We start from the raw sequence: 144,179 nt of genomic DNA on the forward strand, positions 1-144,179 counted from the left end.
TAGAAGATTGAACAGATAATTGCACCTACACGACATTACGAGAAAACATGCCATGAAGATGGGACGACGGTATCCAAGGTCTACCGACGCGGCATGTTCAAGAAGTATTAATTGTGTATTTTAGTATTTTTGTTTTTTATTCATGCAAGTAGTACATATCCCTCCTCCGTTTAAAATCTTGATGATAAGATCATGGAAAAGACGGATTTATTTTTTGTCAATAAATAAATAAATATTCTCCTGTGGCCGTCTATCCCTTCCATATGTTCGTGTTTGGCGACGGAGACATAGTAGCAAAGCATTATAAAATGACCCCTGCGCACTTTGCCTGCGGGATCACCCATTAGAAATAAAAAAAATCCCATTCCGTCATACATTTTCAACATTCCTCACTGTTTTAAATCACTGCCCACTCGGAGACAGTGTCCTTTGTGTCTTAAATATCTTTTGTTACCAAGATCGCAGCACCAAAAAAGGATAAAAATTGAAAGTCATTATTAATCTATGAAAGAAACTGTTTAACATGTTTGAGTTATCGAATTCTGAGAGACTTTGACATCAGGTTTATTGCTGAGAGGCTGTCTCTGTAATTTGCTTCGTGCGTTACAACGTCAGGTTAAAGGAAGACATCTAAGCAATTCTAGGGCATGCTGCTAGATTATGCTCGTTGAGCACAAATGAGAACTGCTAATGTGAAGAAGACCTTTCCGCGAAGCACTAATGGGAAAAACTTTATAGAGATCCAACATTTGCGACATATTGCACAACAGTACTATTACATACGAGTATATCTTGCATAAGGATCGCGAAGACAAGACAAGAGTAAATAGGGCTTGTACAGAAGCATATTTTCCCTCGGTGTCATTGCAAGTAGTACAGGAAAAAGAATGACCATCATTGTTATTAGTGTACCCTCTACTATGTGCCTTATGGTGGCTTGCGAAGTATGTATGTAAATGTACATATAGGGCTCAACTTCTGAAAGTAGTGTGTCTGTCTGGAGTTTGATGTATAATTTGACTTCATCTGTAACTTTTAACAAACCGAATCTACTCGTAGACCACACTGATTCTTGGATAAGCCAGTAATGAATTAAAGCTATGTGTGGAAAAAATGGGTAGAGAATGGGTACAACAGCAAATATTACCACACCGTAACTGTCTTTCACGAGTTTTCGGCGCGATTGCAAGCTGATACCACACCTGTTATGTAGACAGGCGAGTACAACTTCTCTGTCAACAGGAAGTGATAAGATTATCTTTCGATAAGACAGGAAATACGATCACTATTCTTGACACCAATGTTCTGCCTTGCCCGCATCTCGTGGTCGTGTGGTAGCGTTCTCGCTTCTCACGCCCGGGTTCCCGGGTTCGATTCCCGGCGGGGTCAGGGATTTTCTCTGCCTCGTGATGGCTGGGTGTTGTGTGCTGTCCTTAGGTTAGTTAGGTTTAAGTAGTTCTAAGTTCTAGGGGACTGATGACCATAGATGTTAAGTCCCATAGTGCTCAGAGCCATTTGAACCATTTGTTCTGCCTTGCGTACGTCATATCCTTCGTTATTCCTATAATTAGCGAGATGTACGACAGATTCGCTACTTCAGTTCGTGCCATCCCGAAGGAAACATCTCCATAGAGGGTTAGACTCATAACGTAAGATTTATTCTTTGTTTATTCTAAGATGTAAACTACACGTAAAATGTTGAAGGTCACTCGATGATTATATGTTGTATTGTTCTAAAATTGTTTTGGATTGGTTTTATGAGAACAAAGATCCGACGTTATCCAAAATAGTTCCGTTTCTTTCTCAGAATCTCAGCTATTTTGTGCATATGCTAAGAGCAATTACGAACAAATAATGTTTATCAGTATACTGTTTTCATGATTGTTGTCAGTCCAAATGAGCTTCCATGGGGACAAGATCGGGGAAACAAGTGAAACAGCGTTGTTATCACGAACATACCTTGTACTTCGGATTGAGAATCTATAGACTATAATATGTAATCCTCCTTCTCCGAGAAAGTGTAGATATCACTGGTGAACCCCTCAGAATCGCTTAATCAGTCATTTAGAAACAGACAAAATACACACATCAAAAAAAGTTTTGCATCACCTCGCTTCCGAGAGTTCCGTAACTTGTACAGAAAATTGGAATAGAGATTAACATAAAAATCATTTCCTCCCTTTTTATTGCTCATGAAAACCACACATTGCATGTTGTACCACCATACAGCGAGGCCTTCAACGGTGGTGGTCCAGATTGCTGTTCTCACCGGTACTTCTAATACCCAGTAGCACGTCCTCTTGCAGTGATGCATGCCTGTATTCGTCGTGGCATACTATCCACAAGTTCATCAAGGCACTGTTGATCCAGATTGTCCCACTCCTCAACGGAGATTCGGTGTAGATACCTCAGAGCGGTTATGAATCACGTCGTCCATAAACAGCCCTCTTCAATCTATAGTGCTCATCTCTGGAGACCATGCTGGCCACTCTAGTCGAGTGAAGTCGTTATCCTGAAGAAAGTCATTCACAAGATGTGCACGATGGGGGCGCGAGTTGTCGTCAATGAAGAGGAATGCCTCGCCAATATGCTGCCAATATGGTTGTACTGTCGGTCTGAGGATGACATTCATGTATCGTACAGCCGTTACGGCGCCTTCCATGATCACCAGCGGCGAACGTAGTTCCTACATAATGCCACCCCAAAAAAGCGAGGAACCTCCACCCTGCTGCCCTTGCTGGGTACTGTGTGTAAGGCGCTCAGCCTGACTAGGTTGCCTCCAAACACATCTCTGATGATTCTCTGGTTGAAGGCATATTCGACACTCATCGGTGAAGAGAACGTGATGCCAATCCTGAGCGGTCCATTCGGCATGTTGTTGAGCCCAACTGTACCGCGATACATGGTGTCGTGCCAAGATGGACCTCTCCATGGGCGTTGGGAGTGAAGTCGCGCATCGTGCAGCCTATTGCCCACAGTTTGAGCCGTAACATGACGTCCTGTGGCTGCACGAAAAGCATTATTCAACATGGTGGCGTTGCTGTCAGTATTCCTCCGAGCCATAATCCATAGTTAGCGGCTATCCGCTGCAGTAGTAACCCTTGTGCGGCCTGAGCGAGGCATGTCATCGACAGTTCCTGTCTCTCTGTATCTCCTCCATGTCCGAACAACATCACTTTGGTTCACGACGCCAGGACACTTCCCATGTTGAGAGCCCTTCCTGGCACAAAGTAACAATGCCGACGCGATCGAGACCGTCTAGACATAGTTCAACTACAGACAACAAAATCCGTGTACCTCCTACATGGTGGAATGACTGGAACTGATCGGCTGTCGAACCCCCTCCGTATAATAGGCGCTGCTCATGCATGGTTGTCAGAGGGACTGTGTTGTGATACAATATCCACAGTCAACGTCTGTCTTCATGAGTTCTTGGAACCAGGGTGATGCAAAAGGTTTTTTGATGTGTGCAACACCTACCCGCGACACACGTAACGTGGAAGCTGCTACCAGTGCCATACACGGTATTGTTACTGTGACTCCTCAGTTTCTCCCATTGTTGACCAGGGTGATTATTTTTACAATGATTTGGATGGCAAAAGCCGGACACAGAACACTAGAAACCCGACATTATCCGACATCTACCGATCCAGGACAAGGAGCCCAGCGATAAAGAAAGTTCCGGGAAAGTACCACAGGCTACAATGACGTACTTACGTTGTTCTTAAGTAATTCGTGCAAATATGAATCATTCGGATTCCTGTGGGAAATCACATTTCATGATTTGCGACAGGAAAAGAAACTACCACTGAGTACTCGTAGTAGCGTCGACGAGATACAAGCTACGACGAACCGACTTCAAAGGGCTTATTTTTACAGTTTATTGTAATTTTTTAAATTTTTTTGTATTTTCCAAACATGTCACGAAAACATTATCAGATACAACTAAGGCATTTAAATTTTTGCTAAATGTCCCCGTGTGGGGGTCGTTACCATTTACTGAGGTAATTTAAAACGGACCTCCGCTGCTGGGGAATGTAAATGGTTTCATGTCTCCCAGAGAATCTGCATACATGGATCGTCAGCTTTGTGTTACCAGTGGAAATGAACTGCCATTTGTTCTGTTTCATATGCGACTTTTCTTAAAATTCACGAGACATTCTTACATATTCCTCGCAGCAGACTACATTCTCCAGTGTCAAAAATTTACGATAAATGATGAGGGAGAGACGTCATGTTCTCTGCATTCCAAGCACAGGCTAAATTGCAGTAGTTAACAAGAAAACACCTGTTTTGTATGCCGCACGGGAACTGTTATTTATACATCTAGGCGCTTTTCGTTAACAAGGCATCTTTATTTATTACAAAATGTTTACCTGTACGTGAACTGTTTTAAGGTTACCTGAATGTCATGGTCTGTATGTTTTACTTGTAATTTGAAAACTTTAATAGGTGTTGAAATGAAACTTTAACATAATTAGTAGATTGTGACCTCTTTGTGACAAAAATTTAAATGTTGTGAAGCTCATAATGGAGTGAAAATTGATTTTTATCTTACATACTAGATTATGTGTTATTTTTATTTTTCGAACATTCCGTTTGCACACTATTCAGAATAAAAGGCCAAAACAAACTTTATTCTTTTGACTCGTAAACAGAATAAAGTGGAAGTATTTACTAGTTCCTTGTTTTGCGTATTTTAGAAGTCTGTTTTTTCTCCTAATAATTTAAGAATATATGACATGCCCGAGCGTAAAATATTTAATACACTGCCGAATAATTTGATGTACTGTGTAGGTAAGCACTACATTATTATTTTTGCAAAATTTTGCTTTTTTTGGCTTTAATATTGGATGAGACAATGATACCTAAGTGTGCAAAAATGTTGGTTACCCGAAACTGAAAATAAAATTTTGCATGTCGTTTTCTGAAGGATGTTACACAAAAGAGTTGCTATGGAAATATCGGAGCCACAATTAAATAGTGAGACATGTCAAAATATTCCAGCTTCGTAATCATATTCAATCTGAGTGTCCTTTTCATCTTCTTCAGTTTTCTTTTTTTCTTTGTTTTTCTGGCTTCCTTTGTAATGATCTAGCAGATTTTCCAGCTTCAGCGACATGTTAGTATCTAATCGTAGAAAACTATTTCTCATGTTGTCCCCAGATTTGATGCCTAATCTGCTTATGGTTTTTAATCTGCTTGTCACTCCACCATTAAAACGTATCATGACATACATCAAACCATTCTGGAAATCTGTTATGCCAACAGAAACAGTAAACTGCAGTAAACTACTTGTATCGGCAGCATGATCGATTGCAATACACCCCTGCTCACAGTACTGCCGATATGTTCCTGAAGGATGTTACACAAAAGAGTTGCTATGGAAATATCGGAGCCACAATTAAATAGCGAGACATTATAGGCAAGGTATTACGTCCTGAGAGCTAAAACATCGAAATTTAATCTCTCATTTAATAAATATCTATGTGCATTCCAGATTATAAAAATATCTGCAAGTTCTGGTAACAAGTAATACTCAACCTTTGACAACCAGTTACGAATTGATCCCACTGATAAACTTAGACATGGACACACCACAGACGATTGTTTTTCCAGATGCCATCAACGTTGATTTTGGTTTCTACGAAACGTAAGCAATTTACACATACCTCACACGCGTTGATCATTCAGTACCTTGAACCAAATGATATATTCAGTGAAGACCATTAGTTCCTTAGCTCTCTTTAGGATTCCCTAATGTCTGTACTATTTTGTTGCAAACGTTTCAGGACACACTGTATATTAACTGTGTCGGCTGATTATTGTGATATAGTTGTTGCCTATCCCCCCATGTTATTAAATTTGTACATTTAACAAGTGATAAGGGAAACCAGAGAAAAATTTGGATAGGGATTTAAGTTTCAGGAAGAAGGAATAAAGGCCTGGCATTTTCCGAGGAAACTATAATCTGTGAGATGGCAAAGAGCATAAAAAATCAGTTCAACTGTAGATAGTATCTTGGAAATTGGGTAAGAGTAACATCAATAAAAGTAAATCAAGGGTAATGAAGTAGAATAAAATTAAATCAGGTGATGCTGAGGTAATTATAACAGGAAATGAGACACTTATCTCCATCACTCTCTGAGTGTGTCTCCTCATCGCTGGAGTGAAAGGATATTAGATAAACTAATTTAGATGTGCGTTCATTCATCATTGTCGTGGGAAAATTATTGTCCTTTCTCCTCAATGAAAATAAGAGTATATTACAGTAACCTAAGTTATTCAATCTGGAATCTCTGAAATTGATGCTTTTACGATTTTAGGATTGTAACGGCAAAATGAAGAGCAAACAAAAAGAACCAGAGTCATCTCAGAAAGCGGAACGTCGCGATAAGAATGGGAAAGGGACCGATCCGCTTGAACCGTAAGTACTGGGACTTTGTCTTGAAATACTGGTGTTGAATGGTTGTTTCTCCTTACACATAAAAATTTCACACTCTGAATCACAATATTAAATACAAATTCATCATTAGTATTGTATCTCACCCAGTCTGCATCCACTGTTTCAGAGAATTCACTGAACCGGACAAGAAAGAGAAACCGGAACCAGTGCCCAGTGTGTCATTTCTTCAACTGGTAGGTTGAAATGATAATGATATCTTAAAAATAATTTAGTTTTGAAACAGACACAGTCAAAACCTTCTGGTTTTTACCTCTCAAATAATTTTATTTTACCCCTTAGTCGGTAATTACCCCGAAGTTTGAAACCAGTGCTCTAGTACGATGGGAGTCATTCCCTGGTATCTTACCAGGTGTACTGGTATGAAATGAGCGTTTTTTTGTGAAAATGAAACACTAATTTTGAATTGAAAAGTAAAAACATTTTATTCAAAGTACTGACCATTGCTTTCTATACATTTTGACCACCTTTCTGGCAATTTGTAGACACCACGTCAATAGAAATCAGTCACCGAATTTTCGACTTCTTCGTAGGAATCGAAGTGTTCCTCAGCCAATGCGTGTCCCATTGATGAAAACAAACGGTAGTCGGAAGGGGCCAAGTCTGGTGAATACGGCGGGTGGGGTAGCAGCTCCCAGCCAAGTGTTTTGATTGTATCATGAACCAGTTTTGCTTTGTGTGCAGGTGCATTGTCGTGTAAAAAAATTACTTTGCCATGTCTTCTGGCCCATTCTGGTCTTTTTTTCGATCAATGCATAGTTCAAATTGATCATTTGTTGTCTGTAGCGATTAGTATTCACAGTTTCACCGGGTTTTAGAAGCTCATGATACACCACACCTCTCTGATCCCACCAAACACACAGCATTGTCTTCTTGCCGAATCGATCTGGTTTTGCAGTCGATGTTGGTGGTTGTCCCGGATTAACCCATGATTTTTCCCGTTTAGGATTCTTAAAATAAATCCATTTTTCATCACCACTAACAATTCGATGCAAAATTGATTTTATTTCATGTCTTTGAAGCAAAATTTTACAAATGGTTTTTCGGTTTTCCATCTGTCTTTCATTCAATTCATGTGGCACCCATTTTCCCACTTTTGGATCTTTCTCATAGCTTTCAAATGGTCAGAAATTGTTTGTTGTGCAACATTTAGCATTGCTGGCATTTGCTTCTGACTCAAAGTATCATCTTCATCCAATATTGCTTGCAATTCGGCGTCTTCGAACTTTTTTGGTGGTCTTCCATGTTCTTCATTTCTTACATCAAAATCATTATTTCTGAACCGATGAAATCATCTTTTGCATGTTGCTTCTGATAGAGCATGATCACCATATGCCTCAACAAGCATTCGATGCGACTCTGCAGCACTGTTTTTCAAGTGAAAACAAAAAAATAATGCTTTCCGCAAATCATCACTTTCTGGTACAAAATTCGACATTGTTAACACGATGAAAACATATGGTGTTGTTTGTTCCATGACTTGATGTATACTAAATATCTTTGACAGATGTCATACCAACCAAACAAAAAAAAATGAAGGCTCGTTCACAACAAATGCCCCCTATCGACACATTTGTATCTTAACGCTCATTTCAGGCCGGTACACCTGATAGTACAAGTCCTATAATCTTGTTGCTTCTTCTTGTCAGTGTTACCATAGGCTCCTTTTTTGCTGATTCTGCTGAGAACCTCCTCTTTCCTTACCTTATCAGTCCACCTGGTTTTCAAGGTTCTATTACAGCGCGGCATCTCAAATGCCTTGATTCTTTTCCATTCTCAAATACTTGATGAATGTAGTTCGAGTGTTTTCGTGTGGTGAGTTAGGCTGCCTCAAGGCATACATACAGTTTCCAGCTATGACACTCCTCTTATTGTGCTGAACCTTTCAAATAACGTATCTATTAATGAGCAGATTATGTCAGCATTTTAAATTTTTGAAATGCGGTCACTATTTATATGAAATACTAGATGTTCCTGGCCACATGTTGCTGTAGCTCAGTCTGGTTAAACGGAAACAAAGATACGTGAACGTACACGTTTCCAATACGCATGGGAATAGGACATACGTCCTAACCTTTTTGTCCCCCTGTCTCTGTCCATCTCCTACTCCATCTCTTTTTGTCCATCTCCTCCTCCTTCCCCTCTCTCTGTCCTTATGTTATATGTCCATCTTCTCCTCCCCTCTCTCTCCATCTGCTCCCTCTCACTGGTCCTGAGCCTTGTTTATTGTTACTGCATATTCAGAGGCTGCAGTAGTATTCTTATCATAGGCCGATAACCAATAAATACAACATTCTTTTTTTCTGACAACACATGCACACACACGCCCACGCACACACACACACATATAAGTTTAAAGTAAATCGGTCATGGTCTTTTTGAGATTTTTGGTACTAACGTTTCCCCTTTATATATTTATTTATATATTATGCATATTAAAAAAGCTATATAAAAACACGCACGTCTTTGAATGTAACGTTTGGTCATAATTTAGGAGCGATCAGTGAAGAATTTTCAGAGCATTAAATTTTCAACAAACGAACATATACATTTTTATATAGAGTTCACCAATGATTATTATGTATATGGTTATACATTATATATGGAGCTATAGTAAGAAGATAAAAAGATGCGCGTATTTGCGTGCAACGTTGTGTACATATTTCAAATCAATAGGTGAAGAAGTTTCGGACACTTAAGACTTTAAACACATGAACATTTATATTTACGTTATAACACAGACATAAAATGGTAAATCTCTGAAAGTTGTTCTCCGATTCCTGTGAAATTTTAACATGACGCTGCGTACGAATGTGCGCATTTTTTATATCTACTGGAGTGTCGTACATAGGCCTACATACCTTTTTATTATCACAACACCAAAAGGTAATTACAGTAGAATAATGAAAAATTCGGGAATATGTTTGTCTAGGTAACATATTTTTAAGGGTTTAACATTGAAAGAACACAGTTAAATGTAAGCACAAGATAAGCCAATGCAAATGTGAAATGCTCATACATTAATAACGGGTGCAACTGCAAGATTGATGAATGCAAGAATGTAGACAAGCATACATCGTGTTGTACAGGTGCTGGATGTCAGTTTGTGTGACGGAGTTGCATGTCTGTTGCACTTGGTCGACCAATACAGGGGCGGTTAATGCTGGTTGTGAATGATGCTTGAGTTGTTGTCCAACGATGCCCCATAAGTGCTCGACTGGAGACAGATCTGGTGGTCGAGCAGGACAAAACAACATGACGACATTCTGTAGAGCATGTTGGGTTACAACCTCGGTATGTGGACATGCGCTGGACTGTTGGACTACATCCCCTGGAATGCTGTTCATGAATGGCAGCAAAACATGTTGGAATCACTAGAGTGACATAGAAATCTGCAGTCAGGGTGAGTGGGATAACCACGAGAGTGCTCATACTGTCATACGAAATCGCACTCCACACCAAAACTCCAGGTGTGCGTCCAGTGTGTCTAGCACGCAGACAAGTTGGTTGCAGGTGCCGAAGCAGAACCAGCTTTCATCAGAAAACGCAACAGACCTCCACTCTGCCATCCAGTATGCTCTCGCTTGAATCCATTGAAGTCGGAAATGTTGGTGGTTTGGCATCAATAGAATGCACGCTACAGGGCGTCTGGATCGAAGCCGTCCTTGAAGTAACTGATTGGTAACAGTTCCTTGCGCCATTGTGGTGACAACTGCTGCTGCAGATGGAGTATGATGCAAGAGCCATAGTCCGGACATTTCCCTAATGGCCATCCAGAGCCTGGTCTTCTTGCGGCCGTACACCCTCGTGACCACAGCTGCCAGCAATCAAACACAGTGGCTACACTCCAGGCTAGTGTTTCTGCAGTATCGCAGAAGTAACATCCAGCTTCTTGTAGGCTTATTACGCGACTTCGTTCAAACTCAGTGAGGTGTTGACAACGGCGTCCGTGTCGCTTTAAAGGTATTCTTGACTAAAATCATTCACCACGTCTAGCGTGTATTTAAAGCAAATCTGATTTGCATCCTCATAGTGGCGCTACTAAAGCCACTCCTATGCGACTGACGTGAGATTTGGATAGACATCATCTGTCAGATCTAGAAACACGACTACCAACTTTTGTTTATTTCGCACAAGTCCTTCTTGGTGTTGTGATTTTTTGCAGTCAATCAGGGACCTCCAGTTGTTGTGGTCTTCAGTCCTGAGACTGGTTTGATGCAGCTCTCCATGCTACTCTATCCTGTGCAAGCTTCTTCATCTCCCAGTACCTACTGCAACCTACATCCTTCTGAATCTGCTTGGTGTATTCATCTCTTGGTCTCCCTCTACGATTTTTACCCTCCACGTTGCCCTCCAATAGTAAATTGGTGATCCCTTGATGCCTCAGAACATGTCCTACCAACCGATCCCTTCTTCTAGTCAAGTTGTGTCACAAGCTCCTTTTCTCCCCAATTCTATTCAACAACTCCTCATTAGTTATGTGATCTACCCATCTAATCTTCACCATTCTTCTGTAGCACCACATTTCGAAAGCTTCTATTCTCTTCTTGTCTAAACTATTTATCGTCCATGTTTCACTTCCATACATGGCTACACTCCATACAAATACTTTCAGAAACGACTTCCTGACACTTAAATCTATATTCGATGTTAACAAATTTATCTTCTTCAGAAACGCTTTGCTTGCCATTGCCAGTCTACATTTTATATCCTCTCTACTTCGACCATCATCAGTTATTTTGCTCCCCAAATAGCAAAACTCCTTTACTATTTTAAGTGTCTCATTTCCTAATCTAATACCCTCAACATCACCCGACTTAATTCGACTAAATTCCATTATCCTCGTTTTGCTTTTGTTGATGTTCATCTTATATCCTCCCTTCAAGACACTATCATTTCCGTTCAACTGCTCTTCCAAGTCCTTTGCTGTCTCTGACAGAATTACAATGTCATCAGCGAACCTCAAAGTTTTTATTTCTTCTCCATGGATTTTAATACCTACTCCGAACTTTTCTTTTGTTTCCTTTATTGCTTGCTCAATATACACATTGAATAGCATCGAGGATAGGCTACAACCCTGTCTCACTCCCTTCCCAACCACTGCTTTCCTTTCATACCCCTGAACTCTTATTACTGCCATCTGCTTTCTGTACAAATTGTAAATAGCCTTTCGCTCTCTGCATTTTACCCCTGCCACTTTCAGAATTTGAAAGAGAGTATTCCAGTCAACATTGTCAAAAGCTTTCTCCAAGTCTACAAATGCTAGAAACGTAGGTTTGCCTTTCCTTAATCTAACTTCTAAGATAAGCCGTAGGGTCAGTATTGCCTCACGTGTTCCAATATTTCTACGGAATCCAAGCTGATCTTCCCCAAGGTTGGCTTCTACTAGTTTTTCCATTGTCTGTAAAGAATTCGTGTTAGTATTTTGCAGCTGTGACTTATTAAACTGATAGTTCGGTAATTTTCACATCTGTCAACACCTACTTTCTTTGGGATTGGAATTATTATATTCTTCTTGAGTCTGAGGGTACTTCGCCTGTCTCATACATCTTGCTCACCAGATGGTAGAGTTTTGTCAGGACTGCCTCTCCCAAGGCCGTCAGTAGTTCTAATGGAATGTTGCCTATTCCCGGGGCCTAGTTTCGACTCAGGTCTTTCAGTGCTCTGTCAAACTCTTCACGCAGTATCATATCTCCCATTTCATCTTCATCTACATCCTCTTCCATTTCCATAATATTGTCCTCAAGTACATCGCCCTTGTATAGACCCTCTATATACTCCTTCCACCTTTCTGCTTTCCCTTCTTTGCTTAGGGTACTTCCAGAAGGTATATAAAATCACGCTCTTATTCGAATGAAACTTTGTGTCAGAACTTCAAAGGAATGGGAGAAGAACTTTCATACATTTACGATTTTGTACAAACGAACATTTACATTTTTATTTATACAGACACTGGAAATAAAATTTTTGTTTCCACTGGAAGTCGTTAGATAGGCAACCTGCATCTGCGTCGTTGCACTTTGCCCCGTGTAAATCGTTAGTAACTTTCACCGTCATGGTTAGACATGTGGTTATGTTGGCAGTACCGCTACACGACGGGCTGCGAGCGGCTGCTGCTGGCGGTGGGGCTGCTGATGTCGCTGTGCAGCGGCGTGACCGGCCCACTGAACGTGCTCTTCTTCGGCACGCTGATCGGCGTTATGGTGGACTATGGCACGCAGATGGGGGAAGCGATCTCAGCGGCGGCGGTGTCCTACATGTCGGGCTATCGACAACTGCCTAACGACACGCTCACAGACGCTGTGCTGCGCGTCATGTACTCCACGGAGCCCATCTCAGCTGCCGGAAACGTCACGGCCGCCGAAGCCACGGACACCTTTCTCCAAGGCATACAGACGTTCGCCATCCACAACTCCTTCATTGGCGTCCTCATGTTAGTCTCCAGCCACATCGCCATCGCCAGCTTCAACCACGTCGGTTTCACTCTGGTACTGTCACAATATAGCTTCTCTCTCTTTTTTTTCTCTGCTGTCTACCTATCTTTCCCAGTATTTTTTCTTCTTTTGTCTCCGTGTTTGCTTTTAATTTTCTTAAATTTGGAAACATTTTGTACTGGTGCTGCCCCACAGCTCGCAAAGGTTTGAAAAAATTCGTTCTTGAAAACGGCCAAGACTTGCTGAGGAATAATTATTTACACTGTTCAGTAACCTAATGTGACCACCTATCAAAAGCCTGAATAACTACCTTTTGCAGCGCGATACGTGCTAGAAGAGTCAATGTAGTTCTGGAAGGTACCGACAGGAATGTGGAGCCATGCCGACTCCATTGCCGTGGCCAGCTGCGTTAGTTTTCTCGGTTGAGGATCAGTGGTTCCAGCAGCTCGATCGAGGTGGCCCACAGATTCTCGTCTGGGTTTAATCGGGAGTGTTTGGTGGTCAGTGCAGTACAATAAACTCATTCTGGTGCTCTTTGACCCACGAACACACACTGCGAACTGCGTAACACGTTGCATTGTCCTCCTGGTAGATGTCACAGTGCCGAGGAAAAACGAACTGCATCTAGGGGTGGACATGGCCCCCAGGGATAGATGTATACTTGTGTTGATCTATTGTGCCTTCCAGAATGACGAGGTCGCAAAGGTTTGAATAAATTCGTTCTTGAAAACGGTCAAGACTTGCTGAGAAATAATTATTTACATTGTAGTGACAGACGTGAATCTGTTAGACACTACATAATGTTCTGAATGCTGTCACAGCCATTGTAAGAAAACCCCTGTCACGTTTGCTGCCAAAATGATGACCTAGATCCAGGAGTTGACCCCTGTAACTTCAAAAATGGTTCAAATGGCTCTGAGCACTATAGGACTTAACTTCTGAGGTCATCAGTCCCATAGAACTTAGAACTACTTAAACCTAGCTAACCTAAGGACATCACACACACCCATGCCCGAGGCAGGATTCGAACCTGCGACCGTAGCGGTCGCTCGGTTCCAGACTGTAGCGCCTAGAACCGCTCGGCCACCCGGCCGGCTCCTGTAACTTCGACTATCTTTTGCGCCATCGGATGCCACTTCCGGATATAAGTTCCTATTCTCAGTTTGTGTGCCTATCCAACATCAACAACACCGCGACGTGATCTGTAATGCGAAGGGGTGATGTAACTCTTTCTTCTGTTCCTTTCCCTGCCATCGCATTCCAATCGCTCATTGCCATTAGATCATCATCTCCGTTTATGTACTGAATTTTGCGTTCAGTACCCTGTTATCCTTTCTGTGCGTCTTCATCTTCTGCTTGCAGAGTCAGGATGTGTACTTCAACAGTTGTTAGCGTTAGTTTCCTGTCCATTCTGATGGGAACAACAGTATCCATGAACTGTTCAGTCTTTGTCCTAACTTCCTATTCATAACGATTCCTACTTCGTTGTACTCTTCGCTGTTGTTGTTATTACCCCATATTCATCTGACAGGAATTATCTTCTTTCCATTTCAGTTCAATGACCCACACTGCAACGTGACTGAGCCTTTGCTTGTCTCTTTTTAGATTTTCTAGATTACTTACCACGTCCAAACTTCTGAGATTTTACTCTCCTATTCGTAGAATGTTACTGGCCCAGGAATGACACGGAAACACTCCTCACACCACAGCACTCCCTCTTGGTTGCAGCGTGTTTGTTTTCAGACGTTTCACGTCGTACACGCCAACGGCCATCTGTCCGATGGAGCTCAAAACGTGATTCATCTGAAGAGACCATCTGTTGCCACTCAGTGGACGTCCAGTTGCGGCAATGGCGCGAAAATTCGAGCCGCCGTTGGCCATGAATGACATCCAACATGGTTGCCTGAACCAAGCGCCTACTGCGGAGGCTCATATGCAGCAAAGTTCGCTGAACGGTCGCTGAGGATGCACTGTCGATAGCCCTTGGTTCATCTGTGCCATGAGCTGCTCAACAGTTGCACGTCTATTCACTCGTGGAAATCTCTGCAGCCGTCATTCACGTCTGTCATCTACGGCTCGTGGTGCACCACAGTTGCCTTGGGGCGGATTTTGGACAGTGCCATTTTGCCATGGACGGTATACTTTAACCACGGTGGCAAAGGAACAGTTTATAAATGTAGCCGCTTCGGAAATGCTTTCATCCTTGTCCCGAAAGCCGATGATCATGCCCCTTTGAAAGCCAGATAAACTGTTCTGTTTCCGCATCGAGGCAGCGACTACACCGTTTCCCGCGTCCCCCGATACGCTTTATATATCCTGCTACCACATGCCACATGCCGTCTGTATTTATTTCAAATAGACGTCGAACATAGGCGGTGGTCACATTAATGTCATTGAACCGTGCATTTGACTCTAGAAGTCTGACGAGAAATTTCGGAATTGCGACTGAAAACGTCAACATCTGCCCTTCCGCCAGGATAGAGTCTGCAGAATACCACGTCAGTGTGGCAAAGCCTTCATTGGTTACACCGCACGCACAATTCATGGGAGAACTCAGCCACCTCTGAACCACGTATCTCCAAGAATTACTCTTGCAGGAAAATTTTGACAGCGCTAAACCTGTCTGGGGTTCATTTATTATGGAATTTGTGGGAATGCGCTCGGCAAAAGGTCTTATTAATCGTCTTGGTGCCTCCGGCTTTCAACTTAACGAAGTCGTGGTTCCAGTGATTTCCTAAATATTCCCGCAAAGAAAAAACTAATACCACGTCTGGAGAGAGTTAATTTTGTCGTCCTGCCCGCTATCTTTTAAGTCTGCGTGCCGGCATTTCCACGTACGTCGTGTATGCAATATTACTGGTACTCATGCGCTTGTGAACCTCAGAAGGAGCAACATTTCACAGAGAGCGCTGAACTCGATAGAGGGTGGTCATTTGTGGATGCTCCACCAAGCCAATTATTTCTTTAAACTTAGCGACACGCTTCGGATATTTCTTGATTGTCAGGCAAAATACTGTGGCAAGATGTCGACGTCATCCGGCTGCAATACCTAAATCTCATCAAATAATTCTGCATTTACCATCGTTTTCGATCTTCTGATGATCTTCAGGCATGAAGGCTGATGCCTGAACATGATCAGAAGCTCGAAGCCGGTAGTGAATGCAGGACAGTTCTTGGCGGTTTTGAATAAGACCTTTTTCAAATGGTTCAAATGGCTCTGAGCACTATGGGATTTAACAGCTGAGGTCATCAGTCCCCTAGAACTTAGAACTACTTAAACCTAACTAACCTAAGGACAGCACACACATCCATGCCCGAGGCAGGATTCGAACCTGCGACCGTAGCAGTCGCGCGGCTGCGGACTCCACGCCTAGAACCGCTCGGCCACCGCGGCCGGCAGACCTTTTTCAGAAACGTTTGTAGGACGTTCTTAGCTCGGTCGGCAGTTAGGACTTGCAGCCCGAAATGAAAGCTACTCTCACTATTGGTAGAATCATCCATTTCTCCTAGCATATACATGCTGAGGACCAAGGAAAGAAAAATAACTACATCATCTGATCAAAAGTATACGCACACGTGTTATTGGATATTAATACTGGGTATGTCACCTTCGCTTTGATCTCTGGTGGGACACTTTCAAATAGAAGTCTGAATGTCTGTCGAGAAATGGCAGCCTATTCTTCCTCACGAGCCGAAACCATAGAAGGTAGTAATTTTAATCGCTGGTCTTTGGGACGAAGTCGACGTTTTAACTAACCCCAAAGGTGTTTCATTGGATTCAGGTCGGGACTCAAGGCACGCTACTCCATTTCAGGAGTGACACTGGCCACAAATAATTATTGCTGCACATTTGCTGCTTTACAGGAGGTTCCATTGTCATATTGATACAATCATTGTCTCCAAACTGTTCCTCTACCATACAAGGTACACAGTGCTGTAAAATGTGTTTATATCATTTCACATTCAACGTTTTCTTAAGCGCTCTAAGGAGACAACACCCTGACAACAAAAACATCCCCATATCGTACCACCATCTTCTCTGTTCTTCACTGTTGTCACTACATATGATGGCAGGTAACGTTCGCCATGCTTTCGCTACACCCAGACGGTTCCATGGACATTCGTCACTCCAGATCATTCGTTTCCAATCACCCACTATCCAGTGCCGTCGCTCTTTACGCCTCCTCAAGCGTCACTTAACAATGGCTACAAAAATGTGTGTTTTATGAGGAGCTGCTCTACCATTGCAGCCCATTCTTTTCAAATCTCTAAGCACAGTCGTTAGGGTACCTCGACTGCTGGTAGCAGTTTGGATCTCACGAACGACCCCTTCTGCCTATTTTATGCAAGCTTTTACAACCACCCTCTGCAACGCTCGATGACCCTTCCCCGTCAGTACATGCCTGCCTGGTTTGGCTTGGCTGCGATTGTTCCTTCGCTTTCCTGCTTCTCAGTTACATCACTAACAGTCGGTTTGGGCCGCTTTAAGAGGGTTGGAATGTCTCTAACTGTGACATCCAGTGACTGGTCCACGTTGAAAGTCACTGAACTCTCCTGACCGAGCCATTTTGCTGTTACTGCTTCTCCACTTACTGCTTGCTTTTATACAGGCGGGTTCACCTCTCTTGCTATCTACTGATCAGTTTCGCATTTCATAGCGGTGTTCGGTTACTTTTGACCAGATAGCGTAGGTAATAGTTATGATGTACGGTATTATGACTGTCTCGAGACAGTCTCGATTAACATACCTCTTATCAAATTGCTTGTTCACCAACACAGCTAAATTTATGCTCTTAAATGACTGGCTGTCATCTACAAACTGATTTGCAGGGTTGTAGTGTAGGCTCATGCGGGATCAATTAATTTTCACTGAGCGCGTCGAATGACAGTGCGTGGAGAAAAACCATTAATACCTGTTACTCGGGAATATCAAGCCAAATGCTCTAATAATTTTCAGCTAATAAATAATACAGCAGAAACAAGGTCAGTGGAAGATTGCACCAACTGAAATGAGAAAATAACAATTCTGCTTATGATAGATGCACTGTGAATGGTATGTACTGAACTAAATGGAGTAATAATATGGTTTAGGTGATTACTGTACGAGGTGATCCAAAAGTTACGTCCCACAAAGCAAAGTCTGCACAGGTGATTCAATAACCTTGGCTCATAGGACGAAGTCGTATACAAGCATATGACAAGAACGATCATCGAAGCAAGAAAGTCAAGTAAACATGGTCTCTAAACCTCAAACCTATGAGCACTTATTTAACTTCGATACTGAGAAACGAATCTCTTCTACTGCATGCTCTTTGCTACTCGGAAGGAAGTAGTATGGACCAAAACAAGAAACAATCATGTGTTATTATTTGTTTCAGAGACTAGACTCATTTTTGCTTCGAATGATCTTTCCTCTCATATATCTGAATACGACTTTGTCATATGGGCTTTTGAATCACCCTGTATATCACGTACTTCTAGAGATTACTGCATGTTGCAGTTCCTGGAAGCACCGCTTACCGTTCAACCGGGTGTTTTTTTCGAGACGCCTGATGACTAGATCGCTGACACTGTAATCCTCTTACTACTGTCAACAGATCCACCGCATCCGAGGGCGCTTCATGGAGTCCGCACTGCGACAGGACATCAGTTGGTACGATGTCCACCAGTCCGGAGAGTTTGCCAGTCGCCTGTCAGAGTGAGTATCACAGTCACACGTGATTTTTAATGTCCACAGTTCCCCACGTGACATAGTTAGATCACCCGGTGCAGAAACACGTGTACACGACTTCCAACTTCTAATGCCACCAGCACGGACAGCAGTTATCTTTCAATAGCGAACGTAGACCGAGACATTATTTGCAACTGATTATTTAAATGTTGAATTAGTACATTCCTCATTATCATATACAGCAAACTTAGCCCATAAAATTTGAGAGGGACCAACTTCGCCGGGCCCTAGACGGTCTCCTGAGGAATAACCTTGTGGGGCGGCGAATAAGTTGTAAAAATAATTGTTTGCTGTATAAATGCTTGCATGTTGAATCAGTTTCTGGCTTTTAGAATGTTGTTAATGCTGTCTTTCGCCGTTCTCAACACTGGCTCTCTATTTACTTTTTAGCACCCAGAAAGTGATTTAACAAAACGTGAAGCCTGTAATTAGAGTTCCTAGTGCCCACTTCATAGCTGCAGCTTATAGCTCTCAGGAATTAGGAGATTGTCTGGGATTTCTAATCAAAAACGATTTTCCAAAATAGTTGAGTATATTCTGAAGTTCACTGATAAAAAACAAAAGTATCCTTTCAACCTAACTAACAGAGCAGTTCAGAGTCTAATGCGCTGATGCAACTATAAATGTCCGAATTAAATGTTGAAATGAATGCTCGCCATAATTTGATGAGAGTATTTCATCAAACGCCACGCTAAATAATTGGTAGAATGTCTGTCCCGCGACGGCACGTGAAAATACGACAATACGCAAACAGAAACTAGATAATGAAAATCATCCCAGAATTAACCCTTCACTTGAAATGATTTCATGGTTCCACGTATCTCTAGTAACGTAATACGGCACCCGAGGCTGTTTGTAGCAGTGATACCGATGCGACGCGACTCCCTACACAGATGGCGTGTTATTCAGTGTCTGGAGAGAAATGGGGCCTTCCTTCCTCGCGCAGCGTTCTTATATATAAAGCCGCGGTGCGGACGGCTAAGGGAACGCCTGATCAAATCGGTTCTCCCGACTAGCCGCTGGGCTAGTAACGCACCACTTCAAGTTACATAATAATTTATAGCTTCTTTTGCTGATGGCCGATGAAGCTCTTAATTTAAACGTCCATTCAGCACGCAGGTAAGTATTGATAATAAAATTTTGACGTGGCTAAGTTAAATATTTTGGGCGAGAGAATTAATTAAATTACACTGCACGCAGTAGATGAGCTCTGAACTGGCCCTTTTGAGATCCGCTATCGCTATAATTTTATAGGTATTCAAAAGAAACTTTTCACATCTTCATAGTCATAGCGGACCTCCAACCTATTTAAATCTAAACATCCTAGCCTTATTTATTAGCCTACTTAATCTATCTTGCTTCCTTCAGTTTTGAGACGAAAACCAGAAAATCATGAATTTCCACTAAAGTCTTAATTTGTGAAATCCAAAGTACTGTTTTTATTAAATCATTATGAAAGATGAATCTAAATATAAATTTTGAAGTCTCTAGCTCTTTTCTGTTGCGCCAATGATTTTTTTAGAAAAACGTCCAAATTTCGAAAATGGCTGAAGTTATCGAACTGATATTTAACACAATTTAATTTAGTATTATTCTTGACATGCTAGAAAAGTTTTAGGTAATTTGCTTGATTTTTAAGGTATTGCGCAACATTTATGATGTCAGAGCTAGTTACAGCAGACTGGCTGGCACACAATGGAAACTGATGTGAATTTACTACAGCGTGAGTGGGCTGCTTCCCTACAACCTGAGAATAGGAAGCCATATTCGGAAACGTCATCCAGAGACGATACAGAGCGTCCTACCTGTAGGGTTCAACGGTTGGCTCTGTGTCACCTCCTCAAGGGAAAACATACCACTATAGGTTGACGCCAGTGCGTGAGCTGTCTCAAGAGTGTTGTTGTCACAGACGTGAATCTGTTCGACACTCATAATGTTCTGAATGCTGTTACAGCCATTGTAAGAAAACCCCTGTCACGTTTGCCGCCAAAATGATGACCTAGACCCAGAAGTTGACCCTGTAACTTCGACTATCTTTTGCGTCATCGGATGCCATTTCCGGATATAAGTTCCTATTCTCAGTTTGTGTGCCTATTCAACATCAACACCGCGAAGTGATCTGTAATGCGAAGGGGTGACGTAACTCTTTCTTCTGTTCCTTTCCCTGCCACCACATTGCAATCGCTCATTACTATTACATAATCATCTCCCTTTATGCACCGAATTTTGCGTTCAGTACCCTGTTATCCTTTCTGTGCGTTTTCATCTTCTGCTCGCAGAGTCGGCATGTGTACTTCAACAGTTGTTAGCGTTAGTTTCCTGTCCATTCTGAAGGGAACAACAGTATCTCAGAACTGTTCAATTTTGTCCTAACTTCGTTGTACTCTTCGCTGTTGTTGTTATTACCCGATATTCGTCTGACAGGAATGATCTTTTTTCCATTTCAGTTCAATGACCCACACTGTATCATGTCTGAGCCTTTGCATGTCTCTTTTTAGATTTTCTAGATTATTTACCATGTCCAAACTTCTGACATTTTACTCTCCTGTTCGTAGAATGTTACTCTTTCGTTGTTTATTCAATTGTTTTCTCATTGTTACCACCCCCTTACCAAGTCTCTCCCATAGATCCGAATGGGGGTTAATCTGGAATCATTTGCCAACAGGGAGATAATCATTAAATTCTTATTTTTCAACAACAGAGCACATATCCTGTGGATGCACTTCGTATATCTTTAATTCGGCTGCTCGCATTGTCATTTGCATCATGCTGTTGAACATTGCTGAATGTTCCTGAATGGCCGCTGCAAAAGTGCTCTTTGACAAGGCCGTTAGCAGAACGAAGGAGACATACGGGAGTCTTCGGCCGCTATTGCTGATGATTTTTCATTCAAATTTTAAGCAGTAACTGGGTTAGAACCCGGAACCCAAGACGTTTTGGGTTATTAATCAAAATCGCTGCACAAAGACCACAGCTGCATATATGTCAGATATTAGTCGATACTACAGTGGAGATGTATCTTTCGCTTTGCAGCGGAGTGTGGGCTGTTTAGAAACTTACTGACAGATTTAATAAATGCCGCACCTTAACACGAACCCAGAACCTTGGCTTTCATGGGCATTGTTCTTATCGACTAAGACCCAATCACGACTCACGATCCAACCTCACGGTTTACATCCGCCAGTACCTCATCTCCTACCTTCCAAACGTCACAGCTCCCCTGCATATCCTTAGAAGACAGAATATTACGTAGAAACGGCTTAGCTGCAGCCTAGGGTATGGTTTCTAGAATGATAATTTAGTCTATAGAGGAATGTGCGATATTTTCAAACTTGCTGGCGGAGTGTTAAACCCGGAACTTTGTCTTCCGCGAGCAATGCTCTTCCCAACTAAGCTATCCAAACATGACTCACAGGGTACTCCGCACTTAATTACGCGAGAATTGCGACAGGAAGATGGATATTTGCTGATGAAGGTACAGTGTAATATAAACAAGTTGCAGTCTTTTGAGGAATGAACCTAAGCTAATGCAGAAAGTGTGCAAGCATTGTTATCCGTGTGTCAGGGATATGCAGAAGATGGAGGACGGCGTGGGGGAGAAGGTGCCGATGTTCGTGCAGATGGTGGTGTCCTTCCTGGGGAACGTGGGGCTGGCGCTGTTCCGCGGCTGGGAGCTGGCGCTCATCTGCCTCATCTCGCTGCCCGCCGGCACCATCGCCATCGGCGTCGTCGCCTTCATCTCGGCGCGCATCGCCAGGAAGGAGATGCAGGAGTACGGCAAGGCGGGCGCCATTGCCGAAGAAGTCCTCGGCTCCATCAGGACTGTCATCGCCTTCGGAGGTCGTGACAAGGAGGTAGAAAGGTAAGCTTTAAGCCGTTCTTGCACGGCACGTGAAACCGGAAGTGGACGTGAGGTAGGTCGAGTTTTGTAACGTCACGACGTGGAATTTCACGTTGCGCCGCTCTGCTCAGGGTGAACTCCAGAATAAGACAAGTCAGATTTTTGTTTTGTACAGAGTAAAGTGGCCATTGAGATGTGGATTCGATTGCTACGTCACAAGCAGATTTAGGAGACACCATGTTTGATAGTGTCATTTGTAAATCAAGTCCGTATTTGGTGGTGTTATAACTTACCGGTGTTATAACTTAAGTGGTATGGATGCATGCTGTTTAAACCACTGATACGTTGAACACCTCTCAAGAAGGCGTAATTTTTGGTACGATTTGCTATAGTAACATGACATTAAACGCTTTTCGCATTTCGTGGGTTTCGTATTATAACTTGCCTCCCATGGAAGTATGCCGTTTGAAGGCTAGATTTAACAAGAACGCGTCGTTTTCTTTTTCTTTTTTTTTAAGACACTGGCATATTGTATATTTAACAAGAACGCATCGTTTTTGTTATTATTAAATGTCAGTTGATGACGTACTGATGGTTAAAGCGTTGAGGACTGTGTAAGGTCAAAGACATAGACTCATACTGACGTCTGATGACTATAGAGTAGCGTGTAAAGGCATCTTTTGTCAGAAAAGTCGCTGGTTGGTGACATGGTTATTGCAGAAATTTTAATATTGGCCTAGATGATTGTGGGACTTCCTTATTAAGTTACGTACATGTAAGAAAGCCCTCCATTAAGGTGTGAATTTGTCCGATTTTCTCAATGTGTCATGCAACATGGAGCAATGAATTAAATGATTTCTATACATTCCGCTGCCTGATTTATCTCGCAGTTCAGTAATTATTTGTTTATTCATCCAAAAATCTGTCGAGATTATGGAATACATCTGTCATTTATGCGAGTAAATATTGGATATGGACGTGTACACTTACTAACTCTGTCTGCCTATATTTTTCACACACACACACAAACACAAATACTTTTTTACTCTTGCAAGACGTACAGAACATTTAACAGCGATAGTGCAGTAAGTGAATTTTTTTTGTTTCGTTTTTACTTTATCTGTGAGATAACTTGCACTAGTAGCAGAAACAGATTTTACACTTTCTTGTTTCAAGTCTCTTCAATTTTAATAGGTTCTAAAAATTCTGCTACTAAATAGATGCTATGCTCTAACAAGACTGCTCTTAGGATTGTGCTAAAAGTAAGAATGACGAACTGTTTTTTTAAATCTTTTGTAGAAGACTACTGTCACTTTGTATCGCAATGTTAGTAATGGAAGTTTTAAAAGCTTTACCGATTGGATGTGGAACTTATGTTTTTTCGTCGTACCTAGTTCGTGTAAATTGATGTTTCTTATGCCTACTGCAGATAAAACAAAATGGCTAGCACATTGACAAAGGAGGAAGTGTGGGTTTTGATAGAGCTAACGTAGCAGTTTTACGCATGCACAGTTTCGTAAACATACAGTGGGATTTGAGCGCGAGATAAGGCAGATAAGTGCCGGTGACAGCGCTGCTGCCCCGAATTACTGTGAGTAGCACGGTCCATTTGACGTACTAGCTCTTTTATGACAAGGGAAACTCCCGATCGCAACCCCTTCAGATTTAGTGGTAAGTTGGCCCAGTAGATAGCCCCTCAAAAACCGAACACAGGTCAAACACGGAAATAGGAAAAAGGTGTGCTGAACCGTGAAACGAAGCAAAACAGACACAATGAACGGTTCAAGTTCAAGATGTACAACATCGAGCGACATGCAACAGCACTGACGTCATGGTTGAGTGGTTGCCGGCCCGGTAGCTCAGCGTGTTCGGTCAGAGGGTTTAGCTACCCTCTGAACTGGTGTCATCGGACGTCCCGCACGAACAAATTCAACGAACAGTATAGAACAAAACGAGATTTTAAAAAAAAAATTGTTCACGGTGTTGGACCACAATGCGGGAGATCCATGTTCAACCCTGCTTTATGCACCTTTTTTTTCACGAAATCAACTGTCTGTCCGATCATTAACGTGTTTGTTCTCTTTCTGTAGTCTTGGAAATTGTCATACTACACATTGATTGCAGAATATGAGTCGTTACCGTCGCAAGTAAATGTGATGAATTGTTAGAGCAGTCGAGATGTCGCATAGACCTCTCACAGAAATGAAAAAAAAATAAATGAATGTGAACTATGTTACAACAAAGAAATTTGAGAATCAAAACTTCAAAAACATTGAAAGCATATGTTTTGACAGAGCACAAGGAAAACTGTGTGATTGTCAACGCGTTCATTTGTTACAGCTGATCGTGACAAACTATTACACTTTCTTCATTTATTTGAGAGTTATCACTTTCACGTTCATAGGAATACCTAAATCGGGCAAGCAGGCATATCTCACTCATTCACCAGCCGCACAAGGTAGTTGCGTCGATAAGAGATTCCTATCATACGACACACATACTGTCACGATGACGTGTTTTTCGGTGGAGGATTCGGCTGACTTGTTGCCTTGTCATCAAAAGTTTGCGGTTCCCATTGGAGAGCCATTTCCTTTCGGCTGCTAATAGGGTGGTTGCGCGAAATCAACTTTCATTATAGGTTCCTTCCCCACATCTCGCTGGTGCAAAGAGATATTACACCATGCCGCAGACACAAATTGAATACTGGGAACAGACACGTCAATGGTGGGACTGACAGTTCGTAATTTTGCGGAGAAAAAAAAAGTGGCACGAGGAAGACTTGAACACGAATCGTCTGCTTGGCAGTCCAAGACAATCAACACACAGTAACGATGCAGGGGCTCTTCTAATTCTCTCGATGTGATACATGTTGAGCTTTGACCGTTTATTTTCTATTTTGCTTCTTTTTTCACAGTGCAGTATACTTTTTTCCTGTTTTCATGCATGATCTGCGTTCAGTTTTTGATGGGCTATCCACTGTGTCATCTTACCACTAAATCTGAAGTGGTTGCGATCGGGAGTTTCCAATGGGAGCATGTTCCAACTATGATGGAAACTTGGCGTGCTTCGCGATGAGAAACACGTCCATTGTGAGGAAAACTTTACCGTCTGTTCCAAAGGTTCGTAAAATCTATTTGGCGAGGAATATTAGTAGTATCTATACTTGCAGAATATCCATGCACTGTGCGCTCAAGCGCGCTTGCTCTATGTTATTCCACTGCTGAATATGCATGTTCGGTATGGTACAAGTCCAGTCATGCCAGGAACGTAGATGTGGCTCTAAATGAGTCTTGCCGGATTATTTAAGTGTTACAGGGTTTAGGTTAGCATCTCACTTTTGTAGATCAGAAATGGAGAAAGGAGGAGTTGCCACATTCATCAGGAACTGTCATAAATTTAAGAACATAGACATTCATAAATTTTGCCTAGAACAGCATATGGAAGCATGTGCAACAGAATTAGATTTTCACAAAAAATCTTTCATAATATTAAGTGTATATCGAGCACCTGCAGGTAACTTTAATCTGTTTGTAAACCACCTTGAAGCTGTACTGGCCCATTTAATAACCAAAAACAAAGAAATAGTGGTTGCTGGTGATTTCAATGTAGATTTCCTTAAAGACTCTCCGAATAAGAACTTATTTGAGTTAGTAACACTATCATTCAACTTAATTCCCACAGTAAAGTTCCCCACTAGGATAGCCACTTGCTCACAAACAGCCATTGATAATATCTTTATAGAAAAGTCCAATGAACAAAATTATATTACAAAACCAATAGCCAATGGCCTCTCAGACCATGACATGCAGTTCCTTCTGTTAAATGTTAATACTGAACAGGATATAAAATCTGTTAAATCTGAGCTCAAGAGGGTAATCAGTAAGCCAAAAATTGATTATTTTAGGACACTCCTCAGAGACATTCACTGGACTGATGTTTACAGTGCTCATGGCATGAATGAAAAATATAACATTTTTGCTAATAAAGTGCTTACCTTATTTGAACACTGCTTTCCCCCAAAACTTACCAAGGTTAGAGGAAAATCTACAAAGAAGCCATGGATTACTCGAGGAATAAGGGTATCTTGTAAAACAAAAAGAAAACTGTATCTGTCAATCCGAAACATTTCCAATGTTGATGCTATAGCACATTGTAAGAAATACTGCAAAATATTAAAGACTGTAATATGGATGTCAAAGCAAATATATTACAAGGAAAAGATAGTCATATCAGATAACAAAATAAAGACAATATGGGATATAGTGAAGGAGGAGACCGGTAGGACCAGACATGAAGAGGAACAAATAGCATTAAGAGTAAATGATACATTGGTGACAGATGTGTATAGTGTTGCAGAACTTTTTAACAAACATTTTATAACTGTTACTGAAAAGATGGGGTTGTCAGGTTCGGTAGATGCTGCTATGGATTACCTTAGACCAGACATTTCAAGTAATTTCCATAATATGAATTTGACCCTCACTACCCCAACAGAAATAATGTCCATCATAAAATCTTTAAAATCAAAAACATCTAGTGGGTATGATGAAATATCAACAAAGTTAATTAAAGAATGTGATTCTGAGCTAAGTAACATATTAAGCTATCTGTGTAACCAGTCGTTTATCAGTGGAATATTTCCTGAATGGCTGAAATATGCTGAAGTTAAGCCACTGTTTAAGAAGGGAGATAAAGAAATAGCATCAAATTTCCGTCCAATTTCACTGTTACCAGCATTCTCAAAAATTTTCGAAAAAGTAATGTACCGTCGTCTTTATAACCATCTTATCTCAAATAACATACTGTCAAAGTCACAGTTTGGATTTCTAAAAGGTTCTGATATTGAGAAGGCTATCTTCACTTACAGTGAAAATGTGCTTAATTCATTAGACAAAAAATTGCAGGCAACTGGTATATTTTGTGATCTATCAAAGGCATTTGACTGTGTAAATCACAATATCCTTTTAAGTAAACTAGAATATTATAGTGTAACAGGAAATGCTGCAAAATGGTTCAAATCTTATATCTCTGGCAGGAAACAAAGGGTGTTATTAGGAAAGAGCTTGATACATGTCTATCAGGCATCATCCAACTGGGAACTAATTACATGTGGGGTCCCACAAGGTTCCATTTTGGGGCCCTTACTTTTTCTTGTGTATATCAATGACCTTTCATCAGTAACATTACCAGATGCCAAGTTTGTTTTGTTTGCTGATGATACAAACATTGCAATAAATAGCAAATCAAGTGTAGTCTTAGAAAGATCAGCCAATAAAATATTTGTGGACATTAATCACTGGTTCCTAGCCAATTCTTTGTCACTAAACTTTGAAAAAACACACTACATGCAGTTCAGAACTTGTAAGGGGTGTCCCAAGAGTATATGTCTAACATATGATGACAAGAAGATAGAAGAAGTGGACAGTGTTAAATTCTTGGGATTACAGCTTGATAATAAATTCAATTGGGAGGAGCACACCACAGAACTGCTGAAGCGTCTTAACAAATCTCTGTTTGCAATGCGAATTTTGTCAGACGTAGGGGATATAAAAATGAAAAAGCTGGCATACTATGCTTACTTTCATTCCATAATGTCATATGGGATTATTTTTTGGGGTAATTCATCAAGCCAAGCTAAAGTTTTCCGGGCACAAAAACGTGCAGTAAGAATTATATGTGGTGTGAACTCAAGAACATCCTGCAGAAGCCTGTTTAGGGAACTAGGGATACTAACTACAGCTTCCCAGTATATTTATTCCTTAATGAAATTTGTCATTAAAAATATATCACTTTTTCAAACCAACAGCTCAATTCATGGAATCAATACTAGAAATAAGAATAATCTTCACAAGAATTTAAAATCACTTAGTCTTGTACAAAAAGGTGTGCATTATTCAGGAACACACATTTTCAATAACTTGCCAGCAGCCATAAAAAGCTTAACAACCAATGAAATTCAGTTTAAGAGAAGCCTAAAGGATTTATTGGTGGCCAACTCCTTCTACTCCATTGATGAATTTCTTAGTAAAACCAACTGATTTGTATATAAGTACAACATAACTTCTGCACAATTTCAGTGCAGTAATGTGTTAACTGAAAATTTGTGTGTGTGTGTGTGTGTGTGTGTGTGTGTGTGTAAGTATAATCTAACTTCTGCACCATTTCAGTGCAGTAATGTGTTCATTGTAAATAAGTATTACAGTAGTTGTATTACATGTTTATTACCTTATAAATAAATAAAAAAGTTTTTTATTTTAAATTCAGTGCATTAGTATTTGTAAAATGACTCTTAGTGTTCATTAAAAATGACGATCATTCCACTTGGGACCTGTGAAATGGTACATTAGCTTATTTGTTTTAGTTGTAAATATTTGTCATGTATTGTTGTTTTTCTGACATGTTCCACATCCAGGAGGACCTCCTCACTACGGATCAATTGGAATGAAAGTAAATCTAATCTAATCTAATCTATCACGGGTTTGCTTAAGACCTACTCCTGTGGACAAACTCCATTGCCTCGCTGGCACAGCTCCTCGTGAAATCAGACGTGAGGTAGCTGCGAGATATGAGGAAAGTAAGGCCACAACGAAGGAAGCCCGTCCACTATATGGTCGTCAGCCCGCACATACTAGGCTGAAATCAAGAAAAAGCTTCTTGACAACTACCGAGGCTCTCATCGAGAATCCACATACAGCAAGGATCTCTTGATGGCGGGAGAAATGTCGGTATTTGGGAGAATGGATGGCACCAAAGGAAGAACTTCCCCCTGGACATTCGCAGAAGTGGTCAATATGGAGGTCTCTCAATAGGTTACGATCAAACACAACGAGGTGCAAGACCAATCTGCGGACTTGGGGTTTCTCTGTGGACTCAGTTCTTTGCCAGTGTGGCGTTGAGCAGACTAACAGCCATTTCCTTCAGTATTTCGCATTACCAGCCACCTTCACCATGCAAGACCTTATGAGAGCTAAACCTAATGCACTTAAAGTGTCCAATTTTTGGTCTTCTTTTGTGTAAAATTATGTCAACACACACACACACACACACACACACACACACACACACACACTTGACACGATAAATAAATAAATTTGCAATATCCTCTTATCATGGTTATTTCAAAAATAACAAAGTGCTCTGTAATGTTGCTTCCGTTGTTATTGTTGCGAAATCGCAAGAACATCTTCTGCCATCATTAGCGTAGTCAGTGAACCGGAAGGAAGCCGTGTAATCAGAAGCGGGGAAGAAGGAATGAAGACGAGAGTTTGAAGTTCCATCGACACAGATCAATTCCTAAATTTCTCAACTAACTTTCGGAGAATAAGGCGCTTCGAAAATGGCAAAGAGTTCTAGAAATTAAAAGCTGTGTTTAGAATACTTTTCAGTTACTGGCGTGAATGTTATCACACTTGTATGGGCTTGTGGCCTGACCGCATGCAGTAAACATTGCAGCCAGGAAAAAACAGACTGACCGTACCTTCTCCCAACAAAAATTAGACGCGGTTCGTGAGTCCGTAGGCGGAGGCGGTATCCGCACGACATTGAGTAATGCAGGATAGACAGAGAGGGACTAAGGGAAAAAAAGAACAGGTTGTGAATGTGGGTGGAAACGACTGAAGGAAACATCGAGTCCTGCTCTTACAGGTTCCTGTAACCACGATCCGCAAACCTGTGTTCATAAGGGCAGTACTAATTGAAATACTGGTAATATGACTGCACACTTGGTGTAAATTATGAAATCGTCAGACTGGGAGGCGGATGGGGGTGGGGGCGTTACTGCTGCTATAAATATTAAATCAACTGCATAGCACTTGTATTTCTCAAATTTTCGGACAAATATCTCTGAAATGCGGTATTCTGAATTTCAGCCTCTTGGAAATTATGCTGACGCTATGTTCTAAGCCCGACTATAAGGAAATTATTAATATCATATTAAATATTTCATAGTAATCGAACAGTTTATGACTATTATCTTAAAATATTTTGTTGTTATTATTAAAACCCTAGGCATGTGTGGCACATTAAAAGCATTGGGCTGGGGGGGAGGGGAGACAGAGGCAGAAAAAAATGGTGTACCACCAGCCGAAACAGAACCTTGCATCGATGACGAGTTATAGCCAGAAAACAAGCTCAGAGTGGGCAAGGATTGGGAGGAAACCGATATTTAAAAAAACTACCCTAGCTTTCTGTATGAGACACACTTTTTTTACCACCACAGGCTGCAGTTGAATATAATCCTCCTCATGCGAGTAGTTTTGACATAGCGTCATCATCTGGCAGACTCTACAACTCATTTCTGGTTGTGTGCTGGATGATGTCGTGCCGTACACCAGCATCACTTACTTCCACAGAGTAACATGTATTTGAAGTACATTAGTATATCGGACACGTTGTTTTTACCACTCTGAGTTTTAAAGCCTGACATGTGATGACGCTATGTCGAATCTAGTGGCTGGCTCTGAGCACTATGGGACTTAACTTCTGAGGTCATCAGTCCCCTAGAGCTTAGAACTACTTAAACCTAACTAACCTAAGGACATCACACACATCCATGCCCGAGGCAGGATTCGAACCTGCGACTGGAGCGGTCGCGCAGTTCCAGACTGTAGCGCCTAGAACCGCTCGGCCACTCGAATCTAGTCGCAACAGAATAAAGTATTTGGTCTTTTGTGCAACATATCGAGGTTGAGTAGAACAATTGAAAGATTTACACACACTTGCGTACGACTTAATTGGTCTAGAGAAATGGCGTAAAACTTAAATTGGACTTCAGACGAGGATTTGAACCTCACTCCTCCCGAATGAGAATTTAGTGTGCAAACCAGTGCGCCGCTTCGCATGATGAAATCGTTGGCAGAGAAGGCGAGAGGAACACTTCGATTTATATCGAAGATGCTGGACAAGTGCCGTGCAGCTTGCTAAGGAGACCACATGCCATTCACTAGTGACACCTGTTCTGTGATTGCCACACCCTTAGTGGTTCTTCACAGTCAGGCAAGCCTGTGACGCCAGATGAGCTCGGAGGTATGTTGTTACGTTGTAGGTAATACGGAAATATAGTGCTTGCGCAAAATAACTTGGTCGCGATCAAAAACGCATTCTCGCACTCAGTGCTGGGTGAGCCCACATGTCTGTTCCGAAGGGGCTGCTGCCTCAGTTTGCTATCGCCTGTTGAGCTGTGAGCTTTATCGGTTATGAATAAAACATTCTCTGCCTATTTTGGTGTGGATGGATGTACACATTGGCTGCTCCGTAATCTTTCTCAAACGATTTTAAACAAACTATTCGGCAAAAAATTAGATACACGCACAACTCTTATCCTGCTTCGTCAGCTTCTCGATGAACGGTCTACCACCTCGTTAATGCACACAGTTATTGTGATATTTCAACATTAAATAAGCTGGGCACAAAATTCGAATACTTTGCAATGAAAATAGAGCTTCCTAAGACACTGTGACAGTGCATTTAATGCATGCTAGGTGGTAGACATCTGTGTATGACAGGTACCTATGATACTGAATTTTTATTTAAACATGAGATGAGATCTATATCACCAGTCTCGAAAAAATGGATTGTATGTAGTGCGCTCACTGTCACTTGTGCATGAAAATGATATAGTGAAAGTAAGATATTTATAGCATCCCTCACGTCTTCTAACTGGTCCGAGGTTTTGAAACGAGTTTTTGGGAAATTATGGGGAGTATTTTGCTATATAGTTAACATGCAAAACTTGCATCTCTACTGCGCTACTTACTTCCACAGAGTAACATGTATTTGAGGTACATTAAACGAAACATTTTTCAACGAAAAATACGTAATAATTTGTCTGATACTTGATGTCTCTCACGAGTAAGTTTGTCCGAATTTGTGAAGTTCTGTAACCTGATTTTCTTACTGACTGGACGTGCGACTTTTCTTTTTGTCTTACAACATGTTCGGGGATATTGAAGTTCTTATTTAGGTAAACAACAGACAGAAGAAAGTGAACAGCATGTGGACAAGGGAGGAAGTGTGAGTTTCAGTAAAGCTAATGTAGGGATTTAACGCGCGTCTATTTTCGTAAAAAAAACCTGTGTGGTTTGCGAGCCAAATAAAGCCGACAACTGCTGCTGGAGATCGCTGAGAGATCTAATCACGTTAACCATCTCGTCCTGTGTGCCAATGGCGTTGTTTTGTGTGGATGGATGTCGCGTCCACGTCAACGTTGGCCCTCGTCCCGTGTGAGGACGCTTTAGCGATCTTGAGAATAACTTAAGAGAGAGATTAAGCTGTCTGCAGAGTTGTAGAGATGACCATTTCCCACACCTCCACAATTTCCACACTGACTTAGACAAATGAAATAAAAGGGGCCCATGATGCCATCGACCACCGTGTCATCCTCATCAACATAGTGTTATTCGGATACGTTAAGGAGAGGCAGACGTTCGGCACACCGATCTCCCGGCCGTTTTCGGTTTTCCAATACTTGGAGCCGCTACTTTTTATTCGAGTGATTCCTCAAGTGGCCTCACGAAGCTGACTGGAATTTCACCCGTGGCCTCTGCATTGCAGCCAGACGCGTTGACTACTCAGCTACTGAGGCAGAGTGCGCAGTTGCTTCGACTGATATTTTGAAACTGTAGAAACACGTACAATTAAATCAACATTTAACCGAATAGATATTTGGAGTGCTGCCTTTGATCAGACGGAACAAATGTTTGCCACCCAAGTCATATGCAAGAAATCATGCAGCTAACGATAACCCACTTGATTCGTTAGGTTGTTATATACAGGGAGGTCCATTGATAGTGACCGGGCCAAATATCTCACGAAATAAGCATCAAACGAAAAAACTACAAAGAACGAAACTCGTCTAGCTTGAACGAGGAAACCAGATGGCGCTATGGTTGGCCCGCTAGATGGCGCTGCCATAGGTCAAACGGATATCAACTGCGGTTTTTAAAATAGGAACCTCTTTTTTTTTACATATTCGTGTAGTACGTAAAGAAATATGAATGTTTTAGTTGGACAACTTTTTTCGCTTTGTGATGGATGGCGCTGTAATAGTCACAAACGTATAAGTACGTGGTATTACGTAACATTCCGCCAGTGCGGACGGTATTTGCTTCGTGATACATTACCCGTGTTAAAATGGACCGTATACCAATTGCGGAAAAGGTCGATATCGTGTTGATGTATGACTATTGTGATCAAAATGCCCAAGGGGAGTGTGCTACGTATGCTTCTCGCTATTCTGGACGACATCATCCAAGTGTCCGGACCGTTCGCCGAATAGTTACGTTATTTAAGGAAACAGGAAGTGTTGAGTCACACGTGAAACGTCAACCACGACCTGCAACAAATGATGATGCCCAGGCAGGTGTTTTAGCTGCTGTCGCGGCTAATCCGCACATCAGCAGCAGACAAACTGCGCGAGAATCGGGAATCTCAAAAACGTCGTGTTGAGAATGCTATATCAACATCGATTGCACCCGTACCATATTTCTATGCACCAGGAGTTGCATGGCGACGACTTTGAATGTCGTGTACAGTTCTGCCACTGGGCACAAGAGAAATTACGGGACGATGACAGATTTTTTGCACGCGTTCTATTTAGCGACGAAGCGTCATTCACCAACAGCGGTAACGTAAACCGGCATAATATGCACTATTGGGCAACGCAAAATCCACGATGGCTGCGACAAGTGGAACATCAGCGACCTTGGCGGGTTAATGTATGGTACGGCAGTATGGGAGGAAGGATAATTGACCCCCATTTTATCGATGGCAGTCTAAATGATGCAATATATGCTAATTTCCTACGTAATGTTCTACCGATGTTACTACAAGATGTTTCACTGCATGACAGAATTGTGATGTACTTCCAACATGATGGATGTCCGGCACATAGCTCGCGTGCGGTAGAAGCGGTATTGAATAGCATATTTCATGACAGGTGGATAGGACGTCGAAGCCGCAAGTTCACCGGATCTGACGTCCCCGGATTTCTTTCTGTGGGGAAAGTTGAAGGATATTTGCTATCGTGATCCACCGACAACGCCTGACAACCTTCGTCATTGCATTGTCAATGCATGTGCGAACATTACGGCAGGCGAACTACTCGCTGTTGAGAGGAATGTCGTTACACGTTTCGCCAAATGCATTGAGGTTGACGGACATCATTTTGAGCATTTATTGCATTAATGTGGTATTTACAGGTAATCACGCTGTAACAGCATGCGTTCTCAGAAATGATAAGTTCACAAAAGGTACATGTATCACATCAGAACAACCGAAATAAAATGTTCAAACGTATCTACGTTCTGTATTTTAATTTAAAAAACCTACCTATTACCAACGGTTCGTCTAAAATTGTGAGCCATGTGTTTGCGACTATTACAGCGCCATCTATCACAAAGCGAAAAAAGTGGTCCAACTAAAACATTCATATTTTTTTACGTACTACACGAATATGTAATAAAAATGGGGTTTCCTATTTTAAAAAAACCGCAGTTGATATCCGTTTGACCTGGCAGCGCTATCTAGCAGGCCAACCATAGCGCCATCTGGTTTCCCCCTTCAGGCTAGACAAGTTTCGTTCTTTGTAGTTTTTTCGTTTGACACTTATTTCGTGAGATATTTGGCCCGGTCACGATCAATGTACCACTCTGTATATATGGCACCCGTCGATATTCTGTGTCCAGCTAGTAAAGTACATTTTACTTAAATCATCAGGATACCTCGACTTTTCATGTACAAAACTTACCAGCTTTGAAACTGTTGAAAAAATGACGTCAAATAAGAGCTTTTTAAATTCTTACAACAGGTACAAGAAGAACTTGGGTACTGCGAAAGACCTCAACGTCAAGCGAAGCTTCTTCAGTTCCATGATCTTCGCCTTCCTGTGGCTGTTTATATACTCCGGTTACGCCCTCGCTTTCTATTACGGTGTGGGTCTCATCATCAGAGACATGGATAAGGTGGACAAAGTGTACGACGCTTCGACTATGGTCACTGTGAGTATCCAGTTCTGCGTAGACATATAATACTCAGTCGAGTCTCCATCTAACAAAATGAAATTATTCAACTGTGACAATGCTGTATAAATACGAGTGAGAGCTAAAAAGTTTTTATGTGAAAACTCTTACGAGCTTTTAAAATAAAATGAACGTCATTGATATTCTACATCTTTATTCACTATGTATACATATTTATTTCTCAACGTAGTCTCCCTGGCGACGAACGCTTGACCTGTTGGATTGTACCATCACTGTAGAATGTCTGACTTTTTCGACGGAGCCATCTCGCCTCTGCTTGCACCGCTTCCTCACTATCGAAGTGAAGTTATCCTAGGCGTTCTTTAACTTTTGGAAACATATGTAAATTGGATGGGGCCAAGCTGGGACTGACTGTATGGGGAAAGACCGATGACAGTGAACCCAACGCGTCGGATAGTTGCAGAGGTCGTGATACGGTGCCCTATGTGTGGACGAACTCTAAGAATTCGAAACTCAATTACAATATACTACTTCTCACGCACCGACATAGCTATTTTACGCATCGCCGTGTTACACGCTACAATTCGGAGCCCCCTAGCGGCAGAGGGCTGCAAATATGTACACGTGAAGAACGAAGACGTAGAATGTTAATGCGTTTGTTTTATTTGAAAAGCCCTCGTGTTACTCAGATATGACGAAGACCCTAATGTTAGACGATAAGATGATGCGTAAAATACAATCTTACTTTAAAACGTGCTCACGCTGTTAAATGCTAACACAACTGTTACCATTTAGTAACTTCTTGGAAGACATACTCGTATTCTTAATAAGCGATAGACATAGTTACGAATACGTATACAACCGGGAATGCTCCTAAAGAAAAAGGTGGACTAAATCTCTCAAGACGTTACGAGAAATATCAGAGATATAGCGTCGGAGACATAAGAGAGCGTTCAGAGAAATCTCAGTTAGTTTGCGAAACTTACATAAAATAATTTCTTTTTGCATGATTCAAACCGATAAATCTGACTGAACAGCATGGTCCTCTGGTAGGAATTTGCGATGAATATGTTTCTTTTTATGAATGGTGATATTACTTTTCGTACAAGCATTTCGTTTGTATACTTTATAAGGCCTTCTTGAATCATCATTCCTGGACAGTCAATGAAAACAATGATTAAATTTGCGATCCATACTATTCAGAACTCGGCACAGGCAGAGTTGGGCCGATCCTAAATTGAATGACGTGTGAAGATAGGCTCCTCTGTCCGTTTCTCTTTCTTCTTTTTCTTTTCTTTTTTTTTGTCGAAAATGTAAGTATAATTTTCATTTGTCTAGATCGTAAGTTTATAAATTATTACCGGTTTCGAATGTGCTAGCATTCATCTGCTGATTATAAAATGTCATTACAGAATGTAACACGTCACATATTGTACTTTCAACCACTGAGTCGTTAGTCATAAATATAATTTTTCACTGTGACACCATCGCATATTCTTCTACATTAAAGTACTGAGTCATAAATCATGACTTTTATGACTCAGTACTAACCTGTCATGAAACAGTGTCTGTGAGAAAATGGTTTTTGGGCAATAACGTACTTGAAACGGACTGGCCTGCGCAGAGTCCCGACCTCAAACCTTTGGGATAAGTTAGAACATCGTCTTTTCTCCAGACCTTGGCGTTCAACAACACCACCTTGTCTGGTTTCTGCTCGAAAATGAATCGGCTGCCATTCCTCTAAAGACATTCGGCTACCTCATTAAAAGTCTTCCAGCAGAGTTAAAGCCGACATAAAAGCGAAAGGCGGACGCACCTCACGTTAACGTTCGCTAATAGGAGTCCGGATACTTTTGATCAGATACTGTATAAGTAAGAAAAGTCTGCTAAATGCCAAAGTCATTACCTGTTCTTTTGCCTCCTGCTGCAGGTTTTCATGGGTATCATGTCAGCGTCCATGATGTTCGGACTGGCGTCGCCGTATATCGAAGTGTTCTCGATATCCAGAGGAGCCGCAGCCAAGGTGTACGCTGTCATCAGCCGCGAATCTCAGATCGACAGCATGTCCGAGGAAGGCGACCGGATGGACCAGGTGGTTGGCTCCATCACCTTCAAGGACGTGAAGTTCGAGTATCCTAGCCGCAAAGGAGTAAAGGTCAGTCTAGCAACAATTATCAACTGGTTCAGCTCTGTGGCTTTTATCGTTACAAACCGTATTCTTTTGTGACATGAGTGGAATCAGAATGACTGATAATTACTATCTGCCAACTTCGAACTCTACCTGTCCGCTTTCGTTCGTGGTTTACAGCATTTAGTTCCAGCATCATAAATAGAATCCTAGGTGCAACGTTTCTGAACTCCTCCTGTAGGATGACTTTCAGTTTATTCTAGATGCAACGGCGTCCACAGAGGAGATAGATTTTTTTGAAGGACAATGATCTGTCACAGTGACTGTCGTAACTGACATTTAAGGTCATTATTGCCTGAAATATGTACCAGATGTAACATAGTTAAGACGCAAATATAAAACAACCGTTTGTTGTTTTTGTCGACAGTATAAAGGATAAAATAAAACAAAACAAAACAAAAGAGAACTTACTTGGTATGACCCATCAAATGGGCATATTTGAGTTACCGTCAAAACTTATTTTGGTCATACATCATACACTGTTAAAATGCAGTTGGGTGGGCTGTTGTGCATTAAAATAAAAGCAGAATTAAAAACGTTCTATATATAGTACGGGACAAAATCACGTAATGAAATATTTTACTGCTATGAGGGGGATACAAAATAAACAACATGCACCAAGCGTTTCATGGAAAGCTGTGACATAAGGTATCACTTGGAAATACTGGACATTTACAACGACACCTCCAGGGCAGCTGAGCAGAGATAAAGCTGAGCGACCAAATATGTTGTATGTACCATACAAACTTAAGTAATCATCGTTCATCTATGAAAGTAGCATAGTGCATGAATAGGTGGCACGGGGGGAAAGGATTCCTGTTTCATATTTTTGTTCTAACAGTGCTGTATCTGGTATGTTTGGTTGAGAAAGGAGGGGGTTGAGAAGGGAGATAGACAGGGCTGTAGCCTTTCCCCAGTGTTATTAAATCTCTAGAGTGAACAAGCAGCAAAAGAAGTCAAACAAAAATTTGAAGCAGGAATTTAAGTTCACAGAGAAGAAATAAAAGAGGTTTGCCGATGATATAATTCTGAGAGAGGTAACAACTGAGCTTGGAAATGCTGAGGAACACAATGGATAGTGTTTTGAAAGAAGGCTATAAGATAATCATTAACAAAAGCGAAACAATAGTAATGGAATGTTATCGAATTAAATCAGGCGAGGCTGAGGGAGTGTAATTTAGGAAATGAGACACTACAAGTAATAGATGAGTTCTGCAATTTCGGGAATTAAAACGAGCAATGGTAATAAAAGCGTTTCTGAAGAAGAGAAATTTATTGATATGGAATATAAATTAAGTGTATCTGGAATGTAGTCTTGTACGGAAGTGTAATGGGAACGATAAGCAGTTCAGAAAACAAGAATAGAAACTTTGGAAATGTGGCGCTACAAAGAAGCTGAAGATTAGGTGAGTAAATCGCATAACTAATTAGGTACTGCACGGAATTGCAGAGAGAAGAAATAACTTGACTCAAAATAGGGATCGGTTGAAAGGGTGTGTGTGTTGGAGGGGGGGGGGGGGGAGGGGTAAAAACAACAGAGGGGGATCAAGAGACGGGTAGAACTAGCAGGTTCAGATACATAAGGGTTGCAGTAGTCATTCGGAGATGAGGAGGCTTGCACAAGATAGAGTAGCATGGAGAGCTGCGACCAAAGCAATCTTCCGACTGAAGACCACAACAACAATAGATATCATGTATGGATCTCAGACACTTGTAAACAGTTACACAGCTGAAAGTGTGCAAAATTGAAAAAGTCAAAACGCTGTTCTAATCTAGTTTACAACAGGCATTGCAGCAGAGTACTGTCATTCTGTTTAATTTTCAACGATGAGTCTAACCTATAATTCTTCCTCTCTCTCAGGTATTTTACACACATGAGTGGACGTAGTACCAAAGCATGCGCGAAAAACACACATGTCTGAATAAATTACAAGCGTAGACTCAGAAAAAGTTTTTGACAGTATTAACTAGAAGACCGTCTGAATGTAGCAAACATAATATACAGACAGCAAGAAGTTATCTACAAATCGTGCTTATACAAAAAGCAGGCTGCATTTGTAACAGTTGAAAGACATGTTGCGGAGACAGTAATTAAGGAGTGAGTGAGCTAAGATTATAGCCTATATTCAAGTTGTACATTCAGCAGTCAGTAAAGATAATTGAGGAAGTATTTGATAAGGAAATTGTAGTTCAGGAAGAAGAATTGACATTCTAATGCTGTTGGAAACGACAAAATTGGGTTTGAGATAAGAAAGCGACAGAAGAGATTTGCTATTTGAGATGCATAATAACTTACGACAGCGGAACTAAAAAAGGTACAAATGGGGACTGTCAATGGCAAGAAAATGTTTTAAGAAAAAAATTAATATCAAATTTAAAAAAAAATTAAAGCAATCTTGTCTTTTCTGAAAATAATTGTTCGGAGTGTAGTTTTATGTAGAAGTGAAACATAAACGATAAACAATACCAGCAAGAAAAGAATAGAAACTTTTGAAGAGTGGTGCTATAGAAAACTGTTGAAGGTTAGATAGATAGATCGAAGATGTACTTCAACGAATTGGAGAGAAAAGAGCTTTATGGCACAATTTGAGGAAAAGTACGGGTAAGTTTATAGGACACATCCAGAGGCATCAACGAATAGTTGATATGGTAATAGAGTGAAGTGTGGGGTAAAAGCGTTGAGGTGTACCAAGACTTGAAAATGGTAAGCAGGTTAAAATAAATTAAGGCTGCAATAGCTGTACACAGATTAAGAGAGTCACAAAATAGATCAGCGTGGAGAGCTGCATCCAACCAGACTGCTGATCGGTAACACCAACACCACCACCACCAACAACAACAACAACAGTAACGGCAAGTTCACACTGCATGTGATGTGTCTGTTTACGCTCCAATATTATTTCCTTGTTTATTCCAATATGACACGTATCATCATGCGTACACGTACACTCGAAAGTATACATCCTAATAGGTCAGTCTGTATATGCTCTTTTTCCTAAGCTTCAGCACCTGAGTAAAGGACCACTATTTTTTTTTAAACTTCATCGCTACGTAAAATAGTCTGTATTTGTTCTACTGCTGCTTGATACTGACATCATGTTTAACAATGTTTCAGGTGTTGAAAGGTCTGAATTTATCGATCAAAGGTGGTGAAACTGTAGCCATAGTGGGAAGTTCCGGCTGTGGAAAATCGACATGTATCCAACTCATACAAAGATTTTACGACCCTTTGGAGGGCGAGGTGAGTTACACGTCTCATGCTTGAAGCCATCTACACTGAGTGCTAGAAATGTTAGAAAGTTTCTGATTGGATATTTTCATAGCAAGCGCGGGAGTATGTGATCCATGTTTAATTATTTTGTGCAAGGTAACGTAAACAGATATCCTACCATAATCGATAGCATTTAATTTATCAGATGTCGAATATTACAGTTCTGGTCATTCTGTGGGGCAGAAACCACAATGTACCTTATATCAGCAGTAGTTGTATTTTGGACACTATATTGCTTTGTGACGGTTATTCTTAAGAAAACTTACGAATGCGCAAGCAATCCGGAGAGATTGTGTATTGTAGCGGTGTTACAGCGAGGAACTAGATTGTCTCACGTAGTTTATCACATCTGATGCAAGCCAGGTATAGAGCTTAGACTGGTGGATGTGTAACTACATAGTCAGTCCATAAAATTCCAGGACTGGTCTTATTCTTGGCGTATAAGCGACATCAGTCCGTTATCTATGGTGGCGGCTTGAACTAACAGCTGTGAGAAAGATGTGCATTCGACTCGTCTGTTGTGAGCAACAGGTGTTACGTAGCGGACGTGTGACTGTAGTATCAATGTTATTGTGTCACAAATCGCATTGGAACAACATCTCCAAATCAAGTGCCGGCCGGAGTGGCCGAGCGGTTAAAGGCGCTACAGTCTGGAACCGCACGACCGCTACGGTCGCAGGTTCGAATCCTGCCTCGGGCATGGATGTGTGTGATGTCCTTAGGTTAGTTAGGTTTAAGTAGTTCTAAGTTCTAGGGGACTTATGACCCATAGTGCTCAGAGCCGTTTGAACCATTTTCCAAATCAAGTGTTCATGACATTCTGCAGAATATGCCGAAGAAGTGAAGAGTGTGTGTAATGTTTGCTTTGCACACCTTAACTCCCCAATAAATACAACGATGCGCTGACGTCTGCCGAGACTTAATTGAAAAAATCGGCGTCGGTAACGAGGCTTGCTGTAATTAATACAAACCTAACACAAAACGACAATGTGCAGAAATTGACAGGGGAGATCACTACTTCTACGACAATGCCGATATTCAAGCCAATACGACGCGAAGTTGCAAAACATCCCAAAAAAGGATTTCTCTGACACTTTCACGTCGATATACGAACTTTCTGTGCGTTGTACTGAAGTGGGTACAGAGTACCTGAAGTATTAAAGCCACCATCTCAACTTTTCTCTATTTTATTCTAATACAGTCTCCAAATTTTTTGGACTGGCAGTTATGTTGTCGATTAGAATATTGCTCCCTTATCTTATGTGGACGTACACAGGAATTTGGTCTCCTGTATAAGGTTGGTAGCAGACTAATTGAAGACGATTATTATGCCTATGGGAACTTTGCTGCTTCATCATAACAAGTGTTACCCACAGAATTCTGAAAATAGTCGAAGTCCTCACATGGAAGTTACTGCATCAAAAACCGAAAAAAGTACGACTCCTTTCCCTCTATGAATTCGCTGTTCTTGCTTACAAGTTGCACACATATCGTCAAAGACTGACCCTGTTAGTTTTATGTCACATACGGAAATGCCCCTTGTAATATAAAATCCTCTGAACTGTCGGTATGAGTCCTTCTTCAAATATCGAAAGCTGGAAATATATACTGCTCTCAAAAACTTGAGGATGAGATATATAAACATAACATGTTAACAACTCGGTGGAAATGAATGAAAGTGCGGGAACATGTTGCCAGAGGTCTCCCAGTTTGGCACACAAAGCTAGCCGCCACAACGCATGAGATCAGCGTTACTATAGTGCCAAATAGAGATGGAAACACTACACGAGGCAGCTGAAGGAACGGAAAACTGCACTGTGCCGAACAGCGAGCATTTACGGTGCACGCTCCCCGAAGGAGACGTGATGGTCGACCATGCTCAACTATAGCAGCAACGTTTTGCAATAGGCGTGAACGGACCTACGTCAAACAGCGGATGCTATTGCAGTTAGACTTGACAAGACTGCAAGGCACTCAGTCTGATGTTCCACAGTGTCACAGCGACTGCGCGGGGTGGTCTTTCTTCCCGACACTCGCTCATTTGCGACGCCGTTTGCGATGGTGCTAAGAGCATCGTGACTGGACCAACGAGAAGTGCGATCATGTGCTCTTCTCGGATGAGAACCGGTTCATTCTGAGTAGTGATTCTGGACGAGAGGCGGGAACACGTAATGTATCCAGAAACGTTGTCGCACGTGCTCTTTCTGATGGTCCAGGCGTCATGATGCAGAAGCGCATAATGTTGCATGGGCCCACAGTCCTCAAAACCTTTGATCATGATTTACTTTCAGGTCAACGTCACTGTGACACTGTACCCTGCCCTACGAGCGTCTTTTCAAGGGTGCATTCTGGACTGAGTTATTTGTTATGGATGACAATGCGCAATCGCATCGAACAGCACAGATGGAGGAGCTCCTCGAACGAGAGGGTCTTCGGCCAGTGAACTAGCCTGTCCATTCCGCCGACTTAAAACCCATAAAGCATGTTTGGGATGCGTTGGGGACGTATTAGAGCACGTCAGTTTTTATACCGGGTGATCAAAAAGTCAGTATAAATTTGAAAACTTAATAAACCACGGAATAATGTAGATAGAGAAGAAATGGAGGCTGTAGCGGGTTCGTCTATGCACGGGGAAGTCAGCGCTCGTGCAGTCGCACCGGCATTCCATACACTACTGTTTGCTTGGCACTTAGGCGTACCCTCCGATGCTATCCGTACAAAATCCATTGGCATCATGAACTGTTACCTGGCGATTTAGTGAAGCGGAGGGCATTTGCGGTGTGGGCGTTTCAAAAGATGGTGGAAGATGACGATTGGTTGAGTAACGTGTTGTGGGCCGACAAAGCTCATTTCACGCCCACAACTGCAGAATTTGGGCTACCAACAATCCTAGAACTGTCGTTGAAACTCCATTGTATAACGAGGAAGTCACGGTATGGGTTGGATTTACCACATCTACCGTTATCGGGCCTTTTTTTCTTCGAGGGAATGTGTGATTCTGGTTTTGTAACTGCCACCGTGACGGGTGAGAGGTACGCCGATATGTTACAGAACCGCATCATCCCCAGCCTGGCTGATAAACACCTGCTGGAATGTGCGATGCTTATGCAGGATGGCGCTACACCCCATATTGCTAGACGCGTGAAAGATCTCTTGCGCGCGTCGTTTGGTGATGATCGTGTACTCAGCCGCCACTTTCGTCATGCTTGGCCTCCCAGGTCCCCAGACCTCAGTCCGTGCGATTATCGGCTTTGGGGTTACCTGAAGTCGCAAGTGTATCGTGATCGACCGACATCTCTAGGGATGCTGAAAGACAACATCCGACGCCATTGCCTCACCATAACCCCGGATATGCATTACAGAGCTGTTCACAACATTATTCCTCGACTACAGCTATTGTTGAGGAATGATGGTGGACATATTGAGCATTTCCTGTAAAGAACATCATCTTTGCTTTGTCTAACTTTGTTATGCTAATTATTGCTATTCTGATCAGATGAAGCGCCATCTGTCGGACATTTTTTGAACTTTTGTATTTTTTTGGTTCTAATAAAACCCCATGTCATTCCAAGCATGTGATTTATTCAGTTTTCAAATTTATACTGACTTTTTTATCACCCGATATTTTACCTCCAGTGACACTAAACACTGCAGACGCAGGTGATTTTACTCAGCTTCTAGTAAGTTTTACTTAACAAATAAGAGACACATTTCAGCGGTTTGCCTTCCAGGTGCAACTTGATGGCCACGACATAAGGAATCTGAACGTGGGCTGGCTGCGCTCGCAGATCGGCGTGGTCGGGCAGGAGCCGGTGCTCTTCCAGACCACCATAGCGGAGAACATCCGCTACGGACGGGACGGCTGTTCCATGGAAGACATCGAGGAGGCCGCTAAGATGGCCAACGCACACGGCTTTATCTCCAAGCTACCACTGGTATGGACCGCTACATCTTCATAGGGGTGAAGAATTTAGGCTTAAGCAATGGTGTTGTGTGAGTAATTGTATAGGGTGTCCAGCGAAGGAGTCCCTGGTCTCAAAAATCAAATATAACTAAGATCGATAGAAATGTGCAACAAACGGTATGTTTATTGTGAAAACAGAAAGAATTTTATGTAGAAGTTAAAAAATAGTTTCTAAATAGTTCAAAAAGCTGCTAACAGATAGCGCTCTAATGGCAGTATGTTGTGCCTTTAAATAGTGCGCCGCAGCTTGGAGCAATCAGTTCCACTGTTAACACGTGGAAGGATGTTAGGATGTTAGCTTTCCAAAGGAAGACGTTAAAATTAGGTATATCATCGAACAAAGCTTTTTTTTCCGGTACTGGAATACCAGAGGTTAGAACACAGTACTACGGTAATAAGGCGCAGTTTTCTAACACGATTTAATGTTCCAAAAAGATCAGATGCACAAACTATTCGCAAGCTCTTCGCCAAATTCCAACGGGGAATGTTGGCCCCAGGGAAACTGTAGTTACCCCTAAAAATGTCGGCACGGCTTCTGGAATTATTCAGCAAGAAGAAATGCAGCTGAAACAAGTTTGAAGCGTTCCAGCACACAGAAAAGACCGGAACACACCCTACACATGTTTCCTTTAAAAATCTAAAGACACCAGGTCATACCTGTACTAGCTGTGCGACTGAGTTCTGACTTTGCGAACCAGATTCTCACAACAGTTGATAATGAAGGATTTGGTGATGGTTGCATCTGGTGCACGTATGAAGCACACTTCCACATGAATGAAGTCGTGAATAAACAAAACTGGCGATTTTGGGGTTCCGAAAACACCCTGTGAAGCGAAACCATGTATTCTCCCAAAGTTGCTGTTTGGGCTGCGGCGTGCAGGAGAGGCATTATTGGACACTTTTTCATGCGAGAAACGATCACTGGTGAACGTTACGTTACAGTTTTGGAACAATTTGTCACCATATAGCTAGTGTTGGAGGATCGACCAGGCACCGAGAGGTTCATGCAAGATGGGGCCAGACCAAATCTCACCGAATAGGTGTTTCGCTTTCTTGATGAATCCTTCGGGAATAGATTCACTGCGTTGCATTTACTGGAGATTACAAGGAGATTTTGGCCTCCATCTTCGCCCGATCTGACTCCTTTTGACTGTTTCTTGCGGAGCACATAAAAAGACACTCTCTATCGGGACCACCCACCTGAATCAATTTGCGTTGAAACACTACAAGATGTGATGACAAGTTTCGTAGTTCGTTTGCGCCACTTCTGTTCTCCGAGTAATGGACATTCTAAACAGATAGTGATGTGATGCACTCTGGTACGTTAAAAAGTTGCATAGCTTGCAGCATCATCTATTTCGAAACTTCTGTGTATCACAATAAACATATCATTTTTTGCAGTCGTCTATCGATCTTAGTTTTAGAGATATTTAATTTTGAAATTAGGGACTCTTTAGCTAGACATCCTGTAAGTGTCTTGACAAGCGTGTAACTCGCTTTTAAATCTCTCTACACTCTTACACTTCTGGTTATCCTGTGTGTGTGTGTGGGGGGGGGGGGGGGGGGAGTTGGTATTGTAGTTCACATGTGAAATAATTGTCTTTAGGATGCTGTATTGCTGTATGTCGGTCATTCTTAAGAAAACTGACGAATACAGAAGCAGTCGGAAGATGTTATGCGTCGTATGGATGTTAACGAAGGACTTGTTCCACTTAATTTATCGTAACTGAAGCAAACCGTGTAACTTTGCACATTGCAGTATAGTAATTTAATTATGATTTATTTGCTTTTTAACCCATTTACCTTTTTTTCTGTGAAAATGATTTTACAGCAGTACTACAAGCAGTCACCAAAACGTACGTTGTAAGACACAGAGCAACGAACAAATGTAAAAATACTGTGATGTGGCTGCCATAGCTCGGAGAACAGCTCAGTATAGAGTCGTTGTGCCAATGTGCCATTACACTGAGTGGAAGGATACATGAGGTGCACACAGCTAACTCTTCACCAGTAAACATATATGCATTTCTGTGTAACGCTGTTAATGTACAACTAGCGCTGCCAGAAGAAGAAAGCTGAGACAGATGCAGCAAGTTCCTGAAAACAAAGTTGAGGGCCAGGAGTAAAGTGGGCCGTACTATTGTCAACAGCAAGTAGCTTGAGTGAATGGAACAAGTTTGCTTGCAAACAAGACACACAGTACATTGTGACAACATTTGCACTATTGTTTGGGACAAGACAGATACAGAGATAAACGGATGTAAGAAATCAACCAAACTGTAGTTCCTCTGTAATTAGCTGGCGGAGACCAGGCTTATGTCAAAATATTCAGCAAATATCTCCGAACAACCTACGAAATTTTGTTGGAATTTGATTTAGGGTCTAAATTAATGTGAGCACTTCATAACGACGATCTCATCAACTCCCACTCTTCTCTTCTTTATTCGCATACGGAGCGCTAGAAGAGAGACTATCAGTGGGACACTATGTAATCCCGAAGGGTACCTGCTGTCTCAAATATCAGCCAGTCTTGTGTGGTAACTACGAGTAAATACCATGCCTACTACTACTACACACACACACACACACACACACACACACACACACACACACACACGAAGGTGTGCTGCTGCTTCATGATAAGTGCTGCTGCTTCATGATAAGCACGTGTCCTCATCGCAAATGTACCGTAGAAGTTACGACAACGCGAGTGGGATATACTGGAGCCCCCGCCCCATAGTCCTGATGTCTCCCATGCGATTATCACGTTTTCGTTACCTTGAACACGGGCTTGAAGGATCGACGATTCCTGTTGGACCAGGATGTGCAGCAGGCAGTTACAGACTTGCTCACGAAGCAGGACACAGTGTTACACCAAACGGGTATCTTCCACCTGGTGCGTCGGTGGGATGATTGCCTCAGTGCTCACGGCGGGTTTGCTTGACTGGTATACCGATTCTGGACCGTAACGCCATCGAACGGAAACTTTTTCATCACCCCTACCACGACTAGTGACTACGAAAAATTAGCCTGCTTGGGGGGACAATACTAAGAGTGATGCCTTTACTCATGAGCCAGCACCAATGAAATAACTGACGGGTGTCGATGGGGAAACACATGGAGGCCGTGCCCTAAAGTTCCAGACTTCCACAGGTGCGCATACCATGCGGAGATGAACACTGGAAACGTGTTAGTGTCTGACTATGGAACAAATGTATTTGCAGGGCTACGACACAATGGTAGGAGAGCGCGGGGCCCAGCTGTCGGGCGGCCAGAAGCAGCGCATCGCCATCGCCAGGGCGCTGGTGCGCCGCCCCAAGATCCTGCTGCTGGACGAGGCCACCTCTGCTCTGGACACCGGCAGCGAGGCCAAGGTGCAGGCCGCGCTGGACAGGGTGAGTGGCGTCCACTTCTTGCTCAAAACTCAATCCACAAAACCAGTGTCCCAGTAATGCTCTGAATCCTACTTGTCGGTGTGAGCTGCAGTGTGTAGAGGACTTAACAAGGACAGTGTCCGTGTTTGATGATTTTCTGTGTATGTGTCTAAAACTTCATTCATGGCCAAAAGTGGAGAAACGGGGTTCTAAACGAAATGACAAATTTCAGGGACACAGATTTCATCACCAATTTCAATTCAGTACAGGTACAATATAAAATACAGTACGCTGGCGTGAAAAGTAAGGACGACAGTAACTTCAGTATAATGTTTCTGTTGTGGTTGGCAGGAGAGCCATCACCGGGTTACTAGAGGAAGCCGAAAGGCACGCGTTTTAGCTCACGCAGGCTGGCGTGAGGCGTGGAACAGGACAAGGAAATTAGAATTTAGAAAAAACGGACGTAGCTGGTGGAATACTTAACTTTAATCCATTAATGGTGAACGTCGCTCTTGACGGTACATGATTCACAGTATCAGTACTAACTGGTAATGGCGCCTTGCTAGGTCGTAGCAAATGACGTAGCTGGAGGCTATGCTAACTATCGTCTCGGCAAATGAGAGCGTATTTTGTCAGTGAACCATCGCTAACAAAGTCGGTTGTACAACTGGGGCGAGTGCTAGGAAGTCTCTCTAGACCTGCCGTGTGGCGGCGCTCGGTCTACAATCACTGATAGTGGCGACACGCGAGTCCGACGTATACTAACGGACCGCGGCCGATTTAAAGGCTACCACCTAGCAAGTGTGGTGTCTGGCGGTGACACCACAGTTTCACCGACATGTAACACAGCTCGATGAAACTGGGGCCATACGTAGCAAAAACTGCTACATTATTGCTCAGGAGGTAAAAGAAAGAAATACGCAATGAGGCGAACAGAAATAAAATTTTTATTCATAGACAATTGTTACACTTAAGTCGCTCCGATTCATGATGGTTTTCTGAACATTACGAAGGATGGCACATGGTGTGATCACCATAGACGGCCTGCATGCTCTGCAGCGTCGTCCCATGCTGGCCACAAGCTTGGTAAGGAGTTTTCGTGGTATGGTGTTCCTTTCCTCCATCAGCGCGGGTGACAACTGTTGGATAGTCATTGGTGCATGTGGACATACTGAAGTGTGCCTCCGCAATGCATCCAACACATGCTCGATGGGATTTAAGGCGGGAGAACCATCAGACCATTTGCCGAATATCCCTCTCGTTCCAGAAGCTCCTCCAGCTGCCCTTTTGGATGCGGCTGCAAATTTTCATTCATAAAATAAAGTCAGGGTCGAATACACCCCTACTACAGTGTCGCAATAGCGTTGACAGTTGACTGTGTCGTGTTCGATGGTCTGGAGTTCAGTTCTTGGGGCTTCATACGTTCCCACAAATCGGTATACGAGGGTACGTCTAGCACTGTCGAACATGATCGTTTTGGTGGTGTAGCTGTTATGGTGTAGGGAGGCATATAGATCGCATGCGCGTGCAGACCTCCACACTCTTGAAGATGTTGTACTCGTAAGTCAAAATTATTGACACTGTACTCCTTCCTCATGCGCTTCTCCTCAGGGATGCACTCTGCCATGACTTCATTTTTATGGATGACAGTGAGCGACCGCAGGATATTTGGCGAATGGGCTGCCCTCCCCGTTCTCTGGACTTCAGTCTCATCGAACTCATGTGGGATGTGTTGGGGAAAAGTACTGCATCACGTCGACATGCCAGCAGTTGTCAACCGTTCTTGTGGAGGAACGGAGCGCCTATCACAAGAACTTACCAACGTTTTGGCCAGCACGGGAGCACTTTGCACAGTATGCACTGCCGTTCGTGGTGATCGCGCGTCATGTTAAGAACCATGTCCTGCATTTTTTAATGGCCGGGGACCAACACAAATAGGCGTGCCTTCACTGTGACAATTTTCTTTGAATACTTACAAGGGAACCTCCCCATCGCACCCCCCTCAGATTTAGTTATAAGTTCGCACAGTGGATAGGCCTTGAAAAACTGAACACAGATCAATTGAGAAAACAGGAAGAAGTTGTGTGGAACTATGAAAAACATTAGAAAATATACAAACTGAGTAGTCCATGCGAAGATAGGCAACAACGTCTGCGGAAACAGAGGTCCTAGGTTCAAGTCTTCCCTCGAGTGGAAATTTTAATTTTTTATTTTCAGTTTATGTGACAAACTCTTACGTTATCATCACTTTTTTGGGAGTGATTATCACATCCACAAGAAAACCTAAATCGGGCAAGGTGGAAGAATCTTTTTACCCATTCGCTAAGTGTACAAGTTAGGTGGGTCGACAACATATTCCTGTCATGTGACGCACATGCCGTCACCAGTGTCGTATAGAATATATCAGATGTGTTTTCCTGTGGAGGAATCGGTTGATCTATGACCTTGCGATCAAATGTTTTCGGTTCCCATTGGAGAGGCACGTCCTTTCGTCTACTAACCGCACGGTTTTGCGGTGCGGTCGCAAAACACAGACACTAAACTTATTACAGTGAACAGAGACGTCAATGAACGAACGGACAGATCATAACTTTGCGAAAATAAAGAAAGTAAAATTTTCAGTCGAGGGAAAATTTGAACCAAGTACCTCTCGTTCCGCAGCCACTCACGCTAACCACAGGACCACGGCGCTCCTGAGGCCAGAGTTTCCTTGATGTTGCCTATATTGCTTATGGACTACTGAGTTCGTATATTTTGCTTATTTCGTAGTTCCACACAACTTCTTCCTGTTTTCTCGATTGATCTGTGTTCAGTTTTTCAAGGCCTATCTACTGTGCCAACTTATAACTAAATCTGAGAGGGGTGCGATGGGAAGGCTCCCTTGTTAGTCATTTCTGTTCATCTCATTGACTACCTCTCTCAGTTACCTTCTGTACTGTCCGCCCCTGGTAGCTGAGTGGTCAGCGCGACAGAATGTCAATCCTAAGGGCCCGGATTCGATTCCCGGCTAGGTCGGAGATATTCTCTGCTCAGGGACTGGGTGTTGCGTTGTTCTAATCATCATCGCCGAAGTGGCGTCAAATTGAAAGACTTGCACCCGGCGAACGGTCTACCCGACGGGAGGCCCTAGTCACACGACATTTACATTTACCTTCTGTACGACACTGTAGTAGTTTTTTCTATATATGGTCCAAATTCTACCAAGCTATGTTGACGCACCATCCAAAAGATACTTTCATCCAAAAGTTTTGCAGAGCATTGTACTCGAATGTGGATTCCAGTAGTAATATCTTTTCCAGTTCTTTAAAATAGTTTTTCCACTGTCATTTTTAAAGTCGTATTGTCACAGTCCCTCCTATTGTAATATATTTCATCAACTAATGTCATAGATGCGATAGCAAGATGCGCAGAAGACAATGCAAGTGACTGATCGGCACATCGTCAGTTAAATCGAAGCAAGCGTTGTTTTGACTGCCGTCTTGTCTCTGCTACACAATGGATTTGACTGTGATGTGCACCAAGTGTCCACTGCACGTTTATGGACAGTGACCAACAAGATCCATGAAGCTGTGGCATTCAAGGCAACTGAACACACGACAAGAAGACAGCAGTTCAGTTATTAATTAATGTTATTTATGTGTACACCTGACTATCGAACGAAGTGAATATTGCCTCATTAGGTTTTCCTTTTTTCTCTGCAGAATGGTCACATCATATGGTAAGACTGTACAGAACAATTTTAATATCTATTTGTATTTTTGTAAAATGTTTTTGTGTTGCCATTGTAACCAGAAGGTGAGGTTTGTACCTCAAAACATGCAGCTTCATTAAATAATAGAACAAATTTCCTCACTGGTAGCCGTCTTTAAAAAGCTCATCATATTTTTGAAACAGTCATGGTCGACTAACAGTCAACACAGATTTAAATATGTGTAACATCTCATCATATGATAAGGCAACTCTCAAGATATGTGTTTCGGATGGCGTCAATAAGTCACAATAGGCCAATACTGAACAAGTTATCCATCTCGAGACCGCGGTACCGATGTCGATTTAAAACTAGCCTTGCCTCATTTTTAGGGTTCATACCTCACTCGATAAAAACAGAACCCTTGTAGGATCACTGTCCGGCCATCTCTTAAGATGCCTTTTTCTCAGGAACGGGTAAACATATCAAGTTGAAATTTATCATACCGGTACATACTAAGGTCTGTGGTGCCTTGTCCGTCTAACAAATTTAATCTTCTAAGTCAATGCAATCAAAGGAAACAGCGATTTATGTCAAATATTTTGTTATTCGCAAACTCACTCATCAAGACCGATATGGTTACTTTCCGTTGATCTAGAATCGTAAAATTTGGCAACAAGCAAGTTTTCGGAATAGAAGTAAAGATAAAAATTCGAAAATTGTTGAACTGTAATTATATCACATAAAAATATATTTTTGATATAGAACTTATTCGTCATCCATCATAAGCATGACAGAAAAATTTTACTGCATGCAAACATACACTGAAGCGCCAAAGAAATTTGGGTAGGCATGCGTATTCAAGTACAGATATATGGAAACAGGCAGAATACAGCACGGCGGTCGGGAACGCCTATTAAGACAAAAACTGTCTGGTGCAGTTGCTAGATCGGTTACTGATGCTGCAATGGCAGGTTATCAAGATTTAAGTGAATTTGAACGTGGTGTTATAGTCGGCGCACGAGCGATGGGACACAGAATCTCCGCGGTACCGATGATTTTCCCGTACGACCATTTCGAGAGTGTACCTTGAATATCAGGAATCCGGTAAAACATAGAATTTTCAACATCGCTGAGGCCGGAAAAAGATCTTGCAGGAACGGGACCAACGACGACTGAAGAGAATCGTTCAACGTGACAGAAGTGCAACCCGTCCACAAATTGCTGCAGATTTCAATGCTGGGCCATCAAGAAATATCAGAGTGGGAGCCATTGAACGGAACATCATCGATATGGGCTTTCGGAGCCGAAGGCCCAGTCGTGAACCCTTGATGACTGCACGACACAAGATTTTACGCCTCGCCTGGGCCCGTCGACACCGACACTACACTGTTGATGACTGGAAACATTTTGCCTGGTCGGACGAGTTTCCGAGCAGATGGATGTGTACGGGTATGGAACAACATCATGAATCCATGGAGCCTGCATGTCAGCAAGAGACTGTTCAAAATGGTGGAGACACTGTAATGATGTAGGGCGTGTGCAGTTGTAGTCAAATGGGACCTCTTATACGTCTAGATACGACTCTGACAGGTGGCACGTACGTAAGCATCCTGTCTGATCACCTGCATCTATTCATGTCCATTGTGCATTCAGACGGACATGGGAAATTTCACCAGGACCATGCGACACCTCACACGTCCGGAATTGCTACAGAATGGTTCTAGAAATACCCTTCTGAGTTTAAACACTTCGGCTGACCACCAAACTCCCCAGACATGAACATTATTGAGCATATCTGGGATGCCTTGCAACGTGCTGTTCAGAAGAGATCTCCACCCCCTCGGACTGTTACGGATTTATGGACAGCCCAGGATTTATAGTGTCCATTACTATAGAACTACTTCAGACATTAATAGAATCCATGCCACGTCGTGTTACGGCACTTCAGCGTGCTCGCGGGGGCACTACACGGTGATAGGCAGGTGTACCAGTTTCTTTGGCTCTTCGGTGTAAAAAGTTGTACCCACGTTTCAGAATATAAATAAAAACGGTTTATTAAATCTCCTCCCTCTGCATATAACAAGTTTAATCCCTGATCGTTTCGTTTTGAATGTTTAGGCTAGTCTCAGATTCCCTGGATGGATGAACATAATGAATTTTGTTTCTGAAGTCTCAGAGCGCTCAGTCCTACTCCCACTTGGCCAGTTTCCTTTGTCACCTGAAACAGCTCTTGTGTCGCTGGCAGGCCAGTGTTGGTCAGACGACGGTTATCGTGGCGCACCGGCTATCGACCATCCGCAACGCGGACAAGATCGTGGTGATTCACGAGGGCCGCGTCGTGGAAGAAGGTCCGCACGACCAGCTGATGCAGCGGCGCGGCCACTACTTTGACCTGGTCACCAGGCAGACGAGAGAGGCCGCCATAGAGGCAGCACCCCACGCCGAGGACAAAGGTGGGTGCCTCTCACGCGTCCTCAAACAGCATATGAGGACAAGTCAATATATAAAGGCAGTTTTTTTCTACTCCAGAGATTGGTATTGCTTTTACATTTTTTTGGTACCGCTATGTTTGGCCCCCTTCCCTGTTCCATTCGCGAAGGGCGCGTGGTAACAACGATTGGCGGTTAGCTTCAGTAGGGCTCCAGTTTATCTGAATTCTTCGTCGTGGTCATGCAGCGAGACGTATATGACAAGACGTACATTGTTACCTGCCTCTTCTCGGAGAATACGGCTTTGAAATTTTAACAAAAGACCTCTCCGCTATCCACTACGCCTCTGGTGCAGCGTTTGGCTGTGTAATTTGCCGGTCATCTTGATAAAGCTCTCGTGCCGTTACGATCCCGTGACGAAACTCGTCACTCTTCGTTGGATCTTATCTCCTCCATTAACCCAACCTGGTGAGGGATCCAAGAATTTTGAGCAGTACTCAACAATTGGTCGAGCAAGTGTTTTGAAAATCACGTATTTCGTGAATGCGCAACTTCCTTTAACGTTTTAATAATGACTCTCAGATTAGCTTATGCTTTACCTATAATTTTCTTTATATACTCATTCCACATTATGTCGTCCAGGATGTTTAATCCTAGGCAATAACGGTAAATTATGTACCGTTTCCAACGCTTAGTCATCTATTTATGCGTGATATGCTACATTTATTTCCGTTCAGGGTCAACTGCCAGTCTGTGCACTAGTTACAGACCCTCTCCAGGTCTTACTGCAATTCACTAGTCTCCCGGTGCTGTTACCTTCTAATGGTCAAATGCGTCATCCGCGAAAAACTCATGGACTTTCCGAAGTTGTCCATTAGATGATTTATATATATCGCAAACAATAGCACCATCATCACATTTCCTTGGAGATCTCTTAACATTACCTCCTTTAAGGGGACCCAAAGAGCTGTGTGTTTTCCTTGCTAAAACTACAAGTTTTAGGTAAATGTTTCTTGGAAACCGTTTAAGATAGTATGATGAAATTTTTGCAGATTGTTAAACAACCTTTATTCAGTATTACAATTTTTTTTGGGACCAATGGACTGTAATATGAAAAATTAATATTTTTTTATCTGAATACTAATATTTTAACAAAAAATATAACATAGAATATCTCATAAAAATTTTTCTGTAACATGAAATTCAGGAGAAAAATTTTAGGGTAGTAAACTTACATAGTACAACAGCATGTGAAACGAGCCCTGTATGTATTATGGTTTTAAAGAAAATGGTACTTATAAAATAAAAAAATGTAAATTTGAGAAACGAAGCTTTAAAATATGTTACCTGTTTAGAACATCCCAGCTGCATAGGATGGATTGTCAGGGTCATCAATCCTACTTAACAGTTTTTATGTTTTTTTCTGTCGAAGTTTGCTCCCATAAGCAAATTGTACCCTTTAAGCATTTCTTATTCTTTCAGAGTGTATCGCAGCCATGAATTGAATTGTAAAGCATCCTGGTTTTAGTCCTAGTCTCTTCAGAACTTCACTCTTAATCACATTTCCTTTACTTTAAGCAGCTACTGCATCATAGACTCCAAAATGTAGAGTACTAATTTCAACAAAAACTCCAGATTACATTATACACATTCTCATTGCAATTTTGTGTTTTTCCAGGTAGACATTTCTCCAATAATGTTCCATTTGACGTTTCTCTAAATGTTGGCTTAATTTCTTCCATAATGGGTGCAGGTAAATTTTGTTTGTGGTTGTAGATGTCTCCTGCATTTTTCACGCCATGACAATGGACCAGATGGACATTGCAGATGCCCTGATAGAATTAAAAATAAACATTCTGGAAGCTATCAAGCTAATTATAATGGAAGCAGAGGTGGTATAGAAGTTAAAGGGGTAAAGAAAATTTTTGAAAGGTCTATCTCATGGTACAACGCTAGATATGTCAATTTGCTAGGTGATATTAACTGCAGAAGTTTCAAAACAACTGAAGAATTGAAACACTATGGTAATGATATTCAAGTAAAAAAGCTGGACTGTATTGGCCACATTCAGAAGAGACTGGGGTCAAGACTGAAGTAGCCCAGAGCAAAATTAGGAAGAAAGCAACTTACTGATGGAAAGCCTATTGGAGGTAGGAAAAGGTTGACAGATGATGTCATAGGCATATTGCAGAGATATTATTAGCTTTGTATAAGGCAAACTACTAAATGTATAAGTGATATTAGAAAGGCAATTTGGGCATTATTTTTTCATACTATGTCGACAGACGGAAAACCTGTTCACAATGTCCAGAACATTACACAACATTCGATAGTCTACTGTAATGTTCCACAATGATCTAGGATGTACTGGGATGTTCCCGAACATTCTGGAATCTTCCCGAATGTTACAGACTATTCCCGAACATTCCAAAACATCCCGGAACATTGTGGAGCATTCCGGAACGTGGTAGAATGTTGTGGAATGCTTTCGTATACTCTCGAATGTTCTGAAATGTTCTCGAATGCTCTCGAATGTTCTAGAAATTTCTAGAGGGCGAACCTTCCCAGCCCTTATATCTTCAAAGGCACGCCTTCCAGTTTAAAACGGGAACCATCTTCACAGATGGGGGATAGGCGGCTACTACACCATATAACTCCATTGATCGTACAGTGACTTGGTTCAGAGTATTAGGGTAACGCACATTGAACACTTGCTCTTATAATATATATTGATTAAGTAGCTTATCGTAATATTGGCTACTGCGAAAAATATTCCAATACAACCTTAGGAAAAAATTATAATTTCGATAAACCTTACGCGCCTGGTACTACCCTGTCTCACCTTACTTGGTTCAGAGTATAAGGGTAACGCACATTGAACACTTGCTCTTATAATATATATTGATTAAGTAGCTTATCGTAATATTGGCTACTGCGAAAAATATTCCAATACAACCTTAGGAAAAAATTATAATTTCGATAAAACTTACGCGCCTGGTACTACCCTGTCTCACCTTACTTCTTATAACACGCTTCTGCAGTCCATTAACACTGCCAGTAAGTTGGGCATTACGAAAAAAGTATTATGTAGCCCATTAATACATGGATATATGAAAAATGAATTAGCTTCTTCCTTTGAATAAAATCGGTTTGGGTATTAAGCCAAGTCATTATAAAACACTACAGCGGTGCACTTCAGAGGTGACTAACAGCTGCATTCTGGTGATGATCTTCCGTTACAGACAACCTGTTTCTGTTGCTCGCTTACCTTAAGTGATAGGCGTTAGCAATCGAGAAGGCAAGCTGCTGCGCCGCGCGCGGTTAATATAATATACCAGAGCGGCCACAAGATACGGCATCTGTTGAGATCCTCGAAGGACTCCGCAGATGCGCTCCACGCTGCAGGCATGTACGAACTTTGACGTGGATGCGGCGAAGCCTACGTTGGTGAAACCGGTAGACCGATTAGCACTCGCTTGTCGGAGCATGAACGCGCGAAAGAGGCGACACAATAAACCAGCTATAGCTGAAGGCCACCAGGTCTGTGACCGATGTATATTAATTTTCAAGAATCTCACGTGCATGCTAATTAGCCAAGGATTCGGCATTGGGATGTTGAAGAAGCTATCGAAATAACTGAACGCACTAACTGCATAAACAGGATCGATGGATGTATGGATTTTAAATTGTTGGGTGCTTAACAGTGTAGCCATCAGCGCCCTTTCTCAAGACTTTGGGACTGATGTATGAGTAGCTACTCTGATTAAAATCAAAAGCAAAGGCCATGTAAGTGCAGCCACAGTCATAAAAACGTTCACGTACCATCTCCAGTAGGCCTATATCTATTCATACTTTTGTTACACGTAAATAGTATTAATAAAAGAGTGGGCTAATCGACTGCATTAAGATGGTTGCTCGACTACGGAACTAATAGGATGAGACAACTACCCAAAACCCATTAACACCTTCGTCCCATTAAACTGGGCAGTAGTCTTCATGCCAAAGAAAACGTTAGCAATGAACAGGGAGGATGACAGCAAACTACCGACAGCCTAGCTGCTAGCCTGTGTTCGCGAGCCAGTAGCTCCACATGACCCAAGTTCAACAATATGAACAAGCTGCCACCTGAGAATTGCTGTGCGGCATTGTTGGCGGGAAAACACTACCCTTGCGTTCAAGTCGCCGATTCGCTGTTACTTACCAATCAGCGGCCAGAGCAGCACAGGCTGCTGTACGGCGACTCTTCCATAGCATTCCTAACTTCGAATTGGCGAATGACATCCCAAAGTGTGATGTCGATAGCCAACCGAGAACCAACAGACGATAGTATTTAGGGGAAGATCTCTACATCTACATCTACATTTACATCCATACTCCGCAAGCCACCTGACGGTGTGTGGCGGAGGGTACCTTGAGTACCTCTATCGGTTCTCCTTCTATTCCAGTCTCGTATCGTTCGTGGAAAGAAGGATTGTCGGTATGCCTCTGTATGGGATCTAATCTCTCTGATTTTATCCTCAAGGCCTCTTCGCGAGATATACGTAGAAGGGAGCAATATACTGCTTGACTCCTCGGTGAAGGTATGTTCTCGAAACTTCAACAAAAGCCCGTACCGAGCTACTGAACGTCTCTCCTGCAGAGTCCTTCACTGGAGTTTATCTGTCATCTGCGTAACGCTTTCGCGATTACTAAATGATCCTGTAACGAATCGCGGCGCCCTCCGTTGGATCCTCTCTATCTCTTCTATCAACCCTATCTGGTACGGATCCCACACTGCTGAGCAGTATTCAAGCAGTGGACGAACAAGCGTACTGTAACCTACTTTCTTTGTTTTCGGATTGCGTTTCCTTAGGATTCTTCCAATGAATCTCAGTCTGGCATCCGCTTTACCGACGATCAACTTTATATGATCATTCCATTTTAAATCACTCCTAATGCGTACTCCCAGATAATTTATGGAATTAACTGCTTCCAGTTTCTGACCCGCTATATTGTAGCTAAATGATAAGGGATCTTTCTTTCTACTTTACATTAAACTTGTCTACATTGAGATTCAATTGCCATACCCTGCACCATGCGTCAATTCGCTGCTGATCCTCCTGCATTTCAGTACAATTTTCCATTGTTACAACCTCTCGATATACCACAGCATCATCCGCAAAAAGCCTCAGTGAACTTCCGATGTCATCCACAAGGTCATTTATGTATATTGTGAATAGCAACGGTCTTACGACACTCCCCTGCGGCACACCTGAAATCACTCTTACTTCGGAAGACTTCTCTGCATTGAGAATGACATGCTGCGTTCTGTTATCTAGGAACTCTTCAATCCAATCACACAATTGGTCTGATAGTCCATATGCTCTTACTTTGTTCATTAAACGACTGTGGGGAACTGTGTCAAACACCTTGCGGAAGTCAAGGAACACGGCATCTACCGGGGTACCCGTGTGTAAGGCCCACTGAGTCTCGTGGACGAATAGCGCGAGCTCGGTTTCACACGATCATCTTTTTCGAAACCCATGCTGATTCCTACAGAGTAGATTTCTAGTCTCCAGAAAAGTCATTCTACCCACCGTTATCCAGCTGTTAACTCACTCTGAGGAGGACCACTGTAAGAACGGTCGAAACTTCGATGTTTTGCTTTAGTGTTTCAAATAGCCAAAGTGTTTTATTCAAATTGCAAAAATTTGGAAATTTGCGGTAGGGTCTTATGGGACCAAACTCCTAAGGTCATCGGTCCCTAAGCTTACACACTACTTAATCTAACTTAAACTAACTTACGGTAAGGACAACACACACACCCATGCCCGAGGGAGGACTCGAACCTCCGACGGTAGCGAACCGCGACAAGACGCCATAGACCGCGCGGCTACCCCGCGCGGCTATTCAAATTGACACTTTGGCTTTTTTTTCTTCCTAAGTGTACATATTGTCGTCTGAGGTAAGTTTCTGCTACGTTGCCGTTGCTTTCAGGCGCGGGACTGCAGAAGCTGGATAGGCTGGTGAGCGTGCGCAGTGACCACTCGGCTGTAGAAGAGGAGGAGGAGCTGACGGAGGGCCAGCGGCGCCTGGCGGAGCGCTACGAGGAGCCGGCCGTGCAGACGGCGACGATGCTGCAGATCCTGCGCGTCAACAGGCCGGAGTGGCCGCTGCTGGCCGGGGCGACGCTGGCCGCCGTCCTCAACGGCTGCGCCATGCCCGTCTACTCCGTGCTCTTCGGCAGCGTGCTCGGGGTGAGTGCACAGCAGAGCTAGAGTCTTAACAAAACCTTCGCCACGCTCCCGTCTCGTTTCTGCCCCCCCCCCCCCCCCCCGGCGATAGTAGCGCCCCAAGCGGCCAGCTAGCAACACTTCTAAATACGATACCGGATAAGCGAAAATACTTACGTTTATACGGATTTGGAACAGTTTTCACAATACGGAATGTACCTAGTGCCATAAACGTCGACGATGACTAAACAATGAAACCAAATTTGTCATTCCATAGTTTCCTAAAAACCCTGAGAGGTTCGCAACATATCTTACAGAACAACTCCAACGTGCAGATATTTATATGCACGTCAACAAAGTGGAGTTTTCTTCGCTACACTTTCAGCCAAATCAGTGAATGTTGAAAGTATGAAACCTGAAAGTATGAAACCAATATGCAATACAGGGTGAGTCACTTAACATTACCACTGGAAACACCCCCCAAACTGCAACAAACACTGATAACCAATTCCACAGACCGAAAGTGAGGAGAGGGGCTGGTGGAATTGGTTATTACAAACCACGGAGAAATCCACGGAAGTATGATTTTCAACACATATTCATGTTTCTTTAAAATGGAAACCTGTCATTATTTTTAGCACAACTGAAAATAGAAACAAATACTTAATCAAAGCCGTTTGTTACATTGTAAAATGTTAATTACATCTGGAGTAATTTGTAACGTAAAGTTAACGCTTGAAACATCAGACGTTCAGTGGCATGTTGTAACAAATAATATCTGTAGGGGTTTGTTTACGAAGACTACGATGTTTACAAGATTGGCTGTCTCAGTTTCTGCATGTAGCGCTTTCTGAATTAGTCCTTGTACTCAGAATAACTGTAGAACATTGTTTTACCGTAGTTCTTTGTAGTTTTTTCGTTTGACGCTTATTTCGTGAGATATTTGGCCCGGTCACGATCAATGGACCACTCTGTATATATAAGGTGGTGATCTCTTCAGTATGGATGCGCACCGGACACAAACTCTTATCGGCGAAATGCCGCAAGTAATGAGGAAAATGGGCAAGGGGCACTACATCAGTAGTATGTGGATAAGTTGAGAATCTGGGTCTGACGGGAGGTGTGCTAGGGTAGTCCATGCAGTTGCAATGACCGCCGTGTCTGGACGCTTATTTGTCAGAGCATCTGCCAAGAGAACAGGAGACCCGAATTCGAATCCCGGTCAGGCACAAAAATTTCGACTTTTCTCATTGATTTCAATCAATGCCCACTCGGAGCCAGTGTCTGTAATTTCTTTGTGCCCTGAAGGCATTACTTTCAGGAAAAACCACATATGTTGAAGAGAGCTTGCTTTATCCATGCACACTATTTTTCAGGCAGTAGATGCTGGTATATGGGTAGATTCAGTCTTCAACATTTTCAAAAGACGTTAGACGCTGCACCACATCATCGCCTTCTACACCAGAGACGATCACACGGAACATTACGTTATATTGGACGACGAATAATCTACAGGTGCGAAAGTAACATTGGATAAACCCCAAGGCAGCGTGAGAAGACCTCTAATGTTCTCATTGTTAATGCACACAAAGAGTTAACTAGCGCTTCACCAGCGACTGGGCAGCGCAGCTGCATGGCGGCCTGCAGTCAGCAGGGAACAGCGCGTTGCTGTCGCGGCTGGAGTCCTAGGTTACTTTTTATGCTTTACTGTCTCTTTTAATACATACCGATAAAACGAACGTCGCAGTAGACTAAATTGTGCCGCTGTACTGAATGTGCATTAAAAATTCGCTTTGAAATCCATTTTGTTTGTAGCGGGAAATAAACCGACACCTTCCGTCAAGAACGGTCGTCACTTGAAAGACGTGATGAGCAGTATTTCTTTGGGATGGCTGCAGCTATTCGCTGCAAAAACGAAGTTGCAAATAACTACCGAAACACCAGAGAAAACGAGGCTGGAGACTCTTTGGAGGGACACCCTGTATTTATAACATACTATCATGAGCTGAAAGACCGATCATTATTTGATTACTGTCATTTTTCAGTTTTAAACATGGCTGTTTCTCACCTAACATAGGAATTACACAGCCAACCGGTTGCAAATAACTGTTTGGTACATTGACCTAGCTTTTGACACCTCTTAGGATATGTACATAGGAATGAAATTTTTAGAAACCCTATAAAATAATAAACAAAAAATTAAGTATGACGGAGAATATACCAAGATGACAATTATCATAACGTACAAAGGTTACTTGCGTACAATTACATTGTGAGAAAGCAATGGTCAGAATTAAGAGCGCATATGCTCAAGTTAAAATATAAAAAGGAACACGTTCCAGCGTCTGGCACGTGTGCCTAGTTAGGAACAACATCAGACTGGCAGGCCCACTGGCTTACACTGCTGCCACGAAAACAATACAAGTTGCGCCGCCTGTCGGGCGCGGACAGTGAAATGTGCCCATTTGAAACATTATAACAAAAATAATTGAAAAAAAAGACAGTTAATTTTTAAAAAAATACAAAGGAAAAGAGCTTAATGTATTTTTGAAAATACGCTAGATTCAAGAAGATTAATTATAACTAAGAGCCATCTATTATGCTTTACTGAACTTACTATTACGTAAGGAACAGAATAATATAGAAAAATTATACAATCAGCTGTAAAATGCAGAAAATATTTGCATGAAGGTAACTTTAGTAGCACACATCAATGAGATTCGAAAAAAATGATGTTTCGGAATCAGAAGCAGGAAACTATAGAAAAAAGAATAGAGGAATCAAAGTTCCGCGAGCAGTGTATTAAAACCATCGAAAAAATTTTTGTTACGTAGTTGTAATTGTTCATTTTCTGCGATGTTCTGCTTCAGTTTTAGGTTTTTACACTAAACAGTATTATTCAGCTTTTTTAACGCTGTCTACTTTTATTTCTTCTTGTTCTTTGAAGCATTTGTGACATATTTCTTTCCATACAACCGTATAATACCCTCTAGCATAAAAAGTGTTACGAAATGTGTTTGATGAGTATTTAGAAAAAAGCTGTTTCCAGTGACTTGAGTAATAAGAGATTTTTCCCCTTTACCTGTCTCTACTGTATTTCAACTTCGATAGCACTTATTTCCTGCAGTTTTGTATCAGTTATTTCGATCACACTCATTAATACTTTACAGTCTGCACTAAAGTGTGAGGTCATAACCTTTTTGTTTGCCAGGCCCTCGGGACTACCGATCCTGTGGAAATCCGTAACAATACCAACATATACTGTCTAATGTTTGTCATCCTCGGAGTCGTCGCTGGGCTGTCCTCTTTTATACAGGTTGGTATTCATGCTTTTAACAGAAGTAATCATAGTAAAATAAAAACTCTAATTATACAGATTCTGGAGGTTTATGATGCTTCTCTCGGTAGAAGATCCTACTACACCTTGGAAACAATCTGAATTTTACGAACACACTAAGAACTGCTGTAAGCGTTTCTATACTGTATCAGATTCCGTTCTTAGGGCACAATTTCCATTTGGTATCTTTTAAAAACGAACGAATGCTTGGATTGATAGTTTCTGTGAAGTAACAACGTTAACTGAAGATACAAATTTTCAGTATTCTGGAATTACGAATCAGAAATATACTTCAGATTTGTTTCTTTTGTGTAACCCTCTGGAATAATTAGATTGTTGCTGATGACACCTGCCCTGGTACTGTGCAATGTAACAAATAGCAGTTAAGGTGAAGAACGACGTTCTGGTAGTAACAGCTAAAGTGTGTGCCTGGTTTTTAGATCACGTTAAAACTAATATTGTTCAAATTCTGAGATGTCACTCTTGTATGGATAACGTTATACAGAGGAATTTTATTTTTAAATTGAGGCTGACACAGTACCTTCATCACTTTTACAAAGGAGGTCACTACAGGGAAGCAAAAACCAGAGTATCACATTGGAGTGTGTATCTTCTCACGCGTTTTCCACTATGTGCCAAAAAATGTAACTCATTCGTTCTCAGAAGGCCTTAGTATCAGCCCACTAGAGATAGCTTTTCATGAGTAGATGAGACTTATAGCAAATGGGCTGCACATAACGTAGGAGAGTACTTCTTGCCGTATAAATTACTCTTAGCGAGTCATTTTTACTTCTGTGGTGGGAATAGATAGAAAGTAAATGATATACCAAGTAGGCTACTATGTAGTACACCATAAGGCAAACACCGTATGTTTCGAACTTCAGAGCTACCTGTACGGCATCGCTGGCGAGAAACTGACGTTGCGCTTTCGAGAATTGATGTTTGATGCGATGCTGCGCCAGGAGGTGGCGTGGTTCGACGACAAGAACAACAGCACTGGGGCGCTGTGCGCCAGGCTGTCCGGAGATGCAGCAAAGATACAGGGGGTAAGTACGTAGGTGTTGCTGAAATACGTGCTATTATTATAAATTAACGATGAGACGTAACGTCCCATCATCAATCTTGAATATAATTTTCCTTAGTAGTAGTGCTCGACAACAAGCTAATCTGTTGCATCATAATGGAAGAAAACTGCTGACTCTTTCTTTACGCTGTACCGGGTGGGCAAAAGTTCGGCCGACTACTGATTTCCATCCGGCCCACGGGAGAAATACGTGCGAGAGAGAGCAAGGCCCATACATTACAGTATATTCCGCACGGGACGCATTTTCAGATATTTCCGCCGACGCTTGACTCATCTCGGGTTTGCGGCTCATGTCGCACACCAGTTTTGCGTACTCCACGCATGCGCAACCGAGTCTGAGTGTGAAGTGAGGAGCGTGGAGGAAACAGCTTGCTCTGTACAAGGGTGCGGGTAGAAGTATTTTCACTTCTGGATCAGTGCTGACAACACACACACACGTCAATTACTGTATGTTGCCTGTCTCTGTGCTACACAATGATAGATCGCAAAAGTTGGTAGCAGGCGAGAATGGCACGAAAATTACCGACTACTAGCGAAATATGCCGATTTGAACAACGACAACGAGGGCTATTAGTTGGTGAACGATTCTAGTTATCCATTGTCGATTCACGCGTAAAGTTCTGTTCTAGTTGTTTCTTAATTTCGTGCAAGTGTTTCCTATTCTCGTTACTCAGTTTATTCCCAAAATATCTGGCATTAAGAAGAGAAACGCAGATGCTGAATGTCGCCAACTCCAGGACGAATGCAGAACACTGCTACTGTTGAAACTGGAGGTAATTTATAATGAGTTAGCTGCTACCAGTTACCTTTATAGGCGTTTAATTTTCCATGCTCACATTTCAGGATGCCTGTCACCCCATCTTCATATGTTTACATTTATGAATCAGTCGTGAATATCGTTTTTCTTTCCTGACAGTGTTGCAGAATTTTACAACGGAAATTTTTTAAGACAGCCATTGTGAAACGCCGTGAGTAAGAAAACAACGTTCACTATGCGTAAATAAATGTAAACATATGTAGGTGGGTTGAACGTAAAGTGAATGGTATTTCAAAAACGCGTGTCTTGAGGCTTAATTTGTTTTCGTGGCGTGTCGAGAAACAGGTGCCATTGATATCTGTGCGCTACCCCATAAATATTGTCACGAACGCTTTAGTTTTCACTTTATGCGCCAAGACCACTGCTGTCGCGTCACGTGACGACGCAGTCCACGATCTTAATTAGGTATGTGAATCAGGCCCGCGGGTCACCAAAGGTTGCTCAAGCCTGGTATACACCGTTACAAAATAAATAAGTTCTTACAACAATGGGTAAATTCGTATACAAGCGCTAGTCATAAAGTTTTAATCATCACCTCGAAATCATCAGGCTACTGCTATGAAATGTGATGGTGTTCATTTTCTCTACAAACTGCCTGTTCAATGCGACAAATTTTTCTGCAGCAATGGATGACTGAGACTCCGGCTGTCGAAACCTGCATTTTGGCTCTTCAGGAAAGTACAGCCTCCAAAATCAATTAGTCGTCATTATGGAGAGGCCTGTCACGTAACGATTTCTTCGTCTGTGGAAACAAGAAGTCTGTGACTGCCATGCCAGGAGAATACGTGGGAGCGAGACAAAATTTTGTAGCACGGAGAAGGAGCACGTGTTGCTGTCGGGTGTAGCAGGGGTGATGCGTTGTCTTGGCGCATAAGGGTCGCTTCGAAAGCGTGCTTTATAGGCTTCAGTAATCTTTTTCCGGAGATTCTGGTAGCATGCTCCTCTGACGGTTGGTTCCTTACGAGCACAATCTACCAGCACTACACCTTCGCAATCCACCTTTTGCATGGTGATGGTTGGGTCTTGTTCGTTGGTGGTGGAGTCACGTGTTTCGACTGCTTAGACTTTTGTTAACTTCAAAATGTCGTGCAAGACGTTGAAAACTGATCCAAGACCGATTTTCACCTTTTCCGCTATCGCCTCGATTGAGACAAGAGGTTCTTCGGGCGCCAGGACCTCCGCTTCCCTTGCTATTCCCTATTCTTCACTTCATTCTCCGTCATTCGGGTTTGTTGGAACACAATGGAAGTACCTGCAGCACCTAGAAACTGTCATACAACGGAGCATTGTTATTGTATATTTCCATCAACTTGGCGTAGGTTGTTGGAGCGTTGTTCCCGTTTAAAATCAGAAAACGAACTACCGTGCCATATTCCACTCTATGAATAGGCTGCGCCATTTTTTTGTCTCCCCTAGTGGCGTGCTACGGTACTGTGATGCGGTGATATGACTGTGAACCAGGACTGTAACTTCAAACAAACTAATAGTGAACTATGTAACTTTATTTTTTCCACGTAATAACTAAAACTTTACCCCTTATAAAATGGTTTTGGCAATTCGTAGAGAAATTACAAAATTAATGATTTGGCGAAACAGTATTCGATATCTGAGGTACAGATGCCGAGCGCAGGTTTACGATCGAATTTGAGGTGAGCTGGCCCAATGTTCAAAAGGGAATGCAGGGAACTGTTACACTGCATGGCAAAAAGTCAGGGATATGGTTGTCGCATTTGAAAACGTGTTGTGTATCACGTCTGAATGTTGCAGTTACTGTAGAGGCGGCGTGCGGTAGACATGGTATCTGAGTAGCCTGCTACAGAGATATTTGTCGTGATCACAGCAGCACGTCACGAGTTAAACGACAGCGCTGATGACCTCGACGTTGAGCGCCCATAAGCCCCAACACACACACACGAGTTAAACGACTTTGAACCCGTGGTGACAATCGGAGTAGGACCTATAGGTCATGGCATATAGTAGATTACATAAGAGTTAAGATTTCCGAGGTACACTGTGTCTAGAGTGGATTTTCAGTTTCACGGATACCCTGTTTCGACACGCGTATACCGCTGCCCAGGCTGGCCGCTGTTGTTACACGAACGGACGTGACGTGGTCCCTGTAGTGCGGTATGTGGCGAATGAGGGTCTGTTGTGATGCAGATGGTCGCAGTGTTCAATTTGGGGCGTCTGGAACCAAGACTGTATGGTGCCAAAAGCACCGCATAGGCCCCAGCAACCGATGATCGACATCACATCCGGCTCCTCCCCATGGCTTATGGCCGCTCCATTTCTATCTGCTAGAACACGCAGACATGACGTCACTGCGAGAGTCGTCGTGAGAGTATGTGAGGAATGTGTACCTGTAATTTGGAGGCATTGCTGGTATATGTGTGAAGGATTGTGGAAGGTGGAGAGAAACGATGGAATTACCCACAAAGAGCTTATGGGGCATGCAGGACAGTGGGTTATAACACTACTGTCCGCTACTGCTATACTATAACCTCAAAGCTGGAGGCAGTTTGTATAATGAAATTATTTTTATTCAAGCAGTTATAGTATAAAGAAGCAGAGCAGTGTTACCCTCTGAGAGGAATTTTGTTATGCTGACCGTGTTGCACCTAACGGAGGTGGCTTATCGGAAGTGAAAGTCAAAATTACGTAAATATTTAAACAGTAAGAAACAACGTTTTACCTATCTACACTGTTCAAAGAATAAAGAAAACGGTCGCCAGTCTTATTAGGCAAGAGAATGAGTAACATTCTTGTTCCTGAAAACGAAAATAAGTAACTTCAATGGGCAAACACAGCCTATACTTTTGTCACTCGAGAGTGCAATGAACTCTGACACCTGCATATGTTCACGGTAAGGTTAGATCTGACAGAGCAGAACAAACTATTTGCATAAATATATCAGATAACCATGCACACTATTACTTTCAGGGCTTATTCAAACTGAGTAGTCGTTATAACATTACTATTAATATTCACTGTAGAATCATAAATTGGACATAGATTCAGTATTACTTTTCAAACATTTTCCTATCTGACAAAAAATTGTAAATGTAGTTCACCGCAAAATTGTGAACTGGTCATAGGTTAGGTCTCTCTCAGCTAAATACTTTTCTATATAGAACGAAAGTTACATGTATTTCACTAACAAACAATTTCTCACTGAATTTTGAATAAAAAAAGTTACTGTTTTCATAGATAGTAGTCTTTCTATTAATTGTTATTTATCATGAGCATAAAGGATAAACTGTGGATCCTATTACACTATTAATATGCATTTTCAATACACAAGAGGAAACCAATATTGTACAGAATTTGGCTTGAATAGCAAGAGCAATTAAAACTTTATGTAATTAAGTAACTTTGTGCATTTGAACCACTTTCAATGGAGGGGGACCCTTAATATTGACCACTGTAGCAGAGCAAACTAAACACACTTCCAGTACACTAGAGAAACAAGTGCTTATCAAGCATGAACATATAACTCTCAACAGTTGCAGTTCTGAACTTTTACTGCAGTGAAACACAAATTTGAGATATTTGTAAGATCCTTTCAACAAACAATATTAATTTTAGCACACTCTAATACCATATTAATTTTAATATGCCTTCAATGAAGGACACTCGGTAAACACTTTAGCGTGGGAGGGACCCTAAGTGGATATGTGATTGAGGATAAATCACGGTAGGTATAAAATTTCAGTCAAATTTTACCATATATTTGGGTACACTATAACATTCTATGAGCTGACCCTTCACTGTACATTACTATGGTGTTCCATTACAGTGATTGCGCAAATGTGGTGGCGATTGCATGTTGGTTGGTGGTTTTGCAGGTAGAGTTGCTGGACTCCGTCATTTCTTGGTGGCGATGATAGATACCAATTCCAGAATAGTTCCAGCTCTTTATCCATCCATCCGAGGCATTGGAAAGCGTCAGGAATAGCCTCTCCCGGAACCAACACAATACACAACTTTTACATGAGCAGCTGATAGTTTGGTAGCTCGTCCCCGACTGACTCTTTGTTCCACCTTTTCTACCTAGGCCAACCACAATTTGCGAGCGCTACACAGTTCCGTTCCTGAGGGGAACCACAACACCTTTTACATACAAAATAACTAAGAACCCTAAGTGAAGGTCAGCAGTTTACATAACAGCAACCAAACATATTAAATAAAACAGAACAGTTGCACATATTGGTAGTTCTACACAAAATTATTTAAATAAAATTATTTAATTTTAAAGATAACCAAAGAGATTATATGACAAAGACAAAACATATAAATTGCTCATATTGTACATAGTACAGAGATTACTCTTCCTTTACTCTAAAAGACATCAAAGATTTTACAAAGAAAGGAGTATACAATTTTGTGTTATCGATTCAGTCAAACACATTTACAGAAGCTCAACGATGTAACATTAAATAAAACAAAAGGCAAAATACCGGGTGATCAAAAATTCAGTATAAATTTGAAAACTGAATAAATCACCGAATAACGTAGATAGAGAGGTACAAATTGACACACATGCTTGAAATGACATGGGGTTTTATTAGAACCAAAAAAATACAAAAGTTCAAAAAATGTCCGACAGATGGCGCTTCATCTGATGACAATAGCAATAATTAGCATAACAAAGTTAGACAAAGCAAAGATGATGTTCTTTACAGGAAATGCTCAATATGTCCACCATCATTCCTCAACAATAGCTGTAGTCGAGGAATAATGTTGTGAACAGCACTGTAATGCATGTCCGGGGTTATGGTGAGGCAATGGCGTCGGATGTTGTCTTTCAGCATCCCTAGAGATGTCGGTCGATCACGATACACTTGCGACTTCAGGTAACCCCAAAGCCGATAATCGCACGGACTGAGGTCTGGGGACCTGGGAGGCCAAGCATGACGAAAGTGGCGGCTGAGCACAGGATCATCACCAAACGACGCGCGCAAGAGATCTTTCACGCGTCTAGCAATACTTTGCTGTTTTTTTTTTTTTTTTTCTAATAAAACCCCATGTCGTTCCAAGCATCTGTGTCAATTTTTACCTCTCTATCTACATTATTCCGTGGTTTATTAAGTTTTCAAAATTATACTGACTTTTTGATCACCCGGTAAATCAGTAGAGCATTAGAGCTATGGTGTTACAGGGTGAGTAGCGAGGATACTTTGGTGAGGTGGTAAACGACTCGTGCTTCACAGGTTAGCAGATATTGAATGGATGGTGGAGCTCATTACTTGCAGGAGGAATTTGTAGAATTTTGATGTTACAGAAGTTCAGGGGATGTTAGGTACTGCAATTAGGGATACGTTTAGGATTCCACAGCTACGGATGGCGATGGAGGGATGCATTTCATTATTACCGGTTATGTGTGTGATACGTGGAGGCCGACACTAGAGCCGCAATGCCTTGATCCGCAGGCGACGGGCCAGCGCATCGGCACGGTGACGCAGTCGCTGGGCACGCTGGTGCTGGCGCTGGTGTTCGCCATGTACTACGAGTGGCGCGTCGGCCTGCTCGTGCTGGCCTTCGTGCCGCCGCTGTTCGCCGCGTTCTACGTGCAGGGCCTGCTGGTGCGCGGCGAGATCCTGAGCACGTCCAGCTCTCTGGAGAAGGCCACCAAGGTAAGGAACAGGAGCTGAAACATAAGTACGAGATGCGGTTAGCACACTGGTCTCGCATTTGGGAGGACGATCGTCGGCCATCCCTCTCGGCCATCAAGATTTATGTTTCGCGTGATTTCTATACATCGCTTCAGGAAAATGTCGGAATGGTTTCCCATTTTTCCCTACCCCAGCATCGTGCTCCATCTCTAAAAGTTCTCGTTATCGATGGAACGTTAAATTACACTACTGGCCATTAAAATTGATACACCAAGAAGAAATGCAGATGATAAACGGGTATTCATTGGACAAATATATTATACTATAACTGACATGTGATTACATTTTCACGCAATTTGGGTGCATAGATCCTACGAAATCAGTACCCAGAACAACCACCTTGATACGCCTGGGCAATCAGTCAAACAGAGCTTGGATTGCGTGTAGAGGTGCAGCTGCCCATGCAGCCTGAACACGATACCACACTTCATCAACAGTAGTGACGCGTATTGTGACGAGCTAGTTGCTCGGCCAGCATCGACCAGACGTTTTCAATTGGTGAAAGATGTGTGGAGAATGTGCTGGTCACGGCAGCAGTCGAACATTTTCTGTATCCAGAACGGCCCGTACAGGACCTGCAACATGCCATCATCTAGGGTTTCGCAGGAATCGAATGAATGGTAGAGTCATGGGTCGCAACACATCTGAAATGTAACGTCCACTGTTCAAAGTGCCGTCAATGCGAACAAGTGGTGACCGAGACGTGTAACCAATGGCACCCCATACCATCACGCCGGGTGATACGCCAGTATGGCGATGACGAATACACGCTTCCAATGTGCGTTCACCGCGATGTCCCCAAACACGGATGCGACCATCATGATGCTGTAAACAGAACCTGGATTCATCCGAAAAGATGACGTTTTGCCATTCGTGCACCCAGGTTCGTCGTTGAGTACACCATCGCAGGCACTCCTGTCTGCGATGCAGCGTGAAGGGTAACCGTAGCCACGTCTCCGAGCTGACAGTCCATGCTGCTGCAAACCTCGCCGAACTGTTCGTGCAGATGGTTGTTGTCTTGCAAACGTCCCCATCTCTTGACTTAGGGATCGAGACGTAGCTGCAGGATCCGTTACAGTCATGCGGATAAGATGCCCGTCATCTCGACTGCTAGTGATACGAGGCCGTTGGGATCCAGCACGGCTTTCCGTATTACCCTCCTGAACCCACCGATTCCATATTCTGCTAACAGTCATTGGATCTCGACCAACATGAGCAGCAATGTCGCGATAATATAAACCGCAATCGCGATAGGCTACAATCCGACCTTTATCAAAGTCGGAAACGTGATAGTACTAATTTCTTCTCCTTACACGAGGCATCACAACAACGTTTCACCAGGCAACGCCAGTCATCTGCTGTTTGTGTACGAGAAATCGGTTGGAAATTTTCCTCATGTCAGCACGTTGTAGGTGTCGCCACCGGTGCCAACCTTGTGTGAATGCTCTGAGAAGCCAATCATTTGCATATCACAGCATCTTCTTCCTGTCGGTTAAATGTCGCGTCTGTAACACGTCATCTTCGTGGTGTAGCAATTTTATTGACCAGTACTGTATAAATCTTTCTTCCTTCCCCTGCTGCAGAGCTAAAATAGACCAGAATCAGATTTTTCTGTGGACCTATACAAAGTACATTAAGACTTAACGTACGAAAAGAAACATTTCTTTCACTTAACAAAGTAAGCTGAGGCGACTGAAGTCATGGGATGCCTCCTAATATCGTGTCGGACTCCCTTTTGCCCAGTGTAGTGCAACAACTGGACGTGGAATGGACCCAACAAGCACTGTAAGTCTCCTGCAGAAATACTGAGCCATGTTGCCTCTACAGCTACCAATAACTGGGAAAGTGTTGCCTATGCAAGCTTTTGTGCACGAACTGACTTCTCGATTATGCCCCATAAATGTTCTATAGGGTTCATGTTGGGCAATCTGGGTGGCCAGATGATTTGCTCGAATGGTCCAGAATGCTCTTCTAACCAATCACTAACAACTCTGGCCCGGTGACATGATGCATTATTGCCCGTAAAAATTCCATTATTGCTTGGGAACATGAATGGTTGCAAATGGTCTCCAAGTAGGCGAACATAGCCATTTCAAGTAAATGATAGCTTTGGTTGGACCAGGGGACCCAGTCTATTTCTTGTAAACACACCCCGCACCATTACGGAGCCACCACCAGCTTCCACATTGCCTTGTTGATAACGTTGGGCCGGCCGGTGCGACCGAGCGGTTCTAGGCGCTACAGTCTGGAACCGCGCGACCGCTACGGTCGCAGGTTCGAATCCTGCCTCGAGCATGGATGTGTGTGATGTCCTTAGGTTAGTTAGGTTTAAGTAGTTCTAAGTTCTAGGGGACTGATGAACCACAGATGTTAAGTCCCATAGCGCTCAGAGCCATTTTTGATAACGTGGGTCAATGGCTTCGTGGGTCTGCACCACACTCGAACCTTGCCATCAGTTATTTCCAACTGAAATCGGGACTCATCTACCCACGCCGCGGTTTTCCAGTAGTCTAGGGCCCAACCGATATCGTCACAAGAGGGACTGCAGGCGATGTCGTGCTATTACCAATGGCACTCGCGTCGGCCGTCTACTGCCATAATCCACTAATGCCGAATTTCAACACGCTGTACAAACGGATACGTTCATCGTACGTCCAACATTAATTTCTGTTGTTATTTCACTCAGTGTAGCTTGTCTGTTAGCACTGACAACTCTACGCAAACCCCGCTGCCCTCGTTTGTTAAGTGAAGGTCGTCAGCCACTACTTTGTCCTTGGCCTGAAATCTGTTAATCTCGGCACACTCTGGACACTGCGGATCTCGGGATATTGAATTCTCTAACGATTTTAGAAACAGAATGTTCAATTCGTCTAGCCCCAACTATCAATCCGTGTAAAAATTTTCGTTTGCGACCATAATCGCGTCGGAATGCTTTTCGCATTAGTCACCTGAGTACAAGTGACACCTCCGCCAATGCAGTGCCCTTTTATACCTTGTGTACGCGATACCAACGCCATCTGTTTATGTGCGTATCGATAACCCATTATTTTTGTCACCTCAGTGTTATAGCCTTCCTTTTTTGATGTATAATTGTGAAGATCAGGCACTACAAATCGAATCACCAGAGCTGAAGATCTTCTTCTTTGAAGTGGGATATTAATTACTGGATCGTAAACGAAAACCGATGTAAGACAAGAACTAAATGTAGATCTCATTACAACTATGCTTGAAAAATACAGTCGTTAGTGGGCATGTCATAGCCAACATTTTCTAATAATAGGATAACTAAAGCTGCAATACTGTATAATCAAACGGGAATCAGAAACGTTGGACGCCCCTTAAGCAGTAGACGTGAACCGACCAAAAGACCTAATCCTTCAAGACGATGGTGATGACGCTATGAAAGATAAACAGTGTTGTCACTTTTTTAGGACTGGACAAATTTTCTACCAAGTTCACTCAGTTCTCAGATGGACGTCCTATTACCTGAGAAGAAATTGCAAAAGCCAAGGTTCGTTCATCAATCCTCTGCTGTTACCTCCCCATTCGTAAGTGCCACGATTTACACAGACCATGCATACTGCCTTACGGAAATTCAGTGGCCGTATTGCAAATTCTTTACTGTATATATTAGCCTCTTGCCCACAAAAGTGGCAACATTAACTTTTTCGACATGTTACTAAGTCATCATTAGATGACCTGAATAAGTACATAGTAATTCGTCAACCTAAAGAGTTTCACAGAGGTGCTCACCATTCAGTTTGAATCAAGATCCAGAGTGAAACTTTGTTGCAATTTAAAACTGCCTACCGGACCGGGACTCGAACCTGGGGCTTTCGCTTTCCGTGGGCGATTGCCTACCGGCGGAGCTACCGAAGCACGAATCAGGCTCCGCCCTCACAGCTTTATTTCCACCAGTACCCATTCTTCTATTCTCCAGAAGTTCTCTTGCGTACTTTGAGGATCAGTCACTCCTGGAAGAGAGGATGCCATAGCCTAGGACATTGTTTCCAGTGAGTAGAGAACTTGACCACTAAAGCCACAAAGGACCCAGGTTCGAGTACCGGTCCTGCACATAGTTTTACTCTGTCAGCAAGTTTTTCTCTCGCCACAGAGTGAAAACTCATTATGGAACAGCCAGAATAATACAAATATTTGAATAAAATCATGGTGTGTGTAAGGCCGCGTCTTCAGAAAGTACTAATGTTATATAACCGACATTTCGACCATCTGTACAACTGTGCTCTTCGGTCGTGCGGACCAGGATCACTGCAAATGCGGTCGAAACGTCGGCTGTATAGTTGTTTAGTGGTTCATAATGATGCATCCCAACACAAAAAAGGAATTTACTGAAACTGACAGTGGCAATCGAACTGATAACAGTACTATTGTTAAGCTTGTCGAGGAGATCCCCCTCTGTCGGCCATGGTGGCTGAGCGGTTCTAGGCGCTTCAGTGCAGAACCGCGAGACTGCTACGGTCGCAGGTTCGAGTCCTGCCTCGGGCATGGATGTGTGTGATGTCCTTAGGTTAGTTAGGTTTAAGTAGTTCTAAGTTCAAGGGGAATGATGACTTCAGATGTTAAGTCCCATAGTGCTCTGAGCCATTTGAACCAATTTAGATCCCCCTCTGTCTCCTGTCGCCACCGTCCCTCCGGAGATTGATAGTGACCTCTAGAGCACTTGTTAATACGGTAGTCCTTTGTCCTAGAGAGCACGGTGTCATCCACTCAGGTTTAGGTCTGGGACCGAGCCTACCATTTTGATATATTGCATCGTATTGTTACAAATCTCACTATAATATTATGTTTTTACTTTTTAATTTTACTCCTTTTCATATTAATTATCCTCCCCTCCTCCGCCCCCTCCCCAGGCTTCCCCCTCCCAGTAGATGCTGGCAGATGCACAGCTGTAACATGATAATATGAGAACATCATAATCGGTGCACACTTATATTTTCCATGTGCATAGGAGAGGACAAGGATACGTAATTACAAAAAATCCAGGCTCTTCTTATCAGGTGCAGCGGTGTAACTAGGGCAACTGGTGTCCAAGGCAAACTTCCGACTTCGCGAAATCATATACCGAACAGACCAGTACCGGCGATAACATAATCTAGCTCCTGCAAGGAGACATTATGCTTGTCGTCCCTGCGATTGTATGCCGCTTTCTTCCCTAAACAACAGCACATAATTCCTACACTATAGGCGTCATTGCATTAAATAGACATATACGTGCTATCTGATCGAGAGTATTCGCTCTCCTATTACTGGACATTAACAAGGGGTGTTCCGGCCGGAGTAGCCGAGCGGTTCTAGGCGCTACAGTCTGGAACCGCGCGATCGCTACGGTCGCAGGTTCGAATCCTGCCTCGGGCATGGATGTGTGTGATGTCCTTAGGTTAGTTAGGTTTAAGTAGTTCTAAGTTCTTGGGGACTGATGATCTCAGAAGTTAAGTCCCATAGTGCTCAGAGCCATTTGAACCATTTGAACAAGGGGTGTGTCGACCCTTCGCATTTATCAAGCTTGAGCTCTGTCTGTTGGAGACACTTTCATTTAAGTGTCTGAATGTCTGTGCGGCAATGGCGACCCATTCTTCCTTAAGAGCCGGAGCCAGTGAAGGTAGTGATGATGGACGCTAGGGTGTGGAGCGAAGTCCATGTTTTAGCTCATATCAAAATTGTTGCACAGATTTTAGATCGAAAGTCTGGGCGGGCCACTGGATTCCAGGAGTGTTATTGTCCACAAACCATTGCCTCACAGATACCGCTTTATGACAGGGTGCATTCTTGAGCTGACAATAACCATCGTCCTCTGAACTTCACCGTTGGCACTACAAACTGGTGGCATATAACGTTTTCCAAATATTCGCCAAGCCCAGTCTCTTCCGTCGGATTGACTTCAAATAAGTTGCCTCCAATCACCCACTGTCCAGTGACATCGCTGTTTACACCACCTGAAGCGTCGCTTAGCGTCGACTACAGAAAATTGTGGTTTATGAGAAGCCGCTCGACCATAGTTCCCCATTATTTTTAACTCCCTGGACACAATCATTGTGCTATCAGGACTGCTAGTAGCACGAGCGATTCCCTCCGTTGATTTCATGCAATTCTTACTACCACCCTCCAGAATCATCGATGACCTTGTCCGTCGTAAACCTTCGCGTTCCTCTTCACGATCACGTCTCCAACAGTCGACCTGACCAGACTTAGAAGGGCTGATGGATTTGTTACTCAGGTTGTATCCAATGACTAGGCCATGTTCGAATTCACTCAGCTCTCCTGACTGACACATTCTGCTATTACTGCTTGTCTGCTGGCAACACAATTCTCGCCGCCTCTAGTTGCATATGAAGGTCAATATCGCATTATATGGGGGTGTGAAGGAGAGGAGAAAAGGAAAAATAGTATGTGAATGTGGACTGAGAGAAGGGAATGAAAGAGGAAGCAGCCTAGTAGAACTCTGCACAGAGCTCAATTTAATCGTCGCTAACACTTGGTTTAAGAGTCATCAAGAAATGTTGTATACGTGGAAGAGACGTAGAAACAGTGGAAGGTTTCAGATTTATTGTATAATGGTAAGACAAAGATTTCGAAACCAGATTTTAAATTGTAAGACATTTCCAGGGACAGGTGTGGACTCTGACCACAATTGGTTATGAACTGTAGATTAAAATATAAGAAATTGTAAAAATGTGGGAAATTAAAGAGATGAAAGAAAGTAACTTTAAGAAATGAAATAGTGAAAGAAGCAAATAGATAAAAAATGCAAGGTCTAATAGAAATCCTTGGATAACAAAGGATATATTAAATTTAAGTGATGAGAGGAGAAAATGTAAAAATGCTTCAAATGACGCCGGCGAGAGGAAATGCAAACGTCTAAGAAAATCAGAATGACAGGAAGCACAAAATGGCTGAGCAGGAACGGCTGGAAGACAGATGAAGACCGTGGAAGTAGACGACACCCCGTTAGAATTACTAATAGCCCTGGGAGAGCTAGCCATGACAGAACTCTTCCATCTGATGTGCAAGGTGTGTGAGACAGGCGTAATGCCCTCATACTTCAAGCAGAATGTAAAAATACCAATTCCGAAGAAAGAGTTGCTTAAAGGTCTGAAAATTACCAAATTATCTGTTTAATAAGTCATGGCCGCAAAATATTAACACGAGCTCGTCGCAGAAGAGTTGAAAAACTGGTAAAAGACGACCTCGGGAAAGATCAGTTTGCATTACGGAGAAACGTAGGAACACGGGAAGCGATATTGACCCTACGACTTATTTTAGAGGGTAGATTAAGGAAAGGTAAACCGTGCTTTTGTAGAATTTGTAGCCTTAGAGGAAGCTTTTGACAATGTTGACCAGAATTTTCTCTTTGAAATTCTGAATTTAGCGGGCGTAAAATACAGGGAGAGAAAGGCTATTTACAACTTGTACAGAAAGCTGACGACAGTTATAAGAGTCGAGGGTCATGAATGGGAAGAAATTGTTGAAAAGGGAGTGAGACGCGATTGAAGCTTACGCTGTTATTTAGTTTGTACATTGAGCAAGCGGTGAAGGAAAGCAAAGAAAAATTTTGAGAAATTAAAGTTCTGAGAGAAGAAATAAAAAACCTTGAGATTTACCGACGACTTTGTAATCCTGTCAGAGACAGCAAAGGACTTGGAAGAGTAGTTGAACGGAATGGAAAGTGTCTTGAAAGATGAATATAAGAGGAACATCAATAAAAGCAAGCCGGCCGGAGTGGCCGAGCGGTTCTAGGCGCTTCAGTCTGGAACTGCGCGACTGCTACGGCCGCAAGTTCGAATCCTGTTTCGGGCATATCAGCAAGTCACTGCAGCAGAACGCAGCAGCTCGTGACCGCCAGAATACACGGATGTAGATGGTTCGCTTCATTCCACTGTATAAGTGAATATTTTGTTATTTTGCAAGATAATTATTTATTACTATTTATTACAATAGAGAATATTTCGTAATTAATTATTTTATTCCATGAAATGAATCCAAGTGTGTAAAGCATGTTGCGAAATATGGTATATATTTTTTTATAAACCTTGCACCTAAAGTCATTAAAAAATCATTGGCATTGGCACATAAATTAAAATTTGCCTTTCTCCAGAAATATTTCAAGTCCGAAAGGATTAAAGTAGTAGACGGGTTTTGCTATTTGGATAGCAAAATAATTACTGATGGCCGAAATGGATAGGATATAAAATGTGGATTGGCAATCACAAGAAAAGCGTTTGTGAGGAACAGAAATTTGTCAACATCGAATATAAAGTGTTAGAAAGCCCTTTCTGAAGGTATCTGTCTGGACTGTAGCCATGTATGGAAGTGAAACATAGACGCTAAACCGATTAGACAATAATAATAAAAGTTTTTGACATGTGATGTTACATAAAAATGATGAAGATTAGGTAGGTATATCACGTACCTAATGAGGAGATATTGAATGGAATCTGGGAAAAAGGAAATTAGTGGAGCCAGGCAGAGTGGCCGAGCGGTTTAAGTTCTAGGAGAGTGATGACCTCAGCCCATAGTGCTCAGAGCCATTTGGAAATTAGTGGCACAACTTGACTAAGAAGGGGTCGCTTGATAAGACATATTCTGAGACATCAAAGGATCGCGGTTTAAGTACTGGAGGAAAGTGTGGGGGATAAAAATTGTAGAGAGAGACCAAGAGATGAATACAGTAAGCAGATTAAGAAGGATGTAGTTGCAACAGTTATTCGGTGCTGAAGATGCTTGCATAGGATAGAGTAGTTTGGGCAACTGCGTCAAACCAGTCTTCGGCCTCGAGGCCACAACAACAACATGGAGGTGTCCAGGTGCTTCTGATCACATAATGTACTGAGTGTTGAAAACTTACAGGTCGTGTTGGAAAGTAGCCATATTCGCACGAGGGGATCTGGCACCCCTCAGGGACTCGACCCATCAGTGCCACACGGATACTTTCCTGTGTACTGTGCACTGTGTAGGCAGAGGCATGATGACGCTTGTGGCAGGTGGCGGTGGAGTCGGTGGGCAACATCCGCACGGTGCTCGGTCTGGGCCGCGAGCGGCAGTTCCTCGCGCAGTACATGGCGGAGCTGCAGCCGGCGCTCGACGTGTCCAAGCGCCGCGTCCACGTGCGCGCCCTGACGTACGCGCTGTCGCGGAGCGTCGGCTTCTTCGCGTACGCCGCGGCCATGAGGCTCGGCGGATCGCTCATCGCGTCGGAAGGCCTGCCCTACGAGAACGTTTACAAGTGAGTACCACCCTGCGAAACTGAGACTGCTAGGGACTGTAAATGCCTTGTCGTTAATCACTGTGCAGGTCCTGTACAGGAAGCAGACTGTTTCTACACTGATATTGCGCTTCCTACGCGAAACGTATGTGGATCTATGTTCACTATAGCTCAGACAACTATCAACAGAGAAAATAGTAAATGGAGTTTGCGTGATAGCTACTTAAGAGATTTACATACTTTGTAGGGTGTAGTTGACAGACTCTTACACATGCGAGTGTAGCCGAGTCGGCTCAGTGCTTCCCCCACTACTGTGGAGATTGCGTGAAAGTTACTTAAAAGTCTTACATACTTCGTAAGGTGTAGTCGACAGACTCTTACTCAGGCGAGCGTAGCCGAGTCTGCTCAGTGCTCCGGCTTACCCCACTACTACTCTATTCCGAGCAGATGTATGAGTGAGACAGCGCTATACTGAATACTTCACACATGGGAAACTTAGGAAGACGTGTTTGCAACTCAGTACGATTATTTCTAGAAGCGAAAATTGCATCATTCTTTTATAAGCAGAGTTGTATCGGGTATGTTTATATTCAGCTTTTTTATTTTTCTGGCAAAGGAATACCTTTTATCACTCGATTAAAGAAGCACGCAGAAGTGCCGCAACACAAAGTGGCATGGACTCGACTAATGTCTGAGATGGTGCTGGATGGAACTGACACCATGAATCCTACAGAGCTGTCCATAAATCGGTAACCGTACGAGGTGGTAGAGATCTATTCTGAACAGCACGCTGCAAGGCATCCCAGATATGCTCAATAATGTTCATTTCTGGGGAGTTTGGTGGCCAACGGAAGTGTTTAAACTCAGAAGTCAGAAGAGTGTTCCTGGAGCCACTCTGTAGCCATTCTGGACGTCTAGGGTATCATATTATCCTGCTGGAATTGCCCAAGTCCAACGGAATGCACAATGGACATGAATGGATGCAGTTGATCAGACAGGGTACTTACGTACGTGTCACTTGTCAGAGTCGTATCTAGACATATCAGGAGTCCCATATCACTCCAGCTGCACACAACCTACATAATTAAGAGCCTCCACCAGCTGTAACATTACCCTGTTGACATGCAGCCTCCATGGATTCATGAGGTTGTCTCCATACGCGTACACGTTCATCCGCTCGATACAATTTGAAACGATACTCATCCGACCAGACATCATGTTTCCAGTCATCAACAGCCGTCCATTGTCGCCAGGCGAGGTGTAAAGCTTTTTGTAGTGCAGTCATCAAGGGTACACGAGTGAGCCTTCGGCTACGAAAGCCCATACTGATGATGTTTCGTTGAATGGTTCGGACGCTGACACTTGTTGATGGCCCAGCATTGAAATATGCGGCAATTTGCGGAAGGGTTGCACTTCTGTCACGTTGAAAGATTCTCTTCAGTCGTCGTTCATCCCGTTCTTTCAAGATCTTTTTCTGGCCTCAGCGATGTCGGAGATTTGATGTTTTACCGGATTCCTGATAGTCACGGTACACTCGTGAAATGGTCGTACCGGAAAATCCCCACTTCATCGCTACCTCTGAGATCCTCTGTCCCACCACTTGTGCACCGACTATAACACCATGTTCAAACTCACTTAAACCTTTATAACTTGCCATTGTAGCAGCACTAACCGATCTAGACCTGCGCCAGACACTTGTTGTCTTATATAGGTGTTGCCGACAGCAGCGCCGTATTTTGCCTGTTTTTGCATGTCTATATTTGAATATGAATGCCTATACCACTTTCTTTGGCGCTTCAGTGTATAAACACTTAGAGTATCATGCTGTTTGTCTGTTTAATTGTCTATTCCAAGTATCGCAAGCATTGACTTGAATTACACTCGTTTTCAATCAAAATAATGTTTGAGACCTCATATTTTGGAGAAGGTAGTGATGTTATAATCTTTTGGAATATGTATTCGCCACGCGGGATTAGCCGAGCGGTCTAAGGTGCTGCAGTCATGGACTGTGCGACTGATCCCGGCGGAGGTTCGAATCCTCCCTCGGGCATGGGTGTATGTGTTTGTCCTTAGGATAATTTAGGTTAAGCAGTGTGTAAGCTTAGGGACTGATGACCTTAGCAGTTAAGTCCCATAAGATTCCACACACATTTTTTGAATATGTATTCGCGAATTTTTGGAATCCAATCGCAATCTACTTGCCTTGGTGAAAAGGTACAACGTCGGTCTAATGTTGATTACTACTTACGCACTTGTTATCTACATGTATTTTATCTCTCAGCTGACCCGCTGATATGGTAATCTGTAGTTCAGTCGTGAAGATAAGACACATGTTGCTACTGAGCAAAATGAAACTATTGCTTGCGAAATCTCGGTTGTCAGTTAGCTTGACGTTTGATAAAGAAGGCTACGGCCATGTTTGATATGATGTGTGCAAAACTGCAATTATTTCAGTTCTTAGGTATTGAAAAATTCGTCAGATGTGTGCACGTTAACTGTTTAAATCTAGGGAGCCCCTCTGATCTGTGACCTGATTCGATTTTTATTTCCACAGAGTGTCAAACGCTCTCATCATGGGTACAAACATTGTATCGAACATCCTTTCCTTCGCGCCTAACTTCCAGAAGGGCATAGACGCCGCTTCTAACGCATTCCACCTCTTCAAGAGACAGCCTAGAGTTCTCGATGCCCCTGACGCTCTGGAAGACAAGTGGGTGAGTATGGGAAACACCTGCAGTTGGCGTTCCGCCCACTCCTCACCAGTAAATTTGTTCTAAGGCAACCATAAAATAATTTGTTACTGCTGAACGTTGATTAGCTATGAAATTATTAATGGAATTTTTTTAAAATTATTGAATTGGGTTGTGTGTGTGTGTGTGAGAGAGAGAGAGTGTAATTCACGTCGATAATAGATATATTAAATAAATACAACTAGTCCCTCACTCATTTGTAAGCTCTCTAGTTTCCTGTCATTCTCTCCCATAACCTCTCATATAGTTCCACGAGGCTGACTGGACACCGTGTTAGACCTTCTCTGGCCATAAAAATTAGGGATGAACACCACGAATCGATCATAGGACTTCTACGTCAATAGAAAGCGAAAATAACAACTAAGTACAATGGCGGTTAACTCACATATGTACTGAGTTTTTAATATTGCGCTTCTCTTATAGTGACCCTCATCTGACTGATACACGAACGAAACTATGGAAAATCTTTTAGCTGTCGTGTTTTAATCGGAATTTGCTTCAAGGTTATGACAAATTTCCGAATGCAGGTCCGATATTGCCTTAAATACACTGTCTAAAAAAAATGAAGCATCCAGAAGGGGAGTGTGAAACGAAATATATCTTCATGGCCTGAGAGGGTATATCTGTTATTGCACTGATTACAAAATCCAGTCAAATTTGCAAAGAACTTGGCAGTATGAGCCGACTTATCAATAGGACAGCGCACGCCCTATGGCCTAAACGCATAGACTCATTCGTTTAGGAAGTGTGTCAAAGAACCGTTGTATCCTCGCTTGAGGCAAGATGGAACTTTATTGTTTTAACTGATCCTTGATATCTTGGCACTGGGACGGAGTTGATCTTCGAGCTGGTCCCACCCATGTTCCATCGAGAACAGATATGGGGATCTTGCTGGCCACGAGAATACCTCAAAATACGCAGGTCATAGAGACACATGCCATTTGTGGACGAGAATTGTCCTGTTGGAAAGTGATCCACCGGTACTGTCACTTGAGAGGGAATACACGAGGACGCAGAATGTCCGTGACGCACCGTTGTGTCGTCAGAGACCTTTCAGTCACTACTAGCCGTAATCTGAAGTCATACCCGATGACTTCCCACACTATGACGCCACGAGTAGCACCTCTGTGCCTCTCCAAAACACTGGAAGAATGGAACCTCTACCAGGGCGCCACCATACTCCATGACGATGGTCATCCGGGGTTGGACAGAACCGTGATTGATTGTTGAACCCAATGTAACGCGATTAATCAGCAGTCCGTGCTTCCCGGTAACCGTACCACTGCAAAGGCAACCGTTTGGGTTGTGGTGTCAACAACAGCCTAATCATGGGACAGTAGTTCCCTAGTCCGGTTGCTGCTCGTCTCTGACCAATAGTGGAGGAGGACACAGAATATTGCAGGAAGTCCACTGCTCGTTCTATGGTGGCAGGCGCAGATGTAAAGGGTTACGATGTGCCTGGTGTACGATACGGCAGATCCACCATCTTTATGAGTACATGTGGTTGACTGTAAAGTTGACGACAAGCATCCCTGCTCTCACGTTCCTGTGCAGTTCAACACTGAGTCACTGTCGAATGCTGTACAAATCTAGATCTTGTACATTTGACAGCTGGCCAAATGGAGATCCACAATGAAACCCCTTTCTAACTGTCACGTGCTAATATCGGTCTCACACAAGTACGCGGCATCTCAGTGTTCTTCACAGTGATGACACAAGTCCGAGTAACACCACTAAACACAAGCAACACTGATGAATTCTGGTAACGGTACTAGTTCTCTGTGAGCGTGTGTGTGTGTTGTTCGTAGCCTAAGTTAGTGTAAGTAGTGTGTACGTCTAGGGACCGATGACCTCAACAGTTTGGTCCCTTAGGAATTCACACACATTGGAACATTTTTTGCAACTACAATCATTTACGTATCCACTGGTGTGTATACATACGAAATCGCATGGCAAGCGAGCATATCTTCTAACGCTTCACTTTTTCCGTAAACAGTGCATTCTACTTAGAAGGCATGTGAGGCTGTACGAGTACGAATCTCATGGTTGAGATATCGTAAAGTTCTTGATCTTTACAATCACACTCCCGGACTGGATATAGGGGCTACATATTATTATTGATGCCTGCCGAACTACTGAACAGTATGTGTGTTTATACAGTATATGGGGACATTCCAATGAAAACGAGACAGATGGAAAAACATAAGTAAACTGCCTATTGTTTCAGAAGTAATCGCCATAATTGTTTAATACATTTATGCTACCGTGAGACGAGGCGGTCAAAGCATTTATGGAAAAATGTTTGCGGTTGACTATGGAACCATGATTGCATCCATGTGTGTCCCTCTTTTCCCGAAGCAAATGAACGGCTATGAATGTCTTTCTTTGGGGCTCCACAGATATGGAATCCACATCGTTAGACTGCAGAACTGTATGGAAGCTTTGTTCAGTACTGTATGGAAGCTGTGTTAGCAGCAAAACTTCTACAGCGTAGTCGAAACAACCTACCAACAGAATGCCCGACCACATGTTTCCAAGGCTGGTTCCCCTATGCTTGGGACTCCTTATACACCATCCACACAGTCCCGATCTCTCGCCATGCGATTTCCGCATTTTTGGAGCCCTGAAGAAAGACATTCTTTGCTGTAGATTTGCTTCGGACGAGGGAGTGCCTGCCTGGAGGCAATGAATTAGGATTCAGCCTTGTACGTACAGTTCGTAGCTGGCCAAGCATGCCACAGTACTCTCTCTCTCTCTCTCTCTCTCTCTCTCTCTCTCTCTCCCTCCCTTTCTATCACCGCCCTGACTCACGCTGGCTGCTAATGCCATGCAGCAGTGTTGCTCAGTCGCTGCTGGAGTACTGATTACAGTTCCTGTTCAACTGTCCTTGTTAAGTAGTATCGCACTAGAATAATATTTTGGACCGCTCTATTAGATGGGGACGTAAAATTACGCTTTAAAAATCCTTCTTCCGTAGACAACAGCAAACATTTTTGCATGTAGGTGTTAACCGTCTTGTCTCACAATGGATTAAATATATTAACAGTTATGGCGATAACTTTTGAAATAATGAATAGTTTACTTATCTTTCGTCCGTCCGTCTCGTTTTCATTTGACTGCCACTTATACATACCGGGTGTCCGTACTAAGAGTCACCAGGTGCATTTTCCCTGGTATTTCGGTAGATATTTGCAATTCTGTTTTTGCAATGTGTCACTGGAGTCGTCACAAGAAAATACTGCTCATCACGTCTTACATGCGACGACCAGCATTGACGGAAAGCATAGGTTTGTTTCCCATTATAAACAAAATGATTTTTAAAGTGGGATTTTACGTCCCCATCAGACAGAGCTGTCAAAAATATTTTTCTAGTGCGATACTTGTTAACAGGAACAGTAAAACAGTAAATATTATAACCAGCACTCCGGCAGCGACTGAGCTGCACTGCTGCATGGCATTAGCAGTCGGCGTGAGTCAGGGCGTGGTAGAGAGAGAGAGAGAGAGAGAGAGAGAGAGAGAGAGAGAGATAGGGGCAAGGGGCGTCAAAGAGAGTACCTTGGTTTGCTTGGCCAGCTACGAGTTGTATCTGCAAGGCTGAATTTCAGTTCACTCGCTTAGCACGCTGAGGCTATGAGTTTCACTGCTACATCAGCGACTTTACTGTCTCCACAGAAGAGCCACGGCGATGTGCGCTACTCTGGCGTCGAGTTCGCGTACCCCACGCGAGTTGCCAGCCTGGTGCTCAAGGGCCTAGACTTGGAGGTGCAGCCAGGCCAGACAGTGGCACTGGTGGGGCCCTCTGGTTGCGGCAAGTCCACCTGCATACAGCTGCTCGAGAGGTTCTACGACCCTATATCTGGCATTGTGGTGAGTATTCTGTCATCTGACACCTCAGTTAGGAAACTGAGAAATTTTGTTTGTCTTAGGAGCATTTTATTAAACATATACCAAATGAGACTTTTCCAGTCTTTCTTGTTCATTCCATATTCTTACAACGTTCTTCGATCTTTCACTAACATTCCAGCCACTTCCCTCTTTTAACGGACCCTTATGTTTTATGTTTCTCAATACCTCTGGAGTTATCTAATATAAGCTGCTACTTATGTTTTCTTACAAAGATATCTAAATACACTCCTGGAAATGGAAAAAAGAACACATTGACACCGGTGTTGTCAGACCCACCATACTTGCTCCGGACACTGCGAGAGGGCTGTACAAGCAATGATCACACGCACGGCACAGCGGACACACCAGGAACCGCGGTGTTGGCCGTCGAATGGCGCTAGCTGCGCAGCATTTGTGCACCGCCGCCGTCAGTGTCAGCCAGTTTGCCGTGGCATACGGAGCTCCATCGCAGTCTTTAACACTGGTAGCATGCCGCGACAGCGTGGACGTGAACCGTATGTGCAGTTGACGGACTTTGAGCGAGGGCGTATAGTGGGCATGCGGGAGGCCGGGTGGACGTACCGCCGAATTGCTCAACACGTGGGGCGTGAGGTCTCCACAGTACATCGATGTTGTCGCCAGTGGTCGGCGGAAGGTGCACGTGCCCGTCGACCTGAGACCGGACCGCAGCGACGCACGGATGCACGCCAAGACCGTAGGATCCTACGCAGTGCCGTAGGGGACCGCACCGCCACTTCCCAGCAAATTAGGGACACTGTTGCTCCTGGGTTATCGGCGAGGACCATTCGCAACCGTCTCCATGAAGCTGGGCTACGGTCCCGCACACCGTTAGGCCGTCTTCCGCTCACGCCCCAACATCGTGCAGCCCGCCTCCAGTGGTGTCGCGACAGGCGTGAATGGAGGGACGACGTGTCGTCTTCAGCGATGAGAGTCGCTTCTGCCTTGGTGCCAATGATGGTCGTATGCGTGTTTGGCGCCGTGCAGGTGAGCGCCACAATCAGGACTGCATACGACCGAGGCACACAGGGCCAACACCCGGCATCATGGTGTGGGGAGCGATCTCCTACACTGGCCGTCCACCACTGGTGATCGTCGAGGGGACACTGAATAGTGCACGGTACATCCAAACCGTCATCGAACCCATCGTTCTACCATTCCTAGACCGGCAAGGGAACTTGCTGTTCCAACAGGACAATGCACGTCCGCATGTATCCCGTGCCACTCAACGTGCTCTAGAAGATGTAAGTCAACTACCCTGGCCAGCAAGATCTCCGGATCTGTCCCCCATTGAGCATGTTTGGGACTGGATGAAGCGTCGTCTCACGCGGTCTGCACGTCCAGCACGAACGCTGGTCCAACTGAGGCGCCAGGTGGAAATGGCATGGCAAGCCGTTCCACAGGACTACATCCAGCATCTCTACGATCGTCTCCATGGGAGAATAGCAGCCTGCATTGCTGCGAAAGGTGGATATACACTGTACTAGTGCCGACATTGTGCATGCTCTGTTGCCTGTGTCTATGTGCCTGTGGTTCTGTCAGTGCGATCATGTGATGTATCTGACCCCAGGAATGTGTCAATAAAGTTTCCCCTTCCTGGGACAATGAATTCACGGTGTTCTTATTTCAATTTCCAGGAGTGTATGTCTTTATTTAACATCGTGTGTCATTCCCGGTAAGTCTCCTGAGAGAATGGGTTGCGTCATGCGTATTTTCTTTTTTTCTCGCTTGTAATCTTCCATTTCAACTTTCTAACGTCCTGAAGCATGTAAAGATGCGATATTTGTGGGGGTTATTTCATAAATACTGTACAGGGCAGGATGGTGTAACATGAAAAAATTTACGTAAGTTGCAGATCACTGCTCGAAGAAGAAGCGAGTGATTTATTTTATCCATAGTGTCCTCTGTTCTAGGCGCTTCAGTCTGGAACCTTGCGACCGCTACGGTCGCAGGTTCGAATCGTGCCTCGGGCATGGATGTGTGTGATGTCCTTAGGTTAGTTAGGTTCAAGTAGTTCTAAGTTCTAGGGGACTGATGACCTCAGATGTTGAGTCCCATAGTGCTCAGAGCCATTTGAACCATTTTGCCCTCTGTTTTACGTAACGCGAAATAAAAAATGAGCTTGCCCAAGGTCTCTATTATTGGGACAATTGGAGAACAATACTCGCACGTTAAAATTGAACCCATATTGTGTCAAAAGCCCAACGAAAGTCGAAAGTGCTTTAAATCAAGTTTGGGGCGAGTTGACGACCTCTCTCGCAAAGTGTCGACTATTCCAGTGGGGAGGAGAAACAAAGTATTTTACTGTCAGGTATCAAGATCTGTAAATGGAAATTGTCAGTAAAATAAAGCATTGTTAACTGACCATCATATGCCGTTCCAGTTCCATGATAGTCTCCAATAGGTGTATCTCGGAAACTAACGAGCAGAGAACACACTTCGTATAATGTCTTTTCTTTTTCAGAATGGTCCGATACAAACCGCTACATCCTTTTTTTATTGTCTCGCTATTATCATTGGATGTTTTAGATTTCAATATAAATGCTGCAAAAGTAAAGTTCTTCTCTAAATAGAATGAACTTTTTCAATAGTCACTGGACGGCCGAGACGTGTCAAAGGTCAAGATGGCGAACTTGCGGGAGCAAATGGGTCTTGTGTCCCAAGAACCAGTGCTGTTCGACAGGACCATTGCAGAGAACATCGCATATGGCGACAACTCCAGGGAGGTGACCATGGTCGAAATCATTGAAGCTGCCAAAAAATCCAACATCCACAACTTCATCGCTTCTCTGCCCCAGGTATGTAACACGGGCTGCCATGATAATATTTATTCCTGACCAGTGTAATGCTATCATGTCTTGGGTGTGGTTTATAGTCTTTACATTGCAGGCGATTTTGCGTTTAGTGGCTTCACATTTGCTCGTCTGTTCTCATTGTTTAATGTTGATAATTAGGAGCCTCAAAAGTTACATAGACCTGTGTAGGAGAAGTCGCAGTGTTTTCTAAGCCCAATCGATTTCGGAATTGAGTTTCTGTTGTACGAAAACGATGTCATTTGATCATATAGTATAAAATGAAGAAGTCGTAGCGCTGAGTGAGAGTTAGTACTGAGGTCAGTAAATTAAAAATGTCGTCTGAGAATAATGGTGAGCAAGGTGCGTAGTGAACACATGCAACTCATGATATTAGTCAGAGAGTTCAGGTTAACCGGAATAATGAACTTAAGTAACTCAAGAACAGTGCTAACGTCAACACTGACTTACTTAATGTACTGACTGATCCAGTAAGCATACTTAGAATCTGAAATTGAGTGAATGAGTTCAACAATATGGAAACTGTTGTGTGACCTGCGGACTAAAATAAAGGGTTAAAAGACAGAATTAAGTTTCTTTTCAGAATTTCTAGATCATGACAACGGGAGAATAATGATGCAGGTGGAAAATTCTGTTATAAGATGTGGTGCAATTGCACACTCAGGTGTTACAATAACCTAAATTTTTGCTAGAATAACCGTTTCAGTCAATTTGTATAACATGCTTGAAATGCTCGGTCGGTACTTGGAAGAGTATCCACAAGGTAAAAATTGATACCCACAGTGTTAATGTTTCATAATAATGCGTAACGTTAAAACTATGTGTTTCATTCGTATGCTGATGCCTGGGAGGCGACGGGAATGGGTACGCAGGGAAGGGGAGGGAATGAAGGGAAATGTTATTAATTAGCGCCAGATTTTGATACGTCTTGAGCCAGACGTAATAATGATGCAGGAATCATGCATATCGAGATTTATCCAGTTACTTTTGATTGTGGAGTACGTATGAACCGCAGTCCACATGACTGTATCTCCTGTATTTTCTAGTACACATTCACTCATGGAAACGAGTTGAACGTCTCCACAAATGAATTTACCGTCCATTAAATGTTGTTTATGAGCACGATGTTACCGAATATTCCATCAACTAGCAGTATTCTCTTCGGTAAAAACTTAGCAGAGATACAATTTCGATATTGTGAAACCGAAGATACAAGTGGAGTGTTAGAGTTTTCTTTGATTTTTTAGTGTTTGCTTTGTAATTGGAATACGTTAACGACTTGAATAAAAGCCATTTAGAGATTTAGGCCGCCGAAACAAAACGACTATAAATCCGACGTTTCGAACGTCTTCGTAGTCTTCGTCCTCAGAGAAACTCTAAAAACGACTGCTGACTATATTTTTTTGTTTAAAAATGACGCGGCATAATGTCTAAAAGTATTTTATTCGAACGGGCACTGGCCGTGCAAACCTTATTTCTGCACTGACAGACCTTACGTGTTTACCGGTTGTTGTGGCATCTGCGACATGCTTTCTACGCACTCATCATTCTTTTTACTGCTCTAACAAGCTGCCAGTTGTTTGTCCTACTCCTAACACTTTATCTTCTTATACAAGCCAGACTCTATGTCATCAGTAATCCGTACTACATACTCCACTTTTCATCATACTCTGTATATTTTTCTTGTGTAGCATTCTGAGTTTTCGTAAATTTGACAAGTTTGGTTGTCTCACTCAACGTTTCAATTGTCCACGGACGTTAATTTTTGTCCTTCTATTACCAAAAAAAAAAAAAGGATTGAATCTTGTAGTATTTCTGTAGCGAATTTTTTGAATGGGAGCTCGGTGCCTCAACTGATTTACTCGAATTGATATTTCATAAGAACTACCGATAAATTTTCTTTATGAGTGGCAATAGGTAGCAGTCACTACGGCGTAATGTTTCGCTGTTCACATCTGAACAAAAACACTTTGCCGACTGTTACTAGAAATGGCATGCTTTAAAAAATAAATCCTTAAATAGGCTACTAAAGAAATATTTACTTTTCCGTAAACACAAACTCTTTAACTGCCAAGACAGTCAAGCCTTAAGCTCCGAAAATGCACTTCAGCCGATACAGATAACGTGTGATGTGTACAGTTTAATCAAAGAACGGCTTTGCTTTTGAAACAAATATGGCAGTTTATTCCAACAACTGGATGGTAGCTATACGGATTATGTCAAAATGATAATGGAAACTTGGATATATATATAAGAATGTCATCGCAAGAAACTTTGCTCTCACATTAAAGACGTGCATGCAAGAAACCTCATCGAAAATATGGAGCCCAAACTCTACCGCCACATCTGTTGTCTGAGCTAAACTAGATCGACTTAAAACCTTGGGAACTATGAAACGAGTTTTGGCAGCAAACACACAGCATGAGAAGAGGTTTGGACTATGCCAGAAATCTTCGACAAGTGCTTAGCTGTTACGGGTTCTGCGTCATTGGAAGCAGGTCTTTTGGAAAAATTCCTGCAATTCTGTTGTTTCTTGTTAATAAGATACTGCAGTAGTGCCTTATGCTTGTGTCTGTGTTCCCCTTACGTTACATTAAAAGTTGTTAAATTTTCGACTCTCCACTGTTATGGAATCCTACAGCTTTCACTGCGTGATGAAGATGGTAATCAAATGTCCTTCGGACAATGCATACTACATGTATGAAGGACATTGCATAGTACACCGTAAAACACAGACACTGCAAAATAGTATACATACCTAGACAGGCAGCTGCAATAATAAAGAAGTCTTTCACTCTGCGAGACTCAGAGTTGGGGTTGTTTTGGGGGAAGAGACCAAACTGCGAGGTCATCGGTCTCATCGGGTTAGGGAAGGACGGGGAAGGAAGTCGGCCGTGCCCTTTCAAAGTAACCATCCCGGAATTTGCCTGGAGCGATTTAGGGAAATCACGGAAAACCTAAATCAGGATGGCCGGACGCGGGATTGAACCGTCGTCCTCCCGAATGCGAGTCCAGTTTGATAACCACTGCGCCACCCCGCTCGGTGCGAGACTCAGAGCAACTGTGCAACAGTAGGACGTGGACACACGGTGACATATGGGGGGCATACTCGGATAGCCGAAGTGGTTACGGAGATCGATCGCGTAAAGCAGGAAATCCGGATTCGAGTCTGGGTCCGGCACAAATTTTCATACGTCATGTATTCACAATTGGAAATTTTGTTCTTCTGTCTCTAAGGAACATTGGTGTAGTTTTGGAACATCAGGTTTGATGCCATGTTATTGCATAACAATTTCATGAACAATTGTTTAAATTTCCGCTTGCAGGGCTACGACACACGTATGGGAGAGAAGGGCATGCAGCTTTCTGGAGGGCAGAAGCAGCGCGTGGCCATTGCGAGGGCGCTCGTCCGGGACCCTAAGATACTGCTGCTCGACGAGGCTACATCTGCACTCGATGCCGAGAGTGAGAAGGTAAACTAATCTTATTAGAATTATTGTGTAGTGTTTATTGCAGTCACTGTGGGAACGACGTACAGTCAGAATGCTCCTCTATTAATGATACAAATTTCTACGCATTTCTCGTTACTCTTTCGCACTTACTTGCTCCATTACGAAATTGGGAAATCAGTGGCTTCGTTTCTTTAAGTCCTCAATGTGCCTTATCTCTAGTAAACTCAACATATTCAATATTTGTTTTACATACTGTTACCTGTAATATTTTAATGCCCATTCAAGTCGTGCTTTCTGTTGGTACTTCCAGTACCCAATTAAATATTCTCCATAGCTTACCAAACATACTTTGCCTATTTTTTTCTAGCATCCTTTCATTTCGTCTTTTGTCTGACAACGTTATTTGCAACCCCTGCATCACCACATTTCAAATTCTACTTAGTTTATTCCTCTTCACTTTACATTCTGTTCCTGATGAACCGTTTCTTCACTGGTGTTAGCCTCCTTCCCATCGTTTAGGCCATGTAAAGTAGTAATGCTCTTACATTGTAAAACTCTTGTACTTCCTCTGTCAGTTCTTATACCACTATTATGTTTTGCGCTAGCATTCATAAAATTCATTTTTACCACGATAGTTCATGACAATACGGGCGCTTCGACTAGTCAAAAACCAGAGATATTTTGATAGGTAAAACTCTGCATTTCGTGGCATTTAAATAATATAATAATATAATATTAATAAGATCAATGTTTTATTATGTGATTCAACGTATCGCAAAATCGATAAGGATCCCACGAGCCGAGTAGTGCGAAAAACAGCAGAACTTTTATCAAATAGTTCTCTACCGAAGGAGGTCATCAAGAGACTGAAACCAAACAGTTCAGTTCCACCTAGGCTATATGGACTGCCTAAGATCCACAAGGAAAATGTGCCATTACGTCCAATTGTGAGTAACATTGGAGCAGCCACGTACGACCTAGCAAAATTCTTGGTATCTTCGCTCAAACCAATGATAGGCAAGTGTGCACATCACATAAAGAATTCTGGTGATTTTATCAGTCGACTTCAGTCACTACAACTGCAAAGTAGTGATTTATTGGTCAGTTTTGATGTGGTTTCGCTGTTCACAAAGGTGCCTCTGGTGGACTCACTACACCTCATTGGCAATATGTTTGGTGCAGACATTACAGCGTTGTTTGAGCACACTCTCTCCTCTACATATTTTATATTTAACAACGAATTTTACGAACAATCTGATGGTGTCGCCATGGGGAGTCCTTTGTCTCCCCTGGTGGCCAATCTTTTTATGGAAGATTTTGAGGAGAGAGCACTCGACTCTGCCACTTTTAAACCGACAGTATTTTGGCGGTACGTTGACGACACTTTTATAGTGTGGCCTCATGGTCTGGACCGTCTCCAAGAATTTTTACGTCACATGAACTCCATACATGAAAACATAAAGTTTACCATGGAGATAGAGAGAGATGGTTGTCTGCCATTTTTAGACGTCTTGGTGCGACGGAAGAGTGACGGCACACTTGGTCACTCGGTGTACAGAAAGCCCACTCATACAGACCTGTATCTACAAGCTACTAGTTGCCACCATCCGGCACAAACAATGGGCGTTCTCAAAACCTTGGTCCACCGTGCCCATACTATCTCTGACGCCGACAGTCTTCAAGCGGAACTAGAACACCTGCAAAAAGTATTTTTGAAGAATGGCTTTTCACCTAGGCAAGTGAACAGAGTGATGAAGACCTACAAACGACGGAACAAGGAAGAGGAAGAGGCCTTCAGGTCGACTGCTTATCTACCATTTATTGGGAATATTTCTTCACAGATAGGCAGAATATTGAGAAAGTATCAAGTAAGAGTCATCTTTCGCCCTCCTACCAAAATTTAATCACTGGTGGGATCCGTTAAAGACGACCTGGGCCTACGTAAACCAGGTGTTTACAAAATTCCGTGTGAATGCGGCAGATCATATATAGGGCAAACAACACGAACTGTGCAGGAACGCATTGTGGAACACCAACGGCATACTCACCTTCTCCAACCCACCAAGTCCGCAATCGCCGAACATTGTATTTCCACAGACCATTCCATGAATTACAAAGACACAAAAATTTTGGCCCATACATCAAACTTCTGGAGCTCGATGATCAATGAATCTGTGGAAATAAGATTGTCTGACAACGAGACTCTCATCAATCGAGATAGCGGTTATCAGATGAACTCTGCTTGGAATCCTGTTATAGAGAAACTTCGTAGTCGACGAAGTTATCTGCATAAAGATGGAAATCGACCTGACACCGATACGCCAGGCTTTCGTAGTGGAGGGCGCGAGGCGCAGCGCACGGAGCCGTTATGAAGGCGCACGCTGAGCAGCGCATGCGCAATGTCACCTCAGAAGGCTTTAAATAGCGGAGCTCAGCGCGTACTCGCCAGTACTACTACAGTGGCATTCACCTGAAGATGGCCAGAAGACTCTGCGCTGAAATATCGTGGCAGGAAGTTACTGATACCCGGCAGTTCTCCCGTGTTTTTATGGAACCTGCATTTCGTCCTATGAAAATGAAAGGGGGGTGGAGATTGTAGTGGTTGGAGGAAGGGGAGTTGCCTATAGAAATAGCGTTGGTTTTGGTGAGTTTTTGAATTATTCAAACGTTGCACATGCCCACAAAAGTTCCCATTGTCTTTGTGTAATTATCTCCAACCAAATGAAGTTCTTAATAAGTAGTCCATTCGGTACCTTCCTCACTTCCAGTTTCGTGCTTCACTGACACAGTGGAGCTACATATCAACTGGTCTTCCAGTGCAACATAATTGGACTTGGCTGGTGTAACTGATAGCTATAATGTAAATTACTTTCACTTAAAGGAACCGAGCTACCTGGTTCCAGGAATGGGACAACTAGGAAACCATCACTCGTAATTGTAGCTTTAAATCTGAAAGAATACTACGTGCTCTTGACCTACATGTTGCAAACAAGGAACCCGGTAGAAGTGAAAAAAAAGAAATGGATGCATTGGAGCACTGCAGGATTTAAGCCCCCACTGCTTAGAGGAGCTGGCGATGGTTATGCATCGGAACCTCTAAACCTTCGTCTGACAGACAAGTTAATCAGAAATCAAAAGGAGCTTAATAACAACCACCAATAGATGCTCTATGTCTTCGACAGATAAGGAGATGGAACTGGTCACTCACTCCATGTGGGGAGCTGGATAACATTAACGCATGTCGACACTGAAGATCTGAACAGTCACTCTTCCGTGTTGCGCATCAGTTCTAAGCTGAGGAAGCGAGAAATACATGTTTGTTGACAGTTTACGTGCTCTGGTATGCATCGATAGAGGATTCGAACTGTTCTCAGGAACGAGTCGAAATTCATTTAAAAAGTAAAAGTAATATTGCAACGTACGAATGGCATATGATATACACACATGAGTGTTAGGTCTTCAAGGGCCAATAAAAGGAAAAAAACAAAGGCATTCTTGGCTCCTTCAATTTATACATTACCTTATCAAAAGTATCTGGACAGTTATTAGTTGACATAGGGTGTACCCTTGACTCGCCTTTTTGACTGCTTCAACTTTGTATGGACACTTTCACTGAGGTTCCTATATGAAAAATCCTGGCAGATTAAAACTGTGTGCTTTACTTCCGCCGGGACTTCATCTTCAACCTTCCAAACTTTTCATAATTCTCCTGTGAAACCTGCAGGACTAGCACTCCTGGAAGAAAGGATATTGCAGAAAGATGGCTTAGCCACACCTTGGGCGAATGAAATTTTCGTTCTGCAGCGGCGTGTGCGTTTATCTACCAGGAAGTTTCATATCAGCACACACTCCACAGTAGAGCAAAATTTCCTCAAGAGCCGAAATGAGAGACGATAGTGATGCTGAACACTGATGTCTGATGCCAAGTCATCGCACCATCTCATCCTACTGTTTTCCATTCCAGGATTGCTATTGTCCACAAGCCAAGGCCTCTTAGATGCTTATTTATGATAGGACACATTGTAGTGCTGATACAGTCACCGAGTGTGAACAGTTCTTCTGCTGTATCCAGTATATAATGCTGTTAAATGTGTTGGGAATCCTTTCACATTTAGCGTTTTTGTAGTCTCAAAAATGACTCTGAGCACTATGGGATTTAACATCTGAGGTCATCAGTCCCCTAGAACTTAGAACTACTTAAACCTAACTAACCTAAGGACATCACACACATCCATGCCCAAGGCAGGATTAGAACCTGCGAGCGTAGCAGTCGCGCGGTTCCGGACTGAAGCGCCTAGAACCGCTCGGTCACCGATGCCGGCTGTGGTCTCAAGAAGGCGACCACACCATCACCTCTAAAACTCCTACACAACGTGACATCATCTCCTCTGTATTTCTGTTGGCCCTACACATAATGGCAGGTAAAGTTCTCCAGGCATCTGCGACACCCAAACCCTTCCACAGGATTGCCACAGGGTAAGGCGTGATTCATCACGGCAAATCACTCCTTTCCAGTCATCCGCTGTCCAGTGCTTTCGCTCTTTACAACACCTCAAGCTTCACTTAGCACTGACTACGGAAATGTGTGGCTTTTGAGGAGCTGCAGCATTGTGTCCCGTTCTTTTTAATTCCCTACACATACTCATTGTGCTAGCTGGACTATTGATAGCACTTAGGAATGCATGAGTTATTCCTTCCACTAATTCCATTGACTGCATTGGCCACAGTCAGTGCCTGTCAGTACATGGGGTCTGGCTAGACTTGGTTTAGCTGTTGTTAGTTAGTTATATGTTCCATAGTACATCTGAACGATTCTTTTATCGACATGACGTGGAATGAGTAAGTTTACAGGATATGTATACATGATTAGTGTCAACATTATTGAACTCATTATTATTTGAGTCCTACTCATGCAGCTACACTTAAAAACTCATTTTTCTGCTGGCTATCAGGTCTTAAGTACAAATTTGTCAATGGAACACAAGGAGTCGTTCAGGAGGAATGATTTTAATTTAGACTTAAAACTTGCATCGCTTGATGTCAGGTGTCCTATATTATTGGGCAAAAGATAAAAAGCTGTATATTGAATTTCTCTCTCAGCCACTGTCAGCTTTAATAACAGGTAACAATGGTCATTCTTCTCTCTAGTGTTATAGGTATGGATATCATTGTTCTTCTCAAATCATCATTGTTCGTCTCAAATTGTGATAGACTATTCATGACGAATTTCATTAGTGAATATACATATTGTGACCGTGTAGTTAAAATGCCTAGCTTCTTGAAGAGTTGCCTACATGATGTCTGTGGGTGAACACCATACATTATTCTCACTGTTCACTTTTGTGTCATCAGTACTCTCCTTCTAAGTGATGAGGTACCCCAGAAAATTTTTCCATAAGATATTATTTTCTGAGAATATGCAAAATATGTAAAGATGTTGGTCTGTTTGTTAGCAATATTTGCAATTGTATGAAGATTAAAAGTAGCTGGACCTAACTGTTTGAGAAACTCAGTAATATGCTTTTTCCAGTTAAAGTTTTCATCAATATGTACACCCAGAAATTTGGAACATGTATCATCCTTACTGACTCCTAGTCATGTACTACATCAATTGCAGTTTCGACTCAGTTTGTTACACAGAACTGAATATTATGTGTTTCTTCAAAATTTAGGGAGAGACAATTTTCTGAAAACTACTTCATAATTCGTTGTAAAATATCATTAACCATCTCTTCTGTCACTTTGTGTCTAATGATATTTATTATAACACTAGTTCTGTCTGCAAAAAAGTACCAATTCTACTTATTTAATATTAAGTGGAAGGTCATTCACATATATAAGGAATAGAAGTGGGCCCAAAATTAAACACTGTGGGACTCCCTTCGCGAACTGTCACCAGTTCCTATAATTTTCTATGCTTCATACATTGCTTGAATTATTCAGCACCCACTTTTGCAATCTGTTTGCTAAGTATGATACAAACAATCTCTACAAAAAACCATCCTGCCAGTGAAACTAAATTTCTTCTAGAGTGTGACATAATCTGTGCAATCAAATGTCGTAGAAAGATTACAAAAATACCAACTGGTGATATATTATTATTTAAGGTTTGTACTATTTAATAAGTGAATGTATAAGCAGCATTCTCTGTCGAGCAACGTTTCTGGAATGCAAACTGTGATATGCTAAGTAAATTGCTTCGTGATAAAAACAATGGCTGTCTTTCTTTTAACTTTTCTGGCATCCTCCGTCGAACCCATCTGATGCTCATCCCACACTGCAGAAAACGACATACAAGCGTATAGTACACCTGTTGTGTTTTCTCAGTGTTCTATCAACAAATCTAGTCTTTGGTTTCTTTTACCCACAAAATTACCTATGTGGTCGTTACAACTTAAGTTATTCGTAACTGTAATCCCTAAGTATTTAGTTAAATATGAAGTCTTTAGATTTGTGTGATTTGTCGAGCAATCGAAATTTAGCGGATATCTTTTGGTATTTTTGTGGAGGTCTCCACACTTTTCATTATCTAGAGTCAATTGTCACGTAGCGCACCGTACAGATATCTTGTCTAAATCGTTTTGTAATTTGTTTCGATCATCTGATGACTTTATAATACGGTAAATGACTGCATAATCTACAAAAAACGTAAGATTGTCTCCTAAATTGTTTATGAAGATCAGGAACAGCAGAGGGCCTATAACACAATCGTGAGGAACGCCACATGTTACTTCTGTTTTACTTGATGACGTCTCGTCAATTACTAGTGCAAGTTCGATGTCACTGAGCTCTCTGACCAACCAATATTGCTGTTATTGCTTCTCTACTTACAATATCAACACTCACCGACTCATTTTATTCTGGAGAGTCCGTCTATCATGACAACTTGTGATCAACTCTGCATTACATAAGGATGTCCAGATACTTTCGCACAGATAGTGTATGTAACATTTTAGAGGAGCGACAGTGTACAAAGTTCACGTCACTTGTGTTACACCTTCCACAGCTATTTTTGTTTCTGTGTATGTGACTGACATATGGCGATGACCTTTTGGGACAGGTAGTTCAGGAGGCGCTGGACAAGGCGAAGGAGGGGCGCACGTGCATCACGATCGCCCACCGGCTGACGACCATCCAGGACGCAGACGTCATCTGCGTCATCAACGACGGCCGCGTCGCAGAGCGAGGCCGACACGCTGAGCTGCTGGAGCGACGCGGCCTCTACTACAAGCTGCAAAGCCTGCAGGCGGGACACCGGTAGTCGTCCAGGAGAGCGCTGGCCTCAGAGTTGTCCCCGATACTGGAGGCTGACTCGGTCGGTGGGTGCGAGGAGACCACCTCTGCAAACGCCGCGAGCTGGAGAACACAGACTTTTACTCAGCATTTCAGCAGATGCAGATACTCGATGCAGACACACTTCTCGATGTACCTGATTTAGTCGTAGTGCCCTCGTGTCGTTGTCTCAATTCTATAGGTCAGACCGTATTTACATCTGTTACACTCCTGTGGGACAATGGTTGGTCTACAGGAGACTATACTGACTCAGTGATAAATACTTTATCTTCGATCATTATTTCGTATTGCGCATTCTTCCATTATAATTTCTCCCTCCATTTGTAGTTGTTCTCAAGTATCTCGAAAATGATAACAGTTTTGATTCGTCAGACATAAATACAGTCTACGCTAGGCGCAAAGTAGAGTAACTTGACGGAAAAATAATTTTTTTGTAAGAATAACATTGTTAGTAGACTCATTCGTCACACTGATTTTTTAAGAATTATTTTTATGTGCTTTTCGTTTCTCTGCAGTTATTGTCTAATATTTATTTATTTAAAAATATTTATCTATTTATTTGTAAAAAAATAAGAAAGTTATATCAAGTTTTATAATAACGTTTTTCGTTACTATTTTATATCCTTCAATGTCCTTTTTATTCGTCATTACACTTTCAGTCAATACAAATTATAAGAATGGACTTACGTATGTGTGTATATGTGTGTGATGTATATTCCCCATCTCCTAAGTCGCTGGACCGATTTCAACAAAACTTGGTGTACATATACCTTAATGTCAGTCAACAGTCTCTTGGAGGGGGGAGGGGAGGTAAGAACCACCTACTTATCAAAGTGGTGGGGATGGGAGTAAAAAACAAGCGTGAATTCCCAGACTTCATTCACCCAGTAGTTCAGAATTAGACGCTTAGACACTTGCAACAGACTTTACACATAATTTCAAACCTTCAAGAAATTTTTTCTCCCTGGCAACCGCTACAAGATGATAAAATAAAAAAAAATTATTGCTCAGTAATCTTCCGCTGTTCGAGTAATCAAAATACCTCAAGGAGGTAAGCACAAACAGAATGTAAGTGCAAAATTATGTCACTGTTCGACACATATATCAGGAGATATGACGTCATAAACGATTGGCTGCGTGAAAACCAGTCACATCATGCATGACGTCTAAGTTTATTACTTTTTTGCTACTAATTCTGTTTGCAATAAATATATCAGACAATATTCACATATGCCGCTGAATGTACATATAACATTATATTACCGTACGATATATACGTCAGTAGATATGACGTCATAAACATAGAGATACGTAGACATCTGCCACATTGTGCATGATGTTTAAATTTATTATTTCCTTGCGTCTTCTTCTATTCGCAAAATATTTCTCTGACTGTTTCACATATGCCACTGAATGTACTTGGAAAATAATACTAATGTACGACATACAATACAGGAGACATGAAGTCATAAACACTAAGCACAAGGACAGAAGCTGCGTGGTACAGGCGTAGACGAACAGTTATTAATAAATACTAGGGCAATGACGGGTCTCTCCGCGAGTATCACGTCATTATTTAGTGGTAACTAAACACAAAAGTACTTTAGGACTTGCTGCTTTTTAGACCGCAGTATACAAGTCTTCATAAAACAGGAATCTCAGTAGATAGAGCTTAGTAGATCCTTTTAGGAGACAATTAAGATATTCAGATAACAACAAAATGTATTTAAAGACTGAAATGTCCCCTTAGAAAAATCATACATGACTGTGCTTAAACTGACACACAATATTTTTACCGCAACGCAATCTGACTTTCAATAATCTCTACAAAAACAATGGCCCTGACTAACAATAACCTATACCTTTCATGAATCACTTACCTCACAAAAATCTTCGTTACTCAAACTACTGCAACACAGCGAGCGCCAATACTGCCAACTAAATAAAAGATTCTAACTACTAAAGGCGCTAACTACTGATAGACATAGTTAGCAAATGAAAGATTTTGATAGAGAACAAACAATGTATTTACCTTAAGAGTGTTCAAAAGTCATAATATATATATCAGTTCATGACATCAAGTCTTACAAATTTACTGTCTCTGATGGATACACGTCCAGATCATCCGCTCTCAAAATTCTGCCAATTCTCTCCCCACCACCACTGCTGGTGGCTCACCTCCAACTGCGCAACGCTACGCGCTGTTAACAGCCAACTGCCCAACACTACAATAGCAAATTCCAACAATGCAAACCAGCCACAGACTGCATACAGCACAGTCAGTGATTTTCATATAGAGCGCTACATGGCGTTACCAACATAAAAACCTAAACGGCCTACTTACAAGACACATTATGGTTTTCTGAAACTGATAATTGATGTGAAATGCCCAAGAAATATAAAGAAAATTTCTATATTCTTATAGGTGTATTTTATAGTTGGTGATAATAACTGATCTTGTAATTCAGCACCTATGTCTCAGTGTCCATGTGGAATAATGTCATTTTTGTATTAAATACAGGTGTAGCAATGAAAAAGTCAGGAAATTCTTCAGTAACGTAAAGAGGTGACTGCATGAGAAGCACAGTACAAACCGTAAATAAGGCATGCCAACTTCGAACGCTTTATCTGAGACGTTAGAAAATTCCATAGTATCTACCATTCTCTGAGTTTTATCGTTGCTGAAACCTGTATACATTCATCACTGTTTACTACCTTTCTTACCTGCTTTTTGCGCGCCAGATATATGTTATCCATGTTTATTCTACTATCTACATGGAAAATATTTGAGCCGTTACTTAAATGGGGCTGCCGATTAAACAATGTATATTATTCAATCCGTTTTGAAAATCTACTTTGATGCTTTTCTGAATGCTGTTTCTATTTTGATATGCAGCCAGTCGTCATTTTATAAAGGTATCGTCTATGTAGAGTATCCTCGCAACATAAATGTCAGCCGGACGGAGTGGCCGAGCGGTTCTAGGCGTTACAGTCTGGAACCGCGCGACCGATACGGTCGCAAGTTCGAATCCTGCCTCGGGCATGGATGTGTGTGATGTCCTTAGGTTAGTTAGGTTTAAGTAGTTCTAAGTTCTAGGGGACTGATGACCTCAGAAGTTAAGTCCCATAGTGCTCAGAGCCATTTTGAACCATAAATGTCAGCACAGCCTGAATGAGAAAGGCTATACTTGCAAATGTGAGACTGTTAACTGAAGTAACAGGGATAGGAAATTCGATGTCAAGTATAAGTTCCAGGCTAAACGTGAAATGATCGTTTGCAAATAAGACTTCATACTCACAAAACACCGGGTATGAAGGTCACTCGAAAGACTCCAGACGATCTGAATTTGATTTTATAACCAATGACGACCTTTCTAGGGTCACCAATAGCCTCTATTTGTGATTGTAGAAAAAACATTGTATTCTTGAGACGGTATGATCAGTCATTCGCAAACATAGGTGCACCAAATCACAAAACAGAAATTTTACAAATACATAGCATATGTTGATTATTTATTTCTCAAATATTACATAGATTATAAAGATCCACCTTATGGTGGGGAGGAGGTTGAACAATATTACCGAAACTTTGTACAATTTTGTTGTGAAAATGGCAATAGAAGCTAACAGCATGTTACAAATACGGGAATACGTGACCATCTTGTTCACGTTTTGGTGATAGAAAATGTATCTCAGAACAATGAAACCCTTGGACAGGCTTCTAGGCATAAACTGTGATTAATATAAACAGAATAAAACCAAAAAGACGAAGATTAACTCATTTGAGACAATAATAACCTGTCAAAAGCAAAAATTGAGTACACTTAAATGTAACAGGAATAAAGAGTGTAAGACGATTGTTTACCGTTATTGCACTTAAAATGGGTGCTGCACTTCATACCACGAGCATAAGCTAAGTGGGCGCGATCTGAAATCAGATATGATTGTGGGACTTTTATGTTTCTCCCTGTCGAAGATCCGTCTCCCATTATCTACACACTAATAATTATGTCTCTGTATGTTACAGTTATTCTAACAGTAAAGAAATAAATAATATTTTGACACAGACACAAATTACTGACAGAGCATGGAGGAAGAACTTTCTATAACTACAAGTCTGGAGAACAGAATCATATGGATGTGAAATGTGAAGAGTGAGAAACACCAGGACATTTGGAAGCATTGCAATGATTTCTGTTAAAAGCACCATATTATCGTTTGAGTGCAGAAATTATTTATTTTAAGTTTTGCAACTTTGGCCTTAAGGATATTATCAAGTAGTACATTGCAAAAGACTGTGCTTCCACACGTGTCGCACTTATAAATCCTTCGACATTTTACACGTCATCATCGTATCTGAGACTTTTAACAATATTAACATCCTTAACGCAAATCAAATAAACCAATGTTTTTTGTACACTTTAATGTCTTAAAACAGGCAGACGTTAAAAATTAAATTACAACCAAAGTAGAGTATGTTGCAGAATTAAAATATAATAAGTTGATAAGATATCTTTGGATATTCTGATGCAAGGAAAAATTATTATTATTATTATTATTATTATTATTATTAAGCATCAGATTGAGAAGGGGAAGCAACATATACTTGCGTGGCTCCCTTTCCCGTTTAGAAAGTGCCGCTTACCATTGTTGAACAGTGAGGCTTTGTGCGAGCGATGTGCGGTTGGAGAAGTAAAGTTTGCTAAGAAATTCCCGGACGTCATTCGCACTGAAAATGTACCTAAGGACCAGTTTAAAACTGAGTTTGAAGAATATTACAAGGATTGAAATATAAGTAGTATGTTAACGTCGGCCTCGACTGTTCTGTCCGCACAATGACGCGTCGGACACGGATGGCTCTGTAAAATACTTGGCACACAGAAAGTAAATGATTAAGCAAACACAAATTTAGAATAATTGACACTATAATTACGAACTTGGACTTAACGTACATGTTTTGTGTTCGTGTGCAACATGGAAGTTTATTAGTGTAAATTTAAGCGATAAGCCGTGCACTTCACACATAAAAAAAAACTCTTCAAAAGAGACATAACCCCTGAAACTAACTAAAACATCGTAGAATTGTACAGACAATGATTAGTGTATAAGCCATCTATCTTTGATTTTCATGTTAGATTATAAGTTTCTCTCTTTTCAGCAGGATTGAATTTAAAAATTTAAGAATATGAAAGCTAGATCAATGTGTTGTACAGTTATTTTTCAAGGAATGTAGGTTACCGCCTGCCCATTGACAGACGAACACAAATGACCGTGGCACCGACCACAGGGGACAGAAGCATAATAGTGCGAAAACAATGGACTTTAATTTTAAGGCATAAACACTTCTATGCACTTATTTGATAAATATTACAGATATTATGATGTATATGTAATGTTAATTAATTTAAGAGTGTGAGTTTGACAATTTACATGAATGCATATACTGCGTGCAACTACATCATCTCTGGAATTGTGTGTGCATCACGAGAATACAGTAGGAGTTCTCGTTCTCTACGCGGGAGGCGAAGAGATGTTGTATTTTCACACCGCCACATCTCGTCACATAAAACACTGGTTTGAGTAATGAAAGAGGCCAAGAACATTTATTTGCAAGTGTATAATATTTAACTACGCACTGTAATGATGTATTTTTACGATTTACAAGGAGAAGTGAATCCAGCGCCACTGACGCCCTTACGAAACTATAGACCAATTCAATGCGCATGTAAAAACATCGATATTAAAGACAGACTCTGAAGACATTTGAATATAAAAAAAAAAAAACAAGCACGCAACCCATTGTCCACTGCCGGACGATATCACTCTCTTTTTATCTCCTGTATAGTACGGACGCACCATTACATAGGCGTCATTACTAGACTTGTAATTTGTTAAATCCTACAGATAAATACTGTCATTTTGTTTAATGTAGGACTAGCACGTGTCAGAAACGCAAAGTGGTTAATGAATGGACATTGCTACGTGATTTCTAAACTTTTCAAATCATTCAAGCTCTGTCATTGTCATTGACGTAAGTGTAAACACGTTATATGTACATTAAGTCCAAGTTCGTAAATATAGTGTCAATTATTCTAAATTTGTGTTTGCTTAATGATTTACTTTCTGTGTGCCAAGTATTTTACAGAGCCCTCCGTGTCCGACGCGTCATTGTGCGGACAGAACAGTCGAGGCCGACCTTAACATACTACTTATATTTCAATCCTCGTAATATTCTTCAAACTCAGTTTTAAACTGGTCCTTAGGTACATGTTCAGTGCGAATGACGTCTGGGAATTTCTTAGCAAACTTTACTTCTCCAACCGCACATCGCTCGCACAAAGCCTCACTGTTCAACAATGGTAAGCGGCACTTTCTAAACGGGAAAGGGAGCCACGCAAGTATATGTTGCTTCCCCTTCTCAATCTGATGCTTAATAATAATAACAATAATAATAGTAATATTTCCTTACATCAGAATATCTTTGAAGAACCACATTTCAGAAGGAATGCTCCTTAGAGTTTAAAAATCCCGTTGGCATTTACATCACTACACAATAATTCCTCCTCTAGTTGGTGAACACTTATTAGAAAATCAACCGTGGCTGCATTGAAGCAACGATCCCACTATGTGCTTGCATTGGTTTATACAAACCGTCAAGAAGCTATGTATCATTCTCACTACTGAATTGAGTGCACTGCTTCAATCATTACACGATTTCACCAGACAAGTGCTTACAAAGACATCGACAATGGTATGTGTTCCTGTAAAATGCGATAGTCTACTCTCTTTTAATAACAGTATTTCAGATAGGTAGAAAATTCTGAGATCTACTTGTATAACACAGTGTGACTAGAGGTACATATTTGTAGCAAACTTAAATCCTACAGTTTCAAAGAGACTTGGAGCAGACAAAAAGGGACAACCTGACATAAATACATTCAATGATTGACACGTTCTTATGTGCTCCGTTTTTACAAAAGAGTGTATGAGTTAGTACGATGCCCCTGCTCTCAGAGCGGCGAAGCATATTCTTGTTGTGCGTTTACTGGTCAGTCACAAACATGTATTCACGTAATATAATCCTACTATAATTTTCCTTTAACATTTCACATACAATAAATGAAAAGCACCAGTTTGTTGTTCTACCAAGAACCGATGGAAGATTCAGTTAAAATGGTTTCACTTACATGTTACAGCAGTAATCAGTATCATTAAAGAAACAAATAATACCATCACGAACGCAATGGAAGCAGTCAAATTATGTTGTTGTCAACGGAAGTATACTTTCTAGTGCGTTTCAATGGCAATCAAATTAAACAAACATTTATCTCATCCATAATTCTGTTATTTGCAAGTAAGCACCCCAAACTCCGACTCTTTTTTCAGATACCAGTGTATAAAACAGCTTCAAACGTCTGATTTCTTTAGTATTGAGTTAATGTGTTAAACATCTGGCATTAAGCGAGTAAGCATGAAAAAATATAGAAAAGGTTGGAAATTACATTTATAATTTATAGGAAGTCGCTAAGTGATTTCATTATCAAACATCTGATGTGTATACTGTGGGTAATTTACGCTCTGTCTTAAGCAAAATTTAGTTTTTCACACATCTCAGTGTTTATGACGTTGTATCTCCTTAACTATATATGAGATAATTTTGAAGATACGTTCACAGGCATATGTGGACACCGTCTGCCAAATGTTTTGCGAATAGAATTGTTACAGTAGTAACAAATTAAAAGTCATGCTTGATGCCTAAGCTATTCTATATGAACAGCGACTATATAGTAATTGTTTTTAGACTGAAATTTTCACTCTGCAGCGGAGTGTGCGCTGATATGAAACTTCCTGGCAGATTGAAACTGTGTGCCGGACCGAGACTCGAACTCGAGACCTTTGCGTTTCGCTGGCAAAGGTCCCGAGCTCGAGTCTCGATCCGGCACAGTGAAATGATGTGCGAATTTGGTTGGAAGTAGTAAGTGCTGTAAGTCTCAAATACTGTGTGAATATAGTGCTGGTAATTTACACACTGTGAGAGAGGGCTAGTAGAAATCCTTGGGTAACAGAAGATTTATTTAATTTAATTGATGAAAGGAGAAAATATAAAAATACAGTAAATGAAACAGGTGAAAAGGAATACAAATGTCTCAAAAATGAGATCGACAGGAAGTGCAAAATAGCTAAGCAGGAATGGCTAGAGGACAAGGGTAAGGATGTAGAGGCATATCTCACGAGGGGTAAGATAGATACTGCCTACAGGAAAATTAGAGAGACCTTTGGAGAAAAGAGAACCACTTGTATGAATATCAAGAGCTCAGGTGGAAACCCAGTCCAGGCAAGGAAGGGAAAGCAGGAAGATGGAAGGAGTATATAGAGGGTCCATATAAGTACGATGATTTTGAGGACAATATTATAGAAATGGAAGAGAATGTAGATAAAGATGAAATAGGAGATATGATACTGCGTGAAGAGTTTGACAGAGCACTGAAAGACCTAAGTCAAAACAAGTCCCCAGGAGTAGACAACATTCCATTGGAACTACTGACAGCCGCGGGAGGGCCAGGCCTAACAAAATTCTACCATCTGGTGAGCAAGATGTGCGAGACAGGCGAAATACACTCAGACTTGAAGAAGAATATAATAATTCCAATCCCAAAGAAAGCAGGTGTTGACAGATGTGAAAATTACCGAACTATCAGTTTAATAAGCCATGGCTGCAAAATACTAACGCGAATTCTTTACAGACGAATGGAAAAACTGGTAGGAGCCGACCTCGGGGAAGATCAGTTTGGATTCCGTAGAAATGTTGGAACACGTGAGGCAATGCTGACCCTACGACTTATCTTAAAAAATAGATTAAGGAAAGGCAAATCTACGTGTCTAGCATTTGTAGACTTAGAGAAGGCTTTCGACAATGTTGACTGGAATACTCTCTTTCAAATTCTGAAGGTGGCAGGGGTAAAATACAGGGAGCGAAAGTCTATTTACAATTTGTACAGAAAGCAGATGGCAGTTATAAGAGTCGAGGGGCACGAAAGGGAAGCACTGGTTGGGAAGAGAGTGAGACAGGGTTGTAGCCTCTCCCCGATGTTATTCAATCTGTATATTGAGCAAGCGGTAAAGGAAACAAAAGAAAAATTTGGAGTTCGAATTAAAATACATGGAGAAGAAATATAAACTTTGAGGTTCGCCGATGACATTGTAATTCTGTCAGAGACAGCAAATGACCCGGAAAAGCAACTGAACGGAATGGACCGTGTCTTGAAAGGAGGATATAAGATGAACATCAACAAAAGCAAACCGAGAATAATGGAATGTAGTCGAATTAAATCGGTGACGCTGCAGGAATTAGATTAGGAAATGAGGCGCTTAAAGTAGTCAATGCATTTTACTACACTCCTGGAAATTGAAATAAGAACACCGTGAATTCATTGTCCCAGGAAGGGGAAACTTTATTGACACATTCCTGGGGTCCGATACATCACATGATCACACTGACAGAACCACAGGCACATAGACACAGGCAACAGAGCATGCACAATGTCGGCACTAGTACAGTGTATATCCACCTTTCGCAGCAATGCAGGCTGCTATTCTCCCATGGAGACGATCGTAGAGATGCTGGATGTAGTCCTGTGGAACGGCTTGCCATGCCATTTCCACCTGGCGCCTCAGTTGGACCAGCGTTCGTGCTGGACGTGAAGACCGCGTGAGACGACGCTTCATCCAGTCCCAAACATGCTCAATGGGGGACAGATCCGGAGATCTTGCTGGCCAGGGTAGTTGACTTACACCTTCTAGAGCACGTTGGGTGGCACGGGATACATGCGGACGTGCATTGTCCTGTTGGAACAGCAAGTTCCCTTGCCGGTCTAGGAATGGTAGAACGATGGGTTCGATGACGGTTTGGATGTACCGTGCACTATTCAGTGTCCCCTCGACGATCACCAGTGGTGTACGACCAGTGTAGGAGATCGCTCCCCACAGCATGATGCCGGGTGTTGGCCCTGTGTGCCTCGGTCGTATGCAGTCCTGATTGTGGCGCTCACCTGCACGGCGCCAAACACGCATACGACCATCATTGGCACCAAGGCAGAAGCGACTCTCATCGCTGAAGACGACACGTCTCCATTCGTCCCTCCATTCACGCCTGTCGCGACACCACTGGAGGCGGGCTGCACGATGTTGGGGCGTGAGCGGAAGACGGCCTAACGGTGTGCGGGACCGTAGCCCAGCTTCATGGAGACGGTTGCGAATGGTCCTCGCCGATAACCCAGGAGCAACAGTGTCCCTAGTTTGCTGGGAAGTGGCGGTGCGGTCCCCTACGGCACTGCGTAGGATCCTACGATCTTGGCGTGCATCCATGCGTCGCTGCGGTCCGGTCCCAGGTCGACGGGCGCGTGCACCTTCCGCCGACCACTGGCGACAACATCGATGTACTGTGGAGACCTCACGCCCCACGTGTTGAGCAATTCGGCGGTATGTCCACCCGGCCTCCCGCATGCCCACTATACGCCCTCGCTCAAAGTCCGTCAACTGCACATACGGTTCACGTCCACGCTGTCGCGGCATGCTACCAGTGTTAAAGACTGCGATGGAGCTCCGTATGCCACGGCAAACTGGCTGACACTGACGGCGGCGGTGCACAAATTCTGCCCAGGTAGCGCCATTCGACGGCCAACACCGCGGTTCCTGGTGTGTCCGCTGTGCCGTGCGTGTGATCATTGCTTGTACAGCCCTCTCGCAGTGTCCGGAGCAAGTATGGTGGGTCTGACACACCGGTGTCAATGTGTTCTTTTTTCCATTTCCAGGAGTGTATTTGGGGAGCAAAATAACTGATGATGGTCGAAGTAGAGAGGATATAAAATGTAGGCTGGCAATGGCAAGGAAAGTGTTTCTGAAGAAGAGAAATTTTTTAACATCGAGTGTAGATTAAAGTGTCAGGAAGTCGTTTCTGAAAGTATTTGTATGAAGTGTAGCCATGTATGGAAGTGAAACATGGACGATAAATAGTTTAGACAAGAAGAGAATAGAAGCTATCGAAATGTGGTGCTGCAGAAGAATGCTGAAGATTAGTGGGTAGATCACATAACTAATGAAGAGGTATTGAATAGAATTGGGGAGAAGAGAAATTTGTGGCACAACTTGAATAGAAGAAGGGATCGGTTAGTAGGACATGTTCTGAGGCATCAAGGGGTCACCAATTTAGTACTGGAGGGCAGCGTGGAGGGTAAAAATTGTAGAGAGAGAGACGAAGAGATGAATACACTAAGCAGATTCAGAAGGATGTAAGTTGCAGTAGGTACGGGGACATGAAGAAACTTGCACAGGACAGAGTAGCATGGAGAGCTGCATCAAACCAGTCTCAGGACTGAAGACCACAACAACAGCAAACAACTTACACTGTCCCAAGATATGTACACAGATTCTAACTGTAATACTTGTCCCACTTCGTTAAGTGTTTAACGGAAGTTTACTCCTCTTAATGAGAAGATTATGACATCATTTTAAATTTTTACGTGTTGTTGTTGTTGCGGTCTTCAGTCCAAAGACTAGTCTGAGGCAGCTCTCCATGCTACTCAGTAGAGCTGCATGTCCTGGGGAAAAATTACGGCTGTAGTTTCCCCCTACTTTCAGCCGTTCGCAGTACCAGTACAGCAAGGCCATTTTGGTTTATGTTAATTGAGCAGATGATCAGACAATCATTCAGACTGTTGCCATTCCAACTACTGAAAATGCTGCTGCCCTTCTTCATGAACCGCAAGATTGTCTGACCTCTCAATAGATACCCCTCCGTTGTGGTTGCACCTACGGTATGGCTATCTATATCGCTGAGGCACGCGAGCCTCCCCACCAAGGGCAAGGTCCATGGTTCATACGGGGGGGGGGGGGGGGATTTTTATGTAGAGCAAATAATTAATGCTATGAAAAATTGAATTTTTGTTGCCTTGCTTTCCGTTAGATAGCCAACCTGTATCTGTGATTTTACACTGTGCCCGAGGTTAACCGTTTTAAAAAATACTGATGATATCAGCTTGACTCTCGAGGAATATTTTAAATGTGTACGTGAGAAACTAATTTTGTCAAAAAAGGTACCGTTCATTTTTTCTCATACGATTATCTCGTATAATTTAAGTCTTATAGGTAACGATCCCTGTATATGATAACCCCATAAGATAATTAGGTCTGTTATTCAAAATGTAGCTACAGTTCCATGCTTGTTCGACTACTACACCCAGCATTTTCTGTATTATGTTTTGCGTCTCCTAGTCTTTGCCTGCCACCTCTGCTTTCCCATCTACTGCTCCTAACAACGTCAGACTGTTCCTTGATGCTGTAGCAGGTTGAAACGCCCTGCTAAACCCGCAGGACGGGACAGGTAGTTTAAATTGTGGAAAGAGGCCAAAATAAGCGGCTGTCAGTTACACTAGAACGTACAACTTTATTTATTTATTTATTTATGCATTTATTTTACCTGGCAAGATTAGGGCCTTGAGGCCCTCTCTTACACCTAACCAGGCATACTCAGATTCAACAAATTTCAGTGTCTACAGAAAATTAGGACATATAACATGTTATACAGTATTAACGTTAAAGAAAAAAAAATAGAGATTATGAAAGTAGTACAATGATAATTATAACAATCAAAAAATATTTATAACAATCAAGAATAATAAAAATAATAATAATGATAATAATAATAATGACTATGTATATGAAAGTAAACATATTTTTCTTTTATGAGTGTCAGTCCTATTGCTAGTTGGGAATTTTCTCGTTATATTCTTGCAGCTTGTGAGTTATTCTCATCAAGCAGAGACATAAGACGATGGAATGGGGTGAAAGATATAGAAGAGGTAGATAGGTTAGAGGAAGAGAAATAGAATGGTATAATTCGAAGCTATGATGGAGAGGAAAAAGAAAAAGATGAGGGGGGGGGGCACAACAATGGTGGCTATACCGTCCCTAATATGTAAGTCTTAAGTTCCCTCTTGAATGTTGAGTGGTTTTGGATAAGACGCAGATCACAGGGGAGCGCATTCCATAGTCGTATGGCTGAGATGGAGAATGACACAGAGAAAGATTTTGTGTTATGTAAAGGTACAGCCAAGATGCTAGACGTATCCGATCTGGTATTGCGGTTGTGGAATGATGATAGGTGTTTAATGTGAGAAGATAAGTATTGGGGGCACCAGTGGCTAAGAAATCGATGAAGTAAGCACATCGTGTGGAGATCGCGTGCCTTATGTGGGAGTATCCAACCTAGCTGGGAGTATGAAGGACTGATATGATCATACAACCGTATGTTGCATACGTATCTAACACAAGCATTCATCACTAGCTCTAGGCATCTCGAATTTTCATTATTTGTGCCATGTTGAACTACATCACAGTAGTAAAGATTAGGCAAGACTAGTGTTTGGACTCATTTTTGTTTAACATGGGTTGGAAATATTTTTCTAAATTTTTGAATTGCATTTAGGGAGGAGAGCGATTTCCGGCAAGCTGTGACTGTTTGTTCTTCCCAGTTTAGGTGTTCATCCAAGATTATTCCAAGGTCTTTTACTGTTTTTTGGTATGGTAGTTGGGTACCATTGAGGAGTATTTGAGGGACTGTTTCGCGAAAGTACCGACTGATTAACTTTGGATGAGATATAAGTATGACCTGGGATTTCTTGGGGTTTAGTTTCAGACCTAGGTTCTGTGCCCATCGAGAAACAGAGCAAAGATCTGCGTTCATATTCGCTACTGCGTCAGCAATGTTCTTGGGGCTTGCACTTATGTACAGTTGGATGTCGTCGGCATATAGATGGTAGTTGCAGGAGTGAATCACTGAAGAAATATCATTAATGTACAGTGAGAAGAGTAATGGACCAAGGACGGAGCCTTGGGGAACTCCAGAGCGCACGTTTTTCCATGATGACTTTTCCGACCCACAAATGACTTGTTGACTTCTGTTTTTGAGGTAGCTGTCGAACCAGTGTATTGCGCTGTTTGAGAAATTCAGCTGCTTCATTTTAATTAGTAATATATCAAAGTCAACTGTATCAAAAGCCTTGCTAAAGTCAAGCAGTGCTAGGATGGTAGCTTCACGTCTGTCCATAGCATGTTTAATGTCATCGGTTACTTTGATTAATGCAGTTGCTGTACTATGGTACTTTCGAAAGCCTGACTGATATTTGTCGTGGATGTTATGAGTTTTGAGGTAATCCGTCAGCTGTTCATGGACGATGTATTCTAGGGCTTTAGATATTGCAGGAAGTATGCTGATCGGCCTGTAGTCACCTGGCGACTTAGGGTTGTCAGTCTTGGGTATAGGTTGAATTAAGCTTTGCTTCCACTCAGTAGGGTATGTACTACTGACAAGAGACAGGTTGAAGATGTCTGTGATAACTGGAGTAATAGTGTTTACGACGTTCTTAATCATGCCAATGCTCACTCCATCATTTCCTACTGCCTCGGAAGAGATTCTCATAATTGCCTTGTGTACTGTGCCGGTAGTGACATGTTTTAGGAAAAACTTGTCTCTCGAGAGATTGATATCTTGGGGCTGGTAATTTGTCGCTGCGTGGCAGTTTACGGCTGTTGAGAAGAAATCGTTTGCAGACGCTTGATAAACAGCGTCAGATCTTCGCTTCCCTATACCGAAACTGCGCAGCTTTTTCCACAGTGCAGCAGGTTTTGATATGCCGCATACGACAGAGCGGGCATGTCTGATTTTGGCATTCCTCACGCTTTGCTTGGTTCTATTTCGGAGTTTCCTATAAGCTTCGTACGCCTCGGGAGTTGGGCTACGCTTGAAGGCCCTATGTGCAGCATCACGTTCATTCATTAACTGGCGTAATGCAGTGGTGAGCCACGGAGCGGGAGCTCTCTTTACCTTGACAGTGCGTTGAGGAGCATGTTTATCATACAGTGCAATAATTTTGCGACATAATTCCCGAATTTTTCCGTCTAAAGTCGGTTCATTGCTTATATCATGCCAAGGGATGTCTGAGCAATCCTTTTGAAGAGCGTCATGGTTAACATTTTTTAGGTTTCTGTAGGTTACCAGGTGAGATTTTTCTTTGGTAGTATGTACTGAGTAATTTAAGAAAATCACCTCATGAGCAGAGAGTCCTGGAGCGGATGTCTGATTGGCGCGAATTATTTTATCTGGTCGCTTTGTTGCTATTATATCTATGAGTGTATGGCTGTGTGGCGTGTGATGAGTTGGGTCCAGCGGTGTTAAACTCATATCATTGGAGTGGAACAGTCTCCTAAGTTTTTCTGCAGAGGGAGATTTTAACTGTAAGTCGATGTTTGTGTCGCCCATAATGATTATGTGTTCATACAGTGTCACGAGCGAGGACAGGGCAGACTGAAAGGAGGACATAGCACCGACGTTTGGAGGTTTATAGATTACTCCAATTAGCAGTTTCTGATTTGATGTATTTATTTCGAAAAACAAGAACTCTGCTTCTCCTTCGCCCTTTGCATCCGATGTGCATAGTATAGTAGGTCTCAGATCAGAGCGAATATAGGCACCCACACCACCCCCGCGTCGTGTTTCACGATCTGCCCTTAGGAGAGAGTAACCAGTGATTCGGATAGCGTCGGAAGAAATGTTTGGTTTCAACCAAGTTTCAGAGACGAGGATAATATGGAACAGCGATTGGCAGAACAGGTCACAGAACTCGTCGAAGTGAGCCGTTAGCGACTGAGCGTTCGCGTGGGCCACAAAGAGCCCGCCGCCGGAACCGGTCCGCCCCATTGTGGCCGCCTGTAGGGCCGAGCGCGCTCCGTCTACCTGCTGGCCGGAAGAGGGACAAAAGCTGGATTTCGCGGGGGAAGACATATTTACAGGTGTGTCCAAGGTCGTGACTGACTCAAGCGTCTGTGGGCTAAAGGTGAAAGACAAGCTGGAGGTATCGGAGAATTTGACCAAACATTACAAGAGACAAGATAATTTTTAAGAAAACACAGCATTAATTTAACGGCTGAATGCGCCATACAATCTCATGCCTTAAGGGCAAGATCATTTTAATTTAATAATCGGCTGAAGGTCCATCACTTAAGACTCAGACCAATATAAATTTTTAAAAGGCCAAGGCCTTATCTTAAAAAGGTTCTTTAAATTAGACTGAGGGCCCAAACAATCTTACGTTTTAAGGGCAAAACGGCCTTAATTGAAAAATCGGTTAGAAGCCATACAAATACAAACAACAAGAACAAATAAGAAAAGCCAGTACACCCAACGGCGCTCAGAAGTTTCAGAGGGTCAGCCTGGAATTCAAACACTAACGCTCGCTTATGTGAGACAGGCAGTGTAGTTGTTATGGGACTGTGTGTTTGTGTTTGGTTCTGTTATGTTGTTATCTGTGGTTTGGAGCTTTCTGCTTTTATTTTACAACTACACAGGATAATCAGAAAAAGATGAAAGAAAACACAAGATGGTACACAATGACATACAAACACAAACTCACCCATAAAATCACCAACATTTTCAAAAGACAGGGAATAAACATAGCATACACAACAGACAGTTCTATACAAAAATACACCCCAAAACTGACAAAAAACAGAGACATATACCAGAAAGCAGGTATATACCAGTTACAGTGTAACACTTGTGAAGGCACATACATAGAGCAAACAAGGAGAACATTTGATGTCAAATACAAGGAACATGAGAGCATGGCAATATGCGACAAACCACTCCACATTTGCAGAACATCTTAGAGAAAATGATCAAAAACCAACCACCAGAGAAGATGACATGAGAATAATTAGAATCAACAATAAAAAGCACCTTCTGACCATGCAAGAAAATTACCACATACATAAAACCAAAGCAGAGGGGAAAATTCTGTTCAATGACCAAGTACACATGCCAAGCAATTCATTATTTACACTAATAGATAAAATAATAGAATAATGTTCGCAAAAAGTATAAATATAATAATACTGTCCAATGTAATAGTAATAGAACCCAACATCTTTACACTCACTCATCCATGACCCCTCCTCAGAATATTGAAACGAAAAAAAAAAAAATCGGCTCTATCCCCCCTCTCTGTCTCACTCATACGCACATACACGGTATAAACATTATAAACAGAATGAGATTTTCACTCTGCAGCGGAGTGTGCGCTGATATGAAACTTCCTGGCAGATTAAAACTGTGTGCCCTACTGAGACTCGAACTCGGGACCTTTCTTTCAGGAGTGCTAGTTCTGCAAGGTTCGCAGGAGAGTTTCTGTAAAGTTTGGAAGGTAGGAGACGAGGTACTGGCAGAAATAAAGCTGTGAGGACCGGGCGTGAGTCGTGCTTCGGTAGCTCAGATGGTAGAGCACTTGCCCGCGAAAGGCAAAGGTCCCGAGTTCGAGTCTCGGTCGGGCACACAGTCTTAATCTGCCAGGAAGTTTCATTATAAACAGAAGTTAGTAACGAACATATACTTCGTTAGGTTGGCAACAAATAGGTAAACATGCCAAAGACGATGAAACACGTAATGGAGTCGCAATATTTACGCTGTGAAAAGAAGTGTACGACGAAATAGGTGTATAGAGTGACAGAAGAACGATAGTCCACCACAAAAAAGAATGAGGAACATGGTGAACAGTGTGTGGATGGCGAAAACACAAAGATGTGAATATTGTACAGTGATAAAAGTGATAGTGCGGCCTCGAGACCAGACTTTAGGAAACGCAGATCAGCAAATCGTAAGTAATTACATGTTTACAAAAAATCGCGAAGTGAGCTGTTTGATAATCTATAACTAACAAACTGTATCATTATAGATCCTACTGATGATGACTTCGAACAGGAGAAGGCGAAACGCGTATGGAATAAATAAAGTAACTAGCAGCAAGAAAAGGCAGTTTGATTTGCAAAACAAGTATTTATATGCTTGCTGCGGAGGATGGCCACACAAACAAACTTGAGTAACATTCTTGTTCAAGAAACTGAAAATAAGTAACTTCAATGGGCAAACATAGCCTATACTTTGTCACACGAGAGTGCAAAGAACTCTGTCACTAGCAGATGTTACCGTTAAAGAAAGTGAAAGTGTTAACAGTTATTGAAGAACAAGGCTATTAGCATAAGTACAACAGATAATGACATCTACTTTTTGCTTTCAAAACTTGGTAAAACTGAGTGGTTTCAATAATATTACTATTACAGTGCACTGTAGAATCATGAATTGGACATAGGTTCAATGTTACCATTTCAAACATACTCCTCTCTGACATGAAATATGGATATGGTTCACAGCAAAATTAATTATTATGTGTAGATTAAGTCTCTCGTTACTAAACACCTTTCTACTTAGAATGAAAACTAAATGGAGGGCACTAACAAATTACTTCTCACTGTCTTTTGAGTAAAGAAATTACTGTTTTCATAGATAGTGGCCTTTCTGTTAATCGTTATCTAGCATGAGCACAACTGACAAACTGTGGATCATGTTACACCATTAATATGCACTTTTAATACACAAGAGGAACCCAATATTGTATAGAATTTGACTTGAATAGCAAGAGTAATTGAAACACTCTATAATTAAGTAACTTTGTGCATTTCAACTACTTTCAATGGAGGAGGGCACTTAATCTTGACCACTGTAGCAGAGCAAACTAAACACATTTTCAATACTCTAAAAAAACAAGCACTTAACAAGCATGAACATGTAACTTTCAACAGTAATAGTTCCCAACTTAAACTGTAGTAGAACACAACTTGATGTAGTTATAAGACAATAGCTCACCTTTGGGTGATTTTTAGCAGGCTGCACTCAGATCTTTTAATTTGCAAAACTGTATAAGCCACAGTTTTGAGAACATTTAATTTTTGAAAGTAACAGCAAATTGTCTTTATTAATACAGTCTTCTATTTCCAAGTCAATGATTAAATAACTAACTCTGAAAGTCCACAAAACTTTAAATTGGACTGTTTCAATATCTGGGAGGCTTTCACAAAGCTACATTTACTACCTCCCACAATTCTACTAAATCCACAGTAAATCTGAATACTCCCTTCTTACCAAAGATCAAACAATTAACTGTTTGGTTTTGAGGCTTTCACTTTTTTCCACAACAAGGACACTCGGTAATCATAGTTCAAACTGAGAGGAACCTGAGAGGAGGTGTGATAAGGAAAACAATCAAGGTAAGTACATAAATTCAGTTATAAATTACCTTATATTTGAGCACACTAGCACATCCAGTGAGCTGATCCTTCACTGTACATTACTATAGTTCTTCTGTTCTATTACAGTGATTGCACAATGTGGTGGCGAGTGCATGTTGGTAGGTGGATTTGCAGGTAGAACTGCTGGACTCTGTCATTTCTTGGTGGCGATGATGGATACCAATTTCAGAATAGTTCCAGCTCTTTATCCATCCATCCGAGACATTGGAAAGCGTCAGGAAAAGCCTCTCGCGGAACCAGCACAATACACAACTTTTACATGAGCAGTTGATAGTTTGGTTTCTCGTCCCCGACTGACTCTTGGTTCCACCGTTCTATCCATGCCCACCCCATTTTGCACGCGCTATATTGTTCCATTCTCGAGGAAACCACACCACCTTTTACATACAAAATAAGCCAGAACCCTGAGTGAAGGTCAGCAGTTTACATAACGGCAACCAGACATATTAAATAAAACAAAACATTTGCATATATTGACATTTCTACAAAAAATTATTCACACAGAAATTACAATTACACACAGTAAGTTTTGTTCCCTCCAAATGAGACAAAGAATTTAAATGACATATACACTACATTGCATAGAATCAATCCAAGACATCAAAGTTTTTACAAAGAAGGGAGTATACAATTTTGTGTTATAGATTCAATCAAACAACATTTACAGAAGCTCAACAATGGGATGTTGAACAAAACAGAAAGCAAAATGAATCAACAAAAGGAATGTAGTGTCTAAGTTATAGTATTACAACCCGTCCTTTTGCTGTTCTGGCAATATAAAGGTGATGTGTTATTGCAACAGGCTAATGCTCGCCTTCACATGCTCGTGAAACTCAAGGTACTCTGCAAGTGTGGCAGCAATTTCTCTGGCCAGCACCATCTCTGAACTTGTCTCTAAAGGAGTACTTATGGTATATGACGAGACGAAAAGTGACTCGTATACTTGTCAACCAACAAATCTTAAGAGCTAGGGAACAGGTTGAGCAAGCGTGGAGTAACGTATTGCAGGACAGTATTCGCCGTCTGTACTGTCGACTCGATGCCAGAGTCAGCGTCTGAACTGCCGCCTGTGGAGGCTACACCACCTACTAATATTAGTGTTTGAGTATGGGTCGATACCTCGTACCTCAATACCTTGTGCTATTAATCGTGTAAGATTGCAGATATAGTTACTCTTTGAGTATCGATACCATTGCCTTACACGTAGCGCGAGCGAGGTGGGGCAGTGGTTGGCACACTGGACTCGCATTCTGGAGGACAACGGTTCAAATCCGCGTCCGGCCATCCAGATTTAGTTTTTCCGTGATTTCCCTAAATCGCTTCAGGCAAATTCCGGGATGGTTCCTTTGACAGGGCATGGTCGACTTCCTTCCCCATCCTTCCCTAATGCGATGAGACCGATGACCTCGCTGTTTGGTCTCTTTCCCTAAATCATCACGTAGAGGCCTGCCGCCGGGAGAACCCCTAGTGATCGAGTAGCTCGGCTGGGTGCCAACCACAGAAGGTGGCGCGGAAGGCAATGAATAATGAGGAGTCTTGTCTGAATGCCCGATTTGGGTGGACGATACATAGCTGAGTGCCATGAGAAGATCGATAAATCCACCAAATGTTGCATTGTTAATGAGTGGGATTGAGAACTGATCAATATTAGAAGCGAGCCGTTAGATAAGACGTGTAGAAACATTGGTTACCTCAGAAAAGTAGTAACAAGCCGAAATAAGAGTGAACTTTGGTACAAGTCCGTAGAAACGTTAGGAACCTGTATCGTGCCCTGTACTAGAGAAAATTAGCCTTTCATTTCAGTGAAGTCAATGTGTCACTTCGAATCCTTTTCACATCTATTTGAACTTACCGACTGTGAAGATTTTTAATGGAAATAGTGGTAATTTCGATAGGGCAAGTACCGGTAGGCACTCGGTGCCATTTTTAGTCTTCCGATGCCTATCCCTCGGGAAGAAGATGCTCACACTCAGCTGTGTAGCATAAACATTGGTCCGATCGCCGTGGTTATATCAACACAGCTCGTTTTAGAGAGAAACCTGACAGTGATAGATACGAAAAACGGAGTACATATCGTACAATTTGTAAATGTAATTGTTTCATGTACTCTGTACGTACTGTTGCAACAATAAATTTCAGTGCATTGGAAACCTGCAAAAGAGTATACTAAATGTTTTCCGGCAGTGTATGTTGTAAATGAGAAATAGCTCTCTTGTTGTACTGCACTTTCCTTTCCAGAATGCGCGATAGCTACATATTAAAAGATGAGGAAAGCGAAGTTGAAATTCATTTATGGAAGAAAACAATGTATAGCATTTGATAAAAATACATGCGTTTTTCGAATGAATACTTATCTCATTCTTTAACAAAACATAGACGAAATGATCATTGCTACATAGCCTCTTTTCCTCGTGTTTCCGGCACTATATTCGATGAAGCTCTGTCGCGGGTTCGTAGTTTAGCTAACTGAGATATTTTAGACTTTATTCCGCTGATATACATTTTCTGACATTTCTGTTAATCTGTACGGGTAGGTGTCATTCTGGTTCTTTAAGCAGGCCATTGTCTACCTATTGCTCCCACCCTCCTTTCTCTCCCTGTTATTATTAAGTTCCTTATGACAGTTTTTTTATCTGTTTAAATATTTCAGGGAATAGTTAGAGAACAAAGGACAATCATTGTAATGCTGGCAGTCTCATATTAATATGCTCGTAGAAAGTGCGGTTGGTGGATTTTCAAGAGAAAACAGCAATTATTATGTTTGAGGGTATAATTTCTTGTCGACAATGAGGCTGTCAAACGAGAAACTGTGGCTGTTCCGGACGTTGAAGGAGGAAGAAATTTCACGTGGTGTTACTGAAGGAACAATTTCGACATTTGCTTAACAACGTAAGGAAAATATGGAAAACTTACATCACGGTTGACGAATCGAGTCATGAATACGGTTGCAGTCAACTACATGCCCAGATCCGTCTCTATTGCGCATTATAATCTGTCGACAAATCAAATAAATACACATGTCACGATATCCAGTTTCTAAACACATTATGAATATTTAAATTAGGCAGAGGAACATTAATGGGGTATATCAATGCACAAGCTTGTTATGACTAGTCACGCTGACTACTATATTCTTGATTTACGAGAAAACCTTAAAGAACAGAATTTCACAATGATGCTCACCATTAAACAGTAGATTTGAAACAAAGAATGGATAATTATTCAAAATGTTCTTAGTTAGGATAAGTCAGTATACATACGACTAGGATACCAGCCTAGTTTATTTCCTACAATGAACACGACATAAAATTCCCACGCAACAACCACCTTTTCTTAAGTCAGAGTATTAATAGGTTGCACAAACAAAAGAAAATAAAAAAGGTCAAAACTATACGTATTAAATACTATGTTGATGAGATGTTTTGAAATAAAAAGAAAGAGGTCTGTTTGATTACGTTTTTATAAGGCGGACACACAACATTACCTCAAAGAGTAACAGCTATTAATAAAAGAACGGAATATCTGAAAAGTGATGAGTCCTGTCAGCTAACATGTACATCTTCATATTAATACTTGAACACGAAAATTGAAGTACTGATTTTTAATATTAACTGTACAAGGGAGACAATGATCCTCATAGTCGTATAATTCGAAAAGTACTTTGCCGTACATGTACATAATGAAAAATAATGGGTGTATGTTGCCGTTAATAATGGTGAAAGAAGTAGAAGCATTCACATTCACAACACTGATGTTCCATTCTCTATCACGCATTAATATCTCCAATGTCTGAATATCAATACCTGAACATCGAAATTTGAAGAGCTACCAATCTCTCCCCTGTCCAACGATCGATTGCTATGGTAGATTCACACACGAAAGTAACAATATTTCGTGAAATAGAGTTTAGGGCCTTCCATGATTACATGGCCCATTTGCAGCAAAATAGGTATACCGGGCAGCTAAAATGCGACAACTGCTAGGACGTTGATGTTGCTAGCAGTGAAAATCAACATATCGTAGTAACGAAGTCTGTAAATAACGTTGTTATTTTACTTACTTTCCTGGAAGAGCAATTGCGTGGTTATTTGCTGTCATTACTAGAAAATTCGAAATAAGTTCTTAATTTTTAATTTCTTCATTTTCAATAATTACGTCTTACGACTTCTCTTATTATGCGGAAACTATATTTGTTTTAGGGTATGCCTAGACTTGCTGTGCTGGTACTGCGAACGGCTGAAAGCAAGGGGAAACTACAGGCGTAATTTTTCCCGAGGGCATGCAGCTTTGCTGTATGATTAAATGATGATGGCGTCGTCTTGGGTAAAATATTCCGGAGGTAAAATAGTCCCCAATTCGGATCTCCGGGCGGAGACTACTGAAGAGGACGTCGTTATCAGGAGAAAGAAAACTGGCGTTCTACGGATCGGAGCGTGGAATGTCAGATCCCTTAATCGGGCAGGTAGGTTAGAAAATTAAAAAAGGGAAATGGATAGGTTTAAGTCGGATATAGTGGGAATTAGTGAAGTTCGGTGGCAGGAAAAACAAGACTTTTGGTCAGGTGAATACAGGGTTATAAATACAAAATGAAATAGGGGTAATGCAGGAGTAGGTTTAATAATGAATAAAAAAAATAGGAGTGCGGGTAAGCTACTACAAATAGCACAGTGAACGCATTATTGTGACCAAGATAGACACGAAGTCCACGTTATTACAGTAGTACAAGTTTATATGTCAAATAGCTCTGCAGATGATGAAAAAATTGATTAAATGTATGGTGAGATAAAAGAAATTATTCAGGTAGTGAAGGGAGACGAAAATTTAATAGTCATGGGTGACTGGAATTCGACAGTAGGAAAAGGAAGAGAAGGAAATTTAGTAGGTGAATATGGATTGCGGCTAAGATATGCAAGAGGAAGCCGCCTGGTAGAATTTTGCACAGAATATAACTTAATCATAGCTAACACTTAGTTCAAGCATCATGAAAGAAGGTTGTATACAAGGAAGAACCCTGGAGATACTAGAAGGTTTCAGATATATTATATAATGGTAAGACAGAGATTTAGGAACCAGATTATAAATTGTAAGACATTTCCAGGGGCAGATGTGGACGCTGACCACAATCTATAGGTTATGAACTGTAGATTAAAACTGAAGAAACTGCAGAAAGGTGGGAATTTAAGGAGATGGGACCTGGATAAACAGAAAGAGCCAGAGGTTGTACAGAGTTTCAGGGAGAGCATAAGGGAACAACTGACAGGATTGGGGGAAAGAAACACAGTAGAAGAAGAATGGGTAGCTGTGAGGAATGAAATAGTGAAGGCAGCAGAGGATCAAGTAGGTAAAAAGACGAGAGCTAGTAGAAATCCTTGGGTAACAGAAGAGATACTGAATTTAATTGATGAAAGGAGAAAATACAAAAATGCAGTAAGTGAAGCAGGCAAAAAGGAATACAAACGTCTCAAAAATGAGATCGACAGGAAGTGCAAAATGGCTAAGCAGGGATGCCTAGAGGACAAATATAAGGCTTATCTCACGAGGGGTGAGATAGATACTGCCTACAGGAAAATTAAAGAGAGCTTTGGAGAAAAGAGAACCATTTGCATGAATATCAAGAGCTCAGATGGAAACCCAGTTCTAAGCAAAGAAGGGAAAGCAGAAAGGTGGAAGGAGTATATAGAGGGTCTACACAGGGGCGATGTTCTTGAGGACAACAGTATGGAAGTGGAAGAGGAGGTAGATGAACATGAAATGGGAGATATGATACTGCGTGAAGAGTTTGACAGAGCACTGTGTAAGACGTATGCTTTGCCGGCGATGGGCGAGGCATGACAGAATCTCTGACCAGAGAGTAGTTTATAGTTAGTTGTTGCTTGTCGCTAGTCTGCGCTTGTCTGCGCGAGTCAGTAGTACTCGGTCGGCTTTAGTAGCGAGTCTGGTGTAGTCTGCGTGAGTCGGCGGGAGTCGGCATGCGTCGGCTGTGTGCTCTGCTCGCGACTCTGGTCAGGACTCTGGAGGATGAGTATTGTTGTAGAAGGTATAGAAGCAGCCTTGCGCGTATTTAATAATGTATGTTAATTGTAATTTAATTTGTTCAAAGAAATGCCCCAATAATAATTTTTATAATATAAAGCAACTCTTTTAAAGAAAAGCATTCATTTCAATTTAAAGATTTTATGCAATGGATTATCTTTCCTTTCATGAATCACAAAGTATAGGCCAGCACTGCACGGAGCTGTGCCGAAAATTTTTTATTTAAGAGCAGATATATTCGCACTTTTTATTGAGGTAAGAATTTTTGCTTTTTTTTCATTCAGAATACAGGGCCGAGGCGCAGCGCTGCTGTCGTCATAAAATTTACCAGGTTACTGAATTTTTTTATTGTTTTAGTGTTTAGGAATTTTTCTGTTTCGAACTTAACATTAAATGAGAAAAGAATTTTGTGGGAACATTAAATGTGAATGCATTTCTTCACAGAGATTATAAATGGGAGCCAATTTTTGTTCAGAGGTTACAATACTTAAAATTCATTTAATTCTTATTTCCGATGGGACGTTACACTTGGTTCAAATTTTAATTTAAACATTTTTGTGGGGAGGTTACACTTGGCGACATCCGGCCAGGACCGTATTTCTTTGTGAATCTTCTGAGTAGTAGTCATATATTTGCTCTTATTTAGTTAAACGTAGTTTGCATCTGGCGCAACGCATTTACTAATTTGTCACTCTTACTTCACAGATCATCGGCAATTTGTTGCTCTTTATTGTATTTGTGTTTGTTGCATTGTGCATTGTCTTTGTTTCATTTGTGAATAATATTGATTTGTGTAAAAATGCCGCGAAAAACTGTTAACAGTACATCGCGATGTGTAATGAGTGAAATAGCCGACTCGAATAATTTGACCGATAATACTTGCGACACTCAGTGTAATGATGACAATCCTCCATTTACAGACAATCAGTGCGTACCGACCGCTAACAATGATTTAACCACAATTGATGACGTGGCACGTTCTGTTACAATGAACGCTGTCCAGCTTGACACACCCGGTTTGCAAAATTTACGTAATGAACAGGTAATTATTTCTAACGAAAATGAACAGTGTACTCAAAGTACGGCAGATTTATTTAATTCCGATTTAGTGACTAACAGTGCACATCCGATTGGGAAACCTTTTCGAGAATCACAGAATGACCAAATGGTTACAAAAAACGTGACAATTGCAGGTATGCCATCAAACAACACAGAGAATAGAGTAGGTAATATTGGCTTGGAACAAATTATGGCATTATTGCTACAAATGAATGAAGATGTCAAACGTCGGAATGAAATGCTAGATAACCATTACAAACGACTTAATGAATCGTACAAACAACGTAATGAAAAATTCAAACAATTCAGTGAAGAACTAAACAACAGTTTGAAACAACTTACTGAAAATTACGACAAACTTAATGAATCGTGCAAACAACTCAATGAAAAATATGATAGGTCGATCGAACTAATTAATGAAAGTTTCAAACTGTCGAATGAAAAACACGATAACCTTAACGAACAGAACAAACAACTTAGTGAACAGATTACAGCCGTTACCGTGCAACGTCATGATACTAAAGAACAATTACGCGACGAAATTAAGGCTTGTGCTAGTAACAGTAGTGAAGAAATTAGATCTGTTGCACAAGAATTAAGTAATACAGATGCAGCGACAACAGAATTACTTAGAGACGAAATTAATGCAGTCACTGAACAATGTTCAGAAAACGCAACACAGATACGCGACGAGTTTAATTTAAAGTCACCAGAACTTTCACACACTTTGCATACGGAAGTCGATAAGAAATGTGAACAACAGAACAGCCAAATTGAGGAACGTATTAAAGTGACAGAAATGAAAAATGTTTCGGTCACTGACACGTCACAGCATGCGGCACATTCCGATCATTTGTCACGCTCACACAGCCAGTGTAACTTAGGTAATTTACAGAGACTACAGGAGTTAAAATCCGAAAAGATACAGACAAATAGATTCTTATGTAATCGTGAACCTGTTCACACATTCAGTGACGAGAATGTTGATTATAAGCAATTTGTATCTGTAAAAAAATCTAAGGTATTTCAAAATGACAGAGCACAGGTACACGCATTGAACTGGATACGTCGATTTATTTTTGTACTTTCACCGCCATTACCTGTAATGCAGAAATTAGAATTAGCATGGATACAGCAATTTGCTTCTGAATTTTTACCGCCATTGCCTGTAACGCAAAAGCTAAAATTTATTTGCAGCGCGTAATAGACCTCAGGGGATTCATTACGCTTTAATGAATATGTGCCGTAGTGTGCACAGGGCCCCGAGCCGTAGTAGTGCTGTTTCATCTTTAGTTTTCTGCACTGCTGCCTTCTCTTCTACTATCCTTTATATCTATTAAAACAGCTCTTCAACTATTGCTCTATCTAGGATTAAGAAATGACTAAAGAAAACCTGATATGACAAGTTTTACCGAAAGTGACAATTTTTCATTTGACACTCCAGAAATGACAACCATGAGAATTTTAATACCAGACAAAATTTTAATCATCAGTATGTGCAAAATTTTCAGCAGTCGCAAACACATTTTAGTAACAATAGACGTTTTCCTTCGCAACAGCAACAAAACCAACCGGTTAGCATACCTAACCAACAATGCAGTCTACAAGGTCAACCAAGCTTTAATGTTTCGCTGCATACGCATATAGCGTCGGCCCCAACAAATAGTAACACACAGCAACAAGGAACTCAGTACGTACAGAAAACACACTATTTCAATTCCTATCGCAATGCACCGTATAGAAATGACTATCATGACAGACGTAAAAATAATGAGCACAATTTTCAGCGTACATTTAATAACAGTCTATCTTATCAGCAGCAAGAACATCAGCAACAACATATTATCATGAATGAACCAGACAGTAGGTATCATCCAGAACGTAAGACGTCAGGAAGAAATAACAGAACAGTACAAATAGTGGAAATGCCACAGCATCCTCCCGAAAATAATGACACGTCAGATGGAATTTGACTAGATACAGTACAGGTAGCATATTCCAGTAACGCAGGCAATACTTTTGACACGCAGAATCTTGTTCACGAGAATGTTATTTGAAACATGCTTTGTTGAATGCACCACTTTTATCGCACCCAGATCTTGCCAGAAATTTTTCTATTGCCACCGACAGTTCTAACACCGCTTTAGGCGTACATATTTTTCAGGAAATTGAAAAAGATGGTTGTACAGTAATTAAAAACATCGCTTTTGCAAGTCGCATTCTGTCACCTGCTGAACGAAATTATTCTGTTACAGAACTTGAAACATTATGTGTTGTATGGACTTTTACCAGATTTAGGCATTTTCTTTATGGAAGACACACTACCGTTTACACAGATCATAGAGCGATACAGTTTTTGCTTTCGGCTAAATTTACACACGACAGATTAAGTAGATGGAAACTTTATTTGCAGGAATTTAATTTTGCAATTGTTCACATTCCCGGCACACAAAATATTGTAGCAGACGCACTATCCCGTTCTCTTAACTACAATCAGCAAGACATCGCAACCAACTTCTGCAAAGCAATTTTCAGCGTCATGTACATTCAACAAGTTGCATTTGAAAATTTCATTTCGTCGTCATTACAAGACACAGCACAAGAGCAGAGTAAAGACAACGTATGGAAAGAAATCAAACACCTTTGGCAATATAGGAATAATGTTACCATTAGAAACCATTACACTGTACGAAATGACATTCTGCTTCGCCGCTCTCATCCTGACAGCAACAATTGGTTATTATGCATTCCTGACGAACTTGTTAACAAATTAATCTGGTATACTCATTTAAGTTACGCACATTACGGAGCCAGAAAATGTTTTCTTATACTGAGACAGAACTGTTATTTTACCAACATGGAGAAACGTATTCGACGAGTTTTAGCGTCATGTAAAATCTGCCAGAAAGCTAAATCAGACATGACTTCACATATTCCTCCATTACATCCCATTGTACCTGTTAAATTGAGACATATGGCCGCTGTAGACATTTTTGGTCCGATTCCCAGAACTAATAGAGGTTTTTGCTACATCTTTGTCGCTGTTGAACTAACTTCAAAATTTGTTACCTTCACTCCGTTACGCAAAGCTACTGCTGAAACTGTTTCGAAAGCATTTGTAAAACATTTTCTATTTCATGTAGGGCATGTGTTGAAAGTAATTTCCGACAATGGACCACAGTTTCGATCTGCTATATGGACACGTATGTTACGAGCTAGAAACATTTCTCCGACCTATATATCCAGGTACCATGCTTCTTCGAACCCTTGTGAACGATTAATGAAAGAAATTGGTAAACTGTGTAGAACATACTGCCATAAAAAACATATTGATTGGGACACACACATACTCTCATTCCAGGATGTAATTAATTCCATACCAAATGAATCTACTATGCTATCTCCGTCTGTAATACTGAAAAATGTTGAACCACCTAACAAAATTAAAGAATTAGTAACCTTTCCTACATCTCGTCGACTACGACACCATGAAATAATTGACATAGCGCTAAACAACATGAAACGTGCCGCAGAGCGCCGGAGAAGACAGCAAAAACAGGTTTGTACACGCCGTGACTTTCACATTGGACAGAAGATATTAGTACGTACACACTATTTATCCAATAGAGGAAAAGGTAGGTGCAGTAAATTTGAGCTTCTATATGCAGGTCCATATCGAATTCGCAGCATTCCTCACCCCAATGTAGTACACGTCGAAACTTTGAGAACCAGAAAAACCAAAGGGAACCACCACATGTCGAACGTCAAACCTTTTATTGAATGAACATACTTTATGATTTATCACACTGTAATGCCATTTCCGATTTTTTTTTATGACCACTTATGCAATTATATTCACATGAACACTTACTGATGATTATCGTATTTTTTCTTGGGAAGTGCCCGGCAAGGTAAGGTTAGCAGGTCGCTCTTCTTGTCGTTACACATCAGACTGTGCATATTTTCCATTTTTTATGCATGTATGATTGTTTTCCTGTTTTGTTTGTATGCACTATGAAATAGTTAAGATATAACAAACACCGTAGCATTTTGCCATATGATATCTCAACATCGTGACTACTTTACTTTTTTTTTTGCTGCTACATTGTGATACACTGTGTACCTTTTTGCTTCTGAACACTGTCGATGTTTTTGACATATTACGTTTTCTGTCATGCTATGCTGTATGCTCAATTATGTTACTATAAACCAGTTTTTATTTAATGGGTATATGAATTAAATGCCAGACATTAATCTTTGTTCATCATTTTCAGAAAGAAATAACGTGTAAACGAAATAAATTAAACAGAAATGGGAATTTCACCTTCGGAATGAACGAAAGTAGATGCAATACTTCGTGGCGAAGAGTAAATGGATCAGAATTAACAAGCATTAACAAGAATATACTATACACATCGTAGAATAGCAGTCTTAACTAATTTTTTCTTTCAGAATACAAGGCGATTGATGCAGGCTGTCAGACAGAACTACACATCTTAGTTTTAGTGATGAAATATGCTAGAAATAAGGAATAGTTGTATAATGAATAATGAAGTGACTTTTTTGCAGATGATAATGAATGGTGATGAATAATGATGAAGAATACGCTACTATGGATAATGAAGTTTTTCTTTACAGGTGATGATAATAATGGAGTTATGGTAATATGAATAATGAAGTTTTTCTTTACAGATGAGGATGATGATGAAGTTTATGTATTTACTGTTAGTTAAGAGATGCTAAGTAGTTATTTAAGTATTTGTTGCAGTTCGTTTTGACAGTATGTCTTATATCACATGGTATGATGACTGAAGGTTTTGGAAAGGACAGCTAGAGAACATATATATTTTTTATACACATTTCACTACCTGTTAATTCGAAGTTCACTACTTTTCAGCATAATATGCGTTTCTTCTTTCAGTTTAATAATCCATTTTGTATATTTTACAGGAGAAATTATTCATGAAATTAATGTGCTATAAGCAGTTGTTCATTAAACCTATGTCATTTATGAATGTGATCACATATACTCTACTTGTTTGATAACCTTGCTACAGCTGACTCATGACGAATGACGTTACACATCTTCATTTGCAGCAATAACTCAAAAGCAAATATTGTTATCCCCCAGTAATTAATTATCGATCCTAACACAATGCATTGCTAGCAAAAAAAAAAAGTTATGAGTAATACTGATCAGCTCTGAATAGTATGTCACTTCAATAATGACTTCTGAATAATACTGAATGATGCTTTGTAATAATGCATAAATACTATGCGCATAATTTCTGTAAATAATATTTTTGTTATACTCTATAAATGCTACAGCAATAATTAACGCTTGTTTCGAATGATCACTTCTGAATAACGCATAAAAAAATGCTTTGTAGCTGGCCAATGAATGCCACTGATTACTGTAATAAGATGACCTATGATGCCAATGATTACTATAATTAGATTAATTATGTACAAATGCTATGCCAATAATTAATGCTCATTTTGAATGATCACTTCTGAATAATGCATAAAAAAATGCTTTGTAACTGGCCCATGAATGCCACTGATTACTGTAATAAGATGACCTATGATGCCAATTATTACTATAATTAGATTAATTATGTATAAATGCTATGCCAATAATTAACTCATTTTGAATGATGTCTTCTGAATAATGCATAAAAAAATGTTTTGTAACTGGCCAATGAATGCCACTGATTACTGTAATAAGATGACCTATGATGCCAATGATTACTATAATTAGATTAATTATGTATAAATGCTATGCCAATAATTAACACATTTTGAATGATCACTTCTGAATAATGCATAAAAAAATGCTTTGTAACTGGCCAATGAATGCCACCGATTACTGTAATAAGATGATCTATGATGCCAATGATTACTACAATTAGATTAATTATGTATAAACGCTATGCCAATAATTAACTCAGTTTGAATGATGACTTCTGAATAATGCATAAAAAAATGCTTTGTATCTGGCCAATGAGTGCCAATAATTACTATATTCAAATAATTTATGAACATTATTCTGTAATACTACATACATGGTACAGAAATGTTCAGTAACTGGGCGATGAGTGCCACCAATTACTCAAATCAGTTGTTACACTAGTGTAATTCTCAATGAAGACTAGTATGTGACTTAATGTCCTTCACCTTCTGACCTAATTACAAGAAATTACTGCAATATCCGTTTGTCCTGTGTATCCTCATGATCATGGAGCACTATATTTGGTTTTTGCACTAATTCTACGTTGGTCTACTTTACAAGAACGTGGTGTTGACACGACATGCTCTCCACCAACTTGAGCGATGGAGATGCTATTATGGTCCCACTGTTTGGTGTACCTAATGTACTACCAAAATGATAGCATGGAATATTATTACGACATTTCAGTGTCTTGGCTACACTGATAAATACTTCAAGGAAAAGAACTACAGATTGTCTCACTTTGTGTTGTGCTTCTATAGAAGGATATGGACTTTCAGTGCAACTGTGTGCAACCTAAAGTGCTACAACCATGACGCAATCCTTCCCATTCCTATCCTAGTTCTTGTAAAATAGTAAAAAAAAGGTATATACAGTGCGTGTGCACTTTTATCATCTGTCAATATGATTTGTATTTATTATGTTTATTTGTTGTAAAAATGTTAGAGAGTTTTACAGTGCGTATGCACTTTATGTCATTTGTACTCATTACGTATACATTTTGTGATTCCCAGATATGTTCTGTATTACAGTGCATGTGCACTTTCGTCATTTTGTTAACATGATTTGTATTCATTGCGTATACATTTTTGTGATTTGCTGATATGTTCTGAACTACAGTGCGTGTGCACTTTTGTCATTTGTCAATATGATTTGTACTCATTATGTTTATTTGTTGTAAAAATGCTAAAGAGTGTTACAGTGCGTGTGCACTTTTGCCATTTGTTAATATGTTTTGTACTCATTGTGTATATATTTTGTCATTGCCTGATATGTTCTGTACTCAGTGCATGTGCACTATATTTTATTTCATGTTCTGCACCTATATATATATATATATATATATATATATATATATATATATATATATATATATATTCTGTGATTGTAAACTTAGTTAATTAAGAAAAATTTGTTGCTCATGGCAAGTCCAATTGACTCACCATCGCTGCCAAATTTTTGCCCCCCCCCCCCCCCCCAGTGGAGGGTTATGTAAGACGTATGCTTTGCTGGCGATGGGCGAGGCATGACAGAATCTCTGACCAGAGAGTAGTTTATAGTTAGTTGTTGCTTGTCGCTAGTCTGCGCTTATCTGCGCGAGTCAGTAGTACTCTGTCGGCTTTAGTAGCGAGTCTGGTGTAGTCTGCGTGAGTCGGCGGGAGTCGGCATGCGTCGGCTGTGTGCTCTGCTCGCGACTCTGGTCAGGACTCTGGAGGATGAGTATTGTTGTAGAAGGTAAAGAAGCAGCCTTGCGCATATTTGGTAATGTATGTTAATTGTAATTTAATTTGTTCAAAGAAATGCCCCAATAATAATTTTTATAATATAAAGCAACTCTTTTAAAGAAAAGCATTCATTTCAATTTAAAGAATTTCCAATGCATCATCATTGCATCCAAGAATAAAAAAAAAAAAATACGCCAGCTTTGCACGAAGCTGTGTCGAAAAATGACTAATTAAGAGCAGATATAATAGTAGTTTTATTGAGGTAAGAATTTTTGCTTTTTTTTTATTCAGAATACAGGGCCGAAGGTCAGCGCCGCTGTCCTTACAGATTCATCAGGTTACAAAACTTTTTTTTATTATTTTGGTGTTTAGGAATTTTTCTGTTTCGAACTTGACATTAAATGAGAATAGAAATTTTGTGGTAACATTAAATGTGAATGCATTTCTGCACACAGACAATAAATGGGAGCCAATTTTGTTCAGAGGTTACAATATTAGAGAAATTCGTTTAATTATTATTATTTTGTGACAAGGCTACGCTTGGCACATTTCCATTTAACAATATTTTGTGGGGAGTTTACATTTGGCTACATTTTCATTTTTTATTTTTAACATTTTTATATCTACAGGGAGGTTACACTCGGCTCATTTTCATTCACATTTAAAAATATTTCTGCGGGGAGGTTACAACTCAAAGACCTAAGTCGAAGCAAGGCCCTGGGAGTAGACAACATTCCATTAGAACTATTGACGGCCTTGGGGGAGCCAGTCCTGACAAAACTCTACCATCTGGTGAGCAAGATATATGAGACAGGCGAAATACCCTCAGACTTCAAGAAGAACGTAATAATTCCAATCCTAAAGAAAGCAGGTGTTGACAGATGTGAAAATTACCGAACTATTAGTTTAATAAGTCAGAGCTGCAAAATACTAACACGAATTCTTTACAGACGAATCAGAAAAATGGTAGAAACCGACCTCGGGGAACATCAGTTTGGATACCGTAGAAATGTTGGAACACCTGAGGCAATACTGACCCTACGACTTATCTTAGAAGAAAGGTTAAGGAAAGGCAAACCTACATTTCTAGCATTCGTAGACTTAGAGAAAGCTTTTGACAATGTTGACTGGAATACTCTCTTTCAAATCCTGAAGGTGGTAGGGGTAAAATACAGGGAGCGAAAGTCTATTTACAATTTGTACAGAAAGCAGATGGCAGTTATAAGAGTCGAGGGACATGAAAGGGAAGCAGCGGTTGGGAAGGAAGTGAGATAGGGTTGTAACCTATCCCCGATGCTATTCAATCCGTATATTGAGCAGGCAGTAAAGGAAACAAAAGAAAAGTTCGGAGTAGCTATTAAAATCCATGGAAAGAAATAAAAACTTTGAGGTTCGCCGATGACGTTGTAATTCTGTCAGAGACAGCAAAGGACTTGGAAGAGCAGTTGAACGGAATGGACAGTGTCTTGAAAGGAGGCTATAAGATGAACATCAACAAAAGCAAAACAAGGATAATGGAATGTAGTCGAATTAAGTCGGGTGATGCTGAGGGAATTAGATTAGGAAATGAGACACTTAAAGTAGTAAAGGAGTTTTGCTATTTGGGGAGCATAATAACTGATGATTGTCGAAGTAGAGAGGATATAAAATGTAGACTGGCAATGGCAAGGAAAGCGTTTCTGAAGAAGAGTGTCAGGAAGTCGTTTCTGAAAGTATTTGTATGGAGTGTAGCCATGTATGGAAGTGAAACATGGACGATAAATAGTTTAGACAAGAAGAGAATAGAAGGTATCGAAATGTGGTGCTACAGAAGAATGCTGAAGATTAGATGGGTAGATGACATAACTAATGATGAGGTATTGAATAGAATTGGGGAGAAGTGGAGTTTGTGGCACAACGTGACCAGAAGAAGGGATCGGTTGGTAGGACATGTTCTGAGGCATCAAGGGATCACCAATTTAGTACTGGAGGGCACCGTGGAGGGTAAAAATCGTAGAGGGAGACCAAGAGATGAATACACTAAGCAGATTCAGATGGATGTAGGCTGCAGTAGGTACTGGGAGATGACGAAGCTTGCACAGGCTAGAGCAGCATGGAGAGCTGCATCAAACCTGTCTCAGGACTATAGACCACAACAACAACAACATGCCTAGAAGGAGGTTGCTAATTGGTCAGAGTGAAAGACGCAGAGCTAGACAGGCACAATTTTTTCGTAGAGAAAGTAATAGGAATGTGGACATTCATAATCATAATGCATCTGTTTGATTTAACGCTCATAATATTAATACGTTAACAGCGTAAACTGAATTTTTAGAATTAATTGCAGATGGAGGCCAATGAACTGTAGACGTGCACAAAAGAAAAAAATCGTGAATACATAGTCATTAAGAGAGATAACAGGAAATAGACACGTTTGAGTTGGAGTCTAGGGACGTTAATTATTAAATGTTGCAGATAGTTCATTTGCTGTGACACACGCATACCGGACTGCTACAATGCCTCAATTGCGACGTCGTTGACATTGTCAACAGCGGAAAACGAAACGTAGAACGAAGTCGTCAGGGAAAATAAAAGTTTTTTAGTAGCGTCGTTTCTCCATTTAATTTGGTCTAAGAGTAAACGAGACTAACTTTGTGTTCGTTTGCCGTCACCATAAAATTAAGTGTGCTACTAATTTTGAGTATCTTTATTTTGAGTAGCGACAGCGTCTCACAATATAATGAAACTATATTTATTTTAGGTTATGCCTCGAAGAAAAACATAAAAGAATCGGACTGAAAGACCTAGATCTTGAGAGAGACAATTTTTGTGTAGAGAAAGTAACAGGAATAATGCAGATGTTGATAACGATAATCCTATTGCCGTTCTGAAAGATACATTTATATGTGTACGGAACATAAACACAAATAATTCTGAGAACTGTAATTGCGGTTTGATGGATTTACAGTGGAGATTTTGTAATGCAAGTCATTTCGCGTGTGAGGTGACTATACCCGAAACAACGGCATTCATGTTATGTTGTCATTATTTGCTACTATTAACGCAAAATTTATTTTTCAACGCAGTTTATTAAAGACCCATTTCAAATGTTCGAACAGCTAAAGAGAAATCAAAGAATTATTACCAGAATACACGTAGCAGCAATGCAACTCTTGCCACGGATCAGTTAAAATTTCAGGCACTTTAAGATACATGGCGTTTGCAGTCACAGGTCAGGTCCACTGACGCAGTTGTGTCGAATTTCTAAAACAGACGTTACTAGGTAATTTTAATGTCACAGTTCTCTTGTTGGACTGATAGAAGAGAAAATGGCAAAGAATATAAAAAAAAGGTCAACAACATAACTCCACATGACAAGAACTTAAATATGTTTCGGAATCAGCGCTATCAAGCGGTTAGTTACAGGTTTCTTCAAGCGTTCTGTAACACAGTCTCAATTTTAACTTACAATGGATGTACTTGAAGAAAGTCTCTATTTACGTCTTCCGTAAGCGAGTATCTAACAGTGGTCAATGAGTTTTTCACAGTGAGCGATGTAGCGCAGCGATTGTCACACTTGACTTACATTCAGAGTAGCGGAATTAAAAATCCCCAACTGGGCACCTTTAGGTAGTTTTTCTGTACGTTCTCCAAAACCATTTCCGTCTATGTGAAAAAGACACCGCCGATTTCCTTCTGCATTAACTACATATCCGAGTTTTTACTTCGTTTGTAATAACATGCAACTGTCTTCTCGGAAGAGTGTTAACGCTAGTAAGGGATTAACACTAGTGCGGAAATTTTCGAATGGCAATAGTTTCACCTTTGACTGGCCTCAGCGGCCAGAGACAGTGGTCTCGTTTGTGTAAATAGTGCTTGTTTTTAAGTGTGAGTGTGTTTCTTACTTTGTAAGAAGCCTTTTGGACGAACGCTCAAGTCCATTGCTGTCTTTCTGTCGTGCTTGTCTCAACTCAGAGTCTCCCCAACTTCCGGCATACATCCACAATTCAAGCAATAGGATCCAACAGACTTTGAGCACCACTTTCCCGAAGCCAAGAGATTACAAGAGATTAGCGCACTGCTGTCAACACATTCGTTCTATGGCAGAAACTGTCAGTTGTTGCGGACTGACTATCGGATGAAATGTTTATCTGTGTCAGAAGAAGTTTAAATTTTGTGCTTAGGAGCGAATATCACACCTGAAGCAGAAGAAGTCGAACTCTCAATCGTGGTGCTTGACATTACAGTCACAGGGGAAAATGTTGTCTTTAACTTCATTTACCTTTCCAGACTATAACACGAATTTTGTTTGGAGATGACAGATGTACTGTCGGGTAGGAAAAAGAATTCTATCAGCATTAAACAATCAAAATGTATTTCCATTATACACTCCTGGAAATGGAAAAAAGAACACATTGACACCGGTGTGTCAGACCCACCATACTTGCTCCGGACACTGCGAGAGGGCTGTACAAGCAATGATCACACGCACGGCACAGCGGACACACCAGGAACCGCGGTGCTGGCCGTCGAATGGCGCTAGCTGCGCAGCATTTGTGCACCGCCGCCGTCAGTGTCAGCCAGTTTGCCGTGGCGTACGGAGCTCCATCGCAGTCTTTAACACTGGTAGCATGCCGCGACAGTGTGGACGTGAACCGTATGTGCAGTTGACGGACTTTGAGCGAGGGCGTATAGTGGGCATGCGGGAGGCCGGGTGGACGTACCGCCGAATTGCTCAACACGTGGGGCGTGAGGTCTCCACAGTACATCGATGTTGTCGCCAGTGGTCGGCGGAAGGTGCACGTGCCCGTCGACCTGGGACCGGACCGCAGCGACGCACGGATGCACGTCAAGACCGTAGGATCCTACACAGTGCCGTAGGGGACCGCACCGCCACTTCCCAGCAAATTAGGGACACTGTTGCTCCTGGGGTATCGGCGAGGACCATTCGCAACCGTCTCCATGAAGCTGGGCTACGGTCCCGCACACCGTTAGGCCGTCTTCCGCTCACGCCCCAACATCGTGCAGCCCGCCTCCAGTGGTGTCGCGACAGGCGTGAATGGAGGGACGACGTGTCGTCTTCAGCGATGAGAGTCGCTTCTGCCTTGGTGCCAATGATGGTCGTATGCGTGTTTGGCGCCGTGCAGGTGAGCGCCACAATCAGGACTGCATACGACCGAGGCACACAGGGCCAACACCCGGCATCATGGTGTGGGGAGCGATCTCCTACACTGGCCGTACACCACTGGTGATCGTCGAGGGGACACTGAATAGTGCACGGTACATCCAAACCGTCATCGAACCCATCGTTCTACCATTCCTAGACCGGCAAGGGAACTTGCTGTTCCAACAGGACAATGCACGTCCGCATGTATCCCGTGCCACCCAACGTGCTCTAGAAGGTGTAAGTCAACTACCCTGGCCAGCAAGATCTCCGGATCTGTCCCCCATTGAGCATGTTTGGGACTGGATGAAGCGTCGTCTCACGCGGTCTGCACGTCCAGCACGAACGCTGGTCAAACTGAGGCGCCAGGTGGAAATGGCATGGCAAGCCGTTCCACAGGACTACATCCAGCATCTCTACGATCGTCTCCATGGGAGAACAGCAGCCTGCATTGCTGCGAAAGGTGGATATACACTGTACTAGTGCCGACATTGTGCATGCTCTGTTTCCTGTGTCTATGAGCCTGTGGTTCTGTCAGTGTAATCATGTGATGTATCTGACCCCAGGAATGTGTCAATAAAGTTTCCCCTTCCTGGGACAATGAATTCACGGTGTTCTTATTTCAATTTCCAGGAGTGTATGACTGTTATTGTAGCCTGGCGTGTTAGCACACCACCTTCAGTATTCCGTGAGGAGAGACGGCCCAGGAACGAATCCGCTAGACTGGATGTGGTTTTTAGGCGGTTTCCCACATCCAGCGAGGTGGTTAGTGGTTAACAGGCTGGTGCTCAAGTCCCACATTAGTAATTCGAAAATACTTAGTGAGCGTCGGCAGCCTTTCACAGCGACTAAAATCCAAATGCAAACACTTTGGATACACAAATTCCACCCTGATTTGGTGGTGGTCGTGGTGGTGGTGGGGATGGTCTGGTGATAGAAGGGCATGCTGCCACCCTCTGCCACTCTCTCAAAATTCGAGTACTTAATAGCCTGGCTCCGTAGAAGATACTGGCTAAAACAAGGAAACACAAGAACTGCTACCTTAACGTTGAACAAAAGTTCAATTTAATACAGAGTAGGGTAACTAAGATAATCTAAATTCTTTTGCAGATAGATGCATTTTCGTTCTGAATTGTATTTAACGCAATTTGATCCTACATCATGTAAAAGAAACTTAAGTTTGCTTTAAAGAAGGCGAAACAGCGTAACGTTCAAGAATATTGAAATCCCGGATGAAGGACGCATTAAGATTAGTGTTCCTTGACTTTCATAAAGTTGTCCATCTAGTACCTTAATGGCACCTACTAAACACAACTATATATTTTAAGAATACCATCAGACAAAATACGCCGTTGGACAGAATATTCAGAATTCAGCTCATTTTTCACTACGGGGACATTTCAGCATAAGCGAAAGTAACATATTTTGTATACCGGGGAAACAAAGAGGATCTTACTATTCAAATAGCAGGTAAATTTCGGTTTTGTCGGAAGAACTCGAATGAAACGTAATTAATCCACAGAGGAACATCTTTTTGAGTGACTCTTAACTTTTATAAGTTGTGTCAACAGGAGAGAGACAGAAATTTAAGTAAGGAATTGTGTGGTCCGTCACAAGTTCATTGTACAAAGCGAAAGCGTCACGTTAATACTAAGCATTCTACAGCGAGGTACGCTGCAGGAAGATCTTAGGCAATAGTTATATACATTAAGTCCTACTATATACATACCACGTAGTAACTATGGTCACACGACTACAGAAATTGAATTTCTGCTGGTACAGTGGATAACCTTCGTAAAGTAACAGATGGTGTCTTTTCGAGTAAAAACAAACGAGGTGTACTAAACAGATTCACTGTAGGCACGTCGTATACAGATCAAGAACGAAGGAAAACTTCACAAGGAAGCGGATGAACAAGTCATTGTGCATCCTCAGTCGTCAGTGAAAAACGACTGCTCCCCTTCCTGCCTCACAGTAAAGCTGCCGAAGCCATCAGTCAGATATCGATAAGGTTACACGTCAGACACTTCATGAGACCACGAGTAAACCACTTGTGTGTAGTACACTATGGACCATGCATCATCGTTACATATGGGCCATCTAAACAGAGAGCTTCCCGACTTCAGAGAAACTGAATTAGGAGATTACACGGCAGAGATTTAATCAGATCACACGTAAACAACTTGTGTGTAAGGAGCTACGGACCATGCAGCATCGCTATATTTGGGTCATCTAAACACTATGCTACCCGACTTCAGAGAAGCTGAACTTGGATTACCTATGTTTCTATAGATTTCCACCCATTATGTCGTCTTACAAGAATTGAAATTAGAAAGAAGAGAAAGATTTTACAGCGATGCGATATATGAAAAGAAGTACCGATTTACTTCTTCGAAAGGAATTTAAAGTTTTCGCGTGACCGTGTGCTAATGTGAATAGTTACCAACCGTGCACAGGCAGGGTGACGACTTCAGCGAGCGACCAAATGGTGTAAATTGCCCTGAAGATGACCCCATCGCGGGTTGAAACCGGTTGGCGGCAAAATAAATAATGCGATTGTGACTGTCATTTTGAATAATTGATTATAAGTAAATTAATCGCTGTTATCTCCACACAACTATGTTGTCTAAAAAAATAGGAATAAAGGCATTCCTTCAAACATTCAAAGTAAATAATAATTTTGTAGGACTTTAAACGGTAATGGCTTATAATTGCTTCTTATAAGCAGCAGCATTTTCTGTTATTGTTAGTACTAATCGAAGATTTTAATTGGTATGAAAATAAAATAGTGTAATTAGGACTTTTTCTTTGCATCGATTAATTTGAAATACTTGTCTGTTAACTTTAATGATCTTATGGAGTGTATCATACTAAATAATAACTGAACACTTGAGAAAATTGTTACTCCACAACATATTTGAAACAGTAAAGATTCTGTTTCAAGCAGAATTCGGACCCTCGGAAATATTTCAGCACCAAGAATAGGAACCTGTCCAGGTAAATGACTCAGGAGAAATCAGTGTTCTCGACACGAGCTGAAATTAAAAAACTTATTATTTGAATGTTAAGCAATTTACTAGTCCATGCAAATAAATACAGTGCTGAACTTCACTTGTACTGACGTTGGTGGGTACGGCAATCACCTGTAGTGCAAGTGTGAAATCATCATGCCTGACCATGGTTCTTGATGCAAATTTGCTCTGTAATTTGTCTTCTTGGCGTCAAAATTTTGTGATTCAGAGCAAACCAATAATTGCCACTATTTAATGGCCAATATACATCCACAGGTGATGCATAATTAATTCACTCCTGCTGCTGTCCTCTCCTTCTGTAGCATTCCAAATGTTAACTGTTTGAATGCTAGCCAACAACTATTTATGCCACAAATACTTCTTGTGGTACTTCACACCGAAGCACCTTTTACATTAACGCCTACAGTTTTTCGTTGCAGAGGGACTTTTTCCAGGTTTTATATGTATTTTATTCTACATTCCCTGTGTATATTAGTATTATAAAAGGACATAATTTTGAAAATTACATTACAAAGTAATGCTTCCTAAATAAATTTTCAGATAATAAGAACAGTCATTTTCATATGTGTTGAACCAATACAGATATTACTTTATACAGAGGAAAACTCAGAAGTTACATGAAGCAAAAACAATCGATGATGAACATAAGTGTTACATTACCTTCAGAGTTAGGAAGTGTGTTGGACTACTGCTGTACGAAGTCTGTTAGAAGATCCAGTAACTGAAAGAAGAACTACTGACAAATATGTCATTTAAATAACATATGACGAAATGACCAGTATTTTGCGGATCATCTCATTTCTTCCTCAAGTTCTTTAGGATGTCATCGGAGTATCTCTGATTAGGTCTCATTTACCTGCAGATTTCAAACAGTAGCGGGGCAAAGATAGTGTCAGCCCACATCGCATTCCAGAATGAGATTTTCACTCTGCAGCAAAGTGTGCGCTGATATGAAACTTCCTGGCAGATCAAAACTGTGTGCCGGACCGAGATTCGAACTCGGGACCTTCGCCTTTCGCGGGCAAGTGCTCTACCAACTCACGCCCATCCTCACAGCTTTACTTCTGCCAGTACTTCGTCTCCTACCTTTCAAACTTTACAGAAGCTCATCTGCGAGGAGAGCTTCTGTAAAGTTTGGAAGGTAGGAGACGATGTACTGGCAGAAGTGAAGCTGTGAGGACGGGGCGTGAGTCGTGCTTGGGTAGTTCAGTTGGTAGAGCACTTGCATTGTTGCTAATTTTATTCTAGAAGGCAGATCCAAGACGGCGGCCATAGATGTGGCAATGTGGAAGTGACATCATGGTGGGAAGTTCAAATTTTGGGTGGAAAATAGGTCAGTTGGGCTAC

The 144,179-nt window shown here is 41.7% G+C and overlaps 1 protein-coding gene across 1 annotated transcript; it reads left to right on the forward strand.

Moving 5' to 3' along the window:
• The first annotated feature begins 12,597 nt into the window (after positions 1-12,597).
• On the forward strand, positions 12,598-100,884 carry LOC124788966 (ATP-dependent translocase ABCB1-like). The gene is made up of 19 exons (XM_047256256.1): positions 12,598-12,951; positions 18,495-18,595; positions 22,194-22,490; positions 35,275-35,464; positions 37,377-37,601; positions 40,750-40,875; positions 44,637-44,840; positions 48,094-48,264; positions 54,180-54,387; positions 60,340-60,599; positions 63,787-63,891; positions 64,797-64,958; positions 71,243-71,446; positions 80,485-80,726; positions 83,260-83,419; positions 87,128-87,322; positions 89,950-90,156; positions 93,498-93,644; positions 100,684-100,884. Exons 1-19 carry the CDS (start codon positions 12,598-12,600, stop codon positions 100,882-100,884), a joined length of 3,759 nt encoding a protein of 1,252 aa, XP_047112212.1.
• Positions 100,885-144,179: the final 43,295 nt, after the last annotated feature.

The sequence above is a fragment of the Schistocerca piceifrons genome, chromosome 3 (assembly GCF_021461385.2).
Source record: "Schistocerca piceifrons isolate TAMUIC-IGC-003096 chromosome 3, iqSchPice1.1, whole genome shotgun sequence".
Classification (NCBI taxonomy): domain Eukaryota; kingdom Metazoa; phylum Arthropoda; class Insecta; order Orthoptera; family Acrididae; genus Schistocerca; species Schistocerca piceifrons.

Bases quoted from the DNA above. Each gene is read 5' to 3' on its own strand.
- LOC124788966 (XM_047256256.1), top strand. From the start codon at position 12,598: ATGTCGCTGTGCAGCGGCGTGACCGGCCCACTGAACGTGCTCTTCTTC. The intron at 18,596-22,193 runs GTGAGTATCACA...TCCGTGTGTCAG, and splicing joins TTTGCCAGTCGCCTGTCAGA to GGATATGCAGAAGATGGAGG. The intron at 54,388-60,339 runs GTGGGTGCCTCT...CGTTGCTTTCAG, and splicing joins ACCCCACGCCGAGGACAAAG to GCGCGGGACTGCAGAAGCTG.